The sequence below is a fragment of the Ictidomys tridecemlineatus genome, chromosome 1, assembly GCF_052094955.1.
Source record: "Ictidomys tridecemlineatus isolate mIctTri1 chromosome 1, mIctTri1.hap1, whole genome shotgun sequence".
Lineage (NCBI taxonomy): Eukaryota > Metazoa > Chordata > Mammalia > Rodentia > Sciuridae > Ictidomys > Ictidomys tridecemlineatus.
This window is the reverse complement of record NC_135477.1, coordinates 77,227,425-77,371,603: the sequence shown is the minus strand read 5'-3', so window position 1 is coordinate 77,371,603 and position 144,179 is coordinate 77,227,425. Positions and strand designations below refer to the sequence as shown.

At 41.9% G+C, this 144,179-nt stretch overlaps 2 protein-coding genes and 1 long non-coding RNA gene across 12 annotated transcripts; 1 reads left to right on the top strand and 2 right to left on the bottom strand.

Annotated features, from left to right (window-relative positions):
- Nucleotides 1-34,858: 34,858 nt before the first annotated feature.
- On the bottom strand, nt 34,859-88,102 carry LOC106145159 (uncharacterized). 5 transcript variants are annotated; one of them, XR_013436407.1, is made up of 7 exons: nt 81,510-81,655; nt 72,371-73,223; nt 69,443-70,163; nt 42,057-50,564; nt 37,170-37,431; nt 36,495-36,617; nt 34,859-35,065 (listed from the first exon to the last, which is right to left on the bottom strand). It is a non-coding gene; the product is annotated as an uncharacterized LOC106145159 (long non-coding RNA). The 5 variants fall into 5 exon arrangements; XR_013436408.1 differs by lacking the exons at nt 72,371-73,223; nt 81,510-81,655 and adding an exon at nt 87,820-88,102; XR_013436403.1 differs by lacking the exon at nt 72,371-73,223.
- Fxyd4 (FXYD domain containing ion transport regulator 4) lies at nt 87,925-92,292 on the top strand. 2 transcript variants are annotated; one of them, XM_005334417.5, is made up of 9 exons: nt 87,925-88,069; nt 88,613-88,655; nt 89,577-89,637; nt 90,632-90,664; nt 90,780-90,803; nt 91,340-91,414; nt 91,496-91,532; nt 91,964-92,001; nt 92,087-92,292. In XM_005334417.5, the coding sequence occupies exons 3-9, from the start codon at nt 89,598-89,600 to the stop codon at nt 92,104-92,106; spliced, it is 267 nt and encodes an 88-aa protein (XP_005334474.3). In that variant the 5' UTR covers nt 87,925-88,069; nt 88,613-88,655; nt 89,577-89,597; the 3' UTR covers nt 92,107-92,292. The 2 variants fall into 2 exon arrangements, with proteins under 2 accessions (XP_005334474.3, XP_021588202.2); XM_021732527.3 differs by having other exon boundaries at nt 87,947-88,057.
- A 12,209-nt stretch (nt 92,293-104,501) lies between these two features.
- On the bottom strand, nt 104,502-126,390 carry Hnrnpf (heterogeneous nuclear ribonucleoprotein F). 5 transcript variants are annotated; one of them, XM_005334401.5, is made up of 4 exons: nt 126,244-126,390; nt 114,333-114,465; nt 112,432-112,488; nt 104,502-106,428 (listed from the first exon to the last, which is right to left on the bottom strand). In XM_005334401.5, exon 4 carries the CDS (start codon nt 106,375-106,377, stop codon nt 105,130-105,132), a length of 1,248 nt encoding a protein of 415 aa, XP_005334458.1. In that variant the 5' UTR covers nt 106,378-106,428; nt 112,432-112,488; nt 114,333-114,465; nt 126,244-126,390; the 3' UTR covers nt 104,502-105,129. The 5 variants fall into 5 exon arrangements, with proteins under 5 accessions (XP_005334458.1, XP_040127710.1, XP_005334459.1 ...); XM_040271776.2 differs by lacking the exon at nt 126,244-126,390 and adding an exon at nt 125,855-125,878; XM_005334402.5 differs by lacking the exon at nt 126,244-126,390 and adding an exon at nt 125,044-125,190.
- Nucleotides 126,391-144,179: the final 17,789 nt, after the last annotated feature.

Below are 144,179 nucleotides of genomic sequence, written 5' to 3'. Positions count from 1 at the left end.
AGTCAACTATTTGAGTTTCCACTCCAGTGCAGGAGCAACTTATAAGTTGCATTCCTATCCTAACAACTAAAAAGCTGAATAGGCTGAAAAAACAACAACAGGCAAATCACTATCTTAAAAATTAGGGATGCAGACAGACAGATAAAAGGAATCATAATTTATCAGAGCAGAAACCTCCATGGGAATCAGGGAAGGGCAGGGAATTCTGAACTGTAACTGACAAATTTCTGTAGGCTCAACTTGAAGAAGCCAGAGAATTAAAAATTCCAGGGAAAGCCAGTCTTAAAGGATGCCCACATACTTGTGTGAGTTTTACTTCCAGGAGCTTTACCAAAGTGAATATTGGTGAAAATTTACTCAAAGTGAATATTGGTGAAAAACTTCCTCTGAAAAAAAAGGAAAAGGAGCCATTTTTTTAATATGTCAGAGCTTCCTATTCTTATCAAAGTCTGCCCTCAGGAGAAACTCTTATACCTCAACCTGCTGGAGTTTTATCAGAGCTGAACTAACCTGGGGAAGAGAAATAAATACTCAACTCCTGCTTCTCTAGCCTTCTTGTCCCACCTAAGGAGAAAGAAAAAAAATAATCTGAAAAGCAATAGTAAATTTCACAACCCAGAAGCATATAAACTTACCAAGACTAAAAACTGATAAGAGGGCTTGGAATTCTGCCCTCCCTTGCCACTGCACCACTAAAAGTCCCTTCCCAGAAGTTCCTTCCACCCAGTATGTCATGTCTAGATTTCAAAAAGATATTGAATGTGTCAACCACAAATGAAATCAACCTAGTTGAGAACAAAGAAAACTATTTGGGGGCTAATTAGGACTGAAATCCTGGAAAACACAGATTTAAGCAACCTTGAAAATGTGCTCTGATATTTCACAAAATGACAGCTGTATTTATAGCTTTTAACTACAAGGGGATTGGAAATTATACAACTTATTAGTCAAGAATTATGATTGATGCTGGCAAAAATTAAGCCATCTTAGAAAAAAGGGATTGGGTGCTATTTCAAACTAAATAGTTTGGGGAATAGCTCTGTTGCACAGAAGGTCAACAGAGGTCAATAAACAGTATTTCAGGAAACTACCGTTTGGCCCAGTCCGAATGTCAGCTCACATTGTTGGGAGTGGGGGACAAGTCTTCGGCCCAGTTCAAAGGTTCAACTGCAGACATGTCTGAGACCTAATGTAATGATGGTCTCTCAACTCCATTTCAAGCGGCCCAAACCAATACCACTCCAGTTCAATTTTCTTACTTAACACAAAACATACTAAAAGGAAAAAACATAGTTTAAAGAGACTGAACAAACATCAGAACCAGACTGATGTTGGATTCCAACAACTAGCAGAGATGTTGAAATTATCAGACCAAGAATTTAAAATAACAATGATCAATATGCTATGGGCTTTAAGGAAAAAATGGCAGCATGCTAGAACAGATGACCAATGTAATCAAAGCAATGGAAATTCTGAGGGGAAAAAAAGAAAAAGAAAGATATGTTAGCAACCAAAAAACTCCATAACAGGATACAAAATCAACAGGCAAAAATCAACAACTTTCATATAAACCAATAATGAATTCACTGAAAAAGAAAACAATCCTATTCACAATAGCCTAAAAAAAATCTTTTAACTGAGGAGGTGAAAATTATAGACAGCTGAAGAAAGAAATTGACGAAGGTACTAGAAGATGGGAAGACTTCTCATGTTCAAGAATAGGCAAAATTAATATTGTTAAAATGGCCATATTACCAAAAACAATGTATAGATTTAATGCAATCCCCTATCAAGACACCAAAGCTATTCTTCACAGATCTAGGGAAAAAATTTAATTGGAAGACTTAAAGACCCAGCATAGCTAAAGCAACTCTAAGCCAAAAAAGTGATGCTGAAGGCATCATATAATACCTGATTTCAAATTATACTAATAAAACTGTATGGTACTGGCATAAAAAACATAGACCAATGGAACAGAATAGAAGACACACAGAGACAAACCATTACAGATGTTCCTTGACAAACATACATTGAAGAAAAGACAGCCTTTTTTTTTTTTTTTTTTTTTGGTACTGGGGAATGAATCCAGAGGCACTTTACCACTGAGCCACATCTTCAGCCCTTTTTATTTTTTATTTTGAGACAGTGTCTCACTAAATTGCTTAGGACCTCACTAAGTTGCTGAGGCTGCTCTTGAACTTGCAATCCTCCTGCCTCAGCCTCCTGAGTCACTGGGATTGCAAACTTGTACCACCACACCCAGCAAAAGACAGACAGCCTTTTTTAACAAAGGTGCTGGGAAACTTGTTGTCCACATGTAGAAGAATGAGACTAGTTCACTATCTTTTGCCCTGCACAAAAGTCAACTCAAAATGGATTAAAGACCAAAAATTTTGCCACTCCTAGAAAAAAACAGGGTCAACATTCCAACATATAGGCACAAGCAACAACTTCCCTAATAAGACTCCTAAAGCTCAGGAAATAATATCAAAAATTAATAAAGGAGATGGTGTCAAATTATAAAGCTTCGGGCTGGGGATGTGGCTCAAGCGGTAGCGCGCTCGCCTGGCATGCGTGCGGCCCGGGTTCGATCCTCAGCACCACATACCAACAAAGATGTTGTGTCCGCCGAGAACTAAAAAATAAATATTAAAAATTCTCTCTCCCTATCTCTCCTCTCTCACTCTCTCTTAAAAAAAAATTAAAAAGCTTCTGCACAACAAAAGAAACAACTAAAAATGTGAAGAGAGCTCTCAGCCTTAGCACTATCTTCATGGAAACCATGAAGGCCAAAGGAGTAGAAATAAGGAATGCCAGAGGCCAGAGACATTGGTACAAGTTTTTGGACCACCTCCTACTGTCCAGATTTTGTCTGAGTGGATTTAGAATTTATATGGCCATTCTGTCATCAAGACCACCACTGAGAGAAGACCCACTTTGCTCATAACAGCCCCTGTTGGTCATTTGCCCAGGACCTTTGGCATTCTGGATTAGTTCATTTCTCAACTGTGGCCAGTGTAAAATGAATACAATAAGTCATCCCACCTGCTGTTTTAGCTGAAGAATCAAAAAAAAAAATGAAGAGAGAACCTACAGAATTAGAGAAAATCTTTGCTAGCTGCTCTTCTGACAGGGGATTAATGTTCAGAATATATATTTAAAAACTTAATACCAAAAAAAGAACCCAATTAATAAATGAACAAATGAGCTAAACAGATACTTCTCAAAAGAATAAATACAAATGGCCATGAAAAAATGTTCAACATCTTTAGTAACTAGGAAAATGCAAATCTCACTTAAGTTAGAATGTTAGCCATGAAGAATGAAAACAATAATAAGTGCTGGAAAGGTTGTAGAGGAAAAGGAACACATTTACAATCTTAGTGAAATTGTAGACTAGTACAACCGCTATGGAAATCAGCATGGAGTTTCCTCAAAAGACTAGGAATGGAACTACCACATTACCTAACTATGCACTCCTCAGTATTTATCCTAAAAAATTATAGTTGGCATACCATAGGGCTACACACATACACATGTTTATAGCACCACAATTCACAATAACCAAACTATGGAACCAGCCTAAGTATCTGTCCATGAATGAATAGATAAAGAAAACATGTATACACACAATGGAGTTTTATTCAGCCATGAATAAAATGAAATTATGTCATTTGCAGGAAAATAGTTGGAATTGAGGGCATTATGTAGAAGCTAGAGAGGAAAAAGAAAACAAAAAGATGGAAGAATCTTATGAAAATTGATGATACCAGTAGAGGAAAGGGACCAGAGAGAGAAAGGGAGGGAGGGAAAGGGGAAATACTGAGGAACTATACTGACCGAATTATATTGTTATGTCTTATGCATGTATGAATATGCAACAATGAGCACCACTCTTATGTATAACTAAAATGCACCAATAAAAATATGGAAAAGAATTCTGGAACAGAAATGAAGAATGCCTTTGATGGGTTCATTAGTAAAATGAACATGGTTGAGAAAAAGAATGTCTTAGCTTGAGGTTATGACAGTAAAAACTTTCAACACTGAGAAGCAAAGAGAAAAAAAAAAAAGAAGTCAATATCCAAAAAGTGTGGAGCAACTATAAGAATATAACTACACAGAAGGAGAAAAAAGAATGGAACAAAAGCAAAACAAAACTGCATCTAGCGTTATCATATTCGAACTTCAGAAAGTCGGAAACTCTTGAAAGAACCAAGAAGAAGAAAACATGTTACCTATAAAGGAGCAAAATTAAGAATTGCATCTGAATTCTCACAAACCATGTAAACAAGAAGAGTGAAATGAAACTTTGAAGGTATTTACAGAGAAAGATTTCCAACTCAGAATTTTGTGAAATTATTCTTCAAAAGTGAAGGGGAAGCTGGGCACAGTGGTGCAGGCCTATAATCCCAGCTGTTTGAAAGGCTAAGGTAGAAGGAATGGGAGTGTGGGATCAGCCTTGACAATTTAGCAAGACCCTGTCTCAAAATGGGGGTGGGGGTGGTGGGAATGTGAAGGAAAAACAGACACAAACAGAAATTGTGGGCATTTGTTGCCAGTAGATCTGCCTTGCAACAAGTTGAAAGAAGCTCAGAGAGAAGGAAAATTATATAGGTCAGAAACTTGTGTCTGCATAAGGAAAGGAAGATCACTAGGGAATGAAAAAAAAAACATTTAGTATTCTTAATCTTAGTTGACCTAACAGATAACAGTTTACTCAAAATACTAATGGCAGCACTGCATTCAAATATGTGTGCTTGCATATGTGTGGGTTATTGGGGACGTGCACTTATATATAAGTAATGACAGCAATGATACAAGAGACAGAGGGAGGATTAGGATTATTTTGTTATCATAAAATAATTGAACCACCCAAGTTCAATAGTTTTACTTAAAAGTGAACTTGGATTAGTTTTACAATTTACAAATGTATAGTGCAAACTCTAGGGAAACTACTAAAAAATATATAACTTCAATACTAAGAATGGAGAGAAAATGGAATTATATTAAATATTCCATTAAAACAAGAAAAGGCAGAAAAAGTATAGAAGACAAAAGTAGTCCCTACACCACAAAGAGAGAGAGAGAGAGAGAGAGAGAGAGAGAGAGAGAGAGAGAGGAGGGAGAGAGAGAGAGAGAGAAAGAAAGGACAAAAATGGAAGGGAGGAAGGAAAGAAGGAAAGAAAGAAAAAGAACAATACATAGAAAATAGTACCAAGGGCTGGGGCTGGGGCTCAGTGGTAGAGTGCTCGCCCAGCACATGCAAGACACTGGGTTCGATCCTCAGTACCACATAAAAATAAATAAATAAAATAAAGGTATTGTGTCCAACTACAACTAAAAAAGAAAAAGAAAATAGTAACAAATATGATAGGCATTAATCCAAGTACATTAATATAACTTTAAATGCCAATGGTCTAAATATACCAATTAAATTATAAAGATTGTCAGATGAGCATATATAAATTTTTAAAATTTTTTTAAAAAAGATTGTCAGATGAATCAAAAATAAGTCCTTACCATGTTGTCTGTAAGAAATTTACTTTATACATAAAGACACATAGAAATTAAAATTAAAATGCCTGTAATCCCAGCGGCTCATGAGGCTGAAGCAGGAGGATCATGAATTCAAAGCCAGTCTCAGCAACTTAGCGAGACACTTAGCAACTCAGTGAAACCCTGTCTCTAAAAAAATATTTTTAAAAAAAAGGGCTGGGGGGCTGGGGATGTGGCTCAAGCGGTAGCGCTCGCCTGGCATGCGTGCGGCCGGGGTTCGATCCTCAGCACCACATACCAACAAAGATGTTGTGTCCATCGATAACTAAAGAATAAATATTAAAAAAAAAAAAAGGGCTGGGGATGTGGCTCAGTGTCTAAGCACCCTAGGTTTAATCCCTGATACTCCAAAAAAAAAATTTAAAAGATGGAGAAGGATAAATCATGCTTGCACTAATCAAAAGAAAGTAGGAATAGTTATACTAATTTCAGACAGAATAAACGTTAGAGCAAGGAAAGTTATATATAATGATAAAAGGATCAATATTCTATGTTTGTACCTAACAACAGAGCATCAAAATAAATAAAGCAGGGTTGAGGTTATAGCTCAGTGGTAGAGCGTTTGCCTAGCACGTGTGAGGCACTGGGTTTGATCCTCCGCACCACATAGAAAGAAAGAAAAAAAAAAGAAAGGAAGGAAAGAAAGAAAGAAAGAAGGAAAGAAATGAATTATCTACAACTAAAATTTTTTGAAATGCATAAAGCAAAAACTTATGGAACTTAAGGAGAAGTAGATGAACCCACTATTATAGTTGGATTCCTTGATGTCTCTATCAGAAATGGACAGAGTCAGCAGGCAGAAAATCAGGATATACTTGAACTCAATAATACCATCAATCTACTAGATAAAATCAACATTAATACCCTGCTTCATTCAACATGAACATGGAAAGTCAGTCACAACTCGAGAATGAATTCTAGGCCATAAAACACAATGAACAAATTTCAAATAACAGAAATTATGCAGTGTCTGCTCTCAGAACACAATGGAATTAAGCTAGAAATAAAAAACAGAAAGATAGCAAGAAAATTTCAAAATAAGTAGAGATTAAACAACACAATGTAAGAAACATATGGGTCAAAAAATTTTTTTAATATTTTAACTAAATGGAAATGAAATAGAATTGAAGGGATACAGCAAAAACATTATTCAGAGGGAAATTTATAGCATTGGATTTATACATTAGAAAAGGAAAAATATCTAAATTCAATAATCTAAGCTTCCATGTTAAGATACTAGAAAAAGAAAAGCAAATGAGTTCAAATTAAAAGGAAGAAAATAACTAATCAAAAGACAGAAATCAAAGAAATTAAAAATGGGAAATCAATAGAGAAAATCAAAAACCAAAAGCTGGTTCTTTGTAAAGATAAATAAACTCAATAAGCCTAAGAGAAAAACAGAAAGAAAACATAGATTACTAATATTAGGAATGAAAAAATATTACTACAGATCCCATGAACACTAAAAAGCGAATAAGCATAAAAACTCTATACCCACAAATTTAATAACCTAGTTGAAATGGACCAAATTCCTTAAAAAACACAATCTGCCAAAACTCACACAAGAGGAAACAAATAATCTGAATAAATCTTTATTACACAGATTAAATCAATAATTAATAACCTTTCAAAGCAGAAATCACTGGTAGATTCCATTGAACATTTAAGGAAGAAAAGGTCAACTCTCTACAATCTGTTCCAGAAGAAATAAGGAGAGGGAACCACATCCGAACTTATTCTACGAGGCCTGTATAACAAACTAGACAAAGACATTACGAGAAAAGATTCAACCATTTAAGAAAATATAATCTATATAAGTCCTCCTCTGGGTCCATGGAAAATGCAATAAGTGCAAAATTCTGAAATCAAGAAACGTGAGGAATCCTTGCTCTTCCCCAGCAGTGGAGGCTTCTGCTTTGCCCCCCACGTGGACTTTTGTCAGTGCACCAAAATCCACCTAACATTTGTTCAAAGTACATGCCAGGGTCAGTCTATATATACGCCATTATTAAGTTGAATTTCCTTATTTTAGAAAAATAGATATAAATGGTCCATCCTGCTTGCCCAATATTGGAAGCCGCTATCATTGAGAACTAATATTTTCTGAATACTAGCCCCTGTTCTGAATCTGTAACATGGATTATTTCATTTAATTCTCACAGCTCTGTGAATTGGATTCTAAGATAACCCTTCGTGATAAACAAAACTGATGATGAAATTTAAGCTCAGGGATGATCAAGTAACTTTGGTCACTCAGCTGTGGAAGGTAAAGTGAAAAATCAGACCTTTCTAACCTTGACCGGAGTCATTCATCTGTCATCTTAGTTATGGCAACTATAGTTGGAGTGGTATCCTCATTCTTTGTTTAGTGCAATCACTCTTATTATTGGACATAAATCAAGAGCAACTTTATGCCCACCTTTTGCTCCAGTCCCTTCTCAGAGGGCGGGTGGGATCCTGATGTTCCCCAGTTGCCCTCACTTCCAGTTTCTGGATCTCCAGAATAGGGGATGCTGGTGACTGGAACAGTCCTTCTTCCTATTTGATCTTGTCCCATCATTTTTCATTTTCTAGAAGGATCTCCTCCTCTTTCTCCTCCTCCTCCTCTTTCTTCTCTTTCATTTCCTCCACCCCCTGCCAAATTCACAAGGAAAAGGGGTTTATTTGGCTCACAATTTTGAAGACTGGGAAGTTCACGATCAGGGGCTGCATCTGGTAAGGTCCATCTTGCTGATGGGAACTCCCAGCAGAGTCCTGGGGGTGCACAAGGCAACATATGGCAAAATTGGACCCACAAGACAGAACAAATGGGTTTTTATAACAGACCCTCTCTAGTTATAGATGGACACAATACCTTATTTATTTATTTATTTATTTTATATGGTGCTGAGGATACAACCCAGTGCCTCACACATGCTAGGCAAGCGCTCCACCACAGAGTCACAACCCCAGCCCCAGACCCACTCTTAAGGTATTCCATTAACCCATTAATCCATTCATGGATTAATTAACGAATGTTCTACCCTCAAGAGCAAATCACCTTTCAAAGGTCCTACCTGCTCCTACTTGTTAACACCTCACAGTAGAGATACAATTTATTTTTTTTAACAATAATTTCCTTTTTATTAAAGTTTTATGGTTATACATAGTAGTCCTTCTTGCTCTTTTAACAGTGTCTCTCTCTATTGCACGGACTTGCCTCAAACTCCTGGACTCAGGCAATCCTCCTGCCTCTGCCTGCTGAGTATCTGGGATTACAGAGATGGACCCTCACCACCCAGAATATCTGAGTTGTTGCTGTCACGCTTCTCTAATTTCTAGCATTGATGTCTACTTTTCCTATTTCATATTCTGTTGTCGGTAATTTCAGTGGCAATTTGGAAGGAAGTTAAAGTTGCATACAAATGTAGCCATTTTATCTGGAAATCTATTGTATTGAAAACAAAAGCTAAATGTTCTTTTTGCCTTTAGAGCATGGGTATAGGCACGTTCTCTGAATTGAGATGTTTTTTCATTTGAGCTAAAAGTCTGCACCTGAAGCTATTGCTTAGTATGAACCTTTGACAAATTAACAGGGGTAGGAGGAGCTGGAAGGTAAAGGAGGTTGAGCCCTTTGAAATATCCTCAGGCTACACTTTTCAATTCATCCCACCTGCACCCATTCAAGGCTGTTGTTTAAAAGCTTCTTGGGTCATGGTTTCCAATGTGAATTTTAAGGATCCCTGGGGAATGGGATGAGGCTGAGGGCAAGGCCCCAGGGATCCCATTCCCACTTCACCCAAATAGCTCTGTGAAAGGATCTATTCTAGGAACACAGTCCAGATCCTGGTCAGACCTGCATGGGCAATAGAAGTGTAATTGAGATAGGGACATTCTTGTGGGAGGGGTGCAGGTGCTTCTGGGGTTCAGTCCTCATCCTAAGCCACAAAGTGGAGCAGAGCCAGAAGGACCCTGGCGCAGAAGTGGTGGGAAATCCAGTTCCAACTGTACCTGAAGAATGTCTGATTTATTTCATTTCACAAGAGTAAGAATGGTTTTATGACATGAAAATGGAAAGAGACCATCAAAGCAACTCTTATTTACTGCAAAGGCCACGACTGATATACTTGTTCCTTGGAAAGCTTCTGCCTTGCAGCTGTCCTACACAGAAAAGATCCACACAGGGCCTCAGCACCGACTTCTTTTCATTGGTATGTTACAGTTGTACCTAATGATGAGATTCGTTGTTACATATTTGTCCATGCACACAATGGAACAGTATAATTTGGCCAATATCAGCCCCCCCACCCTTGTTCCCTCTCCTGTACTGATCTCCCTTTGATTTTCATGAGATCCGCCCCCACCTTTCTTTTCCTTTTTTCTCTCCAGCTGCCACATAGGAGACAAAACAACCCTTGACCTTCTGAGTTTGACTTATTTCTTCAGCACCTCACCCAGCTATTTATGAAGATTGGAAAACCTATTTAGCAGCCGGCCTCAAAGAGATGGGCTATGAGCACCAGGCATATCAGGTGTCAAACCAGAAGGAATTCCTTACTTACTCAAGAAGGGTCAGGCTGGGATAGGGTTGCGCCTAAGTGCTCTGTGAGTGCTACAGGCAGTTAAGTCCCCTGACCGGCATAGCCAGGTCTATCTCGTTGCACCTGCACCTAGGAGACCAAACATTTGGAACAAGTTGATGCTGTGGGAGGGTTAGGGGCTGACAACCTCCCTGAAGGTTGTACACACTGCATCCCCCAAAATGGCCAACTTTGCCTGACCAACGCAGATTGGCCTCGTGGTTCTGCCTCCTGGCTCAGAACCTGTCTCCCTCTGGTTTGCATACTTACGTTCTTGATCCTGGGCTGCTATATTTTCCAAGGACCCCTGGCATGGGAATGGAAGTGCCTCTACTGGTCTACCTTTATATAGAAAAATCCCCAGAGCAACAAGAGCTTTCGCAGGAAAAGGTCCCACTGGGATAAAGTCGCCCCCCAACGCCTTGCCACAAGTTCTAACACAGCTCTACTGTGGTCAGCGTCAAGGCCATTTGAGTCAAAGTTCTTTGTTCCCAGCATCACCCAGTGATGCAACACACTCTTATTCTGTGCTTGCTGAGGGGTACAGTCTACTGATCTTTTCCATATTCTGCATACGCTAGTCGCTTTTTGCTAACCTTCTCTTTTCTGATCATCACCGAACACTGGAGTGGGTACTACTGTTGTTCCCATTTTGCAAACAAGAAACTGGGACTCACGGGCTGTTACAGCCAGTAGGTGGTGGTTCTTGGAACTCTAACCCAGGCCTTTCTCATGCTGTTTCCTGTGCCGTATTGCATGGTTCCAAGGGCAGAGGTCTCCTGGGACAAGGATTTGGGCATAAAGGACACACTACAATGAACCCCAGTACCTGTCTTCTCTAGGCTGTGAGAGTTCATTTAAGATTTGGGGGGATTGGGCTGGGGTTGTGGCTCAGTGGTAGAGTGCTTGCCTAGCATGTGTGGGGCACTGGGTTCAATTCTCAGCACCACATTAAAATAAAGATATTGTGTCCACTTACAACTAATAAATAAATAAATAAATATTTTTTAAAAATATTTGGGGGTCAACAAACATGATTTGTGCTGGGTTTACCAGGTCTCTGAGTCCTGAAGCTGAGAGTGCAGTGAGGAATTCTAACCTGAATGCACATAGAATCTGAATTATTTAATTCTATGATCTTCATCTTTCTTAGCCTGTTTCTCTCCCTGTCTATGAGGGGGCATGACAATCATGACAGTCAATCACAGCACTGTCCAGGGTAGTAAGTGAGAAATTCTACTGAAGGACACCCAAAACAAACATGACCTCCTTCCCGGCTCCCTGTTGGGAGAACAATTAACTTAGAAGGCTCAAAGCATTTCTTGGGAAGTATGGCTGGTGTCCTGCCTCCCATACACTGTATTGGGCCTATTTGGGGGATTAGTTTCTATGGTTTGGATAGGATTTGAGTGTTTCCCTGTTTAAATAAGTTTTTTTTTTCCACTGTGACCAAAAGACCTGAAAAGAACAGTGAAAGGAGAGAAAGTTTATTTGGCTCATGGTTTCAAAGGTCTCAGTCCATAGACAGTCAACGTCACAGCTCTGGGCCATGGTGGAAGATGAGATGAGAGAGAAAAGAAGCTCAGCCCAGGGTAACAGGAAGCAGAGATCTCTGTTCATCAGGGACAAAACATAAACTCCAAAGGCATGCCTCCAGTGACCTACCTCCTCCTTCCATACCCTACCTGCCTACAGTTACCACCAAGTTAATCCATATCAGTAGATTAACCCACTAATTAGGTCTCAACTCTGATAATGTGATCATTTCACCTTTGAACATTCTTGCCTTGTCTCACATATGAGTTTTGGAAGACCTCTCATTTTCTAAACCATAATACTCCCAAAAGTTTGTGAGTTAGAAGCTTAGTTCCTAGAGGGCAGGATTTGGGAGGTGCTATAGACCCATTAAGAGGTGGGGCCTATTGGGAGGTCTTGAGTCATTGGAGACCCTGCCCTTGGAAGAGGTTAAGGTAGCTCCAAGGAGAGGGTTGTATAAAAGCTGGAGCTTGTCCTCGCTCAGTCTGCTTGCCTCCTGTCCGGTGATGTGATCACCTATTCGCACAGAGCTCCAATATCGTCATCTGCCATGATGTGATGCAGTTGAGAGGGCTTTCTCCTGAACTGAGTCAATATGAGTGCCATGTCCCTGAACCTTCAAAACTATGAGCTAAATAAACCTCTTTTCTTATTAAAGGTAGACTGTCTCAGGTATTTTGTTATAGCAACTAAAAGCTGACTGACACTGTAGGGTTTGGTCGGTCTTAAAGAGGAAAGAACATAGTCATGTGGACAATCCAAAGATGCTCATAATCTATGGAGACCTCCTTTTTGTTTTCTCTTTTTCCCTCCTCCTTTCTACATTGGAAAGAGAAAAACAACATGCAGAGGGAAGTACGTGTGCTATCTTGCTGCTAATTGAGGGGGAAAGAGTGTTGAGCACTTTTGTCTTTCCAGAGGTTGATATGTTTGTCAAAATACAACTGCTGTCCCTCTTCATAGATTAAATGACTCATTTCTGCTTGAAATTTAGAGAAAAAAAAACTCTATGTGAATAAAAAGCTCCTCGTGGGTGCTGTTGTTAACAATATTTGCTTTTCATCTAAATAGATCATAACTGTTTAAAAAGGTCTCTCAATCCTTCTGATTTCTCAGCTCTAAAATGTCAGCTTCCAAGAAGCAGCCAATGGGATCTGAGTTGGAAGTACTCATAAATTAGAGAAGGTGAGGGGGGTGGTGAAAGCATATCCGAGAAGCACTTCAAAGGGCTGAGTCTGGATTGTGTTGCCACGCCCCAGTTCACAGTGTGCTGCCCAGCTCACGGTGGACTTTCAGTGTGTGTTCATTGAATGAATTAGCGAGTCAATGAATGAATTAGTGGAGGAAGCCAGAGCAGAAGTGGGAAATGCAGAGAAGCACCATGCTCAGCTGAGCAAGATGGCCACTCACGTCCCAGAATACTTGCATCCCATAAGGAAGATAGCAGTCATTTTCAGGAAAAGAGACTGGAGTGCGAGGTGGGGTGGTGGCTTGACTTGTTCATAACAGACCCCCAGCCATTCTTCCAAACTGGACCAAAGAAGGTCCTTCAGTCAGACCCTGGAGAGGGTGATTCCTGAACCCCAGCCCCAGAGAGTTGAGGGACAAGAGAGTATCCTGCCTCACCCAGGGTGGATGGGATTTTGCTGTGAGAAACCTGTAGGCAAGCCTCTACTCCTGATTTTCTACCAGGTGTGTCCCCCCACCCACCCAACTCTAGGCCCCCTCAGTCTGCTTGCTTCTCTGGTGATGGGATCACCTGTTCCCACAGAGCTCCCACCATTGTCATCCGCCATGATGTGTCACCTGCCACCTCCAGGCTTCTGAAGTTTCTTCCCCTTCTGGCCAGGGGAGTGGACCTGGCCTAAGGAAAACTGACTTGAGTCTGCTTCCCTGCTCTTCTCCCTGCACACTGAGGCTGATGGGATGCTGCAAGAAACCCAACAGGGGCGGAGGGATAAAGAATTCCTTGAGAAAGGGCAGGAAAGAGTAGGGAAAGGTGAAGAAGCAGCAGAGCTAGCTATGTGGGAAAAAAGAATAATTCACTCTTGGGGAGAGTCACAAGCTTTCTGTGGGGGAGCCCAGGTGTGTGCCCGTCTGTGTTGGACGCTTCACAGGGTGGAGGCCAGCTTGCTGTCTCAAGAGGGCACACATGGGAATAAGGCATGTGAGCCCTGCACACACAGAGATGCACGTCCAAGCTACCAGTGCATGTGGACACATGTCCACCACAAGACCTCAAGAAGAGTAGGAGTTTCTGGAAATCTCACAGGGTTGGGACCCAGGATGCTAAGGCCTTGGCCTTTTCTACTTCTGTGAGTTCCTCCAGGCTCTGGCTGTCACCAATAGGCCAGTGTGTTACAGGTACCTTCCATCTTGCTTGCCAAGAGATTATGTGGGTAGTCTCAGACATCTCAACAGACCTCGGTGCTCAAAGTGCCGTTCCAAATGTGCCCCATGTTCTTTACCATGGTGACTTCTGGAAGGAGAAATAATAATAGGAACTTATAAGAATCAGAATACTGATTTTAGGACCTCTTCATTTGCCCCAGGATAGGATTAGTAGGTGTGGGCACCTGGACTCAGAGATCATAAGAAGTCTGAGCAACTCCAACAAGGAACCCCTACCAATACGGCTATACTGACCCCAAGGCTAGCCCCTACCCCCATGTTCCTTGGGCAGGGGGCTGCAGGAAGAACTAGAATGTTCTACACTGGGTAAACAGGCAATGGCAAAGGCAAGGATGACCACACAGTAGTGAATCACTGAGATTTAACACACACCCAAGGAAAATAAACACCACACAAGAGGAAAATAGAACATCCAATGGAAAACAACATTCAAGTACTCAGAGTTAATTGAGCAAACAGAATAAGACTTCGGAAAAAGTATAATGAATATCCCCAGAGAGATGTGAGTGCATAGGAAGCCAGAAAAAATACTCAATCATAAATTTTGACAGCATTCTTGTTGGAAAAAAAAGCTAAAACTATCTCTGCAGATGACATGATCTTGTATATAGAAAATCCTAAGGAACACATACATACAAAAATATACGCACAACTATTAAAGCTATTAAATGAGTTTAATCAAGATTACAGGGTACAAAATCAATACACAAAAATCACTTCTTTTTCTTTTTTTTTTTTTTTCTTTTTTGGTACTGAGGATTAAACCCAGAGGTGCTTTAGTACTGAGCTACATCCCCAGCCCTTTTTATTTTTTATTTTGAGATAGTGTCTCACTAAGTTGGTTAGGGCCTTGCTAAGTTGCTGAGGCTGGCCTCAAACTTGCAATCCTCCTGCCTTTGTCTTCTGAGTTGCTGGGATTAAAGGTGTGCACTGCCATGCCTGGTATCAATTGTATCTCTATACACTAGCCATGAATAACCTGAAAATGAAATTAGGAACACATAATGTTGGTTTGCTAGGGCTACATAACAAAGTGCTACAAACCTGGTGGCTTAAATGGAAATGTATTATCTCACTGTTCCAGAGGCCGGAAGTCCAAAATCAAGGTGTTGGCAGCGCCATGCTCCCTCTGAAGTTGCTGAGGAAAGATCTGTTCCAGGTCCTTCTGTCATCTTCTAGTAATCTCCCTCTGTGAGTGTGGCAGTGTAACATCAGTCTTTACACTGCATTCTCCTTATGTGTTTGTGTTCACATCTGAATTCTCCTTTAATATGAGGAAACCACTCATGTTGGATTAGGGCCCATCTTGCTACAGCATGACCTCATTCTAAATCAATTAATTACATACTTCCAAACAAGGCTATATTCTGAGGTACTAGGGGTAAGGATTTCAACATGTGAATTTTGCAGAGAAACAATTCAACCCACAGTAAATTTCATAAGCAATAATAGCCTCAAAATGAATGAAATATTTATGAAAAAATTGAACCAAAAAAGTTTAAGACTTATACACTGAAAACTATAAGCATTGGTGAAATAAAGAAGAAAAATGAATGGAAAGACGTCCCATGTTCATGGATTGGAAGGCTTAATAGTAAGAGGGCAATATTCCCCAAAAAGTAAAGATAATCTCTTTCTTTTTTTTTGTTTTTTTTTTTAATTATTTTTTTAATTATTGGTTGTTCACAACATTACAAAGCTCTTGACATATCATATTTCATACATTAGATTGAAGTGGGTTATGAACTCCCAATTTTTACCCCAAATGCAGATTGCAGAATCACGTCGGTTACACATCCACAATTTTACATAATGCCCTATAAGTAACTGTTGTATTCTGCTACCTTTCCTATGCCCTACTATCCCCCCTCCCCTTCCCTCACATCTTCTCTCTCTACCCCATCTACTGAAGATAATCTCTTTCAAAATATCAAGTGAATTCTTTTTTTAAAGAGAGAGAGAGAGAATTTTAATATTTATTTTTTAGTTTTTGGTGGACACAACAACCTTGTTTGTATGTGGTGATGAGGATCGAACCTGGGCCGCAAGCATGCCAGGCAAGCACACTACCACTTGAGCCACATCCCCAGCCCTCAAGTGAATTCTTTACAGAAATTGAGAAGCTGTTCCAAAAATTCAAAAAACCCAGAATAGCCAAAACAATCTTGAAATAGATGGATAAAGTTGGAGGACTCAAATTTTCTGACTTCAAATCATACTTCAAAGCTACAGTAATCAAAGATGTACCATACTGGCACAAGGACAGACATATAGATTGATGAATACAATTGAGAGTACAAAAATCAACCCTTGCATTGACAAGCAATTGAGTTTTCAAAAGTTGGTCAATACAACTTTACAAGGGAAATAATATTCTTTTCAACAACTGATGTTGGGAAACCGAATGTTCACATGCAAAAGAATAAAGTTGGATCCCTACCTCTCATCATATTTAAAAATTAACTGGAAATATATCTGATGCTTAAATGTAAGAGCTAAAATTACACAACTCTTAGAAGAAAACATAGGAGGGAATCTTTGACATTGAATTTGGCAAAGATTTATTGGATTAAACATCAAAAGCACAGACATTAGAATCCTCATACGTGGGGCTGGGGATGTGGCTCAAGCGGTAGCGTGCTCGCCTGGCATGTGTGCAGCCCGGGTTCGATCCTCAGCACGACATACAAACAAAGATGTTGTGTCCACCGAAAACTAAAAAATAAATATTAAAAATTCTCTCTCTCTCTCTCTCTCTCTCTCTCTCTCTCTCTCTCTCTCTCTCTCTCTCTCCTCTCTCACTCTCTCTTTAAAAAAAAAAGAATCCTCATACGTGGCTAGTAGGAATGTTAGACTGGTACTGCTACAATGGATAATAGTATGACAGTCCCGCCTCCCCCGCCAAAAAAAAAAAACCGACATAGAAATAGTGTATGCCCTAGCACTTCTGCTCCTAGGTACATACCTAAAGGGACTAAAAGCTGGGACTCGAACAGATAGATACCTATTAACCAATGTTCATTGCAGTATTGTGCACACACAAAGCCAAAGAATGGAAACAACTCAAGCATTCATCAGCAGGTGAAAGGATACACAAAATGTTCATCTACAATAGAATATTATTCAGCCATATGAAGGATGACACATGTTATATGGTACAACATAGATGAACCATGAAAACATTGTGCTAAATAAAATAAATCAGACACAAAAGGACAACTACCGTATGATGCCACTTATATGAGGTACTCAGGATAGCAAATTCATAGAAACTAAAGTGGATTAGAGACTACTAGGGGATGGGAACTGGGAAGGGGGAAGGATAGAGGATGTTTTTGTTTCATTTTGGTTTGGGTAGTGCCAGGGATCAAAACCAGGGCCTGTAGGGCAAGTGCTCTTCACTGAGCTACACCACTAGCCCTGGATAGGGAATTTTGTTTCATAAATACAGAGTTTCTGTTTAGCATAATGAAAAGGTTTGGGGAATAGACAGTGGTGATGTTTGCACAACGTTATGATTCAATTAATGCCACTAAATTATACTTTTTTAAATGGCCAAGATGGCAAATTTTGCTATATGTATTTAACCATAATTTTAAAACATTAATAATGGCCAAGCACAGTGGCACACCTGTAATCCCAGTGGCTCGGGAGGCTGAGGCAGGAGGATAGCAAGTTCAAAGCCAGCCTCAGCAAAAGTGAGGCGCTAAGCAACTCAGTGAGATCTTGTCTCTAAATAAAATACAAAATAGGACTGGGGATGTGGCTCAGTGGAGTGGCCCTGAGTCAATTTTTGTGAGAGTGCCCCCTACAAAAAATAAAAGATTAATAATACAATAATGTAGTATGTTTAAATCATTTAATTGTAAACTATGTAAATTTTATATTATGTGAATTATATGGTCAATAAGTCTGTTTTTGAAAACTGATAGAAAAATCAAGAGAAATTAAAATAACTGACCTCAAAATGGGAATTTCTTCATACACTTCACTGAGAAATCAAGAGATCAAGTAGAAAAGAGGCAAATGTACATATATGTGTGTATATGTGTGTGGAGAGAAAGAGAATGATAACTCCATTAAAGTTTTAAAGATTAATAAAATTAATCTTTGAAATGACACAAAAATTTCCCAAGATATAAACTCTTTAAGTATTTCTCTTTTTTTAATTTTTAGTTGTAGATGGACAAAATACCTTTATTTATTGATTTTTATGTGGTGCTGAAGATCAAACCCAGTGCATCACATGTGCTAAGCAAGCACTCTAGCACTGAGCCATAATTCTAGCCCCTCCTAATTATTTTTTAATCAAGTCAAAAAATTCAATTCATATTCACTGGCCTCAAAACAAAAAGGTTAGAGTCTAGTGACTCCCAAAATGACAAAACACACTGTAAAGTAACTTTTCAAAAAACATCAAAACAAATTACCAACCACTTAGAAATGAATGGCAGAGTGCTCCTCTTTTTAAACTTCTGAAATATTTTCAAAGCAGTATCCAGAGCCTTAAATATATTTATTTGAGAAAAGGAAGATTAGAAATGAATGGATTACCCTCCTAATTCAAAAACATGTCTGCCAACATTAAAATAAGCCCCCCCAAAAAACGTCAAATAAGTGGTTGGTAGAGAAGAAAGCAGAAAGTAATGAAGTAGAAATCAAATATTCATTAGGAAAATTAAAATACCTCATACCATTAATGCATTAAAACCAAAGCAAGGCGCTGGGTCTGGGGCTGAGCCGTAGAGCACTCGTCTCACATCTGTGAGGCCCTGGGTTCCATCTTCAGCACCACATAAATAAAATAAAAAGGTATTGTGTCCACCTACAGCAAAAAAAAAAAAAAAAAAAAAAAAAGCAGGCCCTTGGAACACAGTGGCACTGTGAATTTGGACAGATGCTGGGCAAGACTCTGCTACAAATGCAAGTTTCCGCCTTGGTTGGTGCAACCTGGTCAGGCCCTTGGAAGCAAACTAGAGAAGACAGAAACAGGAAGTATCAAAAAGATGAAGGAGGATAAAGGAAATTAAATAAGTCATGGTAGGCCAGCATATATGTATTATAAAAAGGTTTGAAATCACAGTAATCATGGAGACATTTATAGGAAAACATGACTTATCAAAATGAGCAAGAAAATACCAGTAGATGAAGAACTATGGGAAGGAAATGGACAAAAGAGTACAAGGTTTACCCTGAAATGTTGCCTAACTTTTTCAGACAATGTGAATTTCTATCTAGAAAACTGAACTAATAAAATGTAAAAATAACCAGGACAGATTGAAAGTGGCAATCCCTACTAGGTATTGGCAATGATGAATTATAATAATAGGACATATGTCATTCATGATAGCAGCACTGTTGCAATACTGGAGGTAAACCCAACAAAATCGGGCAGGATTTATATAAAGAAAATTGCAAAATATAGTGTCTGTATTTTAATCAAAAATAAATAAATAAATAAACATGATGTATTCCTTGTTGGGAAGATTAAATATGGTACAAATGTCAGCTTTCCCCAAAATTTGTGTGGCATTTGAATTCAGCATTAACTAAACTAAACTGGGTATTTCCTATGAAACTGACAGGCTAATATTCAAAGAAGAAAATACGTAATAATAATCAAGACAGTTACAAAAAAGGAAAGCAATGAGGTAGGAATTTTCTGTGGTACACAAAAAATATATAGTAAACTACTATAGGAGATGAAAATGTAAGGATAAATAAGTGAAATAGATACTCATGTTGAATGAGAATAGTGTCCTAAAACTGTTGCATTCAAGGAATTTCCTATAAACTAAAAGACCTCAAAAATATGGTTATTCAAAACAATGGTACTGGATTAACTGAATATATACTTATAATATCATAAAGGCAGGTATCTATCTCACAAACTAAAATCCAGATGATATGTTTATCAGAACTGTCCCAAAAAGTTTATAGAATTTAAAGAAAGGAGTTTAAAATATATTCATAAGTGAAGAAAAAAATGTATTGAGATGGGCACCATGACACATGCCTATAATCCCAGTGGCTCATGAGGCTAAGGCAGAGGATCGGAAGTTCAAAGCTAGCCTCAGCAACTTAGTGAGGACTTAAGTCACTTAGCAAGGCCCAATTTCTAAGTAAAATATTCAAAAGGCTGGGGATGAGTCTCAGTGGTTAAGTGCTCTGGGTTCAAGCCCCTGTACCCACCCACCCCCCAACAAAAAAAAAAAAAGGAAAGAAAGAAAGAAAAAGAATGTATTGAGGTAGAAAAGTCATTCTTTTTTAAAAAATACCTTTATTTTATTTTATTTTATTTTTTTATGTGGTGTAAGAATCAAACCCAAGGCCTTACATATGCTCGGCGAGCGCTCTACCACTGAGCCACAACCCCAGTCCAGAAAGTCATTCTTAATACACAAATCACTAATCTATAAAATATCCAAAGAAAAGATGATAGCAGTTGAAATATGCCAATTACCCTAATCTGATCATTACACATTGTGTACATGTATTGAAATATAACACTGTACCCCAAAATGTGTACAATTAATGTATTTTTGTGAAAGAAAAAATAATTTGTATGATTATTATATATTCATTTTTTTAAAATAGTATGCCAATAAAAAATAAAGGATTAATAATTTGTCCAAATCCAACTAAAACAAGAAGTTTCTCTGTGATGAAAGATTAACTGCAAACTTAAAAGACAAGTTACAATGTGGAGACCACATAGCCACATTTCAAGGGCAAAACAGTCCTCTGTAGGTCAGTGTTGAAAATCCAACAACTCAGAGGTAAGAGGATGTGGACAAGCAAGTCAAAGAAGAGGAACTACAAACAACCAAGAGACATGAAAAAATGCGCACCCACAAGATACAAGATACGTTACTCATTAGTTTGGCAAACGCTGTAAATATTAATGATATTTGGAACTGATGGGAGTATAGTGAGTACAGTATTTTTGGAGACAAATGACCATAGCTACTAATTTTAAAATGTGCAATCTCTTTGACCAAAAAATTTTCACTTCCAACACATATACATAAAAAAGGTTATACAAGGATGTTTATTTAGCAATGTTGCTAAGAGCAACACAAATGTATAAAATAAAATAATGTCTATCAACATGGAAAAGTGGAAATAAATGTTCACTATTCTATAGTTTACAAATGAGGTCATCCTATCTGCATTAATATAGATAAGTTCTCCAAAAATAATACTGTCTTGAGGAAGCAAATTGCCGAAGCATGAATATATAGGACACAATTCACATTAACGATTTTTGTTAATTCACAGATGAAGCCCAAAGCATGCCAAAGCAAATTAACTAAAAACAGTCAAGAGGAATGCGAACACCAAGCAGTAACCTCACCACCTCCGGTGAGACCTAAGGCTTGGTGACAAGGAGCAGGTGGCTAATGCAGTGAAATACAGTAGGACTTCTGCTGCATCTGTATGGGTTCCTTGCTTTAAAAAACAGAACTGGACTGGGGATATAGCTCAGTTAGTAGAGTGCTTGCCTCGCATGCACAAGGCCTTGGATTCAATCCCCAGCACCACCACCAAAAAAAATTTGGAAAAAAATGGGGCTGGGGATGTGGCTCAAGCAGTAGCGCGCTCGCCTGGCATGCGTGTGGCCAGGTTTGATCCTCAGCACCACATACAAACAAAGATGTTGTGTCTGCCGAAAACTAAAAAAAAATAAATATTAAAATTCTCTCTCTCTCTTAAAAAAAATAAAAATAAAAAACAGAACAGGTTTGTGTATTATTTTTTTACTTAGAATATAGCTGAATGTAGTAGAGCTGGGAATGTAGCTCAGTGGCAGAGCACTTGCATAGCATGCTCAAGACCCTGAGTTCAATCCCCAGTGACACATAATAATAATAACAACAACAGTAACTTTTCTAGGTGTGGTGGCCACACACCTGTAATCCCAGCAGCTCAGGAGGCTGAGGCAGGAGTATTTCAAGTTCATAGACAGCCTCAGCAACTTACTGAGGCCCTAAGCAGCTTAGTAAGACCCTGTCTAAAATTTAAAAAATAAAAAACTTTAAAAGACTGGGGATATAGCTCAGTGGTTAAGCAACCCTGGTACCTCCCTTCCCTAAAAAAGGAAAAAAAAATAGAGAGAGAGAGAGAGAGAGAGAGAGAGAGAGAGATCTGACTTGGTTCAGAACACAGAACAGGTGTACATTTCAAAAGCACCTGATGGTCTTGACGCTGTTGAATGTGGACTCTGGGCTGTTTTCCCAGGTCGTGAAATCCCTAGGAGGCACAAAAAAGGTGAGAATGCAAGTGCTCTGCCAGTTCTTAGGAGGTACCATGTCCTTTTGGCCAAAGAAATCCTTGTCTTTCCCCAAAGACACATTTCTCTTCCTTAATATCAATTGTTTGTGTGTGCGCAAAAAAGAAAGAGAGAAACAGGGATGCCGATGTTCATTTTCTAACGCTGAGACATCAGTGTCCAGGTCTTTCCCATGACACTGTCCTCGGAGCCAGTAGGATTCTGGATGATGCAGCATTTTGGAACAGAACATCTTTCTCCAGTTTTTTGTACCCAAGGCAAGATCTGATGCTGACGTTTCTCTTCTCTTACCAGAAGGGGTCAGCAGAACGTTTCTGACACTGCTCAAGACTCTGGTTTGTTGATGGAAACAATAAAGGCCTGGGTCAGTCCTCCAGTCAAGCTCCCAGGAGGAGCAGAGTGACATTCCCTTCAGGGGTGCCCCCTGGCCAACAGAAAACTGAGACCGATGGAGAGCCTCTGCTGGGCTGTGAAGTGTGTGGTTCAGGAGGGAGTGTGGTGTTTCTTTTGCATCAACCTCAACTGCCAAGGCAAGTAGAGATTCCATGGGACAGGAAAGGACGGTACATTCCTCTCATCACTCCTCTGTGATGGAGACAGCTCCACTCCAATTTCATGGATTCTCAGAGAGATGGAGTCAATTCCCCAGGGGCACAAAATCATGAATGACCGAGGCTGGACTTGAACTTGGGACATACAGCTCTGCTTCAGTCCTCATTTTCTCTGTGTCAAGGGAGCCTCCCTGGAGGTCTGTGTGTGCACTGTCTCCCGTGAACTCCTGAGGGCCTGCATGTTCCTCCCTGGTCACAGGACCAGGAAGTGCTATTGCTGGTGCCTGGGCATGGGAGGCACCATCCAAGCTGTGCTGCAGGGATCTGCTTTGGTTTTGTCACCACCCTGACCTGTTGGTTACCTTGCTCTGGACCTTCTCACCCCCTGCTAGATTGACCCCCTTTCTAGAGAGATAGACATGAGGGTCCCTAAAAGCCCTCGGAGCTCTGGGTCTGGTAACTCCAGGAAGCAGTTAAGCTTCCTCTTCCAACTCGTGGGCTCAAGGGCCTAGTGGCTGTGCTTGGACTGAGGAAGGGAACTCTTCCTACCTGGGGACCTTGGACCCTGGAGAAAGATGTTGCTGAAGTTCACTGAACGAACTGTGGCTGGTGAGAGGAGTAGCCCCAACAAGCCCAGGGAACACCCGTAAGCAGAAGCCTTTGACCTTGGGACAGTGGACCCTGTCCCCTACATTTTGGCAGCTGGGCCACCTTCTAGAAGTCCTGAATGACAGAGGAGAAACAAGAATGGGGAGAGCAGGTCTCTTCTACCATCAGAAAAGTCCTCCCCAGATCCTGAGAGAGGCTGGTGGGAGGTGGGGAGAGGTGAGCCAGGAGGGCTTTCCAGAGCTGCCAACGGCTGCCTGCAGGGCAAGAATGGTCCACAGGGGACATTGTGTCACCCTCTCCCTGGGGTCCCACATGCCTCCAGTGGACACTCCATCACTCCTTTGGTCAATCTGAGATAGGAATTTGGAAAAAAGAAAAATAGATTGAGTCTCAAAAAAAGAAGTGCCATTGGAATGCAGGAAATGCCCATGAACTTTTGAAATGCAAAACAAGCCTTGGAGAGCAGCCAAGCTCACAGCCGTGGGCCACACCCTTGACCCATGCCCTTGCCTGCAAAAGTCATGTGAGAGCCATACTCAAGCAGAGGGAAAACTGGCATGGAATTGTATAACTCCACCCTGACTCTACCTCTAGTCCAGTCCTAGAACTGTCCCTCTATAAAAACTAACACCCCACACCAAGGTGTTGCTGTATCTCCCTCTGGAGACAGCCAGCATTCTTCCTTGAATGTATATTCCTTGCTCTACCTTCAAAAGCTGCTCACCCTCAAGATGGCCGGCATCCCGCCTTGAATGTGTATTTATTTTCCTAAATAAATCCGTGTCTCTGACTGGCACATGCTCAGATTCCTTTCTTAACTGAAAGCCAAGGACCCCATTTGTCCACAAGCTGAGATATCACTCTCCAGGAACAACCCTACCCTACCTTCTTGTGGGCTCCCTGCCCCTCCTGAATAGTCTCACTGTCACCTGAGCCCTCCTGCCTCCAAGCCAACTCCTTGAGCACTGTGTGTCCCTCTGCCTACCTTGCTTATGGCTGGGATCTCTGTAGAGTGCCCAGGTCACTCTGGCTCCAATCCATGCTTGAATAGATTGCTACTCACCTGGTCCCTGATTTCTGTCTATACCTGCATAATGGAGTTGCCTCTCTCATGGGGCCCAAAGGAATCAGCATAATGAAGCCCCAGCCCAGGAGTGGCCTGTTGTGAGTTGTGTGAATTGTTCAGGGTCTCTGCTATCCCTCCAGCAGCCCTCCCCCATCAATATGGTACTCCCCACCCATGACAGAAAGCTGGAGATGGTGTTGCTTTGGCCAAAGAGTTCTGAGTGGAAATGGTCTCTGCCTCCCTGCCCACCTCCCCCCAGCAGACTATGAAGAGCTGTTATGCTCATCTTGTGTCACTCCTATCCCCCTTTCATGAGCCCATCAGGTCCCAGGTGTAGACTGCCTCTTTATTCAGAGTCCCTAATGATGCAGACCTCAGCAGATCTGAGGGAGACTTGCAGTGGACTTTCAATGTGGGTGAGAAAAAATCCTCTGCATCATAAGCTACTGAAGTGTGGACTCATCTGTTCCAGCAACACATATTAGCCTGAGCTGGCTATAAGCATAAGAGGACCATGCTATTTCCTTCCCATCTCCCCTTTAGGGATGAGGAGTTCATTGTGTATAAGACTACAGATCTCAGAGGCAGAGAAGAGTAAGGTCTTTGACCAGTGGCAGCAGCAAGGGGCAGAGGTTGGAGTGATGGGGAAGGGATAGGCAGGGGAGAAAACTTGGATGTCAGGCTGGGGGTGGAGACTACCCAGAAGTCTTGGACCCCTCCAACCCTACTAACCCCTGCAGCAAAAAAGTTTACCAGTAGGTCTGAAGGTGCTAGGGGCGTGGGTTGACAATCTGGAGACATTAACTGAAATTGCATTCTTGGCTGTGTGTGCATGTAAAAATAGTGCCCCTTATATCATCTTCCAAGATTTTCAGTAATGATGAAATTTTGTGGGTGCCTTATTTGGGAGGAAATATCAAGGGTCCCATTGCAGATGTGCAGGTGGAGGCCATGCCCACTCTCCCAGGGTTTTATAGCACAGGCATGAGGCCCAAGGCAGGTCCCCCGAGTACTTGGTTGGAGGCAGATGGTGTGGGTGTGACAATCAGAGGCTGGAGGCTGGGTGCACTGATTAGGAGTGGATGGGGTAGACCAGAGCCGGGCAGAACCACAGAGAGAAGGCCTGCATTTCCACCCCTGCCCCATGCTCCTCCACGGCAGTCCAGGCAATGGAGCAGGTCAGTTACAGGTAGGCTATACCTTTCTTTTCAGAGAATTAGAAGGCATCTCTCTGTGTGGTCTTAGCCTGCAGGAGGGAGATTTCCACTCAGTCCTCAACTGTCAGGGATGGGACAGCAGCAGAAGCCTGTACTTTGTCTACATTAACAAGAATATCTCCAAGAAGGGATGCTCCCCTTAGAGGCACAGGGTAACCTCTTGGGGGACATTTATCTCAACAAACATGAAGCCCAGCCACAGAGATTGGAATGGAAGGAACACAGACTTCTGCTCCTTGTTAATTTCATGGTTGACTTAACCTTTCTTAAGTGATTACAACGCTGATGATGAAGTGCTTGGAAGGCTCTTACTTTTATTGCCAGCCAATCCTTCTCTTTCTTTATCCCAAAGGATTCTGACTCTGACTATGAAGTTCAAGGTCCCTTCATGGGCATCATCATTTGTGGGAATGTGTTTATTTTGCCTGTTCTAGGGTGGACAGCATCAGAGACAGGAGAATGAATGATGATGATGGTCATGGTGAAGATGATGAAGATGATGATCACCAAGCAGTGATTGTGAACCAGGCTGGGCTGTATTGTCTATTGAATTCTTTCAATAGCTCAGGTGGACACAGCCATCTGAAATGTGAGCTCCTGGGCAGTTATTTTTTTTTGGGGGGGGGTGGGAGATGTCAACAACTATAGCCAAGTGTTTGGAATAAGGCCTAGCATACAGTGGGTGATCAATAAATACTTGTTTTCTTAAAAGAAATGTCATTATTGTGGGAGACCAATCTTGCACATGAGTGAGTCACTCCCAGGCTGGGTGATTGAGGCATCAGCAGCAGCCATGCCAGACTGCCCCACCCTTCTTGGGTTCCAGGGACAGTGTCTTTTTTGCATAGGCGTATCTTCCTACAGCCCATGGGTGGAGCTATGCTCACCTGTTCCTTTGTGATATTATCCCTTGCCCTGTTTGGGATAGAATGTTCTTGGAAACACCCTTTGTGTGTCCCCTTATCTTACTCTGCCCTTGGGTGTGGCCTTCCTAGATGTCAGTCAACCTGCTGACAGCAGACATCATAAAGCTAGACTCAGCCCCCTGAAACATGACCCCCTGCCTCACTTGAATAGCTTCTCCTCAATAAAAGGGGTCAGCATGTGTGGGCGCTCTCTCTCTCTCTCTCTCTCTCTCTCTCTCTCTCTCTCTCTCTCTCTCTCTCTCTCTCTCTCTGCAGGACCCTTAAGGTTAGAGGAGCCATCACAGCAACCCCAAAGAAAAAAGGTATTTCTGTCTCTTGCATGGTTATTTTTCACAACTCAGTTAGTCCAGTTCCCCTGGAGTAACCCCTGAGTGTTTTAGTCCCTAGCAACCTGGAACATTATCATCCTCACTTTATTTTATTTTAGAAACAAGGATCCTACGTTGTCCAAGCTGGTCCGAATTCCTGGGCTCAAGCAATTCTTCTGCTTTGGCCTCCCAAGTAGCTGAGATTACAGGTGCAAGTAGCTAAGACTATAGGGATGCACCACAGTGCTCCATTCATAATTTTAAAATGATGGAAATAAGACTTGGGAAATTAGGATATGTGCCCAAGGCCCCTTAGTTCATAGATGGCAGAACAGGAATGAGAACTCTGATCTGTCAGATCCAAAAGGTTGAAGTCTGCCTTTGCAGGTGGGAATAATTCTGCCTCGCCTCATTGGTCAAGTTGGACAGAAAAGTTAGGGAAAGAATTTATCAATGGGATGGACTGTGATTTAGGCTGCACATTCGTTTAGGAGCGCTTGCAGCAGATTACATTTTCAAAGGTGGCCACATGTAATAAGGTCATTCCTCCCTTGACCTAGGAGGCCCTCGGTAACTGCCATAGCCAAAAACCTGTGGCTTCTGAAACAGGTCCTACAAGAAGACGTCTGATTCTGCTGCCACTTGATAAGACCAATAACTCAAGGGACAGAGTGATAGGAGAAGAAAGAACTTTATTCAGCAAAGAATGAATTATCAGGAGCTCTTGTCACAAAACAGCTTCTCAACTTCAGGGAGTAGAAGAGTTTAGATGTGGATAAGAATAATGAGAGACAGAGACTGGCTAGTAAAAGGGAGGCATATTCATGTTTTTCCCCGGATTTGACAAGGGATCTTCCAGGAACTCAACTGCCACCTCTTTTCATCCTTTTATGGTCTAGTGTTTCTGGTCATGGTGATTGGTAGGTGTCTTACACCTTGAAGAGGAAGAAAAGAAACTAGGCAATTCTAGGTCAAATTAACCCCATATTATAGTTCTGAACAAAATATTTCTCAAATGATTGGCATGTCTACATGCAGAGCTGAGTAGAATCTGACTCAAAGGTTAAGTCAGCATAGGAGACAGATACAACATAAATCTAAATATGCCAAACATTTTCATCCCATTCCAGTCAAGCACAGGACATCTGAAGGCCCAATCAGTGTTTTGAGCAAATGTGTATTCTGAGTCCCTGAAAAGTAACCTTAGGTATCCATTAACATCATAACCCACACGTCAGAGGCATTATCTACAGAAAAACTAGTTGGAGATTAGTAGTATATTGCTCAGCTGTATGACCTCCAAAATTAGTGATTTTAAAGTCAATTAAGAACAAGTGAAGCTAGACTTTTTATTTAGGTTTTTCCATGGTAACTGTCCTACAAGACAACATGGCTTTGTCCTGGACCTCCTTCTCAGGACATCATGCATTTTGGGAGTCTGAGCTCACAATTATGAAGTCTGTCTCTGCTGAGGTCAGTTTTTTCTTCTCCTGTCACTCTATCCCTTGAGTTACTGGTCTTATCAATTGGGGAGTCAAGGAGTGGCCACCAGATGTAGATGCCCAAGGATGCCCAATCCTAAACCCTAGCTGTTTGGGGATGGGGCACTGTCATACTTGGAGAAAGAAAGGGAGTCATCCCCAGCCTTCCCCTGACTGATGTGGAGTGGAGAGAGGTGGAAAGGCTGCATTGAATCTACCCAAATCCCAGCTCTGTGAGCCACCTAAGTGTTATTTCTGATGCTCTTAGTGGAAGTGTAGGCAGGTAAATGGAGCATGGACAGCTGCTCCACATCCTGCTGCTGTTCAAAAAGTCCCGGCCTCCATGCTGAATGAATTCTTTAAAAATCATGTTAGAGCATGTATAAATAGACAACAGGGAACTTCCCCTTTAAGCGTAGGTAGAAAGAACCAATCAGATATAAATTAATAGGTGAGAGAAATAAATCTAGTAGAGCAAGGAGAATGGGAGAGGGGAGGGAGGAAGAGAGGGAAAAGGGAGAAATCATAAACTGAAATTGAATCCAATGCATGTATGAGTTTGTTGGGATGAACCCAACTACTATGTATAAATATAAAGCTCTAATTTCAAAACAAAAGAAGAAGAAAAGTTCTAGCCTCCACAGGATTCCTGGTAGCTGGATTTAACACCAGCACCTCACTACCTGTCTGCCCCACCTGTCTCCTTATGTCCAACACAATGGGCAACACCAGCCCTGGGGTAACTGGCTTCCATCGGGATCCCCTCCTTTTTTTTTTTTTTTTTTTTGCCTCTGCAGTATCTTTTTCCATCACCTGGGTGGTCAACGTCCACCTCAAACACTCTGTGCTGTGGGCTAAATACTGGTGTCCATCTGAAATTCATGTGCTATAGTCTAATCCCTAATGTGTTGGTATTGAGGTGGAGTCTTTGGGAGGTCAGGAGTGCACAGCCCTCATGAATGGGATTAATGCTGTAGTGGTACCCCCTCCTCCACACACATACACACACAAAAAGAGTCTTAACTAAGCTTCTCCAGAAATCTTCACCATAATTGATTTTAAAACTATAAGCAAAAGAGTTTCTACAAAAAAGTTCAATGTAGTTAAACTTCCTATTTTCCTGTTGCCCTATTCACCTGGCCACTGGCTGGGAAGAAATCAACACTCCAGGTGCTGAACACCCCTTTACTTGTTTTTCACAAACATGTATCCAGTATAGTAGTTTGTAGAAGTGTGTTTGCAAATGTAAAATGTGATAAAAAAAAAAAAAGACAAATCCTTCAACAAGGCCTCTGGCCTTGAGCTGGGCTTCAAAGAGATGTCTACATTTCTAAGAGAAGTTACCAATTGGGCTCCATGGTAACAGCTGGCAGGGGGAGGAAAGAAGGGGGAGAAGAAGCTCTCCCCTTCTCAGGTGTTGTCCTTGAAGTGTTAACTTACCCAGTGAAAGAAAAAGCTGCTTTTATGTGAGCTTCTGAGCCCCTCCCCTTACATGTTGGGTATAAAATTCTGAAACTACCCGAACTCAGGGTTCAGGGGATTGATTGATTACAGCAAAAGCTGTAATCTGAACCTGGCTGCAGCCAAATAAAACTGTTTCCTGCTATCTTCGGTGCCTTGCCTCGTCTGTCCCTACAATAATGGCTGTTATGGTTTGGATTTTAAATGTCCCCCAAAAGTTCATGTGTTAAAGACTAGGTGCCCAACGCAGCAGTGTTCAGAGGTGGGCCTTTGGACATGATTGAATCATGAGGGCTTTGACCATTGGTGGATTCACAGTTTAATCTGTTGGTGGGGAGGGCTTTTTTGTTATAAAATCAAGCTCTCTCTTTGCTTCCTGGTTGTCATGAGCTGAGTAGCTTTCCCTCATCATGTGCTTCTGCCTCACCACAGGCCTAAAAGCAACTGGTTCAAGTAAACATGGACTGAAGCTGTGAGCCAAAATAAACATTTCCTCCTTTAAGTTGATTTCTCCCAAGTATTTTGTCACAGTGACACAAACTGACTAACACAAATCCTGAGTAAAGCGGGTCTGAGGGGGATTTTTGTTTTCTTTTGTGGAACTGGGGATTGAACCTAGGGCCTGCACGTGCTAGGCCAGTGCTTTGCCACTAAGATACAACCCCATCCCTTTTAAAAATAATAATTTTATTTTGCGAGAGGGTCTCAATAAGTTGCCCAGGCTGGACTCGAACTCATATGAGTTGAAGTAGGAGGCTACTTCAACCTCACAAGTAGCTGAGATTACAGGTTTGTGCCATCACAACTGGCCTGAGGGGGATATTTTGCTCCTTCATAATGGGAAAACACAAGAATGCCCTATCTTTAAAGCAGAGAGAAAGGCTTCACCAGACTCCAAATCTCCTGGCACCTTGATCTTGCACTTCCAGTCTCCAGAACTTGAGGGAAAAAAATTGTATTGTGTGGGGGCTGGGGTTGTGGCTCAGTGGTTGAGTGCTTGTCTAGCATGTGCAAGGCACTGGGTTCAATCCTTAGCACTACATATAAATAAGTAAATAAAATAAAGACCCATGAACAACTAATAAAAATAATTTTTAATTGTGTATAAATTAGTCAATCGACAGTATTTTGCTAGAGCAGATTGAACAGAGTAAGACACCTTGGCAAGTAAGATATCTTTCACTCAAAAATACCCTCTTGACTCTATTTTTCTTATGTCTTTTTTTTCTCATTTTCAGAAAAATATTCTAAAAAAATTATCTACATTCACAATCTATGCTCACTCTCACCCTGTCACTCTTGAACCTGTTACAATTAATTTCATCCACCAAAACTGGTGGTGTAAGGTTTCAAAGACCCCCAAATCTAACAATAATCCTTAGTTCCCACTGATGTAACCTCTCATGGGTTTTTGCATGGACTTACACCTTCCTACTACCGCCTTTGCCTATCTCCATACCACCCCTGTTTCTCCTCTCCTGCTGCTCCTCCTCAGCTCCCTTTTCTGGTTCTACCTTATATCCCAACTTTGATGTATTGCTGTGCAATGACTTAATCCCTAGGCTCTCTCTCTCTAGATGCGCTCACCTATTCTCTAACCCTGACTCTCTCAGTATTACAAACACTGTGTGCATGTTTTCAGTTCAAGCTCAAATGGTGTAGGCTTGACATGACTGCAGCCTTGCCATTTTGCCTGCCCCAGTGACACTGACATACATTTCAAACCCTATAGGAAAAACTACTAAGTTGTTAAGGTAGTTAACCCAGCATTTGTGCTGGCCACTGAATGCCTAGATTTTCTCTTATCTGACACTTGACATATTAATAGTTCTTTGGAAAGGCCAGGAACATTCTGGCTGGCCGTGGCCCACCCTTGTCTAGCTAAGCATATAAACCCCTTTCTCCTACCTTGAATGCAGGGATTCTCCTGTCTTCCTGCCATCTAATATTTCTGTCTACAAGTCCCCATAAGTTGCACTTTGTGCCGTCCTGGATTTGTCCACCTCATTTTTTCATCTCATAACTTTCTGCGTTCAGCAGCCAGTTCTCAAAAACCAGGTTTTTCCAAAACACATGTCCAGCCTGCCTGGTCGTTGCTGGTTGGAGCCAGAATTTCAGCCTCCATCAAGTCACGATCCCTGTCCTTGAATTCTGAGAGACATTTGTGGGTTGTTTATTTCTTTTTGGTAATGGGGATTGAACCCAGACGTCCTAACCTCTGAGCTACATCCACAAGCCTTTTTATTTTTTTATTTTGAGACACAGTCTCACAAAGTTGCTTAGGTCTCCCTAAAAACCTGAGGCTGGCCTCCAACTTGTGGTCTTCCTGCCTCAGCCTCCCGAGTTGCTGGAATTACTGGAGTGCACCACCATGCCCGGCTCTGAGACACATTTGTAACTTCACATTCTCATGTTCCCAATTTCTGATCTTCTCTCCCCAAATCTGTTCCTCCTACAGTTGCTTCCTTCAAAGCCACTCCATTATTCTGGTTCCTCTGACTAAAAATCATGGGACTGACCTTGATAGCCCCAATTCTTTCAAACAACTCCCTCTGGCTTTACTGTGCAGATATGGCTTGGATCCAAGTGCTGTCTATCATACACCCTCCACAACTACCACTCTGATCCAAGCTTCCCCCATCTTTCAAAGGTCGAACTCAATCAACCCCTCTCCCTGACCTCCCTCAAGAGGTCAGCAGGGTGCCTTCTGCCACCCTGCCATCTGTGCTTCAAAAGTACCGGGTGCCAGGCATGGTGGCACACACCTGTAGTCCTAGCACTTGGGAGGCTGAGGCAGGAGGATTGCAAGTTCCAAGACAGCCTCCACAGAAGCGAGGCACTAAGCAACTCAGTGAGACCCTGTCTCTAAATAAAATTACAAAATAGGGCTGGGGATGTGGCTAAGTGGTCAAGGGCCCCTGGGTTCAATCCTTGGAACCACCCCCCCAAAAAAATACTGGAGTGACCCTGTTGGAAGGTGAGCAGGAACCTGCCTCACCAGGAATGTACACCATGCCCACAAATGGCGCTCTGGCCCCATCTCTCTTTGACTTCACCCCCTGATTGTCCATGGCTCTTTGTGCCTTCCATATAGCCTCCCTGCTGTTCCTCAAATGTCATATTCCCACCCAAGGACTCTGGTGTCCTCCCTATCTGGAATACTTTTTCCCCAAGTGCCCCCAAGACTAGTCCCCACTGTTGCTTTAGACGCAGGTGTCACCTCCCAGTGAGGCCATCTCTGGTCCCCCTATTGAACAAGGACCCAGCACCCCTCTCCCACTTCTCCCTTCATTTGTCTTCTAGTCTTTTTTCAAAAAATGTGTGTATGTACGTTTACCTTTTTATTTGTCCTGTCCCCCACATGCCCTAGAATAAAAAGGTCATTAAGACAGGATTTCTTTTGAGCTCACTGTTATCTTCCCACCACTTAGAACAGTACCTGGCTCATAGTAGGTGTTCAATAAATATTGTTAAAAGAATTTGCCCTGATTCTCCAGTGTGATATTCTTCTTTGAACATTATTTTTTGCATGTCCTTATCCAGAGTTGTCTATTTTTGTGCAGTGTCAGGATTTGGAATAGGTTTTCTCAGATATCCCATTATGTGCACGTTAAACATTTTTAACTCCAGATGTAACAGAGTCTAGGTGTACCTAGAGAGCAATATCTCTTCCTTCTTACTTTCCAGAGAAAGGTCTGGGACTCCAAAGGGTTATCAATGCATGAGAGTAAAGAACTCAATCAACCCTTCTCCCTGACCTCAAACCATCCCCTGTGTTGGGGATCAACATTGCCAGTCATGGGTGGTAAATGAAAGGAAGCCTCTGAAGTTTTTCTGAAAGAAAGTCCTTTCAATCAAGAGAGGACATTTGGTCAGGCAATTAGAACCACCTGATATGTCAGCTGCTCAGGAGGCTAAGGTAGGAGGATCACAAGTTCAGGCATGGGCAACTTAACAAGACCCTGTCTCAAAATAAAAAATATAAAAAATGGAGCTGGAGATAAAGCTTAGTGGTAGAGTGCCATTGGGTTCAATCCCTAGTACCAGAGGTGGGGGGAAAAAGGACACCATGGAGTAATTCCTTTTCTTTCTTGCTTTGGTAAAGTCATATGAAGAGTTGATATTTAAAGCAATGGCACTTGGGAAAAGTCAAGATAACCACAGAGAAGATAGACAAGAAGATAGACCTCTGCCAATACCAAGAATTATTCCTCTCTGAAGACCTCTACCTCCAGACTTCGTCCTGTGTGAGGGAGCAAATGCCTGCTGCTCTTACAGAGGAGCTACCTCCCCCTGGTCCTGGCCCTGTTCCTGCTAGGCACCCCTGAGGGTGGACACAGCTCAACAGCCCCCTAGAGGTATGAAAGCCCAGACAGTGCCAAGTGCCTGCCTCATTTTGCTCTCTATGTGAAGAAAGCTACCTTGAGGAAGGCAAATCCACATGAATCCACCTGCTTAGAGAAGGGACACAGCCCCATCTCCCAGGTCAGAACAAGAAGGCTTCTGCCAGCCGCTCTCAGGTGTGGGAGAAGAAGTAGGCTCTGGAGCAGGGTGAAGTTCAGAGTCAAGGCATTCCTTGGTGGAATAGATGCAGCTCATCTTCTCATCTTCGAGGTATGATGACATGGGAGGGGAGGACTTGGGTTCCGGCCTTTAGAATGGAATCTGATTCCTGATATGTGGGAAATATAAACCTGGTGAGAACCTACACCAAATCAGGACACTTTGGCAGGGAAGAGGACTTGCGAAGAACAATGAGCAGAAGAAGGTAGTCGCTTCATCTTTGGTTTTATCTGATGCACCTTATATGAAATAATTAATAACTGAACATCATTCTGTAATTGCAAAAAAAAAAGACATAGTTTTGCTGACATTCTGAATGCTTCTAAGTAAATACAGTATTTTTATTTTAAAAGAAGAAGAACGATGAGAAGGTGTGCTTTAATCTGTGCCAGGCATGAGCTGATCATCAGCTCTGCGGCTGTTCCTGACACTGTGGCCCAGGGCCTCCACCAGCACTCTCCAGAACAGCAACTTCCTGGGTCTGGGGCTCCCCTGCTCCTCACTCCGAAGCTCTTGATGACACCCTGATGAAGACAACAGGAGTTCAAAGCACAGGGAAGTGTAAGAATCCACATGACCTGGGTCCACCTCTGTGACAGTAGATTCTTAGGCCTGGGAGGAGAATCCCAACGACCCTAGGTGCCAGCCAGGGTTGGGATTGGGGCCAGACTCCACCTGGCCTTGAATTTCCTTTGCTTCTACCACAGGTAAGAAAAAGGGAAGTCACACACAAAGGTACCCCAGGTTTGGTGAACACCCATCAGGCCCTTTGTAACTCAAGTTCATGTTGGCCACTGCAGGCAGGCAGCTGATAGGCATTTGAAACACAGCTGGCCCCAAATGAAGTATGATATAAGTGCAAAGTAGACTCTGGGTTTCGAATAGTTTATAAGAAAAAGGGATATAAAACATCTCATTAATAACAGTTATATCAAAGGGGTTGGGGTGCAGCTCAGTGGTAGAGCACTTGCCTAGCATGTGAAAGGCCATGAGTTAGATCCCAGTGCTACACACCACACACACACACACACACACACACACACACACACACACACACAAAGTCATACTGATTACCTGTCTGTTGATGATATTTGGGATATATTAGGTTAAGTAAAACATTGGAATGAATTATACCTGCTTCTTTTTGCTTTCACTAGAAAAAATGAAGTCCACATGGGAGCTATATAGCCCTGGAGAACACCAAGATTGGCTGGGAGGCTCCTCCTGGACTGAGGGGTAAATGGGGACCTTCCAGGCAGGATGTTGCATCTCCTATGGAACCTGTCTGACAGTACCCTCATCCCAGCCTATGAAGATGAAGAGGCTGAGGCTTCTGCGACGTCCAACAAATGGGCAGCAGAATTCAGCGCAGACCCAGCCTGCCACCAACATAGCCTTCCACAGCACAGTCATCCCCCCTGCTGGGACGGTCCATCTGTACTTGACCTGCTCGTGAGAGGTGGTGCCTGTACCTCCCTTCCCCAAAAAATCCACCCATTTTGGGTGTAAATTGGATGGTTTTTAAAGTTAATTTATAGAGCTGTGCAACCATCACCACAATCTAATTTTAGAACATATCCTTCACCACGTTTGTATTCCCATCCTGTGTTAGTCAGCTTTCCACTGCTGTGAGAAAAAATACCTGATAAAAACAACTGAAAAAGAGGAGAAAAAAAAAACACCATTTGAAAGATTTCAGTCTATGGTCACTTGGTTCCATTGTTTCTGAGCCAGTGGTAAGGCAGAGCAATGTGGAGGGGAAAGTAGCTCACCTCACGACAGCCCAGAAGCAAAGAGGGAGGGGAAAAGGTCAAAGATATGCCTTCCAAGGACAGTCCCAGTGACCTACTTCCCCCACCAGGCCCCTCCTACGGGAAAAAGGAAATGTCCACCTTGTGTCACTATCTTTAAATGCAAAGACCCTGAGATACTTCCATTAAAAGTATGTATTACCCAGTCTACACCTGCACTGGTATTTCTGGATATGACCCCGAGCATTGTGATCTAAAATCTCTTCAGGCGGCTGGGGGTGAAGATCCATGATAGAGGGCTTGACTAGGAGTTCAAAACCCAGCCCTACAAAAAGAAAAAAAAAATTCCAAGTGATTTGAATTAAGTATCATTTTGCATAGATCTGACATGAAAACTCACTTTCTACCTAACCCTTATTCTTCCTATTACTTTTTTAATTGAGAACTAACATTCTGAGTTAGAAAATATGACCTTCTCAAGTTCTCCAATCTTTTGTTCCTTTTTATATGAAACATGTCACTTACTGAAGAATTTCTTTAGCAATTGTACATTTTAATCTCACAATGTAGCTTGACAGATTGTTTTATTTTATCCAAATGGTAGTGCTTAGCTGAGTGTGGTGGCACACACCTGTATTCCCAGTAGCTTGGGAAGCTGAGACAAGAGGATCACGAGTTCAAAGCCAGTCTCAGCAAGATTGAAATGCTAAGCAACTCACTGAGACCCTGACTCTAAATAAAATACAAAATAGGAATGGAGATGTGGCTCAGTGGTTGAGTGCCCGTGTTCAAGCCTCAGTACACCTAAAAACAACAAAACAAAATGATAGTGCTTAGATTATAAATTAGCCTATTAACAGATCAGCTTACTTCTTACCTCTGTATACTGACAGCCAGAGTATCTTCCACTTGTCTGTGTGCTCCCATGTAACTGGATGACATACTCAGACCTCATAGTTTCCCAGCCTTGAGCCCTGGAAGGGACCAGCCATGAGAGCTTGTGGCTTATGCCATCTGAGTTCATGAAGACTGAAATCTCAGCATGCATCAGGCACAGGCTAAGTGCTTAACTCGTCCAATCAAATTATTTTCTGATTCATCCGGAAAGGCAAGAAGTGGCAATCAAAGGAAATCTGTTCCTAAAAATGGAAACAGGATTTTCATTATAAATGCCTTCCTTGCTCTGGGCTCAGTTCCTGAAAACAATCACTGGGATCATGTGTTGGTCCTTGAATTCCCTTTACAACAAAACAAATCCTGGAATTGACCCCAGAAAAGGTAAATCAGATGACAGTTTTCTTTGGCCATTATAGGGTTTTTGGATTTGTTCCCTTGTGAAATTATTTATTACAAATTACTAATATTCCTAATGTAAAATCGGTGGGGTGGGGGGGCAGTGCGTGCCTGTAATCTCCGTGGCTTGAGAGGACAATGCAGTAGGATTATGGGTTCAAAGCCAGCCTCAGCAATTTAGTGAGGCCCTAAACAACTCAGTGAGACCCTGTCTCTAAATAAAATATTAAAAAGGGCTGGGGATGTTTCTTAGTAGTTAAGTGTCCCTGGGTTCAATCCCTAGAAAAAAAACTAAGCAGGGAGAGGGTGCATAACTCAATGGCAAAGCCCAGGGTTTCAACCAGCAATACAAAAGAGAAAAATCTGAAAGGTAAAACCTAAGAGGCAGCTGTTGGCCCACAATAAAAGATGTCTCGAATGAACCTTTCCTATTTCCAGGGTGCACTTCCTTGGTCAAGGTGTCTGTGGGTCTGTCTGTGGGTGTGGTATATGATACGCACATATACTATTTTTGTACTGAATCAAATAGAAGAGCTGGCTTTTAGAGCCGGGATAATCCTTTCTGATGCCTCTGACGCTGATCCCAGGATCCCCATAGGATGCCAATGATGGAAATCAACACTTATCTTTTCTTCATGGGAGAAGTCATGGTTCTGAGCATTTCTGACCTCCTTCCTTAAAGCCAACCCTGGCATATCCACAGGGACAAGACACCAGATTAAAAGGAACATGAGGTAGCTCCAGCACAAAAGGCAAGAAACAAGAGTTTTATTTGGTAAGTATTCTCAATAGGTGGTCACCTTGCCTGCAAGTCATGTTGGTACTACCCACCCCTTCCGATGCTTTCCTCTCATTTATGGGTATCTATCATCTACCTACCAATCTTCTGTTGGTCAATCAACTATCAAAATCCCTAAATATTTGTTTTGTTTTGTTTTTGTCGAGGGGGTTACTAGGAACTGAATCCAGGGGCGCTTGTCCATTGAGCTATATCCCCAGTCCTTTTTTTTTTTTTTTTTTTTTTTTTGAGATAGGGTCTGATTAAGCTACTGAGTCTAGCCTCAAACTTGTGATTCCCCTGCCTTCAGTGTCCCAGGTTACTGGGAGTGTGCACCACCACACCCAGCTTCAAGGTCCCTCAAGTTTTAAATGTAGATATTATAGGTTTTAGAACATAACCTTTAACAAAGAAAGGAAACTCCCTTGTACTTGACTAAGAAGTATTGTCTGTTTTTCGTGTGTCCATGGCTAGATCAAGGTTTGGATTTTATTGGGTTTTTTTTTTTTTTTTGGTTGTTGTTTTTGTTTTCCTGGTCCCTTAAAAGCAACATACTCTGTTTATTTTTATAGTGGTTATCCTTTAAAACATATTTATTTACTTATATTTCTTTCTTAAACTGAATAGTATCTCTTTCCCACCACAAAAATAACCTTAGCAAACTCTCAAACTCCTGCCACATCTCCCACTCCATACATCCTGTGTCTCACTTAAAAGTTTCATATACATTTATAAGACGTTTGCATTGGAGGCTAAGGGAGGAGGATGGCTCATAGTGTCTTGTCTTACCCTGGATGTTATGTAAGGTACATGCGTTCCTATGAGAACTGAAAAAAGGAATATCAGTATTTTGGTGCTCATTTAATAATCCAAGATATTGAACACTGTTTTCATAGCAGTCAATGTGTGTTGCTGGTTCTGTGAATTACCTGTTGGTGCTCTTTGCTATTTCCTTTCTTAAATTCCTCTTAGTATTTGTTAGGTAACACTTGTTGATTGTAGAAAATGTCTGTTAGTCAGCATTTTGTCACTGTGACCAAAATACCTGACAAGAACAACTTGGCGGAAGAAAAGTTTATTTGGAGATCACGGTCCCAAGATGAGGTAGAACATTGTGGCAGAAGAGGATGGCTGAGGTAAGCTGCTCTGATCATGGTGACCAGGAAGAACAAGAGCAGGTAAGGGCCACCACAAGGAAGATAAACACTTCTAAGGCCTGCCCCCCGGTGACCATGACCCTCTCCAGCCATTTCCCATCTGTCCACAGTTACCACCCAGTCTATTCAAGCTCCGTTGGACTGATTAAGTTATAGCTCTTATAATCTTTTACCTCTGAATAGTCCTGTATTAACATAGGAGCTTTTCTGGAACATGTCATTGTGGGGAGCCACCCCGGAGCTATTTGAGAAGTCTTCACTTGGCCTTGAGCCAAGGAGATTTTGGTTTGGCATTGCAAGCTATTTTGCGGTTCCTCCCACTTAATGGATTGCACAATGCACATGACCTCTATCCTGGATCACCTAGGAAGACTGATGGATCCATAACTCCCCAGTTGGGCGTGACCCTTGGGAACTGGAAAGCCCACTTCCTACTTTATTTGGTGAAGAACATTCTGTAGAAAGCCTTTGAAGTTCCATATAAATATATATTCAATAAAATATAAATAAAGCGAACCGGGCTCTAGCTTTCTCTTTCCAGTGTAGAAGTCGACCTCTGAGGTGGAAGAGCCGTCCAGCCCTCGATTTCTAAAATTACTTTCTGCTTGGTGTGTTCTTTTTCACCACCTTCTTTTTTTAGATTTATTTTGCAGCTAAGCCGCTTCATGCAGAGGAACCCCAAATTCCATTGCCTGCGTGGGATGTGGGTGAGATGTCATATCTAAGCCATAATAATTAGTAAAAACCACCAGAAGCAGTGGCAACCTGTAATCTCAGCCACTCAGGAGGCTAAGGGAGGAGGATGGCAAGTTTGAGCCCAGCCTCAGCAAGTAAGAGAGACCTTATCTAAAAATAAAAAATAAAAAGAGCACTAATGATATGCCTCAATGCTAAAGGACCCCTGAGTTCAATTCCCAGTTCCACCAAAATATAACTAGTAAAAAAAAAAAAAAAACAGAAAGAAGAAAAAATGGTAGTCACCTAAAATTCCCCAATGCAAAGCTTAGTTATGTGACATGCTTTATTTTGTGGCCTTCCAGAAGGTTCTTCTCAGATGTTTGCCACTTGGACCTGGATGTCCACAAGGCAATTCCAACACCTCCCTTTTGGGAGGATTAACAGTTGTCCTAAACAAACCCTGAGTAGACACAGTGTGAACATGAATAAGAGTTTGTTTATCCTCAGAAATTTCAGGTTTATAACTTTCTGCTCAGCATCCTAGGGAGCAGGATGGCCCAGAATTGCTGCTTTGCTCCACCTATCACAACCATGTTCTGGACTGCAAGGAAGAGGAAGGGAAGAAGGGCCCACACACTCCCTATTAAGGAAAATGCTCATAAACCATAAACAGTCATTTGGGTACATATCAATGGATGGATAGTAGTCACAGGGTTACCTCCAGCTGAAATGGGGGCTAGAAAGGTACTTTGGGGAGGGAACATGGCTGTCACATTGAAAGCAGTGTGGTTGGCAGATATGATGTAGCATACCTGTAATCCCAGCTACTCAGTAGCAGAGGCAGAGGAATGGCAATTTCAAGACCAGCCTCAGAAACTTAGTGAGACTCTATCACAACACGCCTGTAATCCCAGTGACTGAGGAGACTGAGACAAGAGGCTCGTGAGTCCAAAGATAGCCTCAGCAAAAGGGAGGCACTAAGCAACTCAGTGAAACCCTCTCTCTAAATAAACAGTGTCCCTGAGTTCCATCCCCCATACTCCCAAAAATAAATAAATAATAAACAGGGTTAGGAATGTAGCTCAGACTTGGGTTCAATCCCCGGAACCAAAAATTAAATAAGATACAATTTTATCTTTTTTAAAAATTTTATTTAATTCTGGTACCAGGGATTGAACCCAGGGGTGCTTAACCACTAAGCTACATCCCCAGCTCTTTTAACTTTTTGAGACAGGGTCTTGCTAAGTTGCTTAGGGCCTCACTAAGTTGCTGAGGCTGGCTTTGAACTTGTGCTTTTCCTGTGTCAGACTCCTGAGCTGCTGCAATAATGAGTGTGCACCAATGCACCCAGCTATATGTTTATTTTTTAGTTCTTTTTTTCTATTTTCCTTCCTTCCATCTCACTGTCTCCTTCTGTTTGTTTTAGGTTTTGTTCTCTTCCTTTGTTCTGCTTTTTTCTTTGGGGGTGGTGGAGGTGGGAGGGGGTTACTGGGTTAAAACAAGGGGCACTTTACCACTGAGCTACAACCTCAGTCTTTTTTGTTTTTTGGGATTTTTGTTGTTGTTGTTGTTGTTGTTGTTGTTGTTTTTGAGATAGGCGCTCACTGAGTTGCTTGGAGCCTTGCTAAGTTGCTGAGGCTGGTCGCAAACTTAGTATCCTGCCTCAGCACCTGAAGTCACTGGGATTTCAGGCTTGTGACGCTGTACCTGGCTCCTTCTTTTCTCACAAATGAAACTGAGATTATGAACCAAAGGGCACGGCTGAGATACTTAAGACTGTAAGTCTGGTTTGGGGTGGATCTTTCAGGGTAGGGGCTGGTTAGGACTTCAGAGTCTAGGGTATAAGCTTGTTTCCTACTTTTTACTGAACAGTTGATGCATCTTTCCGGAAGTCTCTGGAATGAACACTAATGCTGTCAGGGAAGACAGGAAGACTGTGCTGATGAAGGAAACCCAAAGGCAACGTCCATCTGCGTGGATCCTGAGCTGGGGACGTTGCCTTGGCGCCCCCTTGTGGTCACATGCGCTCGTGCCTGGGCTGATTCAAAGCAGAAGTCCGCAAGGTCGCTTGTCCTGGAAGGAGGCGTCGTTTCTGCCTCCCTGAGGTTTTCCTGTTCCCTTCTCAGGCTGATCATCTGTTGGATCATTTACTGGGCACACCTGTACAGCATCAGTTAGCACCCTGAAGATAAAACAGTCAACAATGGAACGCAGAGAAAGATTATCATCAGTATGTAGTTGCTCTTCAGGACAGAGCAGATGACTCCAGATTAATCCCAAGGAACAAATCTCATCTGCAATTTGAAGAATGAGAAACATCAAGAATAACAGTAGTCACATTCTCCATTCTGATGTCTCTTTTTTGTCTCTTTTTATTATTTTTCCTTCCTGAATTTGTTTATTTATTCTGAGGATTGAACCCAGGGGCACTTTACAGTTGAGCTACCCCCGCCCCAGGTTTTTTTTGTTGTTGTTGTTGTTTTTTTGAACAGGATCTCACTGAATTGCTTAAGGCCTCATTAATTTAATGAGGCTGGCTTCTAACTTACAGTTCTCTTGTGTCCACCTCCTGAGTCTCTGGGATTACAGGAACGTTCCACTATGCCCAGCAAGTTTCATCGTGTGTGTGTGTGTGTGTGTGTGTGTGTGTGTGTGTGTGTGGAGGGGGGGGTGCTGGGGACTGAACCCAGGGCTTTGTGCATGCAAGGCAATCACTCTACTAACTGAGCTATATCCTCAGCCCAAGTTTCATCATTTTTAAATCAACCAAGAGGAGCAACTGATATTGGTCAAATTATATTGCTATAATGTGAGAATGTACCAATATATAACAACAAATCACATCATTATGTACAACTATAATGCACCAATAAAAAATTTGGTATAAAAAAGAGCAAGTGAAACTAGAGGGTTTACTTAAGTTTTTTCCTCAGTAACAGTGATTTTTTTTTTTTTTTTACTTTTGGTACAGAAGTATGGCTATACAACATTCTTTTCTTTGCTTTTGGTACAGTATTTTATAAACTTCATGAGATATTCAACATTTTATTATAAAAATAGGCTTTATACTAAGGTGAATGTGGCCAGCAGTAGGTTAACATCAGAGTTCTGATCACACTGAAGGCAGACAAGGCTGAACTATGATGTTCAGTAGGTTAGGTGTATTAAATGCATTTTATTTACATTATTTTCAACTTACAATGGGTTTATCCAGGTATAAACTATCTTAAGTTGAAGAGCATGTATACCACTTTAAGACAGTCAAACAGTCACAGTGTTGTGGCCTTTGGGTTACACTTTGGGTATCACTTCCTAAGAAAACCTAGATGCCAGGCAATGAAACTAGCAACCTCCAAACCATTCGGTCTAAGGCAAAAGAAAAGCATCAAATAGAGCAATAACAGGCAAGACCGCCTCCAGGTAGGCAACATCTGCACCCTGGTCTGCTGCCATCCAGTTCTGGCTCAGTGAAAGGCCAGATACACAGAGCAGCTCCCACCAATGTCCCCAGAATTGTTAAGGTAGTACATAATTTGGTTTTAGAGACCTGATCCATTGTGGTGTTTGTCACCTAAAAAGTCACCTCATGATTCAGTCCACTTGCCCAGGAACAAGAGACTGCAACCAAGGGAACCTGAGTAAGTCCCAAAGAAAAATGAGGACAAGCCCCACTAGTCAACTGGTCACATGCTTTAATCACAGATAAATTACTGGCTTCAGAACATGCTACCTTGAGCTATCCCCAGCCTGCAGCAAAGACCAACACTTATGCTCCTTGGAAGTCACTCCACCCTGGTGCATAGCAGTGCCCTTCACATATCCTTGAAGCTATTGTGGGGGTCATTAGGTCATTCATGCAGGACCCTAAATGAAACACAGAAGCCATGGGTCTTGAACTGCCTCCTAGGCCCTTATCCCAGCCAGTTTTTGAGAATCCCCACAGTCTCTGCCCTGTTAGCTTCTGAGAATGGGAGAAGAATGGGATCCAAGGGGAGCTGATCTTTGACCTAAAAGAGGAGGATGGCTCTCCTCAGGTAAGTGATTCTCACCCTCAGGGTTTATGGACCTCTTGAGAGCTAAACAAACTGGTTATCTTAGAAAGTGCACATCATCCCATAGTTCTGAATACATCATCTCCCTACACAAGATTGAATGGGATTCCCAGCATAGATCTCAAGTCAAGACTGTTTGCACAGACCCACTCCTGAGGACTGTTAATGGCCCCCAAGGCCCTAAGCATGAGGAAGGGGCCAACCAACATTGTCCAGGCCTCCTGGGACCAGACAGGGTGGCTGTCAGCCAGGCAGCTAGTTGAGGTTAGTTATTTCATTAGCCGCCACGCTGTTTCATGATCACACATCAGGAAAATAGTCGAGGACTTGGAGAAAAGTTATTTCACTGCCACATGGTCCAAGTGATGAGAACAACTGTTCACCCAGGGGTCATCCAGGGGTTGGCCTTGAACACTGGGGCTGTCTTTTAGCTGGGCCTAATGCTGGATACCCCAATGGTCAGCTGGGTTAGAATGATAGTGCACAGGACAAGCTCATTCTGGGGCAAGGATGTTACTGTCATTTGATCAACATAAAAGTGCCCTGGAAGGAGAATAGAAAACCTGCCTTAGCCAGATCCAGGCATCGTGAAAGCATGAAGACAGCAGAGCTCATCCCTGGGAGGAGGCTGAAGGAGTTCTGGGAGGAGGTAGGTGTCTCTGAGCCAGGGAATCAGGGGACACCTGGAGATGTATCTCAGGATGGATGCAAACCAAGCTTCATTCACTGCTCCTCTGGCTCTCCCCACCTCCCTGCCCTGTCCACCTTTAGCGAGGTATTTTTTAAAAAATATTTACTCTTAAGCTTTAGGTGGTCACAATATCTTTATTTTACATTTATGTGGTGCTGAGGATTGAACTTGGTGCCTTGTGCATGCTAGGCGAGCACTCTACCACTGAGCCACCACCCCAGCCCCAAGTGAGGTATTTTGGAAAACCAGAGAGAACCTGAGAAAATCAGAGTTAATGGGAACAAGAACCCATGCAGTTCCAAATGCTATTGCATTTGGAGATAGAATGAGCTCTCGATGACTGTGAAAACAGTGACCATGGGAGCAGGCACTGGCCTCTGCTGGGTAGGTGGGGGACAGTAAACCCATTGCTCACCCAACACTGACTAAGCCAACTATCCCACTCTACCAATAAACACTCAGCATCCATTGGCTCCTCCCTCATTCTACTTTGGTGGAAAAGAGACTCTATTAGAACTGAGCACAAGCCTCACCACCTTGACCATTACTAAGGAGACTGAGGCTGAACCTGCCCTCCCAGAGAGAAGAAGTCTCAGGTGGAAGCATGAAGTAGTGAATTTTAGATGCAGGCAACAGAATTTGCCTGCATCTAAAAAGTTTATCCCAGAGAACAGGGATAAACTTTGACTCACAGCACCCGATTTCAGATGCCAGTTCGGTCACGCTCTGGCTATGCAATCTCGGGCAAATAACTCCATATCTCTAGCTTCCTCTCACTTTCCAAAAATTGTTGATTATCCGTTTTGAATGAGTAGAAGTGCCAAGTGCTCAGCACGTCAACAAGGAGTTCTCCAATCTTGGTTCTCCTGATAGATGATGTCTTTGCTATGGAGGTCATGAGAGAACTTCATTTATACTTGGTGATCCTGCCTCCCTCACCACACCATCCTGAGTGCCAAATGGGATGACAGGTAGAATGTCTTTTCAAGGGAACATTGTAATAAATCCCTGATTTCTCAAATATCAGGTCTAGAATTGCTATGACAATTGGTGCCCATCTAGAGGTTTGCAGCAGATTCTCTTGGAGCACATTAAAATAACAAAACAAGCCAGAAATGGTTGCATACACCTGTAATTCCAGTGACTCAAGAGGCTAAAGCAGGAACATCACAAGTTGGAGGTTAGCCTGGACAACTTAGTGAGACCCTGTCTCAAGAAAAGAAAAAAAGGGGGGAGGGGAGACTAAGAATGTAGCTTAGTGGTAAAGTGCCCCCTGGCTTTAAGCCCCAGTACGTGGCTGGGCCTCACCCATACTAGGCAAGCATTCTATCACTGATATACATCCCCAGGCTTATTTTTATTTTACTTTTAAATAGGATCTCAATAAATTCCGAGGCTGGCCTCAAACTTGTGATCCTCTTCTTGCCTGAGGCCCCTGAGTAGCTGGGATTACAATTACAGGCTTACACCACTGCATCCAGCTAAAAGTATTCTTGAAAAGAATAACATTTACACTAAAGTTCTCCATCCCCTGGAGGAAAGGAAGAAGCCCTTCAACAGGCCCAGATTCTATTCTAAGACCATCATATTTTCATGAAAATGTTTCAAAGCATTGCCTTCAGAGACCACTCGCACCAGGAAGACAAGATCAGTTTGGGGTCTTGGACTTCCTTCAGTAGTTGTTTGAGGCCCAGGTCTTCTTAGAGAATGATTTTATGCTGTTCAATCTTTGAAACACTTCAATGTTGAGATGTGCTTCTCTGAAAACTGCTAGCAATTGTCAATGTCTATGTCCTCCTTGCCCAGAGCTTACCCTGCAGCTGGCACTGGGGTAGGGAAATATGGGCTCTCTGGTACCAGGGACACCTGCCTGTGTTTCAGAGAAGTGCATCTTTTTTGTCAGTTTTTACTTCACTATTTGACTATTTCCTCTTTTTCTTGTGTTTATTTCTTCAGATGATCTTTCTGGTTCCTTCTTTTTGTGCACATTTAGTTCCTTTTTTTTCCTTTTTCTTTATAGATCTAAGGCCTTCTCCACTGCTCACTCCAGCCCTATGCTTCCTATCATCCCTGATCTATGAATCTCTACTCCTGGCTTGACTTCTTAAAGCCGCTGCCACCTCCTCCTCCTCTTCCTTCTCCTTCTTTTTGTACCAGGGATTGAACTCAGGGGCAGTCGACCACTGAGCTACATCCCCAGCCCCTTTTTGTAATTTATTTAGAGACAGGGTCTCACTGAGTTGCTTAACACCTTGCTTTTTTGCTGAGGCTGGCTTTGAACTCATGATCCTCTTGCCTCAGCCTCCGGGACTGCTGGGATTACAGGTGTGTGCCACTATGCCCTGGCTCTTGAAGGCTTCTTAGGTGATTCCCTAAGTAAAGCCTGTTTCCAGGCAAATTTGTTGTGCACACAACTAAAGGTTGTCAAGGACTTCCCTAATTCCCAAAATAGCCTTCTTGACTCAGATGTGATTTTTCTGGAAATGTTTCATGAACTTCTGCAAGTTGGCCAACTTTACTGTTTTGGCCTTCTATTCACTTGGCAATAGTCTAAGTGCTTGCATTTCTGTATAGATGCTTTGAAACTTTGGCTCGATTCATCGGTGATTCACTTGACATCTTCAAAAAAGTGGAGCTCCAAGAATAAAATGGTAATATGTGAGGACTTCTGGTTTCTGATTCTCCATGTAAGGAGTTTGGAGGCTGTCCTTCAGCAAATGAATGGACAAATAAACTGTGGTGCATGGAGATGACAGAATATTGTTCAGTGCTAGAAAGAAATAAGCTATGAAGCCATGAATAGGAGGAAACTTAAATGCATATTTCTAAGTGAGAGAAAACAATATGAAAAGGCTACATATTGGCATGATTCAACTCTTTGACATTCTAGAAAAGGAAAAATAGACAGTAAAAATATCAGCAATTGCCAGAGGTTAGGAAGAAGAGAGGAATGAAAAGACAGAGCAAAGATTTTTTTTAAGACAGTGAAAGTGCTATGTGCTTGGTAGGTCTCTTGAGATGTGTGTGTGTGTGTGTGTGTGTGTGTGTGTGTGTGTGTGTGTACACACACACACACACATATATATAGATATAGATATATAATCAATTGTAAGAAATATATAATTCTTGTGGGGGAAGTAAAAAAATTATCCTCTGCATGTGCAGGAATAGGAGATATACTGCACATCTCTGCACCTTCTGCTTAATTTTTCTGTGAACCCAAAATTATTCTAGGGGCTAGGGGTGAAGCTTAGTGGTAGAGTGCTTGCTTAGCATGTGCAAAACCCTAGGTTCAATCCCTAGCACCACACACATAAAAAATTTGTCTTTTGCAAAATATTAATAAGCACTAGGGCTGGGATTATGGCTCAGCGGTAGAGTGTTTGCCTTTCATGTGCAAGGCTCTGGGTTTGATCCTTAGCACCACATAAAAATAAATAAAGTTAAAAAAATAAGCACTGGCTTCCAGAGCACCCTACGAAATGGACTCAGGCTGTGCTAGCCTTTAAGTCACCAGTCCTCCTTAGCAGGTATTTCATTAAAAGCCCCGCCCTCACCACAACTCAAAGGCTTAGGAGTCTTCTGAGCCACAGAGAGAACTGTTAGGTAATTGGGCCCACATGGGTCTTTCTATCCTCCCATCCTGTTCATGCTTCCATTCTACGACTTGTGTCTTTACCCTGCAGTGTTCTCTAGTAGAGCTGAACCTCCACACTTCACTCAATTCTGTCTTTTGGGCTCCTTTATCTACTTGTTTTGCTCTCATTCATTTTATTTTATTTTTATTTTTATTTTAAGAGAGAGAGAGAGAGAGAGGAGAGAGAGAGATAGAGAGAATTTTTAATATTTATTTTTTAGTTCTCGGCGGACACAACATCTTTGTTGGTATGTGGTGCTGAGGATCAAACCCGGGCCGCACGCATGCCAGGCGAGCGCACTACCACTTGAGCCACATCCCCAACCCTGCTCTCATTCATTTTAATAATCACTTCTCCAATTCTCTACCAGCTGGGTATCCTACAATCAATTCCATTCTGATACTATTTCAGATCCCACAGGACAAGGGCTTGATCTCATAGGAATGCCTCCATGACAAATGCCAGACATATGTCCTGGGTGTCCCCAAGGGACAGAGCTTCCATGTCCTCTCTGGGTACACCACTCTTCCAGCACTGTCATGTATTCACCAACCTGGAAGCTCCCCAGACCCACAGCTTAGGGATTTTCATGGAGGTTTCATTATGTACTATGACTGATTAAATCATTTGTCATTGCAATCTCCAGGCCCTCTCCTTTCCCTGAAAATTCCTACCCTCTATTCATACGATTGGTTCCAGTGGGTGACCAGCCCCTATCCTAAAGCTCTCAAGAGACCCATCAAGCACAGACATGCACTACTATATCAGCTCCTCCCATATACTCTAAATCATCTATATCATCTATAATAACTCATGCAATGTAAATGTTATGTAAATGGTTATTATACTGTATTGTTTGAAAAAAGTCTGTACATGTTTAATACAGACACAGTTTTTAAAAAATATTTTCTGGGCTGGGGTTGTGGCTCAGAGGTAGAGCGCTCACCTAACATGTGCAAGGACCTGGATTCGATCCTTAGCACCACATAAAAATAATTAATAAAATAAAGGTATTGTGTCCAACTACACCTAAAAATAAATATTAAAAATAACTATTTTCAGGCTGGGGTTGTGGCTCAATGGTAGTGTGCTCGCCTAGCACAAGGCCCTGGATTCGATCCTCAGCACCACACAAATGTAAAATAAAGATATTGAGTCCACCTGAAACTAAAAAAAATAAATATTAAAAAAAACATTTTCTAACTGTCATTTGTAAATCAAAATTATATCATGAGGGGGCTGGGGTTGTGGCTCAGTGGTAGAGTGCTTGCCTAGCACATGTGAGGCACTGGGTTCAATCCTCAGCACCACCTAAAAAATAATTAATTAATTAATGGTTAAAAAGAAGAATGATCTTTAAAAAAAATTATATCATGAGGTTTGAAGAATAAAATATTTCTCTAAGTCACAGAAAATAGTGACTCAATCTTTTCCCATGGTCGGATCTGGAGCACATCATTTCCAACTTGAGTTCTTCTGTCCCTGAGCTTGGTCAGGTAGTGTTTTATCTCTTCAAAAGTCACAAGTCTCGGGCTGAAGCTGTGGTTCAGTGGTAGCGCGTTGGCCTGGCATGTGTGAGGCACTGGGTATGATTCTCAGCACCATGTATAAATAAATAAAATAAAGGTCTATCAACAACTAAAAAAATATTTTAAAAAAAAAGTCACAATCTTTGGTTTGCAGAAGTGATGGCTTTATCAATGGGCATCATTTGATGAATGCCTTATCCTGCTTTTTAAAATCCTTGTGGAAATATCTTGCAGTAATGCTCTGACTCATCCATCTGTGTTTCCTTCACTTCCTAGGTGTGCAGTGTCTTCAGAGAGATCCTTTGCTGGTTCCTTTCACCTAACTCAATGTATGAAAGTGAGTTTTTCCTGAACCAGGTTTTCACAGGATGTTTGTCAGGAACAATCCAGGGCCGTTTCCTAGGCTCGTGTAGATTTTGCTGTGATTAAAGTTTTGTACGTGGTCATTTTCCTCACCTTTAAAGAATAAATGAGATATTTTGAACATGAAAAGTTATAAAGATAAACATAAAAGAGTTCTAAAAAGCTGGGCATGGTGGCACACATCTGTAAGCCCAGCAGTTTGGGAGGCTGAGGCAGGAGGATTACAAATTCAAAGCCAGTCTCAGCAAAAAAAGTGAAGTGCTAAGCAACTCAGTAAGACCCTATCTCTAAATAAAATATAAAATACAGCTGGGGATATGGCTCAGTGGTCGATTGCCCCTGAGTTCAATCCCCAGTACCCTCAAAATAAAAAAGATCTTTCAAATTATGTGCATGTTTAAATATGTCACAATAAATCCCACTATTTTATATAATTATAATGCACCAATAAAAACTATTTTCAAAAATAAGGGCCAGGAGCTGGGGGCAGTGTTGCATGCCTGTAATCCTATAGACTTGGAAGGCTGAGACAGAAGGATCATGAGTTCAAAGCCAGCCTCAGCAACTCAGCAAGGACTAAGAAACTCAGCAAGGCACTAAGCAACTCAGAAAAACCATCTCTAAATAAAATACATTAAAGGGATGAGGATGTGGCTCAGTAGTTAAGCATCCCTGGGTTCAATCCTTGGTATAAAAAAAAAAAAAAAAACACAGGACCAATAGGGGAAACAGTAATAAAAATATATCCTGGACTAGGGGTATAGCTCAACTGGTAGAGTGCTTACCTTGCATGCACAAGGCCCTGGAGTCAATTCCCAGCACCAAAAAAAAAAAAAAAAAAAAAAATTTATATATATATATATATATATATATATATATATATATAGAGAGAGAGAGAGAGAGAGAGAGAGAATCTTTGCAGGGGGGAAAGTAAAAAATATAAAATAAGTCTAAGATGTAAGGACTCACGGTGGTACACGTGTAATCCCAGTGTTGAGAGTCTAAGGCAGAAGGATTGCAAGTTTGAGGCCAGTCTCAGCAACTTAGCAAGACCCTAGGCAACTTAGTGAGACCCTGTCTCAAAATAAATAATAAAAAGGGCTGGGGAAGTAGCTCATGATTAAGCACCCCTGGTACCAAAAATAATAAGTAAGGATTCAGCATATAAAGCTAGACACACTATTACCTCAGACAACCTGTGTCTGCCTGAGTTTGCATCTTAAGGGTGCAAACTGATGACCTTGGAGATGAACACATTCCCCCAACCATAGGGCTTCACTCTTACTCCCAATTGTAATCATTTCCTTACTTTCCTTTGTAGTTTTCCAACATTTGTGTTGTAGTTTGAAAGAATGCATCAGCTGGCTCTGCATGCCCTTTACCATTCTCTATACATGATCTTGTACCTGTCTCCTCTCAGGTACTTATAATTCAACTTCAGCCGAGCAGCCAATCTCTTCAGACAAGCCTTTGTGATGTTGTCTTCCTTATGATTGGACACTAAACTTGGAAATAACCAAGATCCAAAAACACTTGGTGCTTCCTGGACAGCCAAAAGTTCCCCTCACCTTACCACCCTGGCATGGTAGTCAAACAGAAGTGAGGTCCTAGAAATAATAGGCATGATAACATCCTTTACATTTAATTAGCTTCACATTTTTTAATTGCACAACATTAAAAAGATGACCTGCTGACCTGTTTATCCAGCCCACAGGGTAGAAAAATCTCTAAAATCTAAAAGTGTAGTTCAGAGGTTAATTTTTCACAGGCAAAATGTACAAAATATTAATAGAATGTTATATTAATAAAAATGTCCTAGAATTCATACACTTTTCAGGGTGATTGGAAGGCCTGGAGCAGTGTCAGTGTCCTTGCTATCTTCCCCCTGGGAACAATCTTATAAAATAGTTCTGTATCAAACCCCAGAAGGGATGATTTCTCACCTTCATCCTTCTATTGCCGGTTATTGTAATCATTTAACCAGGCCACTTAGTCTTGACATCATTGGATGGTTTCTGCTTTTTGGCCATGCTTGCCAAAAGACCCATTTTAAACTAAAGGCCAGAAATTACATCTTTAACAAATGGTGGTCTCACAGCCAGGATTGTAAGGACAGGATTGGATACTCAGCAAATTATGCCACAAGAAATTTATGGTAGGAAAAAAATAGATTGTTGAAATTTTTTATAAAAAATAAAGAAACTGATGGTAGGCCAGATGCCATGGTATGTGCCTATAGTCCCAGCTACTTGGGAAGCTGAGGCAGGGGGATAGCCTGGAACCCAGAAGTTTGAGGCTAGCTTGGGCAACATAGCAAGATCCCATTTCAAAATAAATAAAAAGAAACTGATGGTGATACAGGCTTCTTCGCACCACTAACATGTCCCACGAGATTTGACTGGGGACTTGAGTGAGGGCTTCTAGGACTCTTAGGGTAGAACAGAAGCAAGTAAAACACCATGACTCTGTAGCTGGTGGACATGGACTTGATTTGGGAATCCATGGAGGTAAGCATGTTGCATTGGGCATTAGCACCACATTGCCCTCAATGTGAGGTAAACCAAGTCACACAGCTCCAGGCAATGTGCCCTCGCACTAACTTACAAACTCCATGAATAAACATGATGTGACTTTCCATCTGCATTTGCTCTGGTGGTAGAGAAGAAAACACATTGACTTGGATATAGCTAAGTGAGCCTGCTGTCCAGCTCCTGCCCCACAAGTGAGGTGCCTGGGTAGGTGGGGTATGCCTCGGCAGATGCAGGGCAGCCCAGCTCTACTAGGGACACCTCTGCAGACTCATCTTCTGCCTCAGACCTGGTTTTCAACATCATGGAGAATCCTTATATTTCTAAGTAATGCCTGTCATGGTCAGTCAGGACAAGACTGCTCCTCTGCCAGAGTAAAACAGGAGGAGTTTGAGAGCTAGGCTAAAAACCAGCTGGGTTCCTGGCTGAGGGTGTGGAGGCTGGGTACTCTTGAATTCAACTATATCACAAGCTGGCTGTGACCACACTGTACTTTCATTTTGCCTTTGTATGGAACAATGATAAAAGAGCCTCCCCTTGGCTTGTGAATTTTAAATAAGTTACTATGTGCAAGGAGCTTTAGACAGCATACATCATGACTATATTTGTGGTATGGTTCCTTCTTTTTACTGTTGATGGAGAACTGAAGGAAGATGCCTTTGAGCTCTCGTGACTGGTATCCATCTCAGCCCTATCTGCAGGTGAACTGAGATAATAAGTAAGTGCTTCATCAAGGGTCATTGATGACATTGGAAGCAAGCTCAAGAAATCATCTCAGTTTGTTTCTTTAGCCAAAGCAAGCCACCTGCCAAGCCTAATGTCAAGGAGGCAGGAATTCCACACCCATCACTATCATGCCATATGGCTAAATGCTACTTCTGCAGGAGAGTGAAGCATTCAGAGCAATCATTCAACCTCTACCTTGAAGCTAAATGCTATAACACATGCTGCAGTAGTATGTCTTCCATTGGAGTGTTGTCTATGTAGGGGTGCCTTGGGCCAGTGGACAGTTTTAGATATGATGGTCAGGGAGGGTAAAAGTCCTGGGATAAGAATAGGCTTATCACATTAGAATAGCATGGGGTCAGCGTAGCAGAGCAAGGAAGGAGAGGAAGATGGGGAAGGGGCCTACAGATCACAGTGACATGCTCTGATTGATTTCAATGTGCAGAGAAAGCCAGGCACAGTGGTGCACACCTATAATCCCAAAGACGCAGAAAGCTGAGGCAAGAGGTCACAAGTTCAAAGACAACCTCAGCAACTTAACCAGGCCCTCAACAATTTTAGTGAGAACCTAACTCAAAATAAAAAGGGCTGGAGATGTGATTCAGTGGTTAAGCATCCTTGGCTTCAATCCCCAGTACCAAAAAATAAATGAATAAAATAAAAATTGCAGAGAGTCCATTGGGAATTAGAAGGCAGCAGGAAAAGCCTTTCTAAGGCTTTCAATAGTTTAGATGCCAGAATAAAGACTAGAGCAGGAGCAATGAAGATGGTGAAAGTCTGATGGGATTTGACATGCATTAAATAGAAAATGGGAGAAAAACAGATGGAGGGCTGTGTTTCTTGAGCTATGATCATCAGGTACTCTTATTTTGAACATGCTTGATTCAAGATGTTATAAAACACTCAAGCATGGATATGCACAAGAACTGCCACTTGAGTATTGCATTCACAAAAATGATAGAAGTTTGCAGAGTCAGCACAGATGAAATTTAAAGCTACTTCATTTAAGGAGGATTAAAAGATTAAAGAGGAAAAGTCCAAAGGCTGGACCCATGGCACTGCCACTGTTGAAGGTAGATTAAGTGAAACTCATGGAGGCCCATTAAGAAATGACCAGGGAATGTCACCTCAAGCCAGGTGGGGAAAGAGTTTCAAAGGATAAGGGAGAGTGAGGTCAGATGGAAAGCTGGGAAATGTGGGTGTGAGATGGCTAACCTATATATTTGGAGGCAGTACAGTGACTAGTAACCCTGAGATCTGGAGCCACATGGGTATTTAAGGTGGGTTACAACATGTCATAAAGGATGGCATATCATAAAGGATGCTTCCAGTGTCAAGGATGGGAAAATCTAACCAATGTGGTTTAGACAATGGGATATGATCTCCAAAGTCAGAGATCTCTTAACCACACAAGCAGGGCTCCTGGCAGACTTCTCCTCATGGTATAGATGGCACAGGAGCTCCACACATCACTTATTAAGGAGGATATTTTTCCTGATTCATTCTCTCTCTCTCTCTCTCTCTCTCTCTCTCACACACACACACACACACACACACACACACACATACACACACACACACACACAAACACACACACACCATACTCTTCCTCCCTAGCTCCAGCCTTGCTGGTCGGAACTGGACCAAACTGTCAATCTGATCCAACTCTAATCCCTGACAAAAGGAAAGGCCCTCAGAAGACCCAGCTCTCTGTGAACTTGGCTCAGATCACCCAAAGAATGGTATTGCTTAGAGGGGGAAAAGGATTGATTCTTGGGGAAGAAATAACTTTGTTTTCAGAAATAAGGAGTGAAGGCCCTAGGAAACCATGGTCCCTGCGAGAAAGTGAAGAAACCATGAAAGAGGAAGAGACGCCAGGCAGAGGCAAAGTCACTCACCCCTCAGCCCCTCACCTGTTCCTAGGGTATCTGTGCTAGGATCTCCCTGTGTGAGACCACTTCCTGCAGGAAAAGCAGCACAACTCTGCTCACCATGGGGACACCGCTTTCTAGGCAGAACTGTGGAGGGCGGGGCAATTAATACCTTTGTGACGCACCTTGAACAGAGCCTCTGATTTGCTGTTTGGGTGGGGGCGGAGCTGAGGAAGGCAGGAGGGGCGGGGCTGCTCTGGAAGCTGGGACGCTGGGACGTGTCTGTGGTTCAGGTAAAGGCTCTGCCTGGGTCTGGCAAAAAAGAGACTTAGATCCCTTCCTACCACCCTGTATGGACATCACAGAGCAAAGGAGCTGTAGAAAAGAGTCAGAGGCTTCAAATACACCCCACAGGTAATGTCATTGATGCCCAGCTTGTGCCACCCATAGGCCACTTCTTGGCCCGCAAAGAAATGTACACAGGAACCAACTGGAAATGGGTTCTGGCTGACAGACGACAATGAAGGAATTCAGAGTATCCTGGCCCAGCCAACAGCCTTGACTCTGGAGCTACAATATACACCAGGATGTCTCCAATGGAAAGGCCTGAAAGAGCTTAGACCGGATTTTGAGGCTGCCAATGAGGTAGTGATTGGGGCTCAGAGCCCGGCAGAGAGCTCTCTTCGTGACAGAGGTGCTAGTGGTCCTCTGACTGAAAATCTGAAGCCTGGTTCTAATTGTCAGGAGGGTTTTGAGCATATGATTTTGGGAGACATTTTTTTCTGGAGAGTTCTTTCTATGGAAGGGAGGAATAACTGAACGACAGATGGAGCTAAAATGTAAACAAAAATTTAAAATGCTTCAAACCTTGTCAGTGAAGAAAAGCCCCAAATAGTAAACCCCCTATTTGAGGAACTAAGGCACAAAGCACACAATTAAAAAAAAAAAAAATCTCTTCAAGGAAGTGTCTAGGCTTAAAGATTTGCTAATATTAGAAAATCTTCTTGCTAGTTTAAAAACCAAAAAGAATTTTTTAAATGTACTATAAAGCTGTTTATCTATGGAGTAATTGCAAGATTTTATAAAGAATTTTACAGGCCAAACTCTTAGAGGTTAAAAGGCCCCATCACCCCACAAAGCTGAACTCCATCCAGTTCAGATGGAAACACTGGCTTGCAGAAGATGCTGGAGCAGTTAAAACAGGAAGCCCCAAGCCAGCAGGAGCAGGTGAGAACTCCCAGAAGTTTTCTTCCAGAAGCTTTGCCTTACAAAATAAATGATGTGAGATTACAAACAGTTGCAATGGGGAGCAGAAACCTGGCCTGACCAGAGAGAGAAGATAAACATCACAAGAGAGGACAGATGTCACCACACAAAATCTTTCTTGATGAGGGTTGAAAAAGGAGGCAAGTAGTTCCAATGCTATATGAGCCACAGATAGCAAGGTCATGATACATTGTAGAGGCACAAGTAAAACTAGAGAGTAAATACAAGATCTCTGGAGAAGCTTTATGACCTCCATCAACTGAAGTTTGGGGTTCTGAAACAGAAGCAGAATGCACATCTACTTGAGATAGCTACATGTGATGCAAGGACCTTCACATGTCCATTCCTGCAGCTCCATGCATGGGCCTCTACAGACACCTCCTCGTGCTTGCACTTATTACTTTCTTGGGCTGCTATAGCAAATTGCCAAAAACTTAGTGACATAAAAGAACGGATTTTTTTTTCTCACACAGTTCTGGAGGCCAGGAGTCTGAAACCAAGGAAACCAAGTTGTCATCAGGGCTGAACTCACTACAGAGGCTCAAGGGCTAAATCTGTGCCTTGCTCCTTTCAGCTTATGGTATCAACTTGTTTGAATTCAGCTTGACATAACTGCATCATCTGAAGTCTTAACCACATGTCTGATTACCACTGGTTGGTTGATGCTGCAAAGCTTCCTAGCATACTATAAATAGATAAAACAGAGCTGGGGGTATAGCTCAGTGGTAGAGTATTTGCCTAGCATCCCTGGGTTGGATCTCCAGCACTGCAAAAAAGAAAAAAAGATAAAACCATTATAGTGCTGTGTGGAGCTTTTCAACAGGACCCTGGCACTAGGAATGTGCTTAACTCTTCTATATTAACCTTAGATAAACTAGGTCCATTCTGACTTGGATGAAGACATTTTTAGTCCTAACCAAGCACCACATTTCTGTCAGTATATCTCCCAATGCACTCCCAATGCTATCTTCAAGTGCAAGTAATCCTGACTCTGTCTGCCTTTTTATTTGGTTTTATGATACTTTGGGGATCTGTTCTCATATACTGGTATCAAGTTGTTCTAGAACATGCCAGCAACCCGGGGTTTGTATCTGCATTTCGTGATCATGTGGCCTCTTCTGTGTGCATCTAATCTCCTTTTGTCACTCTCTTATAGGATACTCATAATATTTAGGGCCCATCCAGATAATTCAAAATGATCACATTTGAAAAACACTAAATCTCAAATGCAAAGACACTTTTTCCAAGTAAGGTCATGTTCACAGGTTCCAGGATTAGGACAAGGACATATCTGGGGAGGATGTAATTTTCAGCCTACCATATCTCCCAGTCTTTTTCTTTGGTTTCTAGTCACCAGCTAAGCAATTAACCCCTGTCCATGTGTTAACATAGTGTATAACCATAGTCTACTTCTTTTCATACATTGAATGACTAAGTGCATTGCTAGAATTTCTGCCCATTGGGAGGATTTTCCCTCACCATTGTTTCTCGGGGTTTCCTCATGTTCAGCTATGGTACAGCAATATTTTTTGCTTACAACTACCCAGCAAGCTAGCCTGTCCAAGCTTGGTCCCTTTCCTCCCACCTGTGTCAGGACACTTTGCACAGCTCCAGTTCAGAAATGAATAAGAGAGCAGCCCTGATGCAATATTAGTGGGTGATGCAGGGCCCGGACCATCTGCTGTGCAGTTTATGTATTTATGTATGCAGTTTATGTATGTATCTGGCTCTTTCAGGCCCAGTCTGGGATGAAATACTACCATTAACTGTGAGCTGCTCTTGGGTCCAGTGACCTCTTGACTTGATGAGTCTAGCAGAACCTGGCTCAAGCCAAGTTGCTCTGGCTGCAGTCACTTAAGATGTCTCTTAGTGGGTGTTCTCTCCCCCATCAGAGTCCAGGAGCACTCTAGGGGCTATTTTGTTTAAGCAGGGGGGGCTTGGGTTGGATGGCATATATCTATAATTCTCAATTATACATGGTATGGCCTTGATCCAGAAACCTAAGGGTCTACATTGTGATACTCACATTGGTACTTGCCATAAATAGCTCTAAATTTAGTAAAACCTTAAGCAACTTAGTAAGACCTTGTCTCAACAAATAAAAAGGAATGAGTATGTGGCTCAGTGGTTAAGTGCCCTTTGGATTAATCCCCAGTATCCTCCCTGACACTCAAAAAAGAAAAAAGCCAACCTTGGGGCTAGGATCATGGCTCACTGGTAGAGTGAGTGTCTAGCATGCATGAAGCCCTGAGTTCAAATCCCAATACCACACAAAAAAGAAACCTATCTAAAAAGATTCCATTATGAACTTTTTGGGGAGGGGGCTGTACTGGGGACTGAACCCCAGGGGCTCTACCACTGAGCTGTATCCCCAGCTCTTTTTTATTTTTTACTTTGAGACAGGACCTCCCTAAATTGCCAAGGCTGGCCTTGAACTCACAATCTTCCTTTCTCAGCTTCCCAAGTGATGAGATTACAGGCGAATATGACTGTTCACACTTGTATAACATTTCTGAAATGGCAAAATATAGAGCTAAAAGTCAAATTAGTGGTTGCCAGAGTAGGGGTAAAGGAGAGGGACATGGATGTAAGTAAAGGAAGTACTCTTGTTATGACAGAATTGTTCAGTATCTTTTTTTTTTTTTCAGTACTAGGAATTGACCCAGGGCCTCATACATGCTAAGCACATGCTGTACCACTGAGCTACATCCATAGCTCCATATCTTGATTGTGGTGTTGGTTACACATTTACATGTGGTAAAACTACATTGACCTAGTCACACTCATATACACAACACATCACAAATATGTATTAACTGATGAAATCTGAATAAATTCTGGAATATATCAATTTCAGTTTCCTGTTTTTCATATTGCTTCATAGCAAAGTTGTTACCACTGGGTGAAGAGTAAGTTACATGAAACTTCCTTATACATCTTTTTTCAATTTCCTGTGGATCTATAATTATTTCAAAAAAAATTTTTTAAGTTAATACATTTTTTTTTTTGTACCAGGGATTGAACTCAGGGGCACTCAACCATTGAGCCACATCCTCAGCCCTATTTTGTATTTTATTTAGAGACAAGGTCTCACTGAGTTGCTTAGTGCCTTGCTAAGCTGCTGAGGCTGGCTTTGAACTCACAATCCTCCTGCCTCAGCTTCCTGATCCACTGGGATCACAGGCAAGGAGTACATGCATGCAAGATATACCCATCAGTACATCTTATTTTTAAAGAGGCTTCCTCACCTTCTCCTCATTATTGTCATTCTTCTATCACAGGCAACAGTTTCTTAAAATAGCACCAAGAATAAACCATAAATGCTCAGCATTTGAATAAAATACAAATAAAACCTCCAGAGCTCCATGCCTTTCTCCAGGATCATGAGTATAGTGACACAGATCCTTCAAAAAGACATGAATAGTATGAAGAGCTTGGGGTTTTCCTGAGGGACCTGGGAGGCAAAACTTCCTCAAAGTCTCTCTATCCTCTAGTCTTACACACTCACTATGGATGCCTATTACCAAAAAGACTGACCAGAGGCTGGGGGTGTACCTTAGTGACACAGCACTTGCTTAGTATGCATGAGGCCCTGGGTTTGTTTCCCAGCAAAGGAAAAAAAAAAAAAGACTGATCATACCAAGTATTGGTAAGGATGTGGAGAAACTGAATTCTTCCCTCAATGCTGGTGGGAATGTAAAATGGTACAACCAATTTGGAAAAGTTTGGCAGTTTCTTGTTAAGTTAAATCTATACCTACAATATGATTTAGCCAGGTATACTCTTAGGTATTTACCTAATTTTAATGAAAATATATGCCCCACTGGAAGACTTACACATTTAATATTTATAGAGATTTTATATGTCTGGCACAATAGTACATGTCCATAATCACAGCAGCTCGGGGGTGAGGCAGGAGGATAGCAAGTTCAAAGTCAGCCTCAGCAATTTAGCAAGACCCTAAACAACTTAGTGAGAAGTTTTTTTATATATATAAACAAAATATTAAAAAGGGCTGGAGATGTGGCTCAGTGTTTGAGTAACCCTGGGTTCAATCCAGAAACCCCTCACCATCCATAATGAGTTTTATTTGTAATAGTTGAAAACTGAAAAAAATCTGAATGTTCATCAACAGGTGAATTGATAAATTATGACATATTTAAATAATAGAATACTATTTCAGAATAAGGAGAGAAATCAACAAAGATGGATCTAAAAACAACTATACTGGTGCAAAGAAACCAGACAAAGGAGTATAGACTATATGGCTCCATCTATATAAAAGTCTAGAAAATGTAAACTAATCAGACAGAAAGCAGATCAATGGCTTCTTGGGTACTGGCACTGGGGAGTGGGTCAGCAGGAAAGGGAGAAATGAATTACAAAAAACCTTTAGGGCTTTAGGGACTGAGAATGTGGCTCAGTGGGAGAGGGCATACAGAAAGCCCTGGGTTTAATCCACAACACCATCACCACCTTAAAAAAAAATAGTACTATGAAAGGAAGTTTAGGGTTAATTTTCTTGACTATTCTGATTTCATGGTCATATACACCTGTCAAAAAACTCTTCAAACTTTATGTTTTACATTGATTTTTGTGTTTGTTTGATTTGATGATCATATAACATCAAATTCTGGAGTGCCTTGCACTGGCTAGGCAAGCACTCTATCACTGAGCACTAACCAGTCCAAATTTTACAATATAAATATAGTCAGTTTCAGGGCTATGAATGTAGCTCAGTGGTAGAGCACATGCATGCACAAGGCCCTGGGTTCAAATCTCAGGACACATCCCCTAAAATATATATATAGGCAGCTTATTGTTTGTCAAATATTACTCAGTAAAATTATAACAAGAAAAACCTTCACAAATGTGGGAACCCCCTGAACCCATAGAATTTGTCTCTGAAGTATCTATACCTTACAAAGTCTTCAAACATAATTTCCATGCTTCTTTATCTTCTGTACCAATTAACCGATTGCAGTGATGTTGTCAATGCGATGGGTGAACGGGATGGTCTATAAGAGTGTTCTTACATTAGTAAACTCTGTCATATCCGACTTTATGTTCTGCCTCCTCCCATCTAGACTGACCCAGCCTGAGAGTTCATCATTTTGTTTTTCAGCTCTATTAAGCTCTGGGCCACATTCTCCGCATTTCCAGCTCTCTAACAACAAGAAATAAAGTCTCTTTAAATGCAGCCTGGAAAGTCCAGTGGCTTTGACGCTTAACTCATCACCTAGCCTTTGTCTTTCTCAGTCAACAGTCTCAATAGCATCCATCCAACTTCCAGACCTTATCATTCATTAGTCCTGCCCCAGAATCTTTCAGAAGCTTGATATTACATCCAATTCCAACTCACCAACTGTGAAAGTCCTGATAATTTCACCTACTACAGCATGCCAGGGCATTTGTCCCTCAGAGGTGGGGACCAGCTGGGGGTGCAGCTCCAGAATCCCATTTTAGAGTCTGCTTCCTGTAGCCTTCCTGGACCCAAGTGCCTTAGATTAGGTTCCCTGGGAAATAGAACACGCTTGCCATGTGCAGCAGGAAGTTCGCTGGAGACTATGCTCAGGAACAGCATCTATGGATGGTGAGGGGAACTGACTGGTCAGAAGCAGTATTGAGTCAGGATGTACCTCCTTTCACTTCACAGGGAGCTCTGGAATTTGGCCTGGTTGTTGGTCAAAAATGTCCTGCCTGGAGGCAAGAAACATCTATATTGCCAACCCAGGGCCAAGTTTCCTAGAAAGGGGACATGACCTTGGGACAAGGATAATTTCGGGAAGAGACTGCTAACTGCCATCAGCAGCCACTGTTCTCTGTAGCTGCAGGAGTGCCTATACCTTGAGGGGTTCTTGGCCATGGGTCCCTGCTCCCACTTCCATTCCTTTCCTGAAGTTTCCCCTCATGCACAAAGCACAGATTTCTCTGAATATCCCTTCCAGCACCATCATCCCCTGCCCCTCTGTGCAGCTCCTGGGCTCCACAAGGGATATGTGATATTGAGGATGAGTACACTTCCAGTTTCTAATCCCATGAGGACTAGACTGCCAGGTACCAAATAGCATAGAAAGGAGAGTGGAAGGGGCAATCAGGCTGAGCACACTATGGGTTTGAACTGTCCTGGGACAGCTGGCTTCCTGGAATAGACACTAGATTGGGGGAACAGTTAGAGCTGAGGTGAAAGAGGTAGGGAGTAATAGGGGGAAATGATGTTAAAAATTTTTACTGAGGAGCTGGACCCTATTTCAAAATAAAGATATATTTATCCCCAGTACCACCAAAAAGAAAGAAGGGCAGTGGAGGGCAAGGGCGTGGAGAAAGAAAGAAAAAGGTGTACGTAGAATTTTAGAATTTGGAATTTTACTCTTTTTCCGGATTGAATACCAATACTTTACAGTAGAGTGTGTTGCCATTGGTTTTTAGATATAGATATTTAATATATCACATGAGATATTCAACACTTTATTATAAAATAGACTTTATGTTAGATTACGCTACAGTTGCAGTAGATTGCCCTATAGTAATCGAATTGTAGGGTAACCTAAATGTTCTGAGCACATTTAAGGTAGGTAAGGCTAAGCTACAGTCTTATGGATTAGATGTGCTACATTTTTTTACTTATAACATTTTCAATTTATGATAGGCTTGCAGGGATGCAACCCCATATAAGTAAAGGAGCCTCTGTATAAAAATGCATAGCATGGTTAGACAAATATAATAGTTATAAAAATATTAAAGAGTAAATTTAAAAGTGTAGAATAGGACTAAAATCAATTCTAGCCAGGCATGGTGGCTCATACCTGAAATACCAATGATTCAGGAGGCTGAGGCAGGAGAACTTAATTTTCAAAGTCAGCCTCAGCAACTTATCCTAAGCAACTTTGCAAGACCCTGTCTCAAAATAAAAATATTTTTAAAAATTGGGGATAAAAATGATGGTTCAATGGTTCAACAACCCTTGGTTCAGTTACTGGTACCTAAATAAATAAATAGGTCTGAGGATATGACTCAATGATTAAGCACCCTGCTGAATTCAGTCCTCTTACCAAGTAAAATAAAATATATTTTTTATTTTTAAAATCAATTATAATTAAAGAAAAGATATACACACATGAATCTCTACAAATTGAAAATTATGCATTTCCTATATTCAGTGGTTAGGTAAATGTTTAAATGGGTATATATAGAAAGAGTGAGAGAAAGAGAGAGAGGAAATAGAAATACTATAGGCTTGGGGATGGAGCTCAATTGGTAGAGTGCTCATCTTAGGTGCAAAAGGCCTGGTCTCCAGCCTCAAAACTCAAGAGAAAAAAAAAACATATTTGCTTTTTTTTTAATTAATTTTTTTAGTTGTTGATGGAACTTTAATTAATTAATTAATTTATGTACAGTGCTGGGAATCAAACACAGTGCCTCACACACACTAGGTAAGTGCTCGACCACTGAGCCACAAACCCAGCCCCACATATTTGCTTTTTTAAAAAGTTGGGGGTTTTTGTTTGTTTGTCTGTTTGTTTTTGTTTTGTTTTGTTTGGGGTACTGGATGGAACCCAGAACCTGGAACATGCTAGAGGAATGCTCTATCACTGAGCTAAACCCCAAGCCCTCACATTTCTTGACAGATAAGCTGTATGTAGTTATTAAATAAATGTATATACAGATATTTAATGGTTAGTTAAGTTCAGCTGTCAAGGCACCTGGACATTAAACAAACATGTTTTTTCCACCAAAAACTCCAGTTGGCTCAAGCTGCAAGTGGTCCTGTTCAGTCCAGTGTTAAAGGTGCCCGCAGGAAAACTGAGAGCCTGTGGTCCCCAGTACCAATAGTCAGTGAGGACATTGAATGGGAAATGCAAGAAAGTGACAGCCATGGTATGAAATGTATAATAAGCTCTCTCCTAAAACCTGTACAAAAATTACTTCTTTCACTTTTACCTACCCTGAGGTAGCTTATTCTACCAAGTTCAAGTAAAGGAAACTAGAGCTCAAGAAAGAAAAGCTGGCACACCAGTAACTTTACAAATCATCACAATGAAATGAGATTGGGTAGGCTAGACCTGATTTTGAAAACTTCAGAGCTTGAGGATATAGGTCAGTGATGGAGCGGCTTGCCTACTACATACACGAGGCCCTTTGTTCCATCTCCATTAGACAGAGGGACAAACAGAGAGACGGCACGCCAGAGAACAGGCTTCAGGTTTGAACAAATTTCTAGCCACCCAAATCTACTCCGGGTGCAAATGTCCAGTACCCAGAGGAGCTGCTGGGAGGGTAGGAATGATGCTGAGACAAACCTTCATCGCCCCCTTTTGGCCATTGGAGGTAAAAGTGGCCGATCTCCCACAAATGAAAACTGCCAAAGGATTCCACACCCTCAGAGGCTAGGCCCAGGAAAGCGCCCCAAGTGAATGAAAAGCCCTCACTTATCACTTTGTGTCTGGTGGTACTGTGTCCAGAAGAGGGAGCTATTGAGCTGGGCCTGGACCAAGGAAATTCCAGCGAGACAAATACTGGGAAGCATTGAGAGACACTTGGAAATGCAAAGACGCAGAATAACTCAGACTTCAAGAGACAGGCAGAAGAGATCTACTCTGTTCTTCCTCTGAACTTCTAGCCAATCTACCCACCCTAGTCTCTCCCACCTCAATTCTAGAAACTCCTGGAAGCTTCAATTCTTGATTCATTCTGGAATTTGTTGGTACAAATGGGCTTGCTGTGTGACTTACCCAGGCTGGACCAGGATTATTCTGGTAGGTAGGGTTCAGCTTTACTGCTTCCCAAGTTCAGCTGTTATGTCTCTGTACCTCTGTTATGTCTCTGAAAGAGAATCTTTCTTTCTTCGGGAAAGTATGTTTGTCTTTGTGTGTGTGTGTGTGTGTGTGTGTGTGTGTGTGTGTATGACATATACATATGAATGACATACATATATATCAATGACAAAAGTAAATATATATGAATGAATGATATACATATATGAGTATACATATTCTTTCTATATATAAATGTATGTATACATGTGTGTACATTCTTTTTGTTGTTTTTGTTAATAACACCAACTCAAAGTGATGGCGCACAGTTGTAGTCCCAGCTCCTTTGGAAGCTGAGGCAGGAGAATCACTTGAGACCAGAAGTTTTAGACTCCTGCCAACATAAGGAGTTAAGAACTTGGGCTGGGCATAAAAGCTCAGTGATAGAGTGTTTGCCTAGCATATGAGGCACTGGGTTTGATCACCATAGATCCCCAGCATAGTTTCCCTCCCAAAGAAGTGGCCTCATGGGGCCCCACATCGGCACTTAGCAGGCTCTGGAACACGCTGGAAAGTGAATGGGGAGGGACTAGAGAAAGTTAGAGATGCAAACTCCCTCCCCTGCAATCTGCACTGAGAAACTTTCCCCTGCACTCTCATACCTTCCCCCACCTCAAGCATCTGCCTCAGGCCACATTCCGGTTTCTTCCACAAACACTGCCACTGCTGAGGCCAAGATTCTGGATCCTGATTGCCTGAATTCTAATTCTGGTCTGACCACTTAGTAGCAAGTGATTACCTCTCTGTGCCTCAGTTTTACCCCATATATATGGAATACTGATAGCATCAATTTCACTGAAAAGAATGAAGAACAGGGCTTTGAAGTTAGACTGGCCTTAGGGAAGATACTTCAGTTTCTCATCTGTAAAAGCAGCACAAGAGCTCTAAACCCTTAGGTGGGAGGTATCTAATTAAGCTTAGTGCAAGACTTAAGACAGGAGATTTAGCTACAGTGACTTTCCAAAATTCTCTTCACCTCTTCTGCACACAGTTAGTTCCTACCTCTCTTCTTGGTCCCTCCCTCCCCATAGAATCCAGTCTGCCTATTTTATGGCTGCTAATCCCCCCAAATAATCCCTCAATCCTCATCACACACAGACTGCCCAAACAATGGATGATTACCAGTCCTGGAGAACAGCACCCACACCCACACCCACACCCACACACACACACAGGCTGCCCTGAATCTGGCTCTGGTCCCTCAAAGAATCTCTCTGTTCCCTCTTCAGAAAATGGTTGTACCACCTCCATCAAACACCTCCCCTGTCTTCCCCAAATAGCCACCCTTTTGCCTCTTCAAGGGGAACAGCAACCTTAGAAGAATCTTAATTATGCTAACAGTGCCCTAGCTGATTTTCTTGTGTATCCTAATGTACAATCAATTGAATAGGTTATACCCACTGCAGCTGAAGAGCCCCATTGTTACCCAGATAGTGGAAGCTTCCCTCAAGAACCCCATCATCTCACTTTGATTCTTCAGGGTATGGGATGGGGCAGAGACAACCCCAGTCTGAATAATACAGTTACCTTTAAAATTGTGTCTACTCTGTACTTCCATATATAGTTTTACTACATATATAGTCTTGAATTTTACTTATATGCTATCTTTGCATCCTCCTTTCAGTCATTCTCTGATATTTACATTACATTAGGTATATGTGACTCCAGTTCACTCAATTTATGTGGAATAAGGTCCTTATTATTACTCACAAAAAAATATGGTAATTATCTTTCTCTGCTCAATGGAGAAAATGTCTTTTTTAATGGAGATTTGTGTTGTTTTTGTTTGGCTGTTTGGTTTAGTTAAGTGTTGTTTTGGTTTTTCTATTAAAAACAGTCTTTATATGGAAAAGGGGGAAAAACTGTTCTTGACAAGACCTTTTCTGCCCTCCTGAAATTTATTTAAATCCCATGCACCCCCACAACCTGACCCCCTTACACACAGCCAGTCCTCTCCTGCTTAGATCTCCACCTATGATCAGACTCCTATGCCCAGCTACCCTACATGGCTAGAGGATACCCAAGTTATAGACCCCTCTTTTCAGACCCTCCCATGTTCTTTCCCCACACTCAGGCCTTAAAGCTGCCCCTACAATCCCCCACAGCTGAGGCCCCTCCCATGCCCAGCCCTACCCCCATCCCGTAGGCCCCCAAGGTAGTTTCCCAATGTCCCAGTACCTCTGCATTCCAGGCCTTCCACACCTGTAACCCAGTCCATCCTCCCCCATGTCCCAGCCCCCACCCTACATCAGGCACTCCCATAGTCTGGCTACTCTCCAAGGAACAGGGCCTTCCCAACTGCTGTCCCTCTCGGCTCAGGTCCCCACCTCATACCCAGACTGCCCCAAGCCCTCTTCAGGCTAGACCCACTTAGGGCCCCCTCCAAAAGCCTTTGGAGGTTTGGTGGCAGCAATGTGGCTAATGAACCTGTCAATTCAAAGACCAGGCACTGCACAGGAAGACTTCAAACATTTATATGCTATCTTTGGAATTTTGCTGCTCATTATTGAAAACACTTAATAGAGATTTTCCCAAATTTGACAACATCCAAAACTTTTGAGACATTAACAATAATAAATGGTGAGGCTGAAAACAAATTTTCCCTTTATGTGTATGTGTGTGTGTGTGTGTGTGTGTGTGTTATTGGCCATTAAACCAAGGAGTACTCTACACTGAATTATATCTTCAGCCCTTTTATTATATTTTTTATTTTGAGACAGCGTCTTGTTAAATTGCACAAGCTTGGCCTTGAACTTTGAATCTTTCTTCCTTAGTCTCCCAAGTTGCTGGAATGATAGGCATGCACCAGGAACCATGTTTTCTAAGCTTTCAATAAAGTTTTTTTTCAAGGAAAGATAGTAGAATGAAATAGACATTATTATTACTGTGTGTATATAGGTGACTGCATGACCAATATGATTCTGCAACCTGTACACTCAGAAAAATGAGAAATTATATCCCATCTGATTCAAATGTATGATATGTCAAGGTCATTGTACTGTCATATGTAACTAATTAAAACAAATTTAAAAAAAAAAAAGTACATCAATCACATTGGAGGACCCATTGTCTTCCATTCTCTTTCTCATAAATTATTCTAAGTTGCTGTATGAAGCAATGATGGTGATTATGCATTAATAATGTGACAGGCAACTAATATTTTAAAAATTTTGGAATTTTCTTGTTTTTTTTATTTGGGGGATTTGTTCTAATTGGGTTTTGTTTCTGGGGGGGGTACTAGGGATCGAACTCGGGGGCACTCCACTACTAAGCCACATCCCCAGTCCTATTTTGTATTTTATTTAGAGACAGGGTCTCACTGAGTTGCTAAGTGCCTTGCCTTTGCTGAAAATGGCTTTGAACTCTCCATCCTTCTGCCTCAGCCTCCCCAGCTGCTGAGATTACAGATGTGTACCACAATGACCGGCGAGGATTTTTTTTTTAATTTACTTTTACTTTTTACACAAATGGTGTGCAACTTTTCATTTCTCTGGTTGTACATGATGTAGAGTTACACCATTCGTGCAATCATACCCGCACATAGGGTAATAATGTCCATCTCATTCTACCACCTTCCCCCCCACACACACACACACCCTCCCCTCCTTTCCTCCTCTTCTGCCAATTCCAAAATTCCTCTATTCTTCCCTTGTCCCCACCCCACAATATGAATCAGCATCCACTTATCAGAGAAAACATTTGACCTTTGGTTTTATGAGATTGGCTTACATTGCTTAGCATGATATTCTCCAACTTCATCCATTTACCTGTAAATGCCATAATTTCATTCTTCTTTAAGGCCGAGTAATATTCCATTGTAATATTCCATATACAACAGTTTCCATTCATCTATTGAAGGGCATCTAGGTTAGTTCCACAGTTTAGCTACTGTGAATTGAGCTGCTTGCTATAAACATTGAGGTGGCTGTATCACTGTAGCATGCTGATTTTAAGTCCTTTGGGTATAGACCGAGGAGTGGGATAGCTGGGTCAAATAGTGGTTCAATGCCAAGTTTTCTAAGGAATCTCCATTCTGTTTTCCAAAGTGGTTGCACCATTTTGCAATCTCATCAACAATGAATCAGTGTGCCTTTTTCCCCACATCCTTGCCAGCACATATTATTGCTTGACTTCTTCATTCTGACTGAAGTGAGATGAAATCTTAGAGTAGTTTTGATTTGCATTTCTGTAATTGCTAGAGATGTTGAAGATTTTTTTTCATATATTTGTTGATCTATTGTATATCTTCTTCTGTGAAGTGTCGCTCATTTCCTTAGTGCATTTATTGATTTGGTTATTTGTTTTTTTGGTGTTAAGTTTTTTGAGTTCTTTATATATCCTGGAGTGCTCTATCTGATGGTGTGTGTGGTAAAGATTTTCTCCCATTCTGTTGGGGCTCTCTTACATTATTGTTTCCTTTTTTGCAAAGAAGCTTTTTAATTTGAATCCATCCCATTTATTGATTCTTAATTTTATTTCTTTTCTTTTCTTTTTTAAAGAGAGAGTGAGAGAGGAGAGAGAGGAGAGAGAGAGAGAGAATTTTTAATATTTATTTTTTAGTTCTCGGCGGACACAACATCTTTGTTGGTATGTGGTGCTGAGGATCGAACCCGGGCCGCACGCATGCCAGGTGAGCGCGCTACCGCTTGAGCCACATCCCCAGCCCTTAATTTTATTTCTTGCACTTTAGGAGTCTTATTAAGGAAGTCAGGTCATAAGCCAACATGATGAAGACTTGGACTTGCTTTTTCTTCTGTTAGGTGCAGACTCTCTAGTCTAATTCCTAGTTCCTTGATCCACTTTGAGTTGAGTTTTATTCAGGGCAAAAGAAAGAAGTTTAATTTCATTTTGCTGCATATGGATTTCCATTTTTTCCCATCCTCTTTTGTTGAAGAGGCTATCCTTTCTCCAATGTATGTTTCTGGCACCTTTGTCTAGTATGAGATAACTGTATTTACCTGGGTTTGTCTCTGTGTCGGCTATTCTGTAACATTGGTCTACATGTCTGTTTTGGTGCTGATACAGGTCTGTAGTATAGTTTAAGGTCTGGTATTGTGCTTCACTCTTCTTGCTAAGGATTACTTTGGCTATTTTGAGTCTCTTATTTTTCCATATGAATTTCATGATTGCTTTTTCTATTTCTATGAGGAATATCATTGGGATTTTGATTAGATTGGAATGAAATCTGTATAACACTTTTGGTAATATGGTCATTTTGACAATATTAATTTTGCCTATCCAAGAACAAGGGAGATTCTTTCATCTTCTAAGATCTTCTTTAATTTCTTTGTTTAGTGTTCTCTAGATTTCACTTTTTTGTGACATTGATTCCCAAATTTTTTTTTTTTTTGAGGCTATTATAAATGGGGTAACTTTCCCAATTCCTTTTTCAGAGGATTTATCACTAATGTAAAGAAATGTACTTGATTTATGGGTGTTGGTTTTATATCCTGCTACTTTGCCTTCTTTTCACCCTTTCTTTTTATTATTAAATGTCAATGTTTTATTTTTAAGTTTTTCTTTCTTAACTTTTGACCAATCCATATTTGATTGATAAGAAGCCGATGAACTATGAATCCAGAAAAGGATATTAAGCAGATGTGTTGTCTGTATTTGTGTAATTATTTCAGAATAGAATAATCCACTATTGTAAACAGTCTAAGTAAAACCAGAAAACCAGATTTTCTACCATATTAATTAAAGTTTATGGTTACACATACTTACAAAACTTTTACATCTATGGGACTGGAGTTGTGGCTCAGAGATGGAGCACTTGCCTCACATGTGCAAGGCCCTGGGTTCAATCCTCAGCACCACATGAAAATAAATAAATAAATAAATAAAATAACATTATTTTATTTATTATTTATTTATTTTACTAAAAAAAATAAATATTTTAAAACAGACTTTTACATCTAAAGAATTTTTTACATTGAAAAGATATTGAAATTAAGAATTTTGATACTGCCTGGTTATTTATTCATTAATTTTATATTCGGGGTAGAAATTTGTAATGTTTAAATATGTCAGCATTGATTTGCATGTAATGGCCCTTGATATTTTTATTTAGCTAAAATACCAAAAGGGGGCTGGGGATGTGGCTCAAGCGGTAGCGCGCTCGCCTGGCATGCGTGCGGCCCGGGTTCCATCCTTAGCACCACATACAACAAAGATGTTGTGTCCGCTGAAAACTAAAAATAAATAAATAAATAAATATTTTTAAAAATAAGAATAAAATAAAATACCAAAAGGTATGTTAATTTTCTTCTAAATTATTAACAAAATTATATTTTGTTTCCATACATGGTAGTTGGCTTATCAACTTTCATGGTTATTAAAATCCATGGTTATTGAAATTTTATGGTTTTAGTCCTCTCTTTTCTTACTCAGGGCCCCTCACATGGTAGCAAGGAACCCACCTCTAAGCTAAACCCTCAACCTTTTAATCTAACTTTTAATCATTCTAAATAAATATGAAGCCTTGCGTGGTAGCATACACCTATAATCCCAGAGACTCAGGAGGCTGAAGCAGGAGGATCATAAATTTAAGAATAGCCTCAGCAATTTAATGAGGCCCTGTCTCAAAATAATAAATTTTTAAAAAGAATTGTGGATATGATTAGCAGTAAGTGCCCGTGGATTCAATCCCTGGTACCAAAAATAAATAAATAAGTAAATATAAACTTCAGACAAACCTGGAACATTCACAAGTTTGTGTTCTTTTCTTAGAGATAACCCCCATATTTTGCTGAATTCATCTCCCACTTCTGGATCTGCCTTCCTGTTCCTGGGGCAGGACTGTATGTTATTTTGAGGGATAGAAGGGGATTTTGCAGAACAGTAGCTTTTACAAGCAATGCCAATTTTTTTCCAAGGTAGGAGCACCAATTAGAAATGGAAAGAGCCTAGTAGAAGGTATTAGTCACTACTGTTGGTAAACAAGTAGAAAATGGCAAATTCCTCCATCCCTCCAGGAAAAACCGGTTCTCCAGCTCCTCTGTGGTATCCATGATGGCTTTGGATTCTCAGCATGGAAAATCCCAATGTTGTTCATTAGAAGTTAATATATTAATATTTTACTAATTTATGAAGGACTTAGAGGCAAATAATAGCACTTAAGAATTTATGTTTTGGCTGGGCATGGTGGTGCCCCTGGCTGGGTGCCATGGTACATGCCTGTAATCCCAGTGATTTGGGAGGATAAAGCAGGAGAATTATGAGTTCAAAGCCAGTCTCAGCAACTTAGCAAGACTCTGTCTCAAAATAAGCAAAAAAAGGGTTGGGGATGTGGCTCAGTAGTTAACCACCCCTTGGTCCGATATAAAAAAAGTGGTACATTTGTAGTTCCAGCTACTCAAAAAACTTAGGCAGGAAGTCTCTTAGGTTCAGTAATTCAAGTCCAACTAGGCAACATAGTGAGACCCTGTCTCAAAAATAATATTACTGGGGCTGGGGATGTGGCTCAAGCGGTAGCGTGCTCGCCTGGCACTTGTGCGGCCCGGATTTCATCCTCAGTACCACATACAAAGATGTTGTGTCCACCGAAAACTAAAAAAAATAAATAAATATTAAAATAATAATAATAATAATATTACTACTACTAATAATAATAATAATAATAATTTATATTTAAAGGGACAGGGGTTGTGGCTCAGTAGTAGCACGCTTGCCTAGCACGTGTGAGGCCCTGTGTTCAATTCTCAGCACCACATAAAAATAAGTAAACAAAATAAAGGCATTGTGTCCAACTACAACTAAAAAATACATAAATAATTTATATGCAAAGTACAAGACATTTTAATTTTTATTATTGAAAAAAGGTTATTGTGCAGCACTAAAAAAAATAACAAGATCATGGCATTTGCAGGGAAATGGATTGCATTAGAGCAGATTATGCTAAGTGAAGTTAGCCAATCCCTAAAAAACAAATACCAAATGTCTTCTCTGATATAAGGGGAATGACTCAAAATGGGGTAGGGAGGAAGAGCATGAGAAGAAGATTACCACTAAATAGGGAAGAGAGGTGGGAGGGAATGGGAGGGAGAAGGGGAATTGCACGGAAGATGGAAGGACACCCTCATCATTATACAAAATACATGTATAATGATGTGAGGGGAAAAAAAAGAAATGTGTCACATTAGATTGGGTAGAGAGAGGTGATAGGAGGGGAGGAGAGGGGAAGGGGGGATAGGAAGGGCAGCAGAATAAAATAGACACTAGTATTGCTGTATGTATATACGTGTCTGTATAATCAATTTGATTCTGCAACCTGTACACTCAGAAAAATGAGAAATTATACTCCATTTGATTCAAATGTATAATATGTCAAGATCATTGTATTGTCATGAGCAACTAATAAAAAAAATAAATAAAGTAAAAAAAAAAAAAGAAAAAAGGTTAATCTTAATTGTTCATGCTCCACCTGATAAAGAACAAGGATTTCAGATCCCTTCTCTCAATTTCACCCTCTCTCAGTAGGAAGCAGCTTGGAGATGTTGTAGCCCATTCTTCCAGAGAAATGAGATATAGAAATTGACAGTGGGGAAATGAAACAGTGGTCCACTTTATGCTTTAAATATAGCCCTTGCTGGGCTGGGGTTGTGACTCAGTGGTAGAATACCCGCCTAGCACATTCGAGGCCCTGAGTTCAATCCTCAGCATCACATAAAAGTAAATAAAATAAAGGTATTGTGTCCAACTACAACTAAAAAAAATAAATATTAAAAAAAAAATATATATATATATATATATATCCCTTGATGCTCTGCCACTGACACTTACTTTTAGTTTCTCTCCCTCCCTAATCCCTCCCTCTCCAATCTCAAGAGAAATAGGATTACCTTTCTTCCCCATCCTAGACAGAGTTATCTGTCTTTGAGCACATACTCACCATAGGAAGGTGGATATGGCACCTACCACAGGAAGGTGGGAAACAGCACCAGATTTCAGAAATGACTATCTCCCAATAATTGAATTACAATTCCAGACAGAGAACATGTGGAATGTAACCTTTGAAATTAACATCCTCCTACCCCTCACCACTTCCCACTCCCATTTTCCCTATGGGCAGAATCACATCCTCTGGGACTGGAGTCCCCTGTGTTTCTCCTGGGCTAGCAAAGCAATAAAACTTCTTTTTTTCTTTTTCTTTCTTTTTTTTTTTAAAGAGAGAGTTTTAGAGGGAAAGAGAGAGAGAGAGAATTTTTAATATTTATTTTTTAGTTATTGGCAGACACAACATCTTTGTTTGTATGTGGTGCTGAGGATCAAACCCGGGCCGCACGCATGCCAGGCGAAAGCGCTACCGCTTGAGCCACATCCCCAGCCCTTCCTTTTTCTATTTAAAAAAAAAAAAAAAAAAAAAAAGGTTAATACTGCTTCCAAATTTCTTAACATAATTGGATTTTTCCATATTGTTTACTAAATTTCAATTTTTTCATTAGGTTTTTTTAGTTTGGTAAACAATGCTTTAAGGAACTTGTTATTCTCTTTTGTAGTCTGATTTAGTAGAATGTAACACAATTCCCTTTGTTTATTGTAAAGCAGAATAACAAATGACTGAAAAATGTTGCAGTTTTTAAATTAGTTACTGCTGTGTGTAGACAATAAAGACTTTGTCAAACTCTGATTGCACTGAAGTCCAGATTTTAGGTGGCCACAAATTCAATGAGTAATTTATTTAACAGTCAAGCTTCTAGAAACTACAGACATTCATTCCCACTTGAATGCAAAGCTAAAAGCAGCTGAAATGTTAGACTCTACAAATTGTACGGCCTTTGGTCTCTGAAGTAGCATGTTTACATTCTTTCAACTTTAAGCAAGTGGTTCTTCTTATCAGACACTTAATCTCATTATAACTAACTTATTTTGATAAAGATATAGATAAAGAAGTTAGAAAGATATTTCTTGGAATGAGAGCCTCTGGTCTGAGATAAGATAGCTTTTTCATAATTAAATTCTAATCTACAGTGTAGGGCTGAGGGGAGTAGGAGCACAGGCATGAGGTCCTGGGTTCAATTTCCCAGCATCTGTTCCCCTGCAATAAAATCTTGGTATGTATTTTTTTTAAATATTTACTTTTTAGTTGTAGTTGGACACAATACCTTTATTTATTTTTATGTGGTGCTGAGAATCAAACCTAGGGCCTCACACTTGCCAAGTGAGTACTCTACCACTGAGCCACAACTCCAGCCCCCTCTTGGTATATATTTAACTTCTTTCTTCCAGGTTTTGGGAGTTGAACAAAGGGGTGCTTTACCTCTGAGCTACATCTCCGCCCTTTTTATGTTTTATTTTGAAACAGGGTCTTGCTGAGTTGCCAAAGCTCCCTCAGCCTTCTGAATAGCTGGCATTACAAGAGTGTGCCAATACACCTGGTTTATAGTTGGCTTCTTTGGCTCAGTTTAACTGGGAAAAAAATAACATGGCAAAATTTTGAGTGTAGTTTACACATTTTTTGTTTTTGTTTTTGGTGCTGGGGATGGAACCCATGGTCTATACCACTGACCTACAAATCTAGCCCTGAGGCAGTTTTCTTACTTGGTTAGTGCTATGATTTAAAACAGATGTGTTCCCCAACATTCTTGTGTTAATATAGATGAAATTGTTGCTGAAAGCTCTGTCCTTTTCCTGACACTAATCCAATAACAAGAACAGTTTTGAGAAAAAGGAAAAAGAAGGTGTATTGCTTTGCTAGCAAAGGAGAAACTCAGGAGATTCCTGCCCCAAAGGCTGTGATTCTTCCTATCTACAGAAACAGGGGTATTTTAAAGAGATGATTCAAAGGCTACATTCCTCATGTTCTCTGTCTGGAGTTGTAATTCACTTGTTAATTTGGGAGACAGTCATTTCTGAGATCTTCTGGTAACATCCCCAAAGTCTAGATTACTTTGTTCCTATGATGGGTACACACCCACTCAGGGATACATAACTGCCTAAAATGAGGAAGAAAGGTAATCATGTTTCCCCTGAGATTAGGGAGGAACAGGGAGAGAGGAAGAGAAAGAAACATGTCCCTTTTAAAAATAGTTGCAGGCCAGGCACATTGGTGCTTGCTTGTAATCCCAGTGGCTCTGGAGGCTGAGGCAGAAGGATCATGAGTTCAAAGCCAGCCTCAGTAAAATCAAGGTGCTAAGCAACTCAGTGAGACCCTATCTATAAATAAGTAAAAATATTTTTTATTATAAAAACATGGTATTCACATGGTACATTTATAATGATAACAACTTTTCAACAGTTGGCACTCTCGTGAAAATAAAATGTACGATTACATAAAATATTGAACATTACTATCTGTATAAAAATCATACACCCCAAAGAGAAACATATTTTTTTAAAAATGTGTATAAATTTTATCAACTTATTAAGAACCATTGAATTGTACCCGTTATTTATTTTTTATTTATTTCTAAGCTTACACAACAACTTTATTTTTGCTGAATATTTATTTATTTTTAAGATAACCTCTTTATTTTTAAGTTCAGCCTCTCAAGTAGCTTGAACTACAGGTATACACCACCACACCAGGTTGAACTGTACATTTTAAATGAGTCCAATGTATGGTTAGAGAGTCACATCTCCCTAAAACTGCTTTTATATCACATTAAAAATAAATTACAGTGGCTGGGGTTGTGGCTCAGCGGTAGAGCGCTTGCCTCGCACATGAGAGGCCCTGAGTTTGATCCTCAGCACCATTAAATAAATAATAAATAAATAAAATAGAGATATTGTGTTCAATTACAACTAAAAAATAAATATTTAAAAAAATAAATTACATGCACAGCTGTGCATAAAGAATGCACAGATCACTTAAAGCGATCTCTGGGGACAGGCAGCCACCTCCAGCTATGTTATTGAGGCACACCACCTAACCTCACTGCACCTCATTTTCTCATCCTAAAATTGGGGTGATGAGGCTTCCCTCCAGGGTGGTTTTAAAACAGAGCAGCTGTTTTGAAAAGTTGTCTGTGGCAGTTATTTTTGCCTTGCCGGCCCCGCCCCCTCTTATTCTTGTAGGTTCCCTTTTTTTTGCTCAAAATTCTAAATTCTAAAGAGAAGCCCCACCTAAATAGTTAAGGTGTAATCTGCTAAATAATATTTCACTAGATTTACAGAGCAGAGAATATCTGATAACCTTTGTAGCACCCCTTCTCAGATTTTAATTCTGTCTAAAAAGGACTATAAGAACAAGACACAGGAAGTTGAAGTCCATTTCACGATCCCACCGATAAAAAGAAAGAATACCTACATCCTGGATGAGAAAGACCCTGCAGCACATGGCATTCCTGCCAGACTCTTCCTTTCCCTCCCTATCAAAGCCCTTTGTGCCCCTAAGTCCCTAAGACTGAGCTTTGAGGAGAGTAACTCTCCATTCTGTCAAGATTACCAACTCTGTGTGTTGCCCAAAGCTTGGACCTTGTCCCTGATGCCAATCCAATAACGAGGATACAGTTGGGAAGAAAGAAAAAAAAAAAAAAGAGTTTATTGCTTTGTTACCAAAGGAGAAACACTGGGGACTCTTGTCTCAAAGGATGTGTGTGATTCTGCCCATCAGCAAGAACAGGTGGCTTTTAAGAGGTGATTCAAAGGCTACATTCCTCATGTTCTGTTTAGAGTTTTAATTCACTTGTTAAATCGGGAGATAGTGTTTTTTTTTTGGGGGGGGGATTATTGGGGGGATGCTAGGACATTGTGCATACAAGGCAAGCACTCTACCAACAGAGCTGAGAGATAGTCATTTCTGAGATCTTCTGGTGCCATTCCCAAAATCTGGATTACTTGGTTCCTATGGTGGATGAGTACTCAAGGACAGATAACTCTGTTTAGAATAGGGGAAAAAAAAGGTAATCCTATTTCCCATGAGATTAGGGAAAGGGAGAGATTAAGGAGGACCAGAGAGAGAGGAAGAGAAAGAAACATATCCATTTTAAAAATCAGTTGCGGGCTGGGGATGTGGCTCAAGCGGTAGCTCGCCCACCTGCCACGCGTGCGGCCCAGGTTCGATCCTCAGCACCATACACAAACAAAGATATTGTGTCTGTCAAAAAATAAAAAATAAATATTAAAATTCTCTCTCGCGCTCTCTAAAAAAAAAAAAAAACTGTTGCATGTGGCAGAGCAGCAAGGGCTATACTCAAAACATAAAGTGAACCACTGTTACATGTCTTATCCCAATAATTTGTGAGGCTGAGGCAAGAGGATTACAATTTTGAGGCCAGCATTGGAAATTTAGCAAGAGCCTGGCTCAAGATTAAAAAAAAAAATAAGGACAGCTGGAGATGTAGCACAGTGGTAAAGCACCCCTGGGTTCAAGCCCCAAAATGGAAAAAAAAAAAAATTGCTAGCTCTCAAGCCTGATTTCTTCCTACTAAACTTCCTCTCACAAATATTGGCCTTTGATTCAGGCAGCTCAGATCTTAATTCTAGGAACAGTTGTGAGGATTATATGAGTTAACACAAAGAAAGTGTTGGAAAAAGTCAACCAGATAGCAAGCACTCAGTAAACATAAGGATCATGCACTAGGCTAAGAAGACACAGAAAGTATTTGACTCTTGACAGGTGGTCAATAAAACCCTTTCAAGAATAAAATATATGACGTTAGGTTCTATGGGTGAAAGAGTAAGGAAATATAGACTGAGGAGGAAAAAGAGTGTGAAATAAATTAATGCTAAACAAAGAGTTTATGCAAATCTCAAATGGACTATGATTGAAGTCAAATAGTATGGTGTTCAGATTCCACTGGCTCTAGTAAGAATCATATAACTTTTTTTTTAATCAATCTTTTTTTTGTAGTTGTAGATGGGACAGAATGCCTTTATTTTATTTGTTTAATTTTATGTGGTACTGAGGATAGAACCCATTGTCTCATGCATGCTAGGCAAGCGCTCTGCCACTGAGCTACAGCCCCAGCCCCATCACATAACTTTTTTACTTTAACTTATTTATATTAAAATATACCAGAAATTATATTTTTGCAATTATTTAAGTTTATGCTAAAAACTTTTTTTTTAAGAGAGAGTGAGAGAGAAGAGAGGGAGGGAGAGAGAGAGAGAATTTTTAATATTTATTTTTTAGTTCTCCGCGGACACAACATCTTTGTTTTTATGTGGTGCTGAGGATCTAACCCGGCCGCACGCATGCCAGGCTAGCGTGCTACCGCTTAAGCCAAATCCCCAGCCCTATGCTAAAAACTTTAAACAACTTAAAGCTATGCAAAAAGTATTATAGTTCTTCAAAAACCATCAGAGATTACTTCAGTACATGGATATGGAGAATTGGGAATGCTCCAGAAGGAGTAGCAATGTGCAAAGACTTAAAAGGTCTTGAATTGACAAAAGACTCTCGAGTTGCTTGAGCTTATCAAGCATGGGGGAGAACTGAGGGAGAGTTCAGAGAGGGTGGTTCTAGCAGAGCCTTGAAAGCCAAAGCTTGTACTTTGTGTGACTAGCAGAGGAGGAAAACACATGAGTCATAGAGATATTTAGGAAGCAGAAAGGACAAGCATTGTTTTATGATTGGATATAAAGACTTGGGGGCAGGTAAAATCTAGGATGATGCTCAGGGTTTTTGTTTTTACCACTTGGATGGGGGATAGAGAGTAGGTGGAGTAGTCTGAAGAGGAAACCAAGCATTTATTTTGGGAAATTTTGAGCTTTAGAAGCCAGTGAAACATTCATGTGGTGACAGGAGACAGAAGTAGGCATGGTGGTCTAGAGCTGAGAAGAGAAAGAGAGAAGACTGGTCAAGGAAGAGTGGTCAACTCTCAGATGCTGCTTGGTACTAGGCATTGAACCCAGGGGCGCTCAACCACAGAGCCACACCCCCAGCCCTTCTTATTTATTATTTGAGACAGGGTATTGATAAAATGCTTAGGGCCTCACTAAATTGCTGAGGCTGGTTTTGAATTTACAATCCTTCTGCCTCAGCCTCTGGAGTCACTGGGATAAACAGGCATGTGGTGCCACCACGCCTGGCTTAAGAGGATTTTTAAAGACCTAATTATCCATCCATAAGTGTATCCATTCATTCCCATATTGCTCAGTAATTTACTCATCATTTTGTTCAATATTTATTTCATACATATATCCACTTCCTGCCACGAGTCATGAGAGCAATGCCATGAATAATAAGCAGTCAATGGAAATGGGAGAAAAGGGAGACGAGTGATCAAAATAAACACACCAATGCATGGAGTGGGCCCCTCCATGGGGGCAGTAGAGGCACATGAGCAGGAAAGCTATGCCTAAACAGGGCAGCTACTGAGTTGCTCACATTGGGAAAGGCTTGGTGTCCACGGGAGAGGGGATAAGGTCTAGGATGGAAAGAAAGGACTGAATAAGGGAGATATGGAGTTGCTTGTAGAACTGGATTGAATGTGGCAGGGAAAGGGAGTTGTGTTGCATAACCTCCTAACAGTGTTGGTCCACGGACAGGCTGATCATGCTGATAGGACTTTTGAGCTCTTAGTCCATTGTCTATTCCTTTTGATAAGAGTCATAGCCTGAGAAGGAGATCCTTTTCAGGTGCTCTCTTCTTAGCCAGGTCTTCATTCTTACCCTCCTAAACAGCTCCCCAAAGGACGTTTCCAAATGCAAATCTACTAGTATCTCCCCTTGGCTGGAAACTCTTCCAGGATCTAAGGCCCCTTGCTGGGCATCTGGCCTCACTCACAGAATCTGCCAAGGGCGCTCCGCCCTGCCAGCCTCACCCACTATGCTGTCCCTTCATGTCGACTGCCCCTCACAGCCTCTAAGGCGATGATTACTAAAGACCACCACCCTCAAGGTAGACCGCAGACCCTCAAACGGGTGAAAGAAACAGACAAAAACCCCTACTGTGTTGAGTCCGTAGAGGAGTGCCCCACTGGCTGCGCAAGCGTCGTAGGTGGCAGCTTGACAGGCACTTCCGTTGGACCAGAGGAGCCAATTCACGGCGAGGGGGGCGGGATCATTTCCGCTGCAGGAAAGCCCCGCCCACATTGCCTGGACCTTCGCCTCAGAGCAGGCTTCACCTGAGGACCCGCCTCAACCTACATTCCTTGTGCTCATTGGCTATTTGTCACCCATGAGCCAGCTCCAATTGGCTGTCTTTTGGCTCCTCGCCGAGGAGCCTCCAAGAGGCTTATGGGGTTGTTTATGTGGGCCTGATTGTGCGCAGGAAAGGAGGCTAGGCCCTCCCGTGGGTCCCGAGGGGCGTGGCTGCCTTCGAAACCCTCACGTTGTTTCCGAATCCCCTTCTCCAGTGAGTTCAAAGCCCGCCTGGCAAAGGGCAGCTTCCGGTCAGTGTCCAAGCCTCTTAAGACCCAGAACCAACCGGAACAGCGAACCCGCGTCCCAAGGGACGGCCCCCTCGGTAGCGCTCTGCGCACCTCCCGCCCTCACACAGTTAGGCAGCGAGAAGTCAGCTGCGACTTTCCTCAGGTTCCTCAGAGAGAGTGAACCCCAGATCTGCTTACCTGGGCAGTCACAGGGAACCTGAGGGAGAGGGCACTGAGAGGGGGTCAAACCTCATCCAAAACAACTGGGAGAGACCCCAGAGGAGAGACTCCTCTGCCCTTCCTCGGGTTCTCTCAGGAAGCGTTTATTTATTTATTTTTTTCTCTACTAGATCCCTCAAAATAGACAGTCTCAACCTTCTGATGAGCAATCATGCACAAGCAGCAAGAGGCAGGGGCCATCGATACTCTCAATACATATTTATGGAATGAATGCCTTTCAGGTCAGGATGTAAATAAAGTTCCCTAACCTCAGATTCAGAGGCACCACTAACACATATTTTAGAGTCAAATCCTGTTAGTTGTTTGCTGCATGCATTTCAACAACCAACTTATTTTTATCCCTTCACCCATGAAATAGGAACGATGAATGACGAAATCAACTTTGATCCCCTCCCCCCCCGTTTTTTTTTTTTTTTTTTTTTTTTTGGTGTTACTGAGGACTCCAAAATCTAACACATGCTAGACAAGTGCTTTTTCCACTGAGCTGCATTCCCAACGACCAAATACTTGGAGTATTTGTGACAACTATTTCTGATTATACTGGCTGTGCTTAGCAGACAGTTGCATGGTGAGGGCTTAGTTTGCAGGAGCTGTTATTGTAGTTGATCTTGATACACAAATGATAAGATCTGCAGCCTGATGAAAGAAAGGGAACCACCATGAGAGACCCCTCCAGAAGAAAACTGTTCTAGAGAAAAAAAAAGATCTTGGGCTAGCCTGGTAGGAGAGTGAGGATTCAGCCCACAAATTTCCATTTCCCCTGCTAACTTCTATCCTATCAGGCTACAGAGAATAAGCAGAAAGAAAGAAGGCATTTGTAAGTCCCAAGTGCCACCTTCACTTTGGAAGGTCTCCTGGAAGGGACCTCAGATCCACATCTCCAGAAGACCCTAGCATTTCCCCATTACTCATAACTTCTGCCCTTTTCAGGGATGCATCATTCCATCCCTATTGCCACGAGGTATTATCATCATCTTTTTAAATATTTTTTTGTTTTTTTAATTGGAGATGGACACATTTTATTTATTTTTATGTGATGGTTAGGCTTGAACCCACTGCCTCACATGTACAAGGCAAGTACTCCACTACTGAGCTATAATCCCAACCCTTATCATCACCTTTAACAGGTGGAAAGAAAACTTGTCCCCATCCAAGATAGGGGTCCAGGAATTAGGAACCCAGGTCCTGTGTGTAACTTCTGCAAGCACAATGATAAGTCACCATATCTACAGAGTGGCCTGGGCACTGGGCACTGTTTCTGTCCCTTCTAAGAGGCCCCTAAGGCTGGCCACACATTCAACGGCCCACAGCCACACCTTTTATGCTGGAAATGGTACAAAGCCATTTCCTATATTAATAAACTTATCTTTTTAGATATTAAACTCATTACTTATAAATGGTCACAAAAGTGGGTACAGGAAGCTTTCAAAGCTAAGTATATTAAGAAATGTTTACTGGGGCTGGGGATGTAGCTCAATGATAGAGTTTGTGCTTAGCATGCTCAAGGTCCTATGTTCAATCCACAGCAACACCAAAAAGAGAGAGACAGTGGAAAGAAGATCAACAAAGTTTTCAATTAACTGTCCTTTTATCCACTAGGAGAGTTTAGAATGAATGATAGCCCTCTCTTGGTGATTCCTGAGGATTTGGACTGGCAGTGAAGTCTGTTTTCAGAAGTTACTTTCCCTGCTTCCTGAATATGCATTCCTTATCAGAGCCCCTGGAGCCTTGTATTGGGGTCTGATTTCTTATCTACTACTAGGGGACGCTGAGTGGAAGGCAATGAAACCTACAGGGAAATCAAGGGCAGCTGGTGATAGCTAGCCAGTGCACCTGAGCTGGGTGGGCACACATCAAAGCCTGAAGGTATCAAAAAATATCAAAGAGAGAGAAAACTGCTTCAACCCTTCTCCCTCCAGAGCCAGCATTGTCAAGGATACAAAGAACTTGGAAGGTGGAGGAGTATGGAATCTAAACAACACTACTTACAGGCTGGGGTTGTGGCTCAGGGGAAGTGTATGTGCCATGCAAGTGTGAGACCCTGGGTTTGATCCTCAGCACCACATAAAAAAAGTAAATAAATAAAAATAAAGTTATTGTGTCTATCTATAACTAACAATATTTTTAAAAAAAAAAGAACATACACCTGTATCCCTCCCATCAGTCACTGTCATCACTAGTCTAATACTTACCAAAATGCACTTTTCCCTCCCTAAATGCACTTTTCCTGACTCCAAACTCTATTTTTAGCTCTGTGAAGAATATAGATGCAAGCTGGAGTTGTGGCTCAATGGTAGAGCACGGGCAAGGCCCTGGGTTCAATCCTTAGCACCACATAAAATAAATTAATTAATTAAACATATTTTAAAAAAAGAATATAGATGCATTCTCAAAAGCATCCATTTTCCTGGGGTAAGGAAACAAGACAGGAATTATTTAAGATTGACCAGAGGACATGGCTACTATTTTGTCTGGCATATAGTGAGATTTCTCCTACTTTCCAAGATATGCCAAAAGTCATAGGCATCAGAAAGCTGAGATTGTCTATTTTGATGTCTCTGCATGTGCATGTGAGCGCTCTCTCTCTCTCTCTCCTACATACACACACACACAAACACACATACATTCATACACAGAGGCTGTGTATGAATACACATACTAATTAGGTTTTTGGTTTCTTTGTTTATGCAGTACTGGATATTGAATCTAGGGGTAATCTACCACGAGCTGCATTCCAGCCCTTTTATTTTTTGAGACAGGATCTTCCTAAATTGCTCCCGGTTGACTTCGAATTTGATTCTCCTGCCTTAGCCTCCAAAGTAGCTGGATTACAGACAATGTGCCACCACACCCAGCAATGGGAGAGACTTGAAAAGACACAAGAGACTCAGGCAGAAAGAAGCAGAAGTTAAGAGAGACACATGCTGCTGTGTGCAACCCTAACACCACCATGGAGACCACCATGACAAGATAGCCCTTTTCAGCAATCAAGTCCTCTACATCAGGCTTTCACTTCTTGGTTTTTTTTTTTTTTTTTTTTTTTTAGCATTGCTAGGTGTTGAACCCAGGGCCTCCTGCATGCCAAGCAACAGCTCTACCACTGAGTTATATCTCTAGCCCCCTTACTATTCTCTCTTAATAAATTTAAACATAGAGACCCAGAAGGGCATGGTGGTGCATGCCTGTAATTCCAGTAACTCAAGAAGCTGAGGCAGGAGGATGATAAGTTCAAAATCAGCCTCAGCAACTTAGTGAGACTTTGTCTCAAAAGAAGAAATAAGAAGGGCTAGGGATGTGATTCAGTGGTTAAGTGCCCCTGGGTTCAATCCCTCATATGAAAAAAATAAAATAAACATAGAGACCCAGGGAGGTGGAACCCCCCTCCAGTGTCACACATCTTGGAAGACGGGTCTCAGGTTCAAACTCTTACTACTTCAAAGCTACCAAACTCTACTTCCCACACGTGAGGAGAATGTCAGGGAACACCCAGAGACGTGAAAAAAGAAAGAGCAGGAGACAGACACCTAGAACGTCAGTGCCAAGAAGGCTCAGATCCACTCTTCAGGAGACTGGTGCCCAGAAAGGCCAAAAGCACAGCAAGGCAGTTGCCATAGGTGATAACAGGTGAAAGTGTCACTGTCATAACTGCTGGGGTACGGTCCTGACATCACTCTAGACTCCTTAATTTTCTTACTCATAAAGTGGGAATAATTGGAATATGTACCTCATAGAACACTTGTGAGCCATGAGATACACATGAAATATTATGTGAAATAAGCTCAAGGAAAGAGCTGGGCTGAGTAAGCACCAAACTCTCAGAAACTATTTGGACACCTCTATACTATGCCCAGAGTGGAGGAGCGCACAGGGCACAGGTCATGAGGGCAGCAGCAGCCATAGCAGGCCTGGCCCACAGAGTCTGCCCTTAACTAGTGTGTGTACTTCTGTTTCTGAACACAGGTGGTAGGCACAGAAGGGCCAGTTGAGAGTGTCCCCTCTACCTGTGCCTCAGCTGTTGGACTTCTTGCCCAGGAAGCCCTGCCACCTGCAGCTTCTGAGTCCCTGCAGATTGAAGCACTTATGGACATTTCATGATTTTTTCCACAAGTGTGCCAGCATCCTATTCAGACTGATCTATGTTTTTTTTCAATTGTAAACATGTCTGAGAAATTTTTGGTGGGGGTGGGGTACTGGTACCAGGGATTGAACTCTGGGGCATTCAACTACTGAACCACAGCCCCAGCCCCTTTTTTTAATTTTATTTTATTTAGAGACAGGGTCTCACTAAGTTGCTTAGTGCCTTGCTTTTGCTGAGGCTGGTTTTGAACTCACCATCCTCCTGCCTCAGCCTCCTAAGACACTGGGCTTACAGGCATGCATCACCATGTCAGGCTGGGGAGATATTTTCAAGTTAGTACACACAGAATTGCTTCAGTCTTTGCAAAGACTGCATGCTTAGGTAGAAAGTGTGCCTGCTTTTTCCATACCCTTGGTCATGAAATCTTGGGCAGAGGTCATAGACAGTGCCCAGGAGAAATCCCTATCTGTCCCCATCTTGCTGGGGGCCTCCCAGGGAGACAGAGAACCCCATGTCTCTGAATGAGAGATGCTTTCTACCTAGCCCAAAGTTTTCTCAGCCACTTAGTTCCCAAGGATACCTTACCAAGCCCAATTCTCTATTCCTAACTTCCCCTACCTTCTCTTGCCCTGTGCCCGCCCTGAGCCCTCTCATTGAGGCAACTCTCTCAGTCCCCAGTAAACACAGGGAGAAGTCATGTCAGCCCTCCAGCTTGCTTGATTCTGTGCAGAGTCTGATGAATCTCCTGGAGGAATCATGTAGACGGTGAGTCTGGGGTTCCTCCTACCTGGCATCTCTACTTTCAGAGTGTGCCTGCCCCTCCCAACCCCTCCCCCCAACTCTGGGTCAATGGCTTGGTAGAGTGTTCTACTCATAGAGTCTCTGTGTTCTGACCCAGTTCTATCCTAGTGGACTGGAGAGCATCCCCTCTCCAACTTCTACCAACAGCTTACCCATCTGGCCTTTCCCAGCAAGTCCAGGCCAGAGACTTCCACTTCCTTTTCAGCCATCCTCTTTACTTTCTAGATAAATTGTCCCTCATTTAGCAAAGAAGAATCAGGTAGGAAGAACAGCAGAACAGCGGTCTGATGAGGTCATCTAAAGGCACGTGTGTGACAGGGTGAGTTTGGCCAGCAACAAACAGAGCCAACTGTCTTCCTCCTGGTACTGTACCCCCCTCCGCCCAACTCCACCCCACCTCTGTGAGGAAGGCAGTTTCTGATTATGACCAGAGTCACATATTATGAGGGCCTGGTCAGAGGGGAAGCAATTCAAGGAGTATCTGTGAGCCCCAGCCCTCTCCATCCAAGAACACCCAGTTCAAGTAAAAGCAATGAGACCACTGAGCAAATGGAGCCTCAAGACCAGTTCTCAACTTCTCAACCACTCTACTGTCCCCAGGACACCCACACACAGAAGCCCTGGAACCCCCCACCCCATGGCAACACCTGTCTGTCCCCTCAATCACACCCCTCTGGACCATCTTTTAGAATTTAGGTGAATTAAGGAAGCTGCATCCTCCAGAGAGGGTCTGAGTCCTAGCCCATCTCTCTCCCCTTTCCCCTCATACCTCAGCTCTGAGCGGGCCTGGGACCCCAGATGGCCGTGCTCTGGGTGTGGCAGGTGAGCTGTCTCCTTAAGATTAGCACATGGGGAGGGGTGGCTGCAGGAATCCAAGGAGTCTGACCAGTTCCCTCCAGCCTGCTGGTGTGTTGCCCTGGGCGGGGCCCCTGGGTTTAAAGAGCCGGAACCCACCTGGGCTGTCCATAGCCCAGCAGGCTCCTCAGAACTCTCTGCACCTGGCTCAGGTGAGCTCTCAGGTGAGCAAGCACTTGCTAGGATTTTGAAGCTGCTAGGTGGAGGGGGGATGACCTGGGACCCAAGTTCATAAGGGATGGGGGGTGCGCCAGGAATTTGAGTTATGGTATAGAGCTTAGAGGTTTTGAGGTCAGAAGTTGTAGCAGCCTCCTGGAGCTTGGGGCATCTTACTTTGTGATCGCTGTCTGGATGATGGGTTGGAGGCTGGAGGAAAGAGGAGCCAGCCTTTGGCTGAAGAATATATGAACTGGAGATAAGAGCCTAAAAGTTCAGAAACTTTGGCAGAAAAGGGTGGCGGGGAGAGGCCAACGAAGGCCAAAGGAAAGCCAGATTCTCAAACTGGCCTAGCATGTAATGCACTCCCACCTACTGCATTCAGAAGCCATGCCAATAGTACCTCCTCCTAGGGTGAAAGGACCCAAGTGCTTGTTTACATCTATATGCATTATAACAGGTTTTCAGTGCTAGGCATATTTCTTAGGCTAGACAAATAGCGGTTCATTTCATTCCATCGTTATAACTTACAAGGTTGCTATTATTTACAGGACCCTGAAGCCCAGAGAAGCAACTTGCTGAGTCACAAAACTGGTAAGTGGCTCAGAGGGGACTCTCGCCCAGCCAGCTGGCCTGGGATCTGTGATCTCATTAGGAGGCCAAAGCTGGGCATAGCCGATAATAACAGTGGCTTCAGAACTGAGCCTGTGGCTAACAATATGCAGAAAGCTGGGAAGGGCTTTATCTCAAGGACTCAGCCGCCTGAGAGACAAATAAATGGGATTGTGGGTAGCAACTACCTGCCTGAGAAGGATCAGTGTCCCACCTTCAGTGGATCTTTCTAGACGATATCATCTACATCCTGAGAGTGGAATCTAGGGCTGCCTGGAGCAGAGATGGGGGGGTTGGCTGAAAGAGGAGGTCCTCACTGCAGCAGTCCCTTTTCCTCAGAGTGGCTCACTCCCTTTTGCCCTAGGTGCTGGGATTCTAGGGCTATCTGGGAACTCAGCCAGAGAGTTCCAGAGTTTGGCCACCCCAGCTCAGACCCTTGTGAATAGCCAGGGTCTGATAGTCAGCACCCTCCAACCCTGACTTGGAAGAACAGCCACCTGATCTTGAGCATCTTGTTTCCCCTCTCTGAATCCCCCCCCCCTTTTTTTCCCTTCTGGAAAGGGAGATAATGATAATATCTTTCTAATGGGGAGAAAGGTGCTGTAAATATCTTATCTCCTCAAAAGCCTTCTATAGTCCTTACTATGTGCAAGCACTGCTCTGAGTGCTTAACTAGAATTAACCAATCCACATAACTCCTCTAGGCAGTCTAGATGAGAAAACAAAATAGCCCAGAATCACCTATAAGCAGGTGCATTTGTCCAGGTTTGTATCCTACTCTCACAACGGGGCTCTGCCCTTCTCTTGCCCCCTCTTGCTAATGGGTTACACAATGAGCCTGGGGCAGATTTTGGATTGTGGACCCCAAACCACCTCTTTCTCCCCGTGTGTCTCACCCTGCAGTACTGCCTTACAAGTTGTGACATGGAAAGAGTGACCTGGGCCTTTCTCTTGGTGCTGGCAGGTGAGTCCTCTCGGCCTCTTGACACAGTTATCTAGTCATCTTACTCACTGGCCAAGGCAGTAAAGATCAGGAGGGTCGGTGTCCAATAAATGTGTTTACATTTAAACTGTCAACTGAAGGATATTCTAGTATGGTGGAATGTGGACTCTCAAAAAAATTGTTCTAATGGTTCCTGAGTCATTGAACTGTGGAAAATTGACTATCTGTGGCACAAACAGAAAGGCATGCCCTGGCTGGACATGGTGGTACATGCCTGTAATCCTAGCAATTCCAGAGGTTGAGGTAGGAGGATTGCAAGTTGGAGATCAGCCTTAGCAACTTAGTGAGGCCCAAAGCAACTTAGTGAGACCCTGTCTCAAAATAAAACATAAAAAGGGTTGGATGTGTAGCTCAATGGTAAAATGGCCCTGAGTTCAATGCCCAGAATAAAAAATAAAAAAAAAAAAAGGCATGTCCTGTTTTTTTGAGAAGGCAGAAAAGTCACATGTTTCTGGCAGAAAGCTTCCCAGGAAAGGTTAAACAGGTATCAACAAGTTATCTCATTCAGAATTCGAGAAAGAAGGCCGGGTGTGGCGGCGGCACACGCCTGTAATCCCAGCAGCTAGGGAGGTTAAGGCAGGAGGATGGCGAGTTGAAAGCCAGCCTCAGCAAAAGTGAGGTGCTAAGCAATTCAGGGAGACCCTGTCTCTAAATAAAATAGAAAATAGGCCTGGGGATGTGGCTTTGTCCTCTAGTGCCTCTGAATTCAATCCCTGGTAACCCCTCAACATACACACACAAAAAAGAAAAGAATAAGATAGAATGCAAGAAAGAATAGCAGGAAGCCTGTGGGGGTGTGGGGGGGCGGTATGGTGAAGGATTCAGGGTGGGAAGCAAAATCCCAGGAGTGTTGGAGCTGGAGAAGGTATAAAAAATGCATCTGGTGGTTCCAGAATCACCTCCCCAACTGACCTCTTTGGACACCAGTGTCACTTCCTCTCCTTTTCCCACCCAGGCCTGCCTGTCTTGAAAGCCAACATGCTGTTTGGTGAGTGAGGCCCCCAGCTGCATGCCCACTCTGCCCCATGTGTTCCCCTCTGAGACCCCACATCCTGTCTCCTGGTTCTGGCCTTTATTCTTTCTTTATTTTCTTTTTCCTGCAGATAAAGATAGTCCCTTCTACTATGGTAAGAGCTGATATCCCCCACCCTTTTTCTATCCTGGGCCTCTTTGCCAGACAAGTTGGCAAAGGGTGGTGTGGAGACCAGTATAGGCAAAGCGGGGGCAGGAGATTCAATCTGTTTTTGGTGAGAATTGCTCAGGGCCTCACTAAATTGCTGAGGCTGACCTTGAACTTGGCGATCCTCCCACCTCAGCCTCCAGAGTGGCTGGGATTACAGGCATGTGCCACCAAGCCTGGCTTCCTCATAGTGTTTGACCTCATCAAATACTACACGATGTACTATCTACTGGTTTCATGTCTTTTCATTGCCTGGAATGTAAGTGCCAGGTGGGCAGGCATTTATTTATAGTACTCCACCCACGCAGGTGCTTATAAACACCTTTTTTCTTTCTTTTTGGCTGGGGAATGAACCCAGAACCTCCCACATGTGCTCTACAACTGAACCACACCCCCATCCCCATAAATATCTTCTGAATGAATGTGAGTCCACAGGTTGATGTGAGCTCATTCTTTGTCCTCTCCTAACTATCTCCACCTCAGACTGGGAAAGCCTGCAGCTGGGTGGGATGATCTTCGCAGGTCTCTTCTGTGTTGCTGGATGTGCCATGGCCCTGAGTGAGTGGTGGGGCTGTCAGCGTGGGAGAGTTGGGGGGAACTGACTCCAGCTGGCTCTCACACTGGCTCTTCCTCTCCTAGGTGGCAAGTGCAAATGCAAGTGCACTCAGACCCCCAGGTGAGACAGGGACACTAATGTGTGCTCTTCCTGATGAGCAGACTTCCCTTCCCTTCCCTCCCCTCCCCTCCCCTCCCCTCCCCTTCCCTTCCCTTCCCTTCCCTCCCCTCCCCTCCCCTCCCCTCCCCTCCCCTCCCCTTCCCTTCCCTTCCCTTCCCTTCCCTTCCGCAGATTTATTAGGTGGTAAAGTAGTAAGGCCTGGGTAGCAGCCTGGAGGTTACTCACTGACATGACAGTGGGATTTGTTATTGACAAATAATCTTCCCAAGGGGCCCCAAATCAGAGAAAGCTCTGCTCATTGTAGAAGGGGCCATGGAAGAGCAGCAAGCCAAGTGTGCCCCCAGAGGGAGGGAAACCAGGAGTCCTGGGGAAGGAAGATAGAAGATCCTCAATGCTAACCTGATGCTAATCTGGTTACATCCTTTCTCTAGTCCCTTACCTGAAAAAAACATTCCACTCATCACTCCAGGTGAGCTGGGCTTCTGAGGAGTTGGGGGAGGGAAGGGGTGACTGCATAGGGATGCATCTCTGAGGCCCGCCCCAACTCTTTGCAGGCTCTGCCAATACCTGCTGAGCACAGGACCAGCTTGGAGGGACTCCTCGTGATCTCAGCCTTTGCCAGTGGCTGCTCCTGTCTCCCCACTGGAGGCCTTATCCACTGGAATGGTCTCTCTTCCAAGATGGGCTGTTAGGTGCCCTTCTGATCAGGGGGCTGTCCAAAATTTATTTATAAATTAAATTGTTCTCACCACTCCCTCAAGCGATCTTGTGATCCTCTCTAGGTCTGGGAGGAAATGGCAGGGGGCATCCTGCAGATTGCTCCTTTTAGCCTCCTATGTATCTGGAGGCCCGCTCATAGAAAGATTTTGAGACCCCTCCCATTGTTGAACCCCTCCCTCAATATATACCATATCTCCCATTCTAGCCAGCCCCATAGGGATCCATGCACCACATGAAAAACCACAATGTTTTTATCAAAAAGCCTTATACTTTTCACCGCTTGCCTAGAGACACTAGAAGTCCTGCAACCTAGAATGACCCTCAGTGGCTCACCCTTATTCAATGAGCACTCTCTAGCTGGCACAGCCCAGGAAATGCAGCAATTCCTTCATTGACCTGTCCACCCCAGGAAAACCCTGTATCCCCCTAGATCAACAAATGGTATACCCATCCCCAATTTCCTGAGAGACCTCACAAAAAATTCCATGCCAAAAAGCCATGCATGATGCATTTTAGAAACAAAAGTCATCTATGCAAATCTGAGTTCCTTGGTATATCCAAAGCCTGCTCCCTGAAGGCCTTATTTTTTTGTCTTCCTCCACCAGGAGGTGTGTGGAAGTGCCTGCCAGTCACGCATTCTCGACATGCCATTTGACATGCTGTAGTAGCCCAGGCAGGTCCAGGTCCAGTGGACAAAAGACCTGAGGACCTGGGCAAGCTCTCCCCGTTGCCCTGCTGGCTCCACAAAGCCTGCAGGATCCCAGCATTTGCAGCGGGAGCGGGGGATAAGCTCTGTGGTGGACCAGTTTTCCAGCCAAGAGGTGACACAGGAGCTGAGTCCTCAGAGGTGAAAGGTTAGAGGAGCCACGCAAACCACCTTCATAGAGTTTGCGCATGCAAACTACCGGAGGGCATGATGACCTCGCTGATTCTCAGGAGTAGAAAAAAGGCAGCGTGACTGGAATGCAGGTGATAAAATCAAAAGGGAGGCAGGTGCCGTGCTGCGCTGCAGGGAGCACCTTTCTCAGGCACACAGAGGGCCGCTAGCTGTGCAGCAGAGCCCTGTGGGAGGGCTGGAGCAGGAGGATTGAGGGGCTCTCATGGGGAGGCCATCCCAGGAGAGCCCACTCAAGGTGGCTTCCAAGCCCACCCTTCAATCTTAGAGGGAGTAGTGCAAGAGTTCCTCTCATCTTTAGACTCAGGAGAATGTTGGTGTGAGTGGATGGCTTCTGAGAAAGGAGGAGGCAAAAAAAAAAAAGCTCTGCCTGATCCAAGTCTGGGGTAACAGGAGGGAACCAGCCTGCCAAGGAGAAAGGAAACAGCATGGCACTCTGACTCAGAGAAACCTGGATCACCACAATCAATAAACCTTGAGAAGCTCTACTGTATGAAATCCCGTTAAAATGAAACCCCACCCTTGTCTGGTGCACTTGTCACTGACATGAGATGCAGCCTCCATTTCCAACCAGAGCATCCAGCATGGGGGGACAGGTTGCTGGATATGGTATTCCACATGCATCTTCAGGTTGTTCCTGCTGGGCTTCATGGTAGTGGAGACCTGCCTGTTACATCCAATCCTGCTTTGGCTTCGTGCTTTATTTTTATAAATGTCACTCGAAAATTTAAATCCCACAATTGTTCCATTTCTTTAAGAAACTACTCTAGGCTAGAAGCCACACAGTGCCCTGTGTGTAGCCCCCTTATCACCATTAGTCAATAAACCTGACCAGTGACCAATTGCAGGCTTATCCTTACATTGTCAAATATGACACCTGTGAAGGGGATATCAGGGAGATTGGGTTCATCATGGCGTGTGATACTGTGTCAGGAGGCAGTGTGCTGGTGGTATGAGATGATGCAGGGTGAAGTTAGTGTTAGCGCCATATGGATGGACAAGGGAGGGCCATGGGATTGGGCTGCTGAATCCCTAGGGAAACAAGCTTTTCTGTTTCCCTCCCTGGAGTAAGGAGTGAAATATGTAGCCATGAGATGAGAGGCATCTCTCTCCAGGTTTCTCTTTGTGAGATTACTCCCTGGGCTCATCTTCTCCTAGATGAAGGGCTGCCCAGGAGAAAGAAAAGGTAAAGAATAACTTCCACTATATTGAGCACTTATTATGTGACAGATACTGTTATAAACACTTTGTGCATGCTAATTCAGTTTTCCCAGTAACTTATGAGATAGAGACTGTATTTTCCTTGCCGTTCATAAGGGGATACCGAAGCACTCAGAATTCTCACAGGCAGATGAAGTACACAGATAGCCTCCAACCCATAGCTTCTGAGCTATGTTTCTGAAGGACTGGGTTGTTTCTGACATTTATACTGTTCTAGAGAGAGCCCAGTAGCTGGGCCTACTAGGTGATTATATATTTCTTATTTTAATATGTGTTTAATTAATCTTTTGCTGCTTGGTTAATAAGCTTGTTGGTCAATAAGTTTATTTAAAAAAAACTTTCATGGGCTAGGGATGTGGCTCAAGCGGTAGCGAGATCGCCTGGCATGCGTGCGGCCCGGGTTCGATTCTCAGCACCACATACCAACAAAGATGTTGTGTCCGCCGAAAACTAAAAAATAAATATTAAAAATTCTCTCTCCTCTCTCTCACTCTCTCTTTAAAAAATAAATAAATAAAAAATAAAAAAAACTTTCATAGAAAACTGTTTGGCTTAGCTCTCAGCAGTCTGTTCCTGAGCTCTGGGGAAGCTTGCCTTTTTATTTAATTTTTTTTTTGAGCTCCCTCTTTTATAATTAAACAAATCTTATTTTTGGATACTTTATTATCTATTATTTATTTTTTATCTTGATTTATTATTGGTCTTTCACTATTTTTATAGGCATTTACAAAGACATATCACTCAGAAGATAAACCAATTCCTGACCTACCATCAAGAAATAATCAAGGCTAAAAGCTTACTAGTCTTTGAGAGCATTTCCTCTCTCTTTTACATGTGAATTGGCGACTAGAATTCAGGCTATGATAGAACTCAAAGGTGACAATTGAGAAAAGGATTTTTTTTTCTGATTACTGTATACTAGGATTTATTTATATTTATATACAAAGCTAGGGGTATAGCACTTGCCTGGCATACATGAGGCCTGGGTATCAATCCTCAATATCACAAAGATTAATAAATAGCTGGGTGCAGTGGCACATGCCTATAATCTCAGTGGCTCAGGAGGCTGAGGCAGAAAGATCCTACATTCAAAGTCAGCCTCAGCAACTTATCTAGGCTCTAAGCAACTCAATGAGACTCTGTCTCAAAATAAAATATAAAAAGAGCTAGAGATGTGGCTCAGATTGAACCTGGATGGGTTCAATCCCCAGTACCAAAAATAGATAAATAAATAATGCATAAGAAAATAAATATCAAATTCTGGACTTCCTAATCTTTTAATTAGATTATTTTTGTTCCTGTGCTATTTTTTTTCAATTAAACAAAAACTTTGCATTTATTTTGAGATAATTGGAGACTTACATGAAATTGTAAAAAATAATGCAGAGATGTACTCCCAGCCCTGGAAACTTCTTGCATAACTAGAGCACACTATCAAAACCTGGATACTGATTAGGCACAGTGGTACAGGCCTGTAATCCCAGCACCTCGGGAGGCTGAGGCAGAAGGATTACAAGTCTGAGAACAACACTGGCAACTTAACAAAACCCTATTTCAAAATAAAAATTTTTAGAAAGTGTTGGAGATGTAGTTCAGTAATAAAAGTTCCCCTGGGTTCAATCCCTCACACCAAACAAAACACCAGGATACACCAACTAACCTTATTGAAACTATACCAGTTTTACCTCATTCTTTTGTATGTGTGAGTATGTTTAGTTCTGTGCAGTTTATGTGTAGATTTGTGTGGCAACCACCACAAATCAGAGGGATCCCTCATGCCAACCTTTTAGAGTCACACTTGTGGCTGGGCGTGGTAGCACGTGCCTGTAATCACAGTGGTTCAGGAGGCTAAGGCAGGAGGACCGCAAATTCAAAGCCAGTCTCAGCAATTTAGCGAGGTCCTAAAACAATATATATATATATATATATATATATATATATATAGTGTTGGAGATGTTGCTCAATGGTTAAGCACCACTGGGTTCAATTCCTAGTACCAAAATAAAATAAAATAAAAATATAGTCATATTTACCCCCTTCCCTATCAAAACCCCAGGCTTAACCCCTGTCAATTAGTAACCTGTTCTTTATGTCTATAGTCTTATTATTTCATGGATGTTATATAAATGGGGCTGGGGATGTAGCTCAGTGGGCCCTGGGATCCATTCCCAGGACTGGAAGCAAGGAAAGAAAGAAGAAAAGGAAAGAAAGGAAGGAGGGAGGGAGGAAAGAATGGAGAGAGATGTTATATAAATAGAATCACATAGTATGTTTTTTGTTTTGTTTGCAGTACTGGGAATTAAACTGGGGCACACTACCACTGAGCTACATCCCAACCCTTTTAAATTTTATTTTGAGACAAGGTCTTGCTAAATTGCTGAAGGGGCCTTGAAATTGTGATCCCCCTGCCTCAGCTTCCTGAGTAGCTGGGATTATGGACTTGCACCATCACACTTGGCAATATGTGTCCTTTTAAGATTAGCTTTTTTCACTGAGCATAATTCTCTAGAATTCCCTCCAAGTTATGGTGTGAATCAATAGTTTGTTCACTTCTATTGTTAAGTAGTCCAGGAAAGTGCTTTAGAAATAAGGGTCTTATGTAAGAAACTAAAGAAAAACAGTTTTAAGGTTTATTCTAAGATGATTGGCTTGAGAACACTGTTATATTTCTGTTTCCCAGAAGGTTGCAGAATCCTACTCTCATTATTATTATTTTTTAAAGACTATAAACGCAGGGTAATTCCCAAGTATTTTATTTTTTTTGGAAATTACCCTGGCGAGGATGTGGGGAAAAGGGTACACTTGTACATGGTTGGTGGGACTGCAAATTGGTGCAGCCAATTTGGAAAGCAGTATGGAGATTTCTTGGAAAGCTGGGAATGGAACCACCATTGGACCCAGCTATTCCCCTTCTCGGTCTATTCCCTAAAGACCTAAAAAGAGCATGCTACAGGGACACTGCTACATCGATGTTCATAGCAGCACAATTCACAATAGCAAGACTGTGGAAGCAACCTAGATGCCCTTCAATAGATGAATGGTTAAAAAATGTGGCATTTATACACAATGGAGTATTACTCTGCATTAAAAAATGACAAAATCATAGAATTTGGAGGGAAATGGATGGCATTAGAGCAGATTATGCTAAGTGAAGCTAGCCAATCCCTAAAAAACAAATGCCAAATGTCTTCTTTGATATAAGGAGAGTAACTAAGAACAGAGTAGGGAAGAAGAGCATGAGAAGAAGACTAACATTAATCAGGGATGAGAGGTGGGAGGGAAAGGGAGAGAGAAGGGAAATTGCATGGAAATGGAAGGAGACCCTCAGGGTTATACAAAATTACATACAAGAGGAAGTGAGGGGAAAGGGAAAAATAATACAAGGGGGAGAAATGAATTACAGTAGAGGGGGTAGAGAGAGGGAAGGGGAGGGAAGGGGAGGGGAGGGGAGGGGAGGGGGGATAGTAGAGGATAGGAAAGGCAGCAGAATACAACAGACACTAGTATGGCAATATGTAAATCAATGGAAGTGTAACTGATGTGATTCTGCAATCTGTATACGGGGTAAAAATGGGAGTTCATAACCCACTTGAATCAAAGTGTGAAATATGATATATCAAGAACTATGTAATGTTTTGAACAACCAACAATTAAAAAAAGAAAAAAAAGACTATAAACGCAGGATAAGAAGTGAGTGTTAGCAGTTAACATGAGAGATGATAAACAGGATGTCTCAGGGTTCTCTGATTAAGTCCTGTGCCTGGCTCTATAGAGGAATCACTTAAGTCCCAACTCAGCAAGTGGAAGAATGTTCATAAGGCAAGGTCATATCAACTCTGCTCAAAATGTGCTTTATTTATTTTATATATATAAAAAAATTCAGTCGGGTGTTGTGGTGCGCACCTGTTATCAATTCCCTATAGGTTCAACAGGTCTCATCATTAGAGCTCCAATTTTTCCTTCTGTACTCCCACCATGCCTCCCAGTGTAGCCTTAAGGCACGGGGGTACTTTAGTCCCTCTGCTGTACATTTCCCCAACATCCCAGGCTTTCTAGGTCACCAATTCCCATCCTTTGGACCGTCTCAGTAGGTTTCTCTGAATCTCTAAAACTGCAACACCAAAGTCATCCTTCCAACCACTGTTGGCTTCTCTTTGTACATAGCCCAAACTATTCCATTGCTATGGTCCCCCACTCCTACCAGAGTGTAAATTACAAATTTTCATTTGCAGAATTCTCTTGAGTTTTGGCTCACGTGTTTGCCATTCTCAGATCGCAGTTTTGTGATTTCCATTAAGTACATATTGTTTATTTTGAGGTTTTCAAATTCTCAGGGTAATTTTTAAAAAAAATCTGGTGCCAGGCTAGATGGTTTATGCCTGTAATCCCAGTGATTCAGGAGGCTGAGGCAAAATGATTGTAAGTTCAAGGCCAGCCTCAGCAATTTAGCAAGACTTGTTTCAAAATAAGAAATTTTAAAAAAATAATAAATAAAGGGTAGGGGGTGGGGGTGGGAACACCAGGGATGTGGCTCAGTGGTTATTCAATCCCTGGTTAGGGAAAAAAATTCTGGTTGAACTGCTTCCACCAGTTCTCCAAAAGATGAGAATATCATGTGGTTCTAATAGCTATCCCATGCCTACAATTTATGTACGTAACGTCTAATAATCAAAAGTATCCAGGAGGATTGCAAGTTCAAGGCCAGTCTCAGCAATTTAGCAAACAAGGCCCTAAGCAACTTAGTGAGATCCTATCTCAAAAGAAAAAAATAAGAAGGGCTGGGGATATGGCTGAGTGGTTCAGTGCCCCTGAGTTCAATCCCTAGTACAAAACAAAAAAACAAAAAAACATTTTATTTTAAAAAATATTTTTGGTATGAATATATATTTTTGAAAACATTGAACACAGATGCGCTTAACCACGAGCAACATTCCCAGCCTTTTTTGAGAAAGGGTCTTGCTAAATTGCTTAGGGCCTTTGAATTTGCAATCTTCCTGCCTCAGCCTCCTGAGTTGCTAGGATTATAGGCATGTACCACAGCACCTGGCCAGAAAAAGACATTTTTATTTTTTGAATCAGGAATTGAATCCAGGGGTGCTTAACCACTGAGCCACATCCCCAGCACTTTTTATTTATTTAAAAATAAATAAGTTGCTTAAGGCCTCCATAAATTGCTGAGTCTGGCCTCCAGATCCTTCTGCCTCAGCCTCCTGAACCACTGGGATTATAGGTATGTTCCACTGTATCCGGCCATAAATAGACATCTTTAAACAAACAGAAAGAAGATACACATGTTGAAATGATTAGAAGAAAACCTAAATATAATTGTGGTTGGGTGTCTGTGCGGTGATATACCTGTAATTCCAGAGGCTTGGGAGACTGAGGCAGGAGAATTGCAAATTCAAGGCGAGTCTCAGAATTTAGTGAGACCCTAAGCAACTTAGTGAGACCAAACCCTGTCTTAAAAACTTGATTCTAGGATTATAAGTCTGAGCTACTGTGCCAGCTAGCATCAAATTTTCTAGTGCTAAAATAGCAACAAATCTAAGCATAGACAGAATGATGTCCATACATAAGGATTAAAAGAAATTAATAAAACTGTCAGTATTATTATTTTGGGGGGTCCTGGGCATTAAACTCAGGGGCACTCAACCACTGAGCCACATCCCCAGCCCTATTTTGTTTTTTGAGACAGGGTCTCACTGAGTTGCCTAGAACCTCGTTTTTGCTGAGGCTGTCTTTGAACTTGCAATCCTCCTGCCTCAGCCTTTGGTGCAACTGAGCCTGGCAAAACTGTCATTATTTGTGAATGATATTTTTATTTATTCTGTGGTCCTGGGGATTAAGCCTAGGGCTTCCTGCATGCCAGGCAAACACTATCATTGAGCTACAAAATGTCATATGATTTTGTATGTAGAAAATACAAATAAGCTGGGCACAGGGGCATATGCCTGTAACCCTAGCTACTCGGGAGACTAAGACAGGAGGATTGCTTGAGTCCAGGAGTTCTAAACCAGACTGGGAAACATAAATGCACCCGCCAGCACCCGGCACATGAAGTTGGTATTACTACAGGGTGACTTGGTCTCCTATGCACTGGGCCCAGCTCTGATGAATTCAGTAGTACTCAGGGGCTGATTTTTTTTTTTCTTTTTTTAAGTGGGTGGCTGCTGGAGATTGAACCCAGGGTGTTCTACCACTAAGCTACATCCCTAGCTTGCTTTTTTTTTTTTTTTAACTTTGAAACAGGGTCTCATTAAGTTGCTGAGGGTGGTTCGAACTTTTGTCCTCCTGTTCCCACCTTTGGAGTTGCTAGAATTACAGGCATATGCCACTGTGCCTGGCTAAGGGCTGATTTTTTAATAACTACTAGCTCTCTCCTGCAGAAGATGTGGCCTTGATTCAGACACTTGGGATTTGAACTGTTAGCTTTCTCAGTCACCACATAAAATCACCTTATTTTTTGGCAGTACCAGGAGTACTCTACCATTGAGCTTCATCTGCAGCCTCCTCCCCTTTATATTTTGGTCCTACGGATTGAACCCAAGGGCGCTTTAACCATTGAGCTTTTTACTTTTTTGAGACAGGATCTCACTAAGTTGCCCAGGTTTGACTTGAACTGAGAATCACCTGCCTCAGCCTCTGAGTCTCCGGGATTACAGCATGTGCCACCGTACTCAGCTGGAATCATTTATGAACACAGGTACCTCTGTGGTAGGGCCTGCTCTGTCATTTGTAGCAGATGGCAGAGCAGCTGACAGAACTCTTGCAGCCTTCTGGCAATTGGGCAACAGTTTTTCAAGTGTCAAGGAATCTTTCTTCAAAATCCAAAATGTCCTACCACAAATTGTGCCTTTCTTACTGGTTAAAGAGTCGCAAGATGCAGGGCTGGGAATATAGTGGTAGAGCGCTTGCCTAGCATGTGTGTATGTGTGCTGCTTTGGTTCAACACAGCAGGAAAAAAAAAATTGAAATTTTTTGGTCTCTATACATGTTCCTAACCTCAAAAGTTGTCCAAAGCTGATTTACTTTCCTGGATGGGGAAAACCATTTGGGTTGTTCTTGGTCTTTCCTACCATTGTGACTCTTTCACAAACCAGGGACCCAGTGAGAGATTGGCTTTCTGGAGTACCCTTGCCCACTCACACTTGGGTTTTGACATCATAACAGTCTATAAACTTGTGACACACACAGTATCCATCCAGAGAATCCAAGGCCACTCTACCTTCCTGGAATTGTTCTCTAACAAAGGGGTCATCAGGTAATAATGGGTCCCAATATTCATGCTGACTTAGACCCAAAGTCTATCAGCCCTGAGAATGGGATCATTCATTCCTTCTGCCCAGGCCTTGGAGAGAAATATAGTAAAATATTGTGTAGTTGTAATGGTGCCATGCCTTTCCTCAACTGATAATGGTCTTTGGGTCTGAGAACTGGTTGTAAATAGAACAAGTACTAAGAACATAAAACCAACCACAAGAAAAACATGGTTGATGTCAGTTTTGTTTCCAGTCTTCTCCTTTGGCTATTTTAGCCAAGATATACCTTCATTAGCTGTCCTCATTGTTAGCCTTTGCCGCAGATCCAGGATGATCAAGGTCCCTCACTGCTATTACTACAATCATGTTTACCACCCCTGATGGCCAACACTACCTGTGTGTGGAATCCTTGGGCTGATCTTCCATTAAGCGTCTCAAAATGCTGATGCCACTCCTCCAGCACATCCTTCTGTATCCCTGGTCACTTCCAGAAAATATTCTTTGCTGTTTTCTCTGGTCCCCGTCTTTCCTAGTATAACCACCCTTTTCAACAGAGACCATTTCCTAGCTATGTGCCCTTGCCACTAAGCTGTAATATGGGAGATATTCCAATCAACAGATGTCATAAGGCCTTTTCATATGGTATGATCCTAATTGATTCGTAATTGTAATATCAGGCTCCTCAGAATCTTTGATGAAAATAAACTTCCTCTTCCTTCTGTACCATGTGCATCTCCCACCTCCCACCCCCTCAGTGCTAGGGATGAAACCCAGGGCATCCTACATGCTAGGTAAGCACTCTACCAGAGTTACATCCTCAACCCCTATTTCCAGTTTTCTACAACCGGGATTGACTATTAATACTTTTCTGGTACTGGGGATTTAATGCAAGGGCACTTAACCACTGAGCCACAAACCAAGCCCATTTACACTAGAAAAGGCAGGCAGAGTGGTAACGCTGGCTTTAAACTCCCACCACCACCATGCTGAGCTGAATGGACAAACTTTTAAGAAGCCAGATATTTCAGGATTTGGAAAGTGAGGCAAACCTTGTCTTCGTATTTTTACTATGACCAAGTTGAGACCTATTTGGGGAGAGCCTGTTTATTAAACAAAGCCCTATGCATATAGCTCAGTGATAGGATATTTTTAGGTTCCATTGTCAGCACTGTGTAAAACAGTAAAACCCTTTTTACTACAGCTCTTCATCTTTGAGGGATTCGAAGTTCCTGGTAAAGTTGATGCATCTTAAGACTTAGATTGTGGATCATCAGTTTAATAGGTTTACCAACCCACTCTGCAAATGAGACAACATAGGGGATACCATCATGTTGGCATGATTGACCTTCCAATGATAGGCCTACTTGTTACTGTAGGTTCCTCATCCCAAATTCTACCAAAGTTCCTGGAACCCATCCTTATGAATACTGAAAGCAGGTTCCTTGAAAGCCCACAGCCCAATGAAGTCTTTTTTCATAGCAGCCCAAACCTCATCTGGCTCTTAAACTGGAATTGAATTCCATCAGTTCCTCTAATCCTCCTTTACAACCTGTGGATCTCTGCTTCCCCATGATGCACTGTTGCTCCACACCTGGAGCATGGTGAAAATCAGGGTGTTCCAGGATGCCCTCCCACGGTACCCATTTATAGCCCTATACTTACACATTAGAGGCCAATGCTCCCATCTTGCCGTGCCATTGGAGAACCCACAACACTGGACAAAAGGCTGGCTGGTCAGGTGGGCCTGTGAAGTCCAATGAGGCCTGAAATTGCTAGATTCAGGTCTATAAGTCACTTTTTACAAAATCCCTAGGGACTTCATCAAGAACATTTTCTTTGCAAAAGCAGTAATTAGGACACCAGATGAAAATCCTTAAAATAATATTTTGACTTATTAAAATGTGAATAGGGTTGTGGCTCAGTGGTAGAGTACTTGCCTATCATGTGGTAAGGAACTGGGTTTGATACTCAGCAGAACATTAAAGACAAAAGGTATTGTGTTCACTTATATTTTTTTAAATGTGAAATTTGGGAAAACAATAGCAAAGCATTTTTACACAGAATGCTTCTAAAATAACCTCCATTCACATTCTTAAACTCCTAATAGTTATAAAATGAAAAAAGGTGTAGAATTATCTGGGAGTGAATTTGGACATAGTAATTTTAGTAGCAATTTGAAAAAAGGCCTCAAGTTTAAGAATATGTACAAACCAGCTAGGTACACAACACATATCTGTAATTCCAGCTACTTGAGAAGCTGAGGGGGGAGGATTATAAATTCAAGATCAACTTGCTACAAGAACCTGAGTCAAAATAAAGGCTAGGGATATATAGCTCTGTGGTAAAATGACTCTGGGTTCAATCTCCAGTAATACAAAAAGTAAAAGAAAGTATGCATATCCTGTAAAAATCTGTCATTGCTAATTCTAATTCAGGAATGATGTTCCTATGGAAATAATCTTTAAAAAAATCCAGAACATTTAAACAGCACATTTTATGAAACATGTGAAAAGAGCTGTGACTAATGGCTCTAGCTATGAACAATATTGAACTCTAGCATCATAGGGATATTGCAAACAGCTTAAATACGGAGCACAAAAAATAGAAAACAAAATACACAAATGCATGCAAGTCAAAGGTGGCTGGGGTTGTGTCCTTCTTCATATTTGCTGGGATGTTTCCAGTCACCATTTCCACCATGCACATATTGAACATTTTTATTACTTTTATTTTAACCTCAATTCTAAGAATATAAAGATCATATATTTGATAACTAAGTAATTTTCAAATTGACACTAAAATACATTAGGATTAAAATGAGTTCTTTCCAACCACCCATTTTGCTACCTTTGCTGAGCAGATAATCTGTGCCAGTCATTGTGAAAAAGTCTTTATTTTAAGAAAAAAATTTAGTTAACAAAAAATTTAACAAGTTTCACTTAGCAAAATACACCCAAAAGGAAATCACAATACAAAGAAAGCTTTAAGTCAAGGCCTCACCAATTCCTACAGTATTAGTATTGTGTCTCAGTTCTCAAAACTAACTTTAAAAAGCTTTATCTTAACCTAAAAATTTTAAATGAAGAAGAAAAAAAAAATAGAACAAACAAACATGAGAAATGTTTCTCTTTGAATTAGGGATCTAGCACCTTTGAGTTCTCCAAAAAAGTACATCTCCCCAATGTGTTCACTGTGGTGTTGTGTAAAAGATCCACATTTAACATACTTAAAACTACTTTAACTCAGATAACATCACTCTGAAGTATACTACCAAAATGTTAATCAAGAAAAGCGGAAGAAAATAGTTTTTAGTTTACTCAATATCACATGCTAGAAGAAAAGTTTGCATGAGAAAACACTGAAGAGGTAATTTTTTAATCCAGATTTCACAAACTCATGGTGCAAAATGGGTCCCACAGCTTTCTCTAGTTATAAACTGCTTTCACTGCTTGTTGGCTGCCTGTGAAAATTTGATTGAAATAACTCAAATGTTACTACAAAACTAGTCATATCCACCCATGCTGTTCTGACCGCTATATCCGGCCCCATAACAGCCACTCACTGACTGGCTCTCCAGGCCACTATAGGTGGCCTGGGCAGCTGACACCCCCATGCCCTGCATCACCTGGCTGCTATAAGCTCCATTGCTGGCCCCTGTTGTTGAATTCAGGAAGAGTTCTATGTATCTGTGCTGCATGTTGGCCCTGTCTTTTGACATAGCTGCCACAGCTTCTTCATGGGTGGCAAACTCAACATCTGCTTCGCCCGTCACTCTACCATCAGGGCCAATCTCAATATGGACTCTCACAGGGTTGAGTGGAGAGAAGAAGTTGTAAATGTCGTTCTCTGTTGCTTTGTAGGGCAGCCCCCTCATGTGGACACAGTGGCCAGTGGTGCTCTGCACTGTGAATTCACCATCTCCATATCTATGGTCATACATTCCTGAGAGACAGTAACTGAGGTCTCTCCCAAACAGGTCGGTGGTAAAGCCGTAGCCATCACTCAGGCCGCTGTACTCCTCATAGCCCCCATAGCCTGCACTGTAGGCACCAGACCTCATCCTCTCCAGGCCCGCCTGCTTCACGATGCCAATGTACCTCCGGGCTGTGCCTGGCCGGTCATAAGGCCCCGGCCGCTGCACAGACATGAACTTCAGAGGTGGATCAGAATATGACCTAACTTCCTCCTGACTGCTCTTAAACACTTCGATATACCTATGCCCTATTCTCTCCTTGTGCTTCCCTAGAGCCTTTTCAGCTAATTCCTGTGAGGCAAACTGCACGAAGGCCTCCCCTGTAATCTTGCCCTCGGGGTCCACAGGCAATGTGATCCCGTTTGGCACAATTTCCAACCCTGAGAAGAACTGAACGATTTCTTCCTTTGTGCATCCAAACGGGAGTCCCCGAAGCCGCACGAAGCCGTCATTGGCAGTGTCGGCGCTGTTTGGACCACTGTGCTTCAACACCCAATCCATCTCGGTTCTGTGTGACTTGAACACCTCGATGTACCGGTGTCCCATGCTTTCCCTGTCTTTTTTCAGGGCCATTTTTACATCATCTTCTGATTCAAGTTCAACAAAAGCCTCACCACTCTGCCTGCCTTCTCTAGTGTAAATAAAATGGACACCTGCAACCCCATCATGAATTGTGCAGTCGGAGAGAAAGTTCTGCACGTCCTCAATTGAGCAGGACCAGGGCAGGCCACGGAGTTTGACCACAAAACCTTCACCTCCCTCAGGGCCCAGCATCATGGACACTTGACAAGGCAGATGTCAGACAAGCTTGTGCACAGGTTTCTGTGGCTGGAGAAAAAAAAAGGCAAAAACAACTTTACATAACTTTTCATTACTACGCAAAACAATACGCAATAAATAATGTCCCCATTTTTTAAATAATGCAGAAGGTTAAGGATGAGTAAATAGAAACAGTGAGATGTACCACATGCACCTGGAATGCAAATGACTTGGGAGGTTCAAGGTAGGAGGACCAAGTAGGAGGCCAGCCTAAGCTTGGTAACTTAGTCAGACCCTGACCTAAATAACAAAAGGCAGGTATGTGGTGGTACCCACCTGTAGTTCCAGCATTTGAGAGGCTAAGGTGGGAGATCACTTAAACCTAGGAATTTGAGGGCAGCCTGAGCCAGAGAGAGACACCAGCTTCTTAAGCTACACCATATAATTCAGCAATCCCACTACTGGGTATATATATCCAGAGGAAATTAAATCAGTTGACCAAAGAGACATCTGAATTCCCATGTCCATTGCAGCACTATTCACAATAGACAAGAAATGGAAACAAGCAGAATGTCTTGTCAATTAATGAATAAAACAGATGGAATTCTGTTGCTTAACAATAGAAGTGGATGGGGCTGGGGTTGTGGCTCAGAGGCAGAGTGCTTGCCTAGCATGCGCGAGGCACTGGGTTTAATCCTCAGCATCATTGTGTCAACCCACCAAAAAAATAAATAAATAAATAAAAAATATTGAGGCAGAACTGGACAATACATGAAATAACCCAGGAAAGATAGATATGTGTAGAATTAAATAAGAAAGGGGGGGGGGGAGTTGATCTTATAGAAGTTAGGCAGAAATGGTAGTTTCTAGAGATTGGGAAAAACTGACCAAAAAATACACTAAGTTAGTTAGACAGGAACAAGTTCTAGTGTTACTACATAGCAGAATATGACCATAGACAGTTATATACAAAAATTCCAAAGTTTTCACCATGAAAAAACAAATAGGTCTGTTTAGCCTGATTAAAATACTATACACGTACGGAGTACGTACATACACACACTTGGAAATATCACATTACTCCACTAATATGTAGTTTTGTTTTATAATTGGTATAATCGCAGGGACTTGGGAGACTGAGGCAGGAGGATTAGAAATTCAAAGCCAATCTTAACTTAGCTAGGTCTTAAACAACTTAGGGAAACGCCGTCTCAAATAGCTTGGCGAGGTTGTAAACAACTTAGTAAGACCCTGTCTCCAAAAATACAAAGGGCTGGGGATGTGGCTCAATGATTAAGCTCCCCAGCCCCCAGAGACAATCCCTGGCACCCCAATAAAATTTGGGGTTAGGGTGTGAAGGTCGGTACACAGCACATGTTTTTGTACAAGGCTTGGGTTAAATCCCTAGCACCAAATAAAAAATTGCTCTTTTGGGGCTGGGGTTGTGGCTCAGTGGAAGAGTGATCACCCAGCATGCATGAAGCACTGGATCTGCTCCTCGGCATCAAATAAAAATCAAGACAGGTAAGTGTTTTTTTTTCTTTTCTTTTTTTTTAAATACTGGAGCGAAACCTTTTCAGTATTCTCCCTGGGTGGGGTGGTATACTCTAGTTACTTGAGACCAGCATCAGCAGCTCAGTGAGACCCTGTCTCAAAATAAAAGGCTGGGGATATAGCTCAGTGGTAGAGCACCCTAGTTCCAATCCAAGTAAACAAAACAAAAAACCCCCAAATCATCAGTATTCTCCTCAGCAATAATGCTGTCAGAATACAAGATAACAAGTATGATTCTGTTCTCCTGTCACTTCAACCAAATGCCAGTCAAGGTTGAAGCCAAACTGAAAGACAAGCAGAAAAGTCTGTATATGAGGTATAATAATAAACATAATGCAATTTACAGTAAAAAATATTTTAAATCATCAATGTACAAGATGACACTGAAGTATATGGAAATTTGTGGTCTGTATGTCATTCAGTCGTAAAGTATATATTTAGCATGTATGAGATCCTGGGTTTAATCTCCAGCATCAACCTCCCCGCAAATCAAACAAAAACTGGTGGCTTTCTTAAGAAGTGTAAACTATCATGTAGAAAGATTTGAGGAAAGGGAAAAAAAAGGGAAATTTATGATATATGGACTACTGAGCTGCATAGGCATCAAGGAAAACCAAATTAATGACATTATATTAGTACCATAGTGATATACAACTCATCCAAAACCACCCATGCTTAGCAGGTTAATTTTTAAATTCTTCTGAAATTAAAAAGGCACACACCACATTGTATAAGAATTTCACTCACCTGTATCTACAGACCACAAATGACAAGAATGCTACCTGCATGCTTATTTGTAAATGAAGAATTGAAAAATAGCCTCTCCACATCCCCCACCCCCGTAATGGTGTAAGGGCACAAAAAAAACAGCTCTATATGCAATAACCTGAAAATATCACCAAGACCTAACACTGAGAATTTATCCACATTATCACAATTTAGAATGCAAATGCCACATGTACTTAAGGTGTTACCCTTGCTGATGGGAAAGGGATGAGGGGGGGGACTAATCTATATTGTTCTCCTATGCATAAACGTATTAAATCAACTGCACATACAAATTTAATAAACATGTACTTCCTGAGCACTACCTCCTAGGCCTTATTGAAGACCCCGTAACTGGCACTGGTCCCCTCAGTGCAACAACATGCTGCTGTGGCAAAAAATACTAATAGCTCTCCTGCCCACTAAGGAAATTCTACACTAACAATTTAGAAATCTCCTTTTCAGGAAACGTTTTTATTGGACTTCTTAGGGTGATGACTAAGAGTGAGGCTTCCGAGGGGCTGGGGTTATGGCTCAGCAGTAGATTGCTCATCTAGTACATGGGAGGCCCTGGGTTTGATCCTCAGCATCACATATAAATAAATTTTTAAAAAGCTATTAAAAAAAAAAAGTGAGGGTTCCTTGAGCTCTTCCACTCCCATTGACAAGTCTGGCCCAACACTCTGTTCTGTTGTCCATGACCTACACTCTGGATATACTTCTCACTTATGGAAGAATCTGGAAATACTACGTTCTGTTCTCAGCCTTAGGTCTATACACAATTCTCCTGCTGGAGAATACATAATTCATCTAACATATCATTTCTTCCTGGACTCCTATGTCCAATGACCTAGGGATCTCCTCATTCCCTAGGTACCATTACCACCAGTTGACTTCCACAAGTCCAAGCATAACCCTGTTGAAATCCCACTTTGCAATCATATCTTCCTAACTTCACAACTGCCAATGTTCTTCATAGACCCCAGTTTCCTTATCCACCCCCCTTCTCTCCTTATTTCTCACGACCCAGCTTAGGCTTCATGTACCATATTCAGTCCCTTCTAAAACAGAATTCTTTATTTTATGTGCCAATAAAACCAGACCCTTGGAAGAGTCCAAGTATCTGACTGTTCCATGGCTGTAGCAGGATCTATAAAACAAAAATTTGCCCCTTCTTATAGCTGATATCCTCACCCATACCTCTGTCCTGGACAACAACCTAGAGAAGTTCTTCAGAGAATTGAACCCAGGGTGCTTTACCACTGACCTACATCCACAACACTTTTCTTTTTTGCAGTGTTGGGGATCCAAGCTGGGGCATCACACATACTAGACAAACATTCTAGTACTCTATCACTGAGCTACATATATTACCAGTTCAATTCTTTTTCATTTTTGGGGAGTGCCTAGCTAAGTTGCCCCAGCTGGTCTCAAACTTACAATCCTCCTGCCTCAGCCTCCCAAGTAACTAGGATTGATTATACACATGCATCACCACTAACATTTAACTTTCCTCATTTTCACTCATTTCCACTTTATTTCCTAATGATAAAATATGCTTCTGGCAACCAATTTAATAATAAGCCTGATGTATACAAACAAATGCATAGCGCCCCTGTACCAAAAATGAACTCATTTTCTCTATCTCTACAACCTTCCAATAACAGCATGAATGGCCTTACCTGCAACCAGAGGCATCAGAAAATATCTGAATTCTTAACTTCTCCCAGCCTCTCAAACCCTTATGTTATCTCATTTTCCACAGGGCCCTCATTCCTAAATCCTGTTCAATATTTCTTTGTCTTTCTTTTGATACTGGAACTCGGAGGCAATTATCAGTGAGCTACACCCCCAGTCCTTTTTATTTACTTTGAAACAGGGTCTCACATCAAGTTGTTCAGGGCCTTGCTAAGTTTCTGAGGCTGCTGGCCTTGATCTTATAATCCTCCTGCCTCAGCCTCCCAGGTTGCTGTTATCACAGGCATGTGCTACTATCTCCTGCCCTGTGTGTTATTTCTTGATTTCCAACAACAGATATAGTGCTGAATGGGGCCTTCTTTACACCATCAGAAAGTTGAAAAATCATTCAATCATGATAAGTTAGGGACCATTTAAAGGTTTCTCACAGCTGGGTGTGATGAAGCATGCTTGTGATCTTAGGAACTTGATTCAGGAGGCTGAGGGAAGAGGATTGCATGTTTGAAGTCAGACTCAACAACTTAGCAAGATATTCAAGCATATTAGCAAGACACTCTCTTAGGAAAAAAAAAAAAAAAAGACTGTAGCTTAATGATAAACCACCCCTGGGTTCAAATCTCCAGTACCAAACAAAATAAAAATATAAAAAGTTTCTCACAGGTGTATACACTGCACGGCAGAGTAAGAACTCATTAATTCCCTCCTTTACCAAAGGAAAGAATTTTCTTTTTGCATTTCTTTCATATCCATCTATTAATTCCAATACAAAGGATAGCCTATTTCTAGCTACCCTTGTCTCATTTTAAAAAATTTTTCCAAGCATAGGCTGGGGATGTAATCCAGTGGTACAGTATCTGCTTAGCATGTGAGGCCCTGGGTTCAATCCCTAGTACCAAACACACACTCCATCAAAAAACCCAACCCAGGGCTGGGGATGTGGCTCAAGCGGTAGCGTGCTCGCCTGGCATGTGTGCGGCCCCGGTTCGATCCTCAGCACCACATACAAACAAAGATGTTGTGTCTGCCGATAACTAAAAAATAAATATTAAAAAAATTCTCTCTTAAAACAAAACAAAACAAAAACACAAACCCAACCCAGGGGCTGGGGGTGTGACTTGGCAGTAGAGCGCTCACCTATCAAGTGAGAGGCCCTGGATTCGATCCTCAGCACCACATAAAATTAAGTAAATATTCTGTCCAACTACAACTAAAAAATAAATACTAAACAACAAAAAACAATCCAACCCAATCATAGCTCAAGCTTTTTTTTTTGTTGTTTTATTCTGAGCTACATACACCCCCAACCTCAGGGATTTGACACACATGGTAATTCTCCCTCCAAATATACCCTGCCCAACCTTCTTTCTAGCTAAATCCTGCTAATCCTTTAGGTCTCTGCTCCAATAGCTCATCTTTCCAAAAGATCTTCCCATTATCCACAACCTAAAACTCATGGTCCTACATTCCCATAGTACTCTTTTTGTGGTTTAAAGTGTCTTAAAAACTGCATTGGATATCTACTGGGAACAGACTCTGTTCTGTTGTCCACTGTGACCTCATCCTCAGCACAGGCCTGGCACAGCAGGACCAAGATTAGCAAAGGATTAACTGGCCAATGTGGGGTCAACAGCTTCCTCAAGAATGCAGCAGCCTACCTAGGCTGAAAAGACATGCAAGAGAAGCATAAAACAACACAGACATTTCAAAGAATGACTTAAAATGACCCCTAGTAGAAACCCTTACAGATTATAAATGTTATTTCAGATACAAAGTGATTTCCTCTCTGAAGGTATGAGAAAAAAGCACTTTTTTTCCTGAACCATCCCTACATTTAATACACCTATTGCTCAGTTTTACTCCAGAATCAGTTTTATACCCCATTTTCTAGAAGCCCTTAACTTTTCATTAACTAAAATTCAGTTGAAAATAGTGGAGTCCTGTTCAAAGTTAGATTTAAAGTAGTGGCAGAATATACTTTAAACTTCTAAGAAAAACACTTTCTTTTTAACAAATGAAATGTAACTGGGAAAAAAAAAAAAAAAAGACTTTTCTTACCTCAAGGAAAGATGGATGCCTTCAGTGGGAGACACTTAAAGTAGGTAACAAATTGTCCTAAAAACAACAACAAAAAAAGAGATTATTTGTTACAAAGAGAGTGAGAAATAACTTTAAGCTCCAACAGGCCAGAGACCCTTTTTATCCCTGGGTGGACACAGTTAAATTTCACAATACCTATCCCAACAGCAATTCGAAAGTTTACCTTTTCATAGGGTAATATAGAGAACAGAAGGGAAATACCCCATGGGAGAAAACTGAAATACTGATAGGAGGAAAAAGAGAGCATGTCTAGAGATGAAAGTGGCAGCTTGCCTTTCACTGGGATGGGCACCCTGACAACACTATTCGATAGAAATTGTTTTACTTAATTTACAGTTTACAAGAATCCCTCTGGGGGCAGTGTGGAGACACTCAAAGGATTGACTCAGTTTTATTTGGTAACTAACTTTGAGCAAAATGTATTTGATCTGACATTGATCTTTTAATTATCCGTAGAGAGGAGATGTTGAAATATGGTTTTCAGTAGGAAAAACAACTACATTCTCAGTCACCTGAGAAAGCTGTCTCCAAAGAACTAGGCATGGGCTGAAGTCTATGGAATATTTCTGAGAATTAAGTAGTATTCTTAGTTTTGAAAATGGGAAATGGGAAAAGTCAGTTAATCCTGCTGAATCTGTCTGTAGTCTCAGAACAAATTACATCTGCCTTGTCTTACAAACTTCCTGTGATTATTTCTTAAGATACTGCTGAGGGACTATACAAATGGAAAGTAAGAGTTATTGGGAAACTTATTAAGAAATGGTAGTTTGGGGTTGGGGCTCAGTGGTAAAGCACTTGCCTACCATGTGTGAGGCACTAGGTTTTAGTCTCAGCACTACATATAAATAAAGTCAATTGACAGCAACAAACACACACAAACACACACACAAAAAGGAAAAGGTAGTTTAAAATACCCTGGAATCAAGTTTTCAAAACCCTTCAACTTCCCATATGCTGTCTCTTGCAGGCAGAAAACCCTTACAGAGCAGACCCATTTCTGCCCTTGTTTATTCCAGCTCCAAAGATTTTTAACTTAGTCCACCTACTAACACCTGAGGCCCCTCTGGGAAACATACAGCTGGAAGCCAGATCACTTTAATTCCTTCAGAGAAGTTTCTAACACTTGAAACGCACTAACACTGTGTGTGTGGGTGTGTGTGTTTAGAGGCAGATTAAAAAACCCAGTCTTACTGCTAACAGCACAGCAATTGTAATTGAGTGTATTTAAAACAAACAAAAACAACAACAAAAAAAAATCACCACACAAAAAACTTCTCCCGTTTTCAGATTTAGCTGTATGGAGTGCTGGGAGGACTTTGCACAACTGCCCCCTGGAGACAAGATGGTGTGACAGTGTAGCCAGCCGAATTCTAGATCGATGGTTCTCAAACCTGAGCATGCACATGGATCACGGAGGGGACTAGAGAAAACCCAGACTCGACTGCGTTTCTAACAAGCTCAAAAGAATATGCTCTTCCCCACTCGTGATACTGGTTAGACTGGATTGACACCGCCTTCAGGTAGTTCTAATCAAGATAAACAGGGTGCGCCTTTAAATCCTCGGCTAGTTGGGTTTATCAGCCGAGTAAACAGGGCAGTTCAGGCGCCACCCACGTTGTTCTTTTGTTTAGGACGGGGGCTCGGGTGGGACCCTGGCCTCGCCCTCCTCTCTCATCTCAGCGTCCCCAGCAGTTTTCACTCGGAGCCCACCCCTCCCTCTATTTTGTAAAGGAGTTTGAACCTCCCGGTGGCGGCGAGTTTCCAGCCAGGTTATTTTACTCAAAGTTCTCCTCAAGTCAAAAGTCCACGGGAGCCGAGGCCGTGAGGGCCACGCCGCGGACTTTTCCGCTAAGACTTACCACTGAGGAAGGTAGGGCTGATTTCTTTCATCAAGTAAGCGCGGCTCGCAGCCAGAGAACCTCAAATTCCACCGACGCTTAGAAACGTAGAAGGCTCTGGGGAGAGTCCAGGTGCATCTTTTTTGTTCTTAACCTGAAAAGGAAGTTCAAATCGCTGGAGCAAGTGCTTTTTGTGAGGGTCGAAACCCCAGGGGCGCCGCACTGTTTTGGCGGGAAGCAAGGCCGAGATCCGGTGACAAGGTGACGGCGTTCCCTCCGGCCTTCACCTGACGAACCCGCAGCCCGGAGAGCTCCGGCCGGGCAGGAAGGTCGGCCCGGGCCTGCGCGGGCTCGGGCTCCGGCTTGGGCGGGAGCTTCCGGGCGGGGGCGGGGCGAGCAGCGGGGGAGGGGGACTCAGCGCCTCTCGGGCGGAGTGGGGGAGGAGCTGCTGGAGCTCCTCCAAGGGCCCGCGGGCGGCAGGGGAAAGCTGCGGAGGACGGAGCTCACCCGCCGCATGGGGTGGGGAGAAAACCGCCCCGGCGGCGGCAGTGGGAGCGGGGTTTTTTTGGGGGGGGGGTGGGGGGGGGAGCGACGAGCAGTTACAGGCCGGAGAACTTCCCGACGGCCAGAGAGTTACCAGGTCAGGTTTGCGTCCCGAGATCCGGGAGGGAAAGCCAGAAAGGGGTCTGGGACGGGAGGGTAGGGAGGGTAGAGACAGAGAAGTGCGCTGGGGGGTAAGTACCCCCGCGCGGCTCACCACGCCCGGACTAGGCCGTCGGGTCCGAAGTACGGGAGCAGAGGCCGCGTGATCTAAGCCGGCGGCCGGACGTGGGTCACGGGGTGCAGAGGAGGAAGTGCCGCCGCCGGGCCCGCCAAGATGTCACCAATGGGAAACGCGTTCCTGCAGGTGCGGCCCGCGCGGTCGACCAAGGCAGGAAGTGGGGGTAGGAGAGAAGAAAGCAACGGGGAAGACAGTTCTCAGTGAGTTCTAGAAAAGAGCCAGGCAGCAACCGGTCAAAGTCCACAGTACCAGCTACTGGAGAGGGGAGGGAGCGTGGAACAGAAACCATCAAATTAAAAACAAGTGATCTCCGAAGGAGGTTAGATTCTACAGTGGAAAGGTGGAAGCAATATTTTGTACATTTGAACATGGACTCACCTATTTTAAGACAACTTTAAAAATGCAGTTCATAAAATAGTTGCTTGTCAGCTATAAATTTTATGAAACTTAAATTCTACTTCAAATGAGCCACTAGAATTATAAAGTAATCGTGGTAATGGGCAGTGACTATTTTGTTAAAAAATTAGAAAATAAATTTTGTTTTGTTATTGTGGATTTCTTTATTTCTTGAAAAGACCCTCATTGGTTTGGGGTGGTTGTGGCTCAGCGGTAGAGCTAGCTAGTAGGCGTAGCAAGTGTGAGGCCCTGGGTTTGATCCTCAGCACCACATAAAAATAAAGGTATTGTATTCAACTAAAAAATAAATTTAAAAAAAGACCCCTCATTATTAAGAATAGAAATATTTACAGTTGAAACCTGGTGATGTATATGTTTATTTTCATTATACTTTCATTTGACATTTAAAAACCGTCTGGGAGAAAGGATGGTGCACTTAACCACTAGGCCACATCCCCAGCCCCTGTTAATATTTTGTTTATAGACAGGTTCTCACAAATTGCGGAGGCTGACTTTGAACTCCTGCTCCTCCTACCTCAGCCTCGAGGGCGGCTGGGATTACTGTCATTTTTAAAAGAAAAAAGTTTTCAGAATTATTTACTAGAGACAATCACCACTTTGTATGAGTTATAGGGAAAAGGTACTGAGAATATTGTGATGCAGAAGGGAAACTCACAACAGTAAATCAGCCAGTCCTTCCACAGAATAGCTCCAAGGGGCGGTGGTGGTGGTGGGGGGGAACGACATGGCATTTATCCATCGAAAAGCTTTTCAAGATTTCAAGGACAAAACAAGTCAAGGGACATATTTTGCACCCGCCCCCCCCCACACACACATAGGAGTTGAACCCAGGAACATTCTATCTCTGTGCTATACCCCTAGCCCTTTTTATTTTGAGACAATATTTCCCTACATTCTTACATTGCCCTGGCTGGCCTTGAACTTACCATCCTTCTACCTATACCTGTGTGTGCTGCTGTCCAAGCAGATTTGGCTCTTGATTCAAACTGGTAAATATTTGTAGGGCAATAAGGGAAATTTAAACATTGACTAGAAATTTACACTTTAGGTCTGACAGAATTGTTTTAAAAAATGAGGAAGTTAATTTTTAAGATACATCCTGAAATAGTCTGATTTTTTACTTTTGAATGTTTGAAATGATATAAAAAATAACAAGCTATCAACCCTAATTCCTTGCTTATTCTTAATATAAAGGATTCTAAGGCTTCAAAATCCATCTATCTAAGTGAGAAAAATACTAAAAATTCCCACGTTCAAGAAGTGAAACAATATTGTGAAGGAAATTTAGTCATAAAATTGGCTTGTTTTCAGAAAGAGTGCTCTACTTGGTAATGGTCTTAACTGATAAGCATTCTTTAAGTGTGCTTCTTAAAGTCCTCTTTCAAAAATACATTCTTGGTAATTTATATGATCAGTTTGCATTTTACCATGTATTTCATCTGAATGTATTTGTTACACTTGAGTGGTTTTTTGTATGCCTTAAATTAACAGTTTTGTGACTAAGTCAAGGCAAGTGTTATTATCAATCAAGTTATGTTTTTTCTTGTGAGGGTAAAGAGGAAGAAAGAATATGTGCAAATGACTTGAGCCAGGGAAGAGGACTGCAGTCTGAGTACAATTAAAGGAGGCTGAAGACAAAGATTCTTTTTCTTTTGTACTAGGAATTGAACCCAGGGGCAGTTAACCACTGAGCCACATCCCTAGCAATTTTTATATTTTATTAGAGATAGGGTCTTGCTGAGTTGCTTAGGGCCTAAGTTGCTGAGGCTGGGTTTGAACTCGGGGATCCTCCTGCCTCAACTGGAATTATAGGCATGCGACACTGTGCCTGGCCAGACAAGATTCTTCATATCCTTGAAGGCCCACTGTGACATTTTATATTCTAGGATCAGTGGAAAGTTTTGCTTTTTAGAACAATTCAGGTGCTATATGAAAATGAATGGTGCACAGGGAGCAGTGGTGCATGCTTGTGATGAAGCAGGAGGACTGAAAGTTTTAGGCTGGCCTCAACAGTTTAGTGAGATCCTAAGCAATATTTTATATCACTTCAAACATGTAGCTCAGTAGTAAAGTGCCCCTGGGTTCAATCATGGTATACCCCCAAAAGAGAGACTGGTGAGAACTGGAGAAATGTGAAAGATTTTGAGTGACAGGCAAAAAAAGGTGCCTAACTTTAAAAGAGATTTGACTATTCAGCAAAAAAATGTGCACTTATAAGATGGTGGGAAAGACGGGCATAGACCTTTATAAGTCTACAGAAGAGTGGAATATAGGAAATCAATAAATGACAAGTTTTGATGGGGATTAACTCAGATTGGGGTTCTGTGTGAGTGATGGGGTGGAAAACAGTAATAGAATTTCATGTGGAATGAAGGTAAGCATCCCCCTCTCCCAAATAGTTATGGTTTAAATATAGAAGGTGGAAGCTCAAATATAATGTTTTCCCTTTGTACCCTGCCTATCTATTCCTCCCGGACACTTGTTAGAAATTTTTATTTTTCATATAGCCCCTTGTCACATGGTTCCTTTGTATTAATATTTTTGTGGTAAATTCTTTGGGATACAGTATGTGCTGCTCGTATTTGTTCTCCATATGAGGTTGGATGGGTCTGAGGAATAATTTCATGGTGGTATAGTATATGAGCAGAACCTAGCCTATTTATTTATTTGTTTATTTATTTCATTGTAGTTGGACACAATACCTTTATTTTTATGTGATGCTGAGGATCGAACCTTGGGCCTCACATGTGTGAAGCAAGCGCTCTACCACTAGAGCCACAACCCCAGCCCCTAGACTATTTATTATTACTGTCTTCTGATTCTGCCAGAAATTGTATTTAATGGCCTCAAAAATTCTCTTCCAACCCAGCAATATTTTTAAAGTCCCAATAAACATATCATGCAAGTCTGGACCAGCTTCATCAAAAACATGTACCCACATACATCATTATACTTAACTTTTCAGGGGGCTGATGGATCTGAAATGAGGAGTCTGAGCCAATCCATACACAACACTATCATAAGAGTTATAAAGGCCCAAGTTGCTATTGTTTCATTATGCTAACATTTCAAATTTTACTCCATCACTACATTTTTATCCAAAGGGAATGTCATGATGCACTATTTTTTAACTCTGAGGAGGCCCTTTATTTAGTATACTAAGTTAAATCTGGGATAATACTACTGTTTTCTTCAGTGTTCATTTCTTCAATTTTACCTTACACTATATTTTTTGCATATCTGTATTAAGGGGCTGGGGCTCAGTGGAAGTGCACTTGCCCAGCATGTGTGAGGCACTGGGTTCAATTCTCAGCACCACATAAAAATAAATAAAATAAAGATCTGTCAACAATTAAAAAAATATTTAATAGGAAAAACTTAAAAAAAAAAAAAAAAAAAAAAAAAACACCACCACCAAAAAGCTTTACATCTGGGATTAATGTACTTACTGCTGAAGTACATCCCCAGTCATTTTTGAGATAAGGTCTAGCAGTTGCTCAGGCACAGTTGTAACCTGTGCCTCAGCCTCCTGAGTTGCTGGGACAACTAGTGCCTAGCTCGTCTTAAATTTGTTCTCCACTGAGAGAAAAATTTCCTCATTTGGATTCATATTGGTAGTTCTCTTACCCCAGATAGTAAAATCACAGCATACCTAAGAAACATGTTTAGATTCAACTAAAGAAAATACAACTGAAAGAAGCATTGGTGGGGATAAGGATCCTAAACTACCATGGCCTGAGTCAAGGTTCCTTTACCCTTCTCCCCTGAGCAAAATCACTAAGAGCAGTCAGATCCTGGAGCTAGGCAAGCCTCAAGAAGTCTGTGGTTTGGGTTCCTTGTCTCCAGAGAGACCTCTGCAATGCCAGCCCATAGTCCCTTCAGAAAAGTTGTTCCTCGGGGTCTAGGAGGGATGGGCTTCCTCAAAAAAGCCTTCACAGAAATCTGACACTTTATCTTGTCTCTCATACTACCCACACCAAGAGTCCAGACAGGAACTATAGCTCCTAGTGATTCCTTGTTTCTAACTTCAAAAGAACACAGCATTCTGTCCTGGGGGTTGCCATAGAGAAAAGGAGGAGGAAAAGAACTTAGAAACTTGGCAATGAAAAGAGTGAGGGGCTCTAGCTCCCAGAGAAAAATACATATTTCTATCATAGGCAGGCTTCAGGAAGCAATTTGTGCTGAACAAAACCATAAATATTTTAATAGGAAAAAACCCAATCGAAACCATGAGTAATTTCAGATACTCCATTACAGAATTTTTAAAAACTTTCTGAGCCTGGTGAGGTAGTGCACACCTGTAATCCCAGTGACTCAGGGAGGCTGAGGCAGGAGGATCTTGAGTTTAAACCCAGCCTCAGCAACTCATCAAGACCCTGCCTCTAATAAAATATAAAAAAGGACTGGGGATGTGGCTCAGTGGTTAAGCACCCCTGGGTTTGATCCCTGGTACCAAAAACAGACAAATTTCTGCTACCATAGATCATTAAATTCATCCCCAATTACTACCAGAGGGGGGGGGACCCTTATTGATACAAAGGAAGAGTGGCCTAGAAAAATCAAGTGGAAAAAATAATCATGAAACAGAGGGAGGGGGGAAAAACATAATGGAGTAGAGATTTAGAGAATATACTTTTTCAAGTCAGTTTTTCTCTATAATTTAAAAGTTTCACCAACATATGGCTGGATTGTGTTCTTTTAAAAATATACTGATAGAGCCAAGCTTACTGGCACACGCCACTGCCTAGTGGCACAGTGCCAATTGCTCAGAATGGCTGAGACAGGAGGATCACAAGTCTGAGGCCAGCCTGGGCAACTAACTTAGTGTGATACCCTATCTAAAAAGAAAAAGGGCTAGCAACATAACTCAGCAGGGGAGCGCTTACCTAGGATTAGAGAAACTTTGAATCCAACCCCCAGCACCACACATACACACAAAAGCAGAAGAGGAGCTTAGACAAAAGAATGGAGTTGTCAATGATGGATCGTTTTTTTTGGTTTTTTTCTTTTTCTTTTTTTTTTTTGCAGTGTATATATATATCTACAGTTAAGACTTAAAAAAAGACAGACAAAAATTTATAAAGTCAGCACCGCATGAGATGTCTTGTAATAGAAAGGGCATACTTTCTAATAAGAATTTAGGGGTTATAAATTTTAGTATACCTTTTTTTCCTTAATAATTATTTGCTGCCTTCTCTGTCTCAAGAAATCACATGGATATTTCACTAACTTACAATGTTCTGTTGCTTTGACCTGTACTTTTACACTTAGATTTATAATCAACCTGAAACTGATTTTCCATTTCCAAAAGTTAAATTTACTCACAAACTCGAATGCCAAAATCCTAAGCAAATGTTAGCTCAAATCCAGCAATACACAAAGCAATAACATTATGCCAATTTGGATTTCAGGATTGCAAATGTACTCAACCCATTTCAAGGTCATCACTGCAATTTAACACTTATCAATGGAGATAAAGTATGAAGTAAGGTAATTTTTAAGTGTTTTATAAGACCTACTAAGTTAATGTGTCAAGAAATAATTAGAAGGGCTAGAAATGTAGCTCATTATTAGAATGTAGGGACATATTAACCAGTATGAAGGGCTCCCACTGGCCAGACACTGGATCACTAGAGAATCAAAGAATCTAAAAGATGCCTGAATTACAACACATCCTAGAGGGGCACGCCTGTAATTCCTGCAGCCAGGAGGCCAAGACAGGAGTTCAAAACCAGCCTCAGCAAAAGCAAGGCACTCAGTGAGACCCTGTCTCTAAATAAAATACAAAATAGGGCTGGGGATGGGATGCAGCTCAGTGGGCAAGTGTCCCTCAGTTGTTCAATCCCTCATACAACATCAACAAACATGTCCTGTATGTTAAAATCTATGACTTCATGATGAGACTAGAAAAATTTTCCACCTTTGGCACATGGTAGGGATTAGAAATCCACTTCATTATGCTGAATATTGGTAAGCATAAAAAAGAAATCAATCTAGGGGCTGGGGTTGTGGCTCACTGGTAGAGTGCTTGCATGCCATGCATTAGGCACTGGGTTCAATCCTCAGCACCACATAAAAATAAAGATACTGTGCCTACCTAAAACTAAAAAAATAAATATTGAAAAAAAAAAAAGAAAGAAAGAAAGAAAAAAGAAATCAAACTGGGCACTGTGGCACATGCCTGTAACTCCAGCAACTTGGGAAGCTGGGGCAGGAGAATCACACAAGTTTTTGGCCAGGCCTTAAACAACTGAGTGAGACCCTGTCTCTACTGCCCCAGTACCAAAAAGGGGAAGAAAACAAACAAACAAACAAACAAACCCTCAACTGGCCCTTCAAATAGAAAGTATAGCTAGGAATGGTGACCTAAACCTGTAATCCCAACTACTCAGAACAATTCAGCAAGACCCTATCTCAAAATAAAACAAAGTACATCTTAAAAGTAATCAAATGATTAATAAAAGAAAATTGATCACTTTAAGATGTATTTTATTTTGATGACTAAAATTATAAGGCTGGGTATGTGCTCATGATTAAGCACCCATAGGTTCAATCCCTGGTAACCCCTCATCCAAAGAAGGAATATAAAAATTAAAATAAAGCTAATTTGTGAAGCAAATTGTTATATGCATTTGTGAACATGACAGTGAACCCCACTCTTATGCATAACTATAATGCATTAGTAAAAACACTTAAAATACATCACTATTTGGAAACCACTGAAAAAACAAGGGTCTAGGCAACAATCAGCAAGAGTTACATCATAAAAAAGAACACTAATGAATTAAAGCCACTGGCAGGACCACAGCACCTCATGTGAAGTACACTTTACAAACTCATCAAAATCAGAACACCTTATACAGGTCTACTACCATTTTATAGGAAATACAAAATTCAGAGACTTAAAAACATCATAGTAATGTAATAAACACCCAGCACGGAAAAGGAAACTTTACAATGGATCAACCCGACATGTTCAACAAATGTCGAAGGGAAGATCTTTTAAGGGATGCTTTAGATCACTAACATATAGCAGCCACTTACCACAGTAGAAATGTGATAGGTATAAAATTGATATGTGCTATTAAGAGCAAATTCATCCTGGGCTTTGAAGGTGTCACATGAAAGGAAAACTCGCACTATATTTCTAGTGGATAGTATTTGCTCTTAAGAAATAGGATAATAAGACATTTTATATCTACCAAATATAAGGTGTGACCTTGTTTTGATCCTGACTCAAACTAACCACCTATATAGAAATATTTAAAGCTGGATGGGGCTGTAGCTCAGTGGTAGTGCTTGCCTAATAGGCTGGAGGACCTGGGTTCAATCCCCAGCACAGGGGGGGCTGAGGATTAATGCACAATACTTTTGAATTAAATACCTGGTGTCAACAAGTGTGATAAGGGTATTATTGTCTGCGAGCCTTTAGAAAAGGGAGGAATGTTCATGAATAAGATTTACAAGGTGAGGATAGGGGCCCAGGCATAAGTCTGTCCCTGTCAAACCTAAGTCCCAGTTCTCCACCCGCCCCAACTACAGGATTAATAATAATCCCCTTTAGAGTAGTTATAAGCACCTGATCAGAAAATGGGTTAAATTACCTAGCTCTGTGCTTGGTAAGGGGTTAATTATGGTTAAATACCACGCCCCTCTCCTGTCTCTAGGTTGGCAATGATTGGCCACAGGGGATTAAAAAAAAAAAATCACTCTTTACACAATATTTTCTCTTAAATCAATTTATATTTTTACCTTAATATTTTATGCTTAAAAGCTCTGTAACACCATCCTGAAATGAAAATTGGAGTCACTTGCAGCTTAAAAAAGAAAAGAGGCTGGGTTTGCAGCTCAGTGATAGAGCGCTTGCCTAGGACGTGTGAGGCACGGAGTTCAATTCTCAGCACCACATAAAATAAAATGTAGGTCTATCAACAAAAAAAAAATAAAATTTAATTTAAAAAAAGGGCTGGAGGGGGCGGGAACTTTTGTAATCTCAGCTACTCTCAGCTGACACAGGCTGACCGGGTCTCGAAATTAAAAGGGCTGAGAATATAGCTCAGGGGTAAAGCACGCCTGGGTCCAATCTCTAGTGTTACACAAAACAAACAACAAACGCAATCACTTAATAATCATTAAAAATAGAAATTTAGCCTAACTGCATGACCAATGTGATTCGGCAACCTGTATATTCAGAAAAATGAGAAATTATACCCCATCTGATCCAAATGTATCATACGTCAGGATTAAAAAAAAGAAATTTAGCCGAGTGTGGTGGCGTAATCCCAGAGACACGGGCACAGGCAGGAAGATCCCAAGTTCAAAACCAATTTAGAAGACCCTGTCTCAAAATTAAAGAATTATTAAAAGGCTCAGTGGTTAAGCGCCCCTGTTTCAATCCCCTGGTACCAAAATATAAAAAAATTAAAAGGACTGGTGTTTTAACTCAGTGTTCAAACTCCCTCCCCCACAAATTTAGTGGGAGTGACAGCAGTGTGTTGGGGTCGATCGAACAACAAATAGAAATCTACTCTTCTTCATTTATTATTTTTGATACTGGAAGACTGAACCCAGGGCGCTCTACCACTGAGCCACATCCCCAAATCGTTTTTAAGTTTTTATTTCGAGACGGGGGTTACGCTAAAATTGCCTAGGTTGGCCTGAAACTTATGCCTCAGCCTCCCAAATCGAATCGCTAGGATAATAGGGGTGCGCCACAGGGGCCCCGACTACTTTTATTTTTAAATAAAATAAATCTTTCCAGAAATTAGCACTGAAAACACCACTTCTTACTTAAAAACACCAATACATCTTTGTCTAACCTGAGGTATTTTCATTCTTATTAGAAACTTAGAAATATTTAACTTTTAAAAACTTGATCACAGTGGACAGAACGAATTATATTAACCGACACTCTTCGGATGACTTCTGACTTAAAAGATCCAGTCTTCAAACTCCCAGCCCGCCAGGTCAGCGCCGCCCGCACCCCTCCCCCCAGCTATCCAGCCGCCCGCGACACTGGCGGCTGCGGCAGGCTCCGCCACATGGCCCCTCCGCGCGCCCGCCCCAGCGTGCTCTGGGCCCCGGCGGCAAGCAGAAGCCCCCGGCGACCCACCGCAGTTGTGAAAACTGGGAGACCTACTCCCTAGTCCTAACTGCCTGCGGAAGGCAAAGCCGCTGCCCCGGTCCCTGCGGGAGGGAGGCCGCGGGCCCTTAGTCCCGACCCGGACCGGCGCGTAGCAGGGCGGTATTCTCGCGGGCACCTGGAGACGCGAGAGGAGATTCTTACGCACCCAGGGGCGGTCTGGAAAATTAGCCCAGAGAGTGGTCGAGCCCCGAGCGGCCGGCCATCTCCGGGACGTTCTGGGAGGGAGGAGGCGAAGGTGCAGCCGAGCCCAGGCCGAGCACACAAGTTCCTGGGAGCAGCGAGGACCAGCAAAAATATTCAAAAACACAAAGAAGTAGATCAAAAGCAAGAAGAAGTGACCAACTAAGATCCTGAGTCAAATATTTTCACTCAAAACGCAATTACGATACCTCTAGGAGCCGGGGACAAACGCAGAGACCGGCGCTCCGGGAACACGCGCCGCCACGAGGAGGAAGAAAAGGCCGCGGGCACTGCAAGCGGAGGCTCGGGCCCGGCGTGGGAGGGGGGCGGAGTCGGCCTCCCTCCCCCAAGTCTTGTGCAACTCGCAGCGGCTCCAGCCACGTGAGCGTCCGCTTTCATTTCAAAGAGCTCTCCAGGACTCAGAGGGTCCCGGGCTTGCCCGGAGGACTTACTCTCGCAGGCGAACGTAGGTTTATACTCGCCGCCGGCAAAGAGAGGCCGAGAAACCCGCCAGCCCAGTCCCAGGGCATGCGGCCTTCGGCAAACCACCGCTCCCAAACCCCGAGTCCCAGTCAAGGGATGGGCCTCGAGTGTGAGGCCTTGGCCATAACTCATCTGACCCCAAATTCCAACCCCGCAGTCCTACCCTAGTGGGACCAGTCCCCTGTAGGCCTCTGGTGTGCGCCCCTAGACCTCGGATCCCGCCTCCCTGACCACAAATCCCAACCTCACCGGCCCACTCCAGTGGGACCAGTCCGCATTCCGCCTCGGGTGTGCGCTTGCAGACCTCAGAACTCGCTTCCCTAACCCCAAATCCCAATCATGCGGTACCATCCCCAATGGGCCCAGGGCCTCCCACCCCACCTCAGAGTGCGGTCCTACGCCACGGATCTCGGATTCCGCCTCCCTGACTCCAAATCCCAATCCCAAATTCCCACCGCTAGTGAGTCCAATTCCTGGTCGGCTTGGTTGTTTGGCCCTAGACTTGGACCCCCAGTCGCCCGTCTGGTCGGCCCTCACCTTGGGCGCCGATTCTCCACGCTCCCGCTCTCACACCCAACACCTAGGTCGTCCCCCCCCGAGCACCTAGAGGAGGGTGGAACGCGGGGGACTTGGCAGTTGTAGTTGAGGCAGTTGAGGCTTGTTTACCATTACCATGGAAACCCCCGGCAGCGCGCTCGGGGCGGGGCTTCCAAGGGGCGGGGTTAGGCGCGCGGCAGGCCCGGGTCTTCGGCTCCCGCCCGTCGAGCGCACGCGGCGCTTCCGGAAGCTCACCTGCTCCCGGCGTTCCCAGCCCAGGCCTGGCCCCACACCCCGGATACTCGGAAAACAATCACCCGAGGGGCCCACGTCCCCGTCCCACTGCCAGCTGCCGGCGTAACAGCGAACTGGCGTCCCTCGAACCCCACCTTCTTCAGGAAGACACGGCGCAGTCCTGCTTCCACGACGGAGCCGGAAGGACGCAAGGACCAGGACGGGGTGGAGCCTCCGCGGCAGACGTCGAAGGGCGAGACCGCGACGGCGCCATTGTGACGCGCCCAAATCGGAGCCGAGGATTGGCCAGTCGGGGGTGGGGCGGGGTCAGGGAAGTGGGCCCGTCTCTCGCGGGGGGGGGGTGAGTACAGTGGCGGCGCAGGCGCGATTGCTGGAGGGAGGTCCCAGTGACCGATCACCGACCACTGGAGGACACTGATCACTGGGTGAGCCGTGCTGTTCATCGAATCGGAAGCCCAAAGGAAGTTTGATTTAGAGATCAGCGTGGGAGAAGAAAATGAGAGCTCTTATTCAGGAAGAAAAGAAAGCACATAAAGCCATCTTTGAAAGACAGGGCCGGAGGAAGGATTTATCTGGTCGAAGATGCTCACGTGATATAATCACGTGGGTTGAGAAGACCCCCCCAGCCTTAGAACGTGATTCAGAAGATCCCGGAGGAGTGCAGGGTTTTTAGTCATAGAGCACTTGAGCTTGACACACTTGGTGGATAATGGCCTAAGGCAGAGGGACAAATTTTCTTGATTTGGCTAGGGCTAGTAATTATTACCATTGTATTTTGCGGTAGTGTCATGATAAGATGTCAGGGCATTTACCACAGGTTAAGCTGAAAATTTTTTAATCGGAAAAATTAAAGGATTCGTAAAATAGTGTCAGATTACCAGTAGATGATGATCATAAAGGAAGGATCAGTGTTTCAAAAGAAAAAAAAAAGCTGATTTCAGGAAACAAGAAGTGTAAAAACAACTGTCAAAAGGTGGGAAATGTTGGGGCTGGAGTATAGATAAATGGAGGAGCCCTTGCTTTGAATGTGTGAGGTCCTGGTTCCATCTCTAGCACCTGGAGGGGAAAAAAAAAAAAAAACAGGTGGCCAGGTAGTGCAGGCCTGTAATCCTGGCTACTGGGGAGGTCGAAGCAGAAGGGACATGACTTCGAGGCAATTTAGCCAGGCCAGGTCTCAAAAAATAAAAAGGGCTGCAAGGCTAAGTGGTTTAAGCCCTACTGGATTCAATCCCCAGTGCCACAAAGAAAAAGAAGTGATTTGAAACAAAATTGTAAAAAAACAGGTCCTACAAAAATTAGGAATTCTTGGAGCTATAGCTCAGTTGATAGAGTACTTGCCTAGCATGCACAAAACCCTGGGTTCAATCCCCATCACCACACACACACAAATTAGATATTTCTGTTCTAAGCAAGAGCTCTACCACTGACCTACATCCCCAAAACCCAGATAGGAATTCAAAATAAGAAACTTTAGAATAATTCCATTACAGCTCATACTAAGGAATAATCTCTGGAGAGAAAATGTCAAATCAGTCAAATATCAAGAAACATGTACTCCCCCCAAAATCAATGCTTATAGGTGGCACATGCCTATGGTTTGGGAGGCTGAGGATCACAAGTGCAGAAGTCAGCCTCAGCAATTTAATGAGGCCCTAAGCAACTCAGCAAGACCCTGTATCTAAATAAAATTCAAAAGAGGGCTGGGGATGTGGCTCAGTAGTGAAGTGTCCCTTGGTACAATCCCTAGTACCAAAAAAAAAAAAAAAAAAAATCGCTTTAGGATTTGGTGACTACTAAATAAGCTCCAAGAAGTTGTGTTTATATAATCTTTCTGTAATATAATCTTCCTTTATAAGAGGGCCTTTGAGCCAAATAGGTTCTTGGATCCTCTCATGTCTGCAGTTATGCATAGTCTGGGGTGATCCTCTCTGAATGCAAGACTAGGGCCTTGAGGCTCCTGCTGGTCCTAGGGGTCCATCCCTGGTGTTTACTGTGATATCTTTTTCAGCATTGAACAGTCACATAGAGGAACTCTTCCAGAGTGATGGCTGGAATCACTCAAGACTGGTGCTATGGGTCCAGGCCTTTTCCACAAATGTTTGGCCTGTTCTGACCAACTGCCAAATCTTTATTTTACATCTCCATAAACGTGTCTCCTCTAAAGGGCTGGGGCTGTGGCTCGTGATAGAGCACTTGCCTAGCATGTGTGAGATACTGGGTTCAATTCTCAGCACCACAGAAAAATAAGTAAATAAAGATATTGTACCAACTACAACAACAACAAAAAAGTGTCTCCTCTTAGCTGTGAAATCTAATCAGATGTATTTAAAGTGAAAGCACCCACACAAAGATGCACCTGTGAGATTTGTGGTTTAAAAAACAATTGAAGGACTGGGGTTGTGGCACAGCGATAGAGTGCTTGCCTCGTGTAGGGCACTAGGTTCAATCCTCAGCACCACATACAAAAATAAGTGAAATAAAGGTCTTGTGTCAACTAAAAAATAAATATTAAAAATTGAATTCTTTACAAATGAAGATCATTTCAAGATGCTGCCTCTTAAAGATTGACCTGCCTGTTTATTTGCTATACATAAATATATTTTTAAATTTAGTACCATTCAATAATTTTTTTCAGTTTATTTCCTTCCCGCCCCCACACTGGGGATTAAACCCAGGGGCACTCTACCACTGAGCTCTACCACTCTACCACTCCCTTCTCTATTTTTGAGAAGGGTCTCAATAAATTACTGAGACTGGCTTCAAACTCATTTCCCTCCTGCCTCAGCCTCTTAAGTCATTGGGATTGCACCTGGGTACTACCATGACTGGCAGTATTTTCAGTTAAAAAAATATTGCTGGGTGTTGTGGCGCACGCCTGTAATCCCAGCAGCTGGGGAGGCTGAGGCAGGAGGGAAATGAATTTGAAGCTGGTCTCAGCAAAAGCAAGGTGCTAAGCAACTCAATGAGACCCTGTCTCTAAATAAAATTCAAAATAGGGCTGGGGATGTTGCTCAGTGGTCAAGTGCCCTTAAGTTTCAATCCCTGGTACCAAAAAAATAAATAAATAAATTTTTTTTTCCTTGAGCCAAGGTATATAAGTTTAGTGGCAGAGTGCTTGCCTAACATGAACAGGCCCTAGTTTTAGATCCCTAACACTGCAAAAATAAAGAAACCAGACAAGGCTGTGACTGCTGAATTTACCTGCTTCCCTCCTGGGTTATCTTATACTTCATCTCTGCCTACTAGAGCATCTGACCCTAGGGAGAAAGGTAACATATGGACAGAACCTATTCTGTCATGATTGGACAGTTAGTTCACTTTCTCAAGTCCTTCATTGTCCTCTCAAACAGGAAAGGAAAACAGAGAAAGGGCTTATAAAAGCCAGTCTGAAAGTCACTAGGATGTACTGAGTAGTGGTTCAGAGTACAGATCCTGAGGTTGGGCACAGTGGTGCATGTCTGTAATTCCAGTGACTCAGGAGGATGGCAGGTTTGAGACCAGTTTCAGCAATTTAGCAAAGTGAGACTCTGCCTCAAAAAAAAAAAAAAAAAAAAAAAAAAGGTCAGATGGCTAAGGATGTAGCACTGTAAAGCACCCCTGAGTTTAATCCTTACTACCAGAGTATACACCCTGGAACCAGAAAGCAACATCCTTAACCCTATGCTCAGACCTTCCATCTAAAAACCTTTGGAAAATACAGCTTGGTGCCTTATTTCTTCTACTAAATGAAGATGAGTTCTTATACACCTACTTCTGAGTTCTTATATGGTTTAAATGAGATTAAGACAAGTCAAAGCACATTGAATGTGAAATATCTTAGCTACTATTACTGCTATTTAACAGATACTGGTTTTAACAAGAAACTTCTCTTGAATCTGTCCTGGGAAGGTGGGAGAAGTGTCAAAGCTTAATAGGTAAAGTGATTTTTCAATGGCTATGAACTGGAACATTTTCAGACTCAAGATACTCCAAATCTCTGAACCATCTATTATGGATGAGTTGTTTGTAGAGAAGAGTTGTGGTTTCTTTCTTTTTTTTTGGGGGGGGGGTGTGCTAGGGATTGAACTCAGGGACACTCAACCACTTAGCCACATCCCTAGCCCTATTTTGTATTTTATTTAGAAACAAGGTCTCACTGAGTTGCTTAGCACCTTGCTGTTGTTGAGGCTGGCTCTGAACCCAAGATCCTCCTCTGGAGCTGCTGGGATTACAAGCCTGCTTCACTGTGCCTAGCAAGAGGATGTTTTTGTTGTTGTTGTTGTTGTTGTTGTTTGGTTTTTTGTTTTGTTTATTATGTTATTTGTTTGTTTGTTTTTTATGGTGCTGAGGATTGAACCCTCCCCCCTCTTTAAATTTCAGTGCCTATAAATAATGTTTTATTGCCCTTAGCTTTTATGTCATAGTAGCAGTTAAATAATCACAACAGAGACTATATGGCCTACAAAGTGTAAAATATTTACAGAACATTTTCCAATCCATGCTATATAATAATATATTAGTAGAATAATGGCCAAGGATCACAGTTTAAATAATGTGAATTAAGATTTTCTGGGGGCTGGGGATTTGGCTCAAGCGGTAGCGCGCTCGCCTGGCATTCGAGCGGCCCAGGTTCGATCCTCAGCACCACATACAAACAAAGATGTTGTGTCCGCTGAAAACTAAAAAATAAAAGATTAAAAAATTCTCTCTTACTCTCTTAAAAAAATTTTTTTTTCTGTATTTAACCTGGTAAGAATTAACTTTTTTTTTTTTCTTTATTTTTATGTGGTGCTGAGGGTCAAACCCAGTGCCTCACATGTGCTAGGCAGGTGCTCTACTGTTGAGCCACAACCCCAACCCCAAGAATAAACTTTCAAAGAAAGAATTAATTGGAATAAATGGAATTAAGCCAAAATAGGATTATACAGATCTCTAAGACAATATGATGTATGTATTATTTAAATTTGTTACACTGTGTACTACTTGACATTTTTATGACTTTTGATTTCCAAATATTATGAGTCATTGGCAGAATGAGTAACTTCACAGATAAAACTACCAATTTCAATATCTAAACAGTTAAAGAACCTCACATTCTCTAATAAAAAGTATGCCTTGCACCCATGTAAAGGAGTTATAAAAATTAATAAGATTTAAAATTTCTGTAATAAGATTTTAAATGTCTGACATGATTTAGGTTTAGCAGGGAAAGCTGTGTGGGAAACTAACTGGAAATCAAATATGTGAAATTAATGGGAAAATATAGAAGAAATGCATCAGTTAGCAGATCTTCCAGTAAGAAAAACCATGGCCTTGTGTTGGTCTTTTATTTTGTAATATATGAATTATGGAAGTAGGTCATCTTGCAAAAATGAAAGTAATTTATTTTAATAGAAAAGTTTTGATTGCTTTTTTTTTTAAGGCTGTACACAACATCAGTTTCCATAGCTCCTTTTGATTACAATAATACACTAACATACAAATAATGGATACCATATAGTACTTAGCATGAAACTGTCAATTTTTCATCCTTTTGCTTTATTTAGAAGCCACAAACATTTAGAGTCAAAACGTATGAACTGATATAAGATTTGCTGTTGTAATTTGTATAAAAGTTTGGGATAAGGCAGGTGCAAAGCTAATACAATGGGGTATACTGACTACTTCCTAGGACTATGTGTGTTTCAAACATGGAATCCATGCCTCTTGCATGACAGGCAAGCACCATACAAGCTAACCTCCAGCTTGTTCAATTTTCTTTTTTTTTCTTTCTTCTTTTTTTTTTTTTTTTTTTTTTTTGTGTGTGTGTGTGTGTATGTGTGTATGTGGTGCTGGGGATTGAATTGAACCCAGGGTCTTGTGCATGGAGGTAAGCAATCCACCAACTAAGCAATATCTCCAGCCCTCAACTTTCTTGATCCCTATAGAAAAGTGTACCTTTGAAGCAACACCCATGTTTATTTTTAAACGTGCACAACTGGGGTTGGGATTGTGGCTGAGTGGTAGAGCACTTGTCTAGCATGTGTGAGGCAGTGGGTTCCATTCTCAGCACCACATATAAATAAAGGTCCATAAACAACTAAAAAAAAAAAGTTTTTTTAAAGACACAACTGCCAGGAAGGCTAATTTCAGAGCACTTTTCAGTTCTTTCAGAGCACTTTACTATGTTTTAAATCTTAGGAATTATGACACCCCCTTGAGCTTGCTTCTCACTTGCCTGAATTGGTTTCTTGTCCAATAAAAAACGCTGCTGTGGCAGGACCTGGTAGGTCATTCCTGTAATCCCAGCTACTTAAGAGGCTGAGGCCCAAAGATTGCAAATTTGAAGCCAGTATCAGCAAATTATGAGACCCTACCTCAGAATTCAAAGGTCTGGGGATGTTGCTGAGTGATAGAGTGCCTCTTGGTTCAATCCCCAGTACCATACATACAAAGATGCAGCTGTGCTAGCTGTGGTGGTGCATTCTTGTAATCTCAGCTACTGAAGAGGCTGAGGCAAGAGGGTTGAAAATTTGAGACCAGCTTCAGCAATTTAGCAAGACCTAGTCTGAAAATAAAAAATAAAAAGAGCTGGGGATGTTGCTTAGTGTTAGAGCTGACTGTCTAGCATGTACAAGATCCCCAATTCAATCTCCAGCACTGATAGTGGGCAGTGTTGGTGGAGTAGCTGTTCTTATTTTATTTTTTGTTGGGGATAAGAGGATACAAATCCCTAGGCCTCCCACATGCTGAGCAAGCAATCTACTACTGACCTATGCCCCAGCCCCACAGAGTGACAGCCTTTGTCCATTTCCCCAGCAGGAAGGACTAGCAAATGAAGCTCTGGCTTGGATGTTAGTGAGCTAAATTCTAGCTCGATTTCCATTGGGTTATCAGTTTAAAAAGGAAAAAAAAAAAAATCCAGGTGCATGCCTTTAATCCCATTGACTCAAGAGGCTGAGGCAGGAGGATTGTAAATTCAAGGCCAGATTCAGCAATTTAGACCCTCACTCAAAATAAAAAATAAAAAGGGCTGAGAATGTAGCTCAGTGGTAACGTGTCTATGGGTTCAATACACAGTACAAAAAAAAAAAAGTAATCAGTTTTTAAATTTTTTTTAATATTTATATTTTAGTTGTACACAATACCTTTATTTTGTTTATTTGTTTTTATGTGGTGCTGAGGATCAAACCCAGGGCCTCACACATGCCAGGCGAGTGCTCTACTGCTTATTTATTTATTTATTTATTTATTTATTTATTTATTTATTTATTTTAGAGAGAGAGAGAGAGAGAATTTTTTAATATTTATTTTTTAGTTCTCTGCAGACACAACATCTTTGTATGTGGTGCTGAGGATTGAACCCGGGCCGCACGCATGCCAGGTGAGCTCGCTACTGCTTGAGCCACATCCCCAGCCCCTGCTTTTTTATTTAGAAGCCATAAACATTTAGAGTCAAAACATAACTGATATAAGATCTGCTGTTGTAATTTGTATAAAAGTCTGAGATAAGGCAGACATACAAAGCTACAACCCCAGGCCAATTTTTTTTTTTTTTTAGTTTTTTAATTTGATTATAAATTTTTCTCACCATGTAGGTAGATGCCTTCACCTCTGTGGAGTGTCAAGAGAGTCAGAAAACTTCATTTGGATGAGAATTTGTTGGGTCAATTTGCAGCTTCTTTTTTTCTCTGCCTAAATCTCATAACTTCCTTTTTTTGTTTTGTTTTGTTTTTGTTTCTTCCAGTGCTAGGATTTGAACAAGGGGCACTTTACCACTGAGCTACATCCCCAGCCCCTTTTAAATTTTGACACAGGATTTTGCCTTGAATTTAAAATCATTCTGCCTCAGCCTCCCAAATAGCTGGGATTACAGGCACGCACCACCAGGCCCTGCTAGTTTTTTCCATTTAAAAACCAAACTATGCCCTGGCTAATGGTAAACACCTATAATCCCATGATTCAGGAGGTTGAGGCAGGAAGATCAAAGGTTTAATCCTTGGCACTACGTACATGCATGCACTCACGGGCGTGCGTGTGCACGCGCGCGCGCACACACACACACACAATGGCATTTTTAAAAAATATTTTTTAGTTGTAGGTGGACGTAATATCTTTATTTCATTTTTATGTGGTGCTGAGGTTTGAACCCAATGCCTCACATGTGCTAGGCGATCACTCTACCACTGAGCCACAACCCCAGCCTCCACAATGGCATATTTTAAACACACAGAAAATACAGATATCATAATAAATTTAAGAGATTGACATTTTGCTCTATCTTGTATTTTTTGGACAAAAGATTACAAATAGGGACTGAGCTTGTAACTCAGGTAGAGCACTTGCCTACACGCTTGAGGGCCCTGATACAAATCCCCATCACTGCAAACAAACACTAAAAACAAAGATTTCAGATAAACCAGTGCTCTACATTGATTTACAACTCTCTTAAATACATTACTGAAGGCCAGGGGTGTAGCTCAGTGGTACAGTACTTGCCAATCATTCACAAAGCCCTGGTTTGATCCCCCAGATTGCAAAAATCAGAAAAACCCATCACTGAAGCCAGGCATGGCCAGGTATGGCATTACAGGCCTATAATCACAGCTACTTGGCAGACTGAGACAAGAAGATGACAGGTTTGAGGCCAGCCTGGGCAATTTAACCATACTTTGTCTCAAAAAAAGAGGGTTGAGGACATAACTTTCCTAATGTTCAAGAGTCCTTGGGTTCAATTTCTGGTAATAGAAAAAAAAAAACACAAACAAACCCATTACAGTAGGAACCTGGTAGTGCTGGTGGTGGGGTGTCAGATGAAGAGTGAGTATGCATGAGGTCTTTGACTTGAATCTCTAGCACCACAAAGGCATTACTGTAAATAGAATTTCCAAAAAGAATTTATTTTCAGACAGGCTCTCAGTAACTATTACATAGTCTGGCCTCAAACTTGTGATCCTCCTGCCTTAGCTTCAAGAGTAGCTGGGATTATTAGGCATTTGCCATTGTATCTGGCTCTAAATACAATTTCTCAGTGATGAAATATTCAAAATTTCTGAAAGAGTGTGAAGATAATGTCCAGTTAGTGGGGGGAGTATAGAAATTTTAGCATCTGGGAAGTAACAGAATTTGTTCTCTGTTTACATAAATTTCTTTAAAGAATACTGCTTCCTAGCTGGGCGCAATGGCACACTATAATCCCAGCCACTCAGGAGGCTGAGGCAGGATGATCACAAGTTTGAGGCCAGTCTCAACAATTTAGCCAGACCCTGTCTCAAAAAAAAGGACTGGGGATTCAGGGATATAGTTCAGTAGTAAAGCATCCCTAGGTTCAATCCCCAATATCCAAAACAAAAAACAACTACAAACAAAACAAAACAAAACAAAAAACCCTGTTTCCTGTAATGTAGTTTTTGTATGGGGGTGTGCAATGCCCTGACCCAGTTTTTAGACCCTGGCTAGAGGCCAGCTAGTTCTTCCTCTTGTGCTGCTGATTAAGTCACACCCTCAACCATCTCCCTTATCAGGGCTTCTACACTATGGGGCCATTATTCAAGCACTATAATCATCCAGGGTCATGTACCAGACTTCAGGGACAGCCCTGTGCCTCAAAGCCCCCTGATGCTACTCAAATTGCCAATCCTCAAGATGTGTGCTCTAACCCTTTCCTTCCTGCAGAAACCACAACCCCTGAATGACCCTGTACGAAATACTGTGCTCTGCGCCAGGAATTGAGCACTGTAGCCTGTCCTTATCCATGGTTTTGCTTTCTGGATTTCAGTTACCAGTGGCCAATTATGATCCTAAAATATTAAATGAAAAATTCCAGAAAAACTTATAAATTTTAAAATGTGCCGTCTTCTGAGTAGTCTAATGAAATCTGGAGCAATCTAGCTCTTTCCTTCCTAGGTCTTAAATCATCTAGTGTATCATCCAGTGTATCTCTTTATATGACAATCCTCCCTCCTCTGATGGCAAATACACAATATAATAAGATATTTGAGAGGGAGACCACATTCATATAATTTATTATATTGTTATGATTTATTATTATTGTCAATCTCTTACTGTGCCTAATTTATAATTAAACTTTATCATAGGTATATGTGTAAAAACAGTGTGTGTGTGTGTATATATATATATATATATATATATATATATATATATATATTTCTGAGATTTTCAGAATCCACTGGAGATCTTGGAACATATCTCCTGCAGATAAGGGAAACTCCTATACCAAAATTATAAAATTCTTTCTGGTCTGTATCAGCATTGAGCCTTACTATACCTCATTCAAGGTGATGTTTGAAACAATTCCTCCCCTCTGCAGCTTCTATTTCATAACCACTGTGGCTGGATGAGTAGGAGGGAGCCTAGCCCTGAGGTCTTTGATGAGCCCCACATTCCCAATGGAGCACCAGCCATTAGCAGGGTTGGGAGAAAGGAGGGTGGCTGGTGAATAGTTCCTGAGCCTAACTCAACCTAGGAAACAGAGCCAGAGGATAGAAGGTGAACCCAAGCCATGTAGATTCCAGGCCTTCCTCTGAGAGCTGACTATGTGTTAAGTTACTTAGGCTTTTGTCAGAAAGATATATCTATATCTATATATCTATATCTTCACTTGGCATTTATTAAGCAGAAATTAAATCCTGCTAACACTTTTGTTTTGGCTACTTTATTTATGAAAAAAGTAAATTGTAAATTTTATTCTGGAAAAATGGAACAACCTTGAGATCTTTATAATATTTCCATAATAATTAGTTGATTTTGAAGTTTTCTGACAGTTTGTAACAAAAATGGAAAAAAAGGTGGTACATAAACTAAAAGATCAGTTGAATAAAGAGGGTTGACTTGTGGGTGACAATGAGAGAGGGTAAAAAAGAAAGAAGGCATAGGGTTGAATGACGTCTCCTGTAGACAAAGAATAAACCAAAGCATTCCTCAAAAAACATAACTTGCACCCAGCGCAGTATCGCAGGCTTGTAATCCAGTGATTTGTGGCAAGAGGCCAATTTCAAGGCCAGTCTCAAACTTAATGAGACTCTGACTTAAAAAAAAAAAAAAAAAAAAAGGGACTGGGTCTGTAGCTTAGTGGTAGAGGGACCCTTTGTTCAATGTTCAATTCCCTCTGTGTGTGTGTATATATATATATATATATATATATATATATATATATATATACACACACACACAACAAACAAACAAAAAACAACTCCAAAAAACAAATAAACATAACTTGCACCCCTGAAATCGGGAGCCACTAACTTGCCTGCACTCCTGCTCAGGGCATCCCCAGAAGCAGATCTCAGGTGTGGCAGCTTGACCCGGCAAATGTGGCTGCGCTAAACTACTATTCCCTTCCCGGAGTTTCCGGCTGGGGAGGGGGCTGTCCGAGGTTCTGGCCTGAGATTTGAAGGGCGGGACTCGCCTTTCCTTCTCCGTGGACTAACTGCCGCGGCTTTCATGTTCCCAATTGCGCCTTCTGCTTTTGGCTTTTCCCTTCATTAACTCCAAGGCCAGGTGTGAGTGTAGCCTGTGAAGAAGGCCCCGCCCACACTGTCAAGGTCAGAGGCAACGAGAACCCTGGTGAGTTCCAGCTTCTTCCTGCTGTCCCCCATTTCCCTTCCTGATGGTCCCTCAGTTGCCCAACGTCAAATCTCTGTAACAAATCATTGTACACCTTCCCTGACGGATCTGTTGCACTCTTTGGACCCTAACAGATATGCAGGATGTCACTACTGATGTTAAGTAATTAAGTGTGTGTGCGTGTGTGTGTATAATATTTATCTATATTATATATGTATGTCTATATCATACTTCAACAACTATGGGTTTAACGACATGAGTGAGGTTTTTTTTTTTTTTTTTTGTACTGGGGATTGAACTCCAGTCCTTAACCACTGGAGCCACATCCCCAGCCCTTTTTTAGAATTTTTGAGACAGGTCTTGTTAAGTTGCTTAGGCCCTCACTAAATTGCTAAGGCTGGCTTTGAACTTTGGGTCCAACTGTCTCTTGGGATTACAGGTATGTGCCACCACGCCTGGCTTATGACTGAGTTCTTGAGGCCATGCTGTTGAACACCCTGGGAAAGATAAATTTACCGATTAGATATGTGGTTAATCCTTGCTGCCTTTCCCGTGATGAGGGAGAGATAACCTAGACCTTTTACAATAGTCTAGTATTCATTGTCCTGATTGATGTAACATGGTATTGTAAGTATATAGTATGTAACTACAGACATTAAAAAGTTCTAGAAGGCTGCACCTAAAAATGTTAACAGTCTACCCTTCCCCTGTTCAGAATATTAGACAACTGACTTCTGTTATTCCAGCTCTTCTTCTTCACTTTTCCCTCCAAATTCAGGGGCATCATTGCAGCAAACTCATTTGTAGGACATCTGGGTGCCTTCTTGAAATAGATTGTCTTTCTTGGCTCTTATAAGTCTCAATGGCTCCTTCCCAATGTCAGTTCCCCTCATCATTGGCAGAATCTGAGAAGCAGTGTACTTCTTAAGGAAGCGGTTTTTATGCTTTTCTGTACACTTCAAAAATACATAAATAAGGGCTGAGGTTGTAGTTCAGTGGTAGAGCACTAGCACGTGTGAGGAACTGGGTTCAATCCTCAGCACTACACATAAATAAATAAAATAAAAGTCCATTGACAATTAGAAAAACTGTTTTAAAATACATAAATAAATATCTGTTACTTGTTCCTGGAACATATTTATTTTTGCACTTGGGAATAGACTGGTTAATGTTCTAGACATTTTTGCAAACCAAATAATGAAACTCACTTTATACCCCTTCTCCACCCTTCTTTCTCTAGAAAGGAGGCAAAGGTCCTCTTAGGTGGTTACACAATATCTAGGTTTAGACAGTCTAATTTCCTTCCCCTGTCCCTCAGAACCAGGCATGGTACCTTTTCTTAAAAGATTTCACGTTGCAAGAAGGTGAATAGCTATGTGCACTTAAAGTATTTCAGGTTTGTTTAATTATATCTGTTGGAATCTAAAAGCAATTTGAGAATTGTCTATGGAAAATGTAGATTCTGTTTCTGCTTCCAGAGCATGACTATTTCTACTCACATGCCTGGCAGCCATCTTCCCAGTGCTGTGTGGGACAAGATTTTTTTTTTTTTTTTTTTTTTTGGTACTGAGGATTGAACCCAGAGGTGCTTTATCACTGAGCTACACCTCCAGTCCTTATTTTTCATTTTTTGTTTTGGGACAGTCTCATGAAGTTCTTGAGTATCTTGCTGATTTGGATCTTGGATTGCCAAGGCTGGCCTTCAACTTCTGACCTCCCTGCTTCAGCCTCCTGAATCACTGGGATTATAGGCCTGTATCACCACACCTCATTGGGACAAGATACTTACATGATCACTAGTTCTTACAGTAAACCTGAGAGATGGGTAGTTTATTCTCAGTTTCACAGGTGAGGGAATTGTCTAATGTCATCTAGATAGGAATGGCAGATCTGAATTCCAGGTCTTCTTCTGAAATTTAGGTAAGACTGTCAAACCCTCAAGTCTGTGTTCCTCTTATTTATTTTTCATGTGCTGGGGGTTACATCAAAAACTTTGCCCATGCTAGACAAGAGCTCTTCCACTGTGCTACAACCTATGTGTTCCTCTTAAATACTACTAGACTGCACCTGGACACCAATAAGCCTAGTTTTATAAGGCCCCAAATATGCACAGATTTTACTTACCATGATTTTGTCAAGTAACACTAGTTCCCCAATAATATAGTTCAAATTTTAATTACTAAAATATACTAACTAGGCTAGGCATGGTGGCATAGTCCTATAATCTCAGAGGCTTGGGAGGCTGAGGCAGAGGATTACTAGATTAAAGCCAGCCTCAGCAATGGCAAGGTGCTAAGCAACTCAGTAAGACCCTGTCTCTAAATAAAATACAAAATAGGGCTGGGGATGTAGCTCAGTGATTGAGTGCCCCTGAGTTCAATCCCCATTACATATATATGTATATATGTGTGTATATATATATATATATATTATATATATGTGTGTGTGTGTATATATATATACATAAAATATAATTGATATTTCTTAAATTAATATGTATATATTAACTGAGCCACTTCGCTAAGCTCACAGGCCAGTCACACATAACTTAAGCACACAGTGATTATTGGCCAGTCTCCAAATTTCTTTGCAAATCTGTGATTGGTCACTGAGTATCTGTTACTCAGTTCAAAGAACAGAAAAGCATGTGGAGTTGTGTTGTTTCTCATCTCCTAGTAATTAACCCACATAAGACATTTTATATTTGCCAACAAAGATGGAAATACAGCAAAGAAATGAAAAAATGGTAACAGTTGGAGTGAAATATAAAGGAGTATTAGGAAAAAAAAACCTGTTGGGGACTTGATGCTTCCACTGTTCAAGAACCCCTTATATCTGCAGGCAGAGGGATCTGCTGAAGAAAGCTTATCAACCCAAATGAGGAAAATGTTTGGAACAGAAAGGCTGATAGTGTCCTAGGGGAAGAGGTGCTGGCAAAAAGTTTACATTAAAGTATCTCCAAGATTCTTGGAGATATTTCATGACATAAAAAATGCAAAGGGCTCATGCCTGTAATACCAGTGATTTTGGAGGCTGAGGTAAGAGGATTGCAAATTCGAGGGCAGCCTCAGTAACTTTTGTTTTAGTTTTGTTTTGTACGGGGGAATTGAACCTAGGGGTACTTAATCACTGAGCCATACCCTCAATCCTTTTTTATATTTTGACAGTGTCTTGCTAAATTGATCAGGGCCTTGATAAATTGCTGAGGCTGGCTTTGAACTCCCTATCCTCCTGCCTCAGCCTCCTGAGCTGCTGGGATTACAGGTGTGCACCACTACACCTGGCTAGCCTCAGTAATTTAGTGAGGCCCTAAGCAATTTAATGAGACCCTGTCTCAAAATTAAAAAATAAAGTGTTGGGGATTTGGCTCAGTGGTAAAGTGCCCCTGAGTACAATCCCCAGTACCCCCTCCCCACCATCACCAAGAAAAGGTAAAGGATAAAAATGTTGGAAGCTGATCCAAATTCATAAAGGAGTATAAGTATAGATAAGAATGTTCACTATGTATCATAAATTATATGGTGAAAAGAAGAGGCAAATTTAAACTTTGGTTTATATATATATATATATCACATATATCTTTTATATTATTATTAATATATTATAATATATAGTTATTATTAATATATTATAATAATATTATTATTAATATATTAAGATACACAGTAGGGGCTGGAGATGTGGCTCAAGCCGTAGCGCATTCACCTGGCATGCGTGTGGCCTGGGTTCGATCCTCAGCACCACATACAAACAAAGATGTTGTGTCCGCCAAGTACTAAAAAATAAATACTAAAAAAAAAAAAAAAATTCTCTCTCTCTCTCTCTCTCTCTCTCTCTTTAAAAAAAAAGATACACAGTACTACAGAAATATTAGTTTTACTAATTTTTTCATTTCCTTATACATTTATAACTGACACGGAGGTTTTAATGTTTCAGCAAGTTTTTTTGTGTGTATGCTATCCTGTTGATTTTTTTTTTATAAAGTGGATTTGTTATGTTTTTTTTTTTCTCTTTTTTTTTTTTTTAAGAAAGAGAGAGAGAAATTTTCAATATTTATTTTTCAGTTTTCGGCGGACACAACATCTTTTGTTTTTGTCTGTGGTGCTGAGGATCGAACCCCGGCCGCACACATGCCAGGCGAGCACGCTATGGCTTGAGCCACATCCCCAGCCCATGGGCAATTTTCTCTCTCTTTTTTTTTTTTTTTTGGTAGATGGACACAATACCTTTATTATTTATTTATATGTGGTGCTGAAGATTGAGCCCAGTGCCTCACATGTGCTAGGCAAGTGTTCTACAACTGAGCTATAACCCCAGCCTATCATGGGCATTTTTACCCACTAAGCTACAACATCCCCATCCCAAGACCTTTTTTTTTTTTTTTTTTTTTTTTAAGTTTTGAGACAGGGTTTTACTAAATTGTTTAGAGCCTTGCTAAGTTGCTGAGGCTGGGCTTGAATTTGTGATCCTCCCGCCTCAGCTTCCTGAGTTGCTGTGTGCTACTGTGCTTGGATGGGTTTTGGGTATGGAACCCAGGACCTCACAAATGCTAGGCAAGTGCTCTATCATAGAGCTACACCTTCAGGCTCTTGGCAAAAAATTTTGAAGGTTACAGAACAATCATAATTTTTCCTATTAATCAACAAGATCGCTTTGTACGGTTTCAGTTTACAAGTTTATTTTTACAGTCTTTTACTAATATGCAAAGCAAGGACATAAACAAACATACACAGGACAAAGAATCAGTTTGCCTTCAGAGAAGAATCATTAGAATTGGACCCAAGCATCCTGGTTTTCTTCTCTTACTTTTTTTTTGTGATACCAGGGATTTAAATCAGCAGAATTCTAGAGCTGAGCTACACATCCCTGGCACTCTCGCCAAGATGATGAGGCTGGCCTTGAACTTGTTATTCTCCTGTTTCAGCCTGAGTCACAGGAATTATAAGCATGTGTATCGAGTTCTATTCTGGTTCTGTGCAGTCATTTACTTCTTGGATTACTATGGAAAAGTCATTTTAACTTCCATGGCTGAATTTCCTCAACAGTGAAATAAGAGGTCTTTCTCTTCTGTCCTGGCTAGTCTGACTTCTGCCTTTGTCCTCTAAGATAGGACAAAATCACCTGATTCAATCTACAATATATTAAATATATAAATAAGTCTACTAAAATCTGTAAAAGCACTGAAAAACAATTTGGTATTTCCTGTAAATGTGATCTCTAAACTCATCATTTCCCATGGCGATGTTAGCTGAGTGTCATAAGTTGGTTTTAGTTTCTCTTGACCACACCTGCCAGCAGCCCCATTTCCCTGACTTAGCTGCTGTCACTATGGCTCTTTGTGGTGCCAAAATGTACTCTGGGCAACTGTGCCCCTTACAGGTATCTTTATGATTATAAAAAAACTGAGCAAGCCAGGTGTAGTGGCGCATGCCTGTAATCCCAGCAGCTTCAGAAGCTGAGGCAGGAGGACATTAATTCAAATTCAGCCTCAACAAAAGTGAGGCACTAACAACTCAGTGAGACCCTTTCTCTAAATAAAATACAAAATAGGGATGAAGATGTGACTCAGTGGTCAGGTGCCCCTGAATTCAATCCCTGGTAATCCCCCCCCCAAAAAAAAACCCAAATTGAGTGATGTAGAAAGGTTAGTTTTTGCTCTGTTTTAAGTATATTTATAAGGTCTGAAAATTTTCTCCAAGGACTAATAAATGAAATTAAGTAATTATTTTAAGGCAGTTTATTTTAAAAAGTGATTTATGCTGGGTGCAGTGGTGCATATCTATAATCCCAGCAATTTGGGATGCTGAGACAGGAAGATTTCAAGTTTGAGGCCAGCCTCAGCAAATTATCAAAGCCCTCAGCAAGTTAATGAGACCCTGTCTCAAAATGAAATAAAATAAAAAAGTAAATAGACTGGGGATGTAGTTCAATGGTGAAGTGCCCCTGGGTTAAATCCCCAGTATCAAAACAACAACAACAACAACAACAAAACCTCCCCCTGGATTTATTTATTAATTCAACATTACTTGAACATCCTGTTAGGTAGGGGACCAAGCTAGCCTCTCTGGATGTAGCAGTAACTAAATTAAACTTGGTCCTTCCCCTTGATTACTGGTGAGCAACAAATTTACCTTTGTTAAATAAGACTGGAAATTTTCATTTAAAGTACATGTAAACCCCTATAGAAGAAAGCATTTACCCCCATTACTGGGAACGATCTTAGTGCCTTGCATCAGCGTTCTTAGTACTGAGCTACTATCCCCACCCACCTAGGAAAACATTTCTTTTTTTTTTTGGTACTGGGGATTGAACCCAGGGGTGCTTTACCACTGAGCTACATCCCTAGCCTTTTTAAATTTTTCTATTTTTATTTATTTTATACTGGGGATTGAACCCAGTGGTGCTTTTGCCACTGAGCAACATCCCCAGCACTTTTTATATTTAATATTGAGACAGAGTCTTGCTAAGTTGTTTAGGACCTCGCTAAATTTCTAAGGCTGGCTTTGAACTGTAGATCTTCCTGCTT

What these genes read in the sequence shown, in the direction of transcription:
- Fxyd4 (XM_005334417.5), top strand. Translation starts at nt 89,598, where the DNA reads ATGGAAAGAGTGACCTGGGCCTTTCTCTTGGTGCTGGCAG. An exon ending in GAAAGCCAACATGCTGTTTG is followed by an intron (nt 90,665 to 90,779) that starts GTGAGTGAGGCC and finishes TTTTTCCTGCAG; the next exon opens with ATAAAGATAGTCCCTTCTAC. An exon ending in AAGTGCACTCAGACCCCCAG is followed by an intron (nt 91,533 to 91,963) that starts GTGAGACAGGGA and finishes TCCTTTCTCTAG; the next exon opens with TCCCTTACCTGAAAAAAACA.
- Hnrnpf (XM_005334401.5), bottom strand. Translation starts at nt 106,377, where the DNA reads ATGATGCTGGGCCCTGAGGGAGGTGAAGGTTTTGTGGTCAAACTCCGT.